This window comes from Ahaetulla prasina, chromosome 3 (assembly GCF_028640845.1).
Source record: "Ahaetulla prasina isolate Xishuangbanna chromosome 3, ASM2864084v1, whole genome shotgun sequence".
NCBI classification, from domain to species: Eukaryota; Metazoa; Chordata; class Lepidosauria; order Squamata; family Colubridae; genus Ahaetulla; species Ahaetulla prasina.
In genome coordinates, this window is record NC_080541.1 from 32,703,310 (window position 1) to 32,847,488 (window position 144,179).

General features: G+C 39.5%; 1 protein-coding gene across 4 annotated transcripts; it reads right to left on the minus strand.

The window, feature by feature from the left end:
- Nucleotides 1-4,382: 4,382 nt before the first annotated feature.
- SDC2 (syndecan 2) lies at nucleotides 4,383-89,927 on the minus strand. 4 transcript variants are annotated; one of them, XM_058179169.1, is made up of 6 exons: nucleotides 89,244-89,921; nucleotides 53,607-53,755; nucleotides 17,623-17,734; nucleotides 13,812-13,951; nucleotides 7,123-7,261; nucleotides 4,383-5,611 (listed from the first exon to the last, which is right to left on the minus strand). In XM_058179169.1, exons 2-6 carry the CDS (start codon nucleotides 53,640-53,642, stop codon nucleotides 5,448-5,450), a joined length of 591 nt encoding a protein of 196 aa, XP_058035152.1. In that variant the 5' UTR covers nucleotides 53,643-53,755; nucleotides 89,244-89,921; the 3' UTR covers nucleotides 4,383-5,447. The 4 variants fall into 4 exon arrangements, with proteins under 4 accessions (XP_058035152.1, XP_058035153.1, XP_058035151.1 ...); XM_058179170.1 differs by lacking the exon at nucleotides 89,244-89,921 and adding an exon at nucleotides 88,804-88,971; XM_058179168.1 differs by lacking the exon at nucleotides 53,607-53,755 and having other exon boundaries at nucleotides 13,830-13,951; nucleotides 89,244-89,927.
- Nucleotides 89,928-144,179: the final 54,252 nt, after the last annotated feature.

Consider the following 144,179-nt stretch of genomic DNA (forward strand, 5'->3'; position numbering starts at 1 on the left):
TCCTTCCACCTCTCACAATACAGTATCAACAGTAGAAACCTTTAAATTTCTAGGTTCTATCATATCGCAAGATCTAAAATGGACAGCTAACATCAAAACAATCATCAAAAAAGGACAACAAAGAATGTTCTTTCTGCGCCAACTCAGTAAGCTCAAACTGCCCAAGGAGCTGCTGATTCAGTTCTACAGAGGAATTATTGAGTCTGTCATTTGCACCTCTATAACTGCCTGGTTCGGTTCTGCAACCCAACAAGAAAGACACAGACTTCAGAGGATAATTAGAACTGCAGAAAAAATAATTGCTACCAACCTGCCTTCCATTGAGGACCTGTATACTGCACGAATCAAGAAGAGGGCCGTGAAAATATTTACAGATCCCTCACATCCTGGACATAAACTGTTTCAACTCCTACCCTCAAAACGACGCTATAGAGCACTGCACACCAGAACAACTAGACACAAGAACAGTTTTTTCCCGAAGGCCATCACTCTGCTAAACAAATAATTCCCTCAACACTGTCAAACTATTTACTAAATCTGTACTACTATTAATCTTCTCATCGTTCCCATCACCAATCTTCTTCCACTTATGACTGTATGACTGTAACTTTGTTGCTGGCAATCCTTATGATTTATATTGATACATTGACCATCAATTGTGTTGTAAATGTTGTACCTTGATGAATGTTATCTTTTCTTTTATTCACACTGAGAGCATATGCACCAAGACAAATTCCTTGTGTGTCCAATCACACTTGGCCAATAAAAAATTCTATTCTATTCTATTCTAATAAGCAGCCTTCTGTATTTTGATTTAACTGCAGTTTCCAAGTGATTCTCAAATGCAGCCCTTTGTAGGGCTCCTTGCTATTGTCATAATAAGTTGGGATAAATTATCACTGAACATCCATTCACTTTAGATAGAGCTGTTTAAGTTAAAGCTGGGCAAAAGTCCTCCTGCTCAATGCCCATCCAGCAGTAGACATAAATCCAGGAGGATGCGCTTCAAATAAAATATGCTCATCCAAAGCATGTTTGTAGAGACCACTTGTTGAAAACCCTACCCCTTATGAGGTGTGACAAGAGGGGACTTGAGAGCAAGCATTGTCCTGGAGGATCAGTGGATCGACTCCTGGAGGCAAGTCGATCCACTGATTAATTGTTTCACAGATGGGCAGGAGAATTCCACCTTCACTTAATATTAAAAATCATTTTTTAAAAAATGTACTGGATATCCATCTATCCCTCCACTCAACTATCCAAGGAACTCTCTGAGCAGCAAACAAAACAAAAACAGAAAATTATATTAAAATAGTAAAATTACATTAAGATTCAATTAAAAAAATACCACTAGATAAATACACCCATGCCTGATAAGTTTTCAATGGTTTTTATATGCACAATCAAGAAAAAGGTCTGAGTGGAATTGAATAATATAAGACAAAATTTGAGAATGAATTACATACAAATGAACATGTAATTGCAAATATTAGATTATTAGATTTTTTAATTAGATTTTTTACTTCACTTTTATTACTTTTATAAGTAACTTATGGAGGCAAAACATGTATAAGCTTGTGGTTAAGAACTGAAACTGGAGATGAACAAGTTAAGGACCACATGATGAAATGGGCTATGAATTTTGGTAATGATATACAAATGGCTAGATAAGAAAACGTAGATAAATAGATTGAAATTCACATTGTTTTAATTTAAGAGAGAACTTGTATAAAAAGTATGTACTGCTGGTATATTACATAGACAAAAAAGATGTAAATACTGTAGGTAGTTCAAATCAATGTTGGACTGCATGGTAGATTTATGAAGCAGTTAAAAATTATGAATTTTTATTGTTTGAAGAATTGTCATTTTTAAAAAAATATATATATCCATGCCAGAGCAGCATATATTAATATCATGATCTCAATATCTGGGATATCTTTTCAAAATGGCCGATCTGTTCATCAATCCTATTAAGCATTATTCTTAATATAAAGTGAAAAAAATGTGGTTCCCTCGTCACATCCAAAATAGTATCTGTAGCTTAAAAGTAAAAAATGGTCCATCTGTCAATGATTTATAAGAGCACCATCCTTTAAAGCAGGTGTCTCCAACCTTGGCAACTTTAAGCCTGGAGGACTTCAACTCCCAGCAAAGCTGGCTGGGGCATTCTGGGAGTTGAAGTCCTCCAGGCTTAAAGTTGCCAAGGTTGGAGACACCTGCTTTAAACCATATATGTGTTTTCTTGATGCAATCTCCAAGTCTCAGCTACTCCTAAGAACCTTTCTAGAATGTAGAAAACCATAAGATGTCCACTTTTAATGTCTTAAGCCAAATGAGCAGGAATTGTATTAGTCATATGTTTTACCTATTTGCTAACATGGTACCAGTTGTAATATCAGAATTAAGAATCAAATTAATGAAATCCTTGATTGATGGACCATAAGTGACCCTAGAATTATGGTCATAGGTTATTCGGGTCATTAAATGGCTCACCATGTGACTGAGCCCGATTTTTGCTGCAGTCATTAAGTGAATCCATTGTCCGCAATGAATTATTTTTGCTAGAAATCAGAAGTAAATACCAGTTTTCAGCAAAAACCATAGTAAATGGCAGGCATGTGACTACATGACACTGGAAACAACTATGAATCTGGACTGGTTGCTGAGCATCCAAAATATGGTCATATGTTGTGTGGGAGGCAGCTGTTGGAACTTTGAATCTGGATTATAAATCATCCAGGGAAGTCCATGGTAACTTCATCACTCTGCTAAACAAATAATTCCCTCAACACTATCAAACTATTTACTAAGTCTGCACTACTATTAATCTTCTCATCATTCCTACCACCCATCTCCTTCCACTTATGACAGTATGACTGTAACTTTGTTGCTTGTATCCTTATGATTTTTTATATTGATATTGTTTCCTGATTGCTTATTTGTACCCTATGACTATCATTAAGAGTTGTACCTTATGATTCTTGATGAAGATATCTTTTCTTTTATGTACACTGAGAGCATGTGCATCAAGACAAATTCTGTGAGTGTCCAATCACACTTGGCCAATAAAAAATTCTATTGTATTCTATTGTATTGTATTGTATTGTATTGTATTGTATTCTATTCCATTCCATTCCATTTCATTTCATTCCATTTCATTCCATAAGCCACTGGAGTGAGTATACTTAAATAACCCCTTCTTGTAAATTGTAACCTCAGCAAAGAATATGATTTAGAATAGCCATTTGCTTACATGAATTGATTAAATGCATTTCATTGTGATATCCTTGATTGCTTGGCAAGAATGAGCATAGAAGTTCTCAGTCAGCCTCTGATATTTGGGACCTCTGGCCAAAGGCTACCCGTCAGAGAAAAGTCATAAAGAAATGAAAGAAGAGATTTTCAGAGAAGCAGCAGTTGTCCAAAATTTGATGTTTTTTTAGTATATAATATTACTATAAATTAGTTTTCAAATACATCTTAGCAACAATGACAGAATTGCTTAATTTGTCCCATTCGTTGTTTCAGACTTCTTCTATGTATATCTGCCATACTCAGTGTCTATCAGAACAATTGTTTTGGCCAAGCTACATATATTTTAAATCCTCATTGCTTATTGCTATAGAATAATTGTGCCCCTTCTCCTTAAACTACTTAACATTAAGTTACTAATTTAAATAGCCAAGTAAAGGGGGGGGGAATCATATAAATAGTAATAGCATTTAGACTTATATACCGTTTCATAGTGCTTTACAGCCATCTCAGTGGTTTATAAAGTCAGCATATTGTCCCCAACAATCTGGTGACCTCGGAAGGATGGAAGGTTGAGTCAACCTTGAGCCAGTGAGAGTCAAACTGCTGGCAATCGGCAGCATTCTAACCACTGCGCCACCCCGGCTCTAAATATAAGCTGCACAGAAATGGCACCTATTAATTACTTTTTTTTTGTTTACATTTATATCCCGCCCTTCTCCAAAGACCTAGGGCGGCTTACATTGTGTAAGGCAATAGTCTCATTCTATTTGTATATTTATATACAAAGTCAACTTATTGCCCCCCCAACAATCTGGGTCCTCATTTTACCTACCTTATAAAGGATGGAAGGCTGAGTCAACCTTGGGCCTGGTGGGACTTGAACCTGCAGTAATTGCAAGCAGCTGTGTTTTAATAACAGGCTATCTTATAGCCTGAGCCACACTTTCTGTTCTGTGTTAAAGAGAATTAGAAACTTTAAATGCTGACAAGGCAATATTGATTTTCTACTGCAAAATGTTGCTAATGGTCTTCTGAGATCCTTATTTTCACACAAATCCCTTTGTCACATAAAGGTGCTATTTGTAATATGCAGGATGATGAAAATAAATACCCCAAATAATATATTTCAGTATTAGGCCACATGATTTATTCAGTAGTGTTTATGCTTCCAAATTACAATTTATGTCTATCCATGTAAGACTACAAAAGTTACCATTAGAATTGTCTGTGCTTATAAAATATCAACATTTCTTTGTTTTAATGTTATATATTCATTAACACCAGTCTGCAACAAGTTACATAGAATCATAGGCACTTCAAAGGCTTTAAAAGACATTTACTTTAAATGCTTAAAAAAAAAAGAACAAAGGATTCAGATTCATTTTGAATTCTATCTCGTACCTTCAAATTGAAATTAATAAAAAAAAAGTGGCCAAATCAATTTTGCAGCAACCCCTTGCAATACTGTTAAGAGTCTTTGGGTTTATGTAGGCTTGTCAGTAGCTTACTGAAAGATCTCCTATAAAGATTTGTTTTGTAAAGGGAAGTAGTTGTACTTCAATTTTACACATTAATTTGCCGTTTTAAATTTCAATCAAGCTACAGAAACCATTGAGAAACAAACGGGGTAAAATGTACTTTCTGACAATAAAATTTATACAAAATGGAGGTTAAGGTTTACATAGCTGAAAAAATACATTTACACTAAGAGTTACATTATCTGAATTATATGAACACAAATTGCACTAGGACAGCTACAAAAAGGCATTTTATTTTTAATTTTGGAGAACAGATAAATTAATGAAATAAAAATTAACTTGTGAGAGTCATCAGACATGCTGACAAAATTAAAACAACTTCCATTGAACCATCAGATAAAACAATCATTTCCACTTATGCATATTTTTTTGTAAATAATTCGGTGAACATCAACGGCTATATAAAATCATACGTTGCCACTGCTATTCACAGAATACTGCAAAATGTTAAGATTTTATTTTACATTTTTTTAAAGGAATACATGAAAAGTTTTAAATACAATGGGATCTCTTTTTTTTTTCCTTATCATAAAGGTGCCATAAAGGCTCTTTAATGAAAAAAAAAGTTCTTCATTATTCTAGGCCAAAAAAAAAAAAAGCTTTATTTAAAAAGTTCAGTGATCTCTGAAATAGAGACACTACGTTTAGAGTTTATGCATAAAACTCTTTAGTGGGTGCCTTCTGATAGGCAGCGCTGGAGGGCTTACGCTCCCCGAGGTCGTAACTCCCTTCGTCCTTCTTTCTCATGCGATACACCAAAAGCAAGATAAGGAAGATTGCAAAAAGAAAGCCAATGATTCCACCAGCAATAACCGCTGTAAACAAGAAGAAAAAAAGTTCCACTGAATTCCATGAAGTTACTTTTAACCGTGCAAAGTCTATTTTTGAGAGACAATGGAAATTTGACTTTTCATAAGTGCTTTATTGTAACAACAACATGACTGACTATAACAACTTAAAATTAACTTGTCCTTGGAATCAGTAAGTCAGATCATAAAATGGGGATGGGAGGAAGATCACAGTATTTTCTGGAGGGAACAGTATCCAATGTTTCTTGACAGCTCAGTGCTAATTATCATTACTTTTAAGTCCTGCCAAATTCAAAATGATTTATTTTTTGGCGGCTGTATTTAGCATTGCAGCCTAAGAAGCAACATTAAAGCATGTGTTTGAATCTCATACTTGAGATTCTCCTTCTCTTGGCTACAATCCTGCACAGGTAAAGGATATTTACTTTTTCCCCAGGTTGTTACTCAAGATGTCCTCTTAGTGTTTTAATATTATCAAGATGTAAGGAAAGGTAGCTTCACTCTATAAAGTAGCAGCCTTATATCTTATGGAGGTCCTCTTATCCTCTTGTCCCAAAGGTGCCTTTCTTTTTCAAAAGGCAACTGGGCTTTCTTGGTTTTATTTCTTTTGAAAACATTTTGCTTCTCATCTAAGAAGCTTCTTCAGTTCTAACTGGCTGGTGGGGAATGGAACTATTTATAGATAGCTTTATTGATTAACCTAGTCTATATCAAAGCACAAGGTTCAGACACATATCGCCAATAAAATCCTATACAAACAATTTAAAATAAGACTAGGGTAAAATACAATAGTTATAGGATAAGATACAATATAATTTAATACATAAATATGTAAAATAGCATAAAATGACATAAAATTATATTTCGGTGTCATTCTTACCCATCTACCCCAATTAGTCCCATGTATGCAGATGTCAACTGAACCATTTTGTTTAATGAATGTATTTTGTATTTTGTTTAAATACTGTGCTGTGTTAAATGTTATTTTCAGGTTCTGGCCACACATAAAGTAAGTTGTTTTGATATGGGGATCCCAGTGGGTTCTTCGTTTGGTATATAGACCAAGGTACCTGTCTCTCACCCCATTATGCAAGCAATAATCAAATAGGATGTGACCCAGGTCTTCTGCCGCTTCGCAAATGCACAGATGGTCATTGTACGGTGTAGAATGGAATCTCCCATATCTGACCATTGTGGCAAGCTGTTCGAATCTCGCTCACGTAAATATCTCCCTTAAGATGTTTTGGCAGTTGCAACTATTTATATTTTATGACGACTACAAAGAAAGTCCAGTTGCCTTTTGAGGGGGGGGGGGAAGCACCTTTGGGATAACAGCTCTATCTTGTTGGCATAACTTACTTGGGCACAAAAGGAAAAAGGGGGAAATCTATTCAAGTGGGGAAGACACATTGCATAACCTATATAGCAATGGGTTGCAAGAACCCCTCAGGAACTGCAGACTTTTTTTTTTTTTTTCTTTTTCTAAAACTAAAAATATATTGATGCATGGCCCTTACCTGCCAGAACCTCTGTTCTCTGAAAAAGGTTCTCTGAATGTTTCCGAGTAAATACATCAGTATCTTCAATTGGCTCATTTTGAGCATTTCTGTTTTCTGCATCAGGCTTAAGTATTTTTTTATCAATCTCCTCAGGTGACTGTGAGGAAAACAAGAATACCAAATCAATACAGGCAAATAAAATACAGAAACATCCACACACCTACTATTCTGGCTTTACATTTCTACAGTACTGTTTGAAGGCTTGCTACTTGGCACAGGAAAATACATTCCTTTCCTGGAAGCTTCAACTACTGTCTCAAAATTGTTCTAGCAAATCAGGTTTTTTTACAGATTATATATAAAATGGTTCAAATATATTATCATACGGTTCAATAATATTTCATCTGGTAATCTGAATGTGGAGATTTATTCATTTTCTCTTAAAACGTTTAACATCATACTGTATACTTGCGAATACTGTATATTCGCAAGTTCCTACAAGGAACTTGCGAATATACAGTAACAACAAACCTTGGTTCACACCTAAACTTAAGCAGCTACGACATTCCAAAGAGGAAGCCTACAGAAACGGTGATAAAATGCTGTACAATCAGGCCAGAAATGCACTAACAAGGGAGATCAGAGCAGCAAAAAGAAGTTACTCTGAAAAGCTAAAGAATCAGTTTTCAGCAAATGAACCAGCAAACATGTGGAAAACTCTTAAAAATATCACCGGCTATGGCAAACCTCCTTCCCAGGCTGAAGGTAATCAACAATTGGCAGATGACCTGAATGAGTTTTACTGCAGGTTTGAAAGGAAACTACAGCCACCTATCTCCACAACCCCCATCTCAGACACACCAACAACAGCCAAGCCTCCTACAACTGACCCCATTTCATTGGGTTCACAACCCCTAGTGATCACAGAAAAGGAAGTGCAGGACCTATTTCACAGACAAAAGCCAGGAAAAGCTCCAGGCCCAGACAAGATAACTCCTTCTTGCTTAAAAGTCTGTGCTGACCAATTGGCCCCCATCTTCACCCATATTTTCAATAAATCACTAGAGATGTGTTATGTTCCTTCTTGCTTCAAACGCTCTACCATCATCCCAGTGCCGAAGAAGCCCACCATCAAGGAACTGAATGACTACAGACCAGTTGCTTTAACATCTGTAGTCATGAAAACCTTTGAAAGGCTAGTGCTTTCCTACTTGAAAACCATCACGGATCCGCTGTTAGATCCCTTGCAATTTGCATACCGAGCAAATAGATCAACAGATGATGCTGTTAATATGGCTCTGCACTACATCCTACAACATCTTGAGTCTCCAAAGACCTATGCAAGGGTCCTTTTTGTAGACTTTAGTTCAGCATTCAATACCATCATTCCAGACATTCTTCTAACTAAGCTAAACCAGCTACAGGTACTGGAACAGACTTGTAAATGGATCACAAGCTTCCTAACAAACAGGAAGCAGCAGGTGAAGCTAAGCAAGATCACATCAAATACCTGCACAATTAGCACAGCCCCCCCCCTCCAAGGCTGTGTGCTTTCCCCACTTCTCTCTGTATACCAATGACTGCATCTCCAACAATCCATCTGTTAAGCCACTGAAGTTCGCAGATGACACAACAGTGATTGGTCTCATTCGAGACAATGACGAATCCGCATATAGACGAGAGGTCGAACGACTAGCCTTGTGGTGCAACCAAAACAATCTGGAACTGAACACACTCAAAACCGTAGAAATGGTGGTAGACTTTAGGAGAAACCCTTCCATACTTCCACCTCTCACAATACTAGACAACACAGTATCAACAGTAGAGACCTTTAAATTTCTAGGTTCTATCATATCGCAAGATCTCAAATGGACAGCTAACATCAAAACATCATTAAAAAGGACAACAAAGAATGTTCTTTCTGCGCCAACTCAGTAAGCTCAAACTGCCCAAGGAGCTGCTGATCCAGTTCTACAGAGGAATTATTGAGTCTGTCATTTGCACCTCTATAACTGTCTGGTTCGGTTCTGCAACCCAACAAGAAAAACACAGACTTCAGAGGATAATTAGAACTGCAGAAAAAATAATTGCTACCAACCTGCCTTCCATTGAGGACCTGTATACTGCACGAATCAAGAAGAGGGCCGTGAAAATATTTACAGATCCCTCACATCCAGGACATAAACTGTTTCAACTCCTACCCTCAAAACGACGCTATAGAGCACTGCACACCAGAACAACTAGACACAAGAACAGTTTTTTCCCGAAGGCCATCACTCTGCTAAACAAATAATTCCCTCAACACTGTCAAACTATTTACTAAATCTGCACTACTATTAATCTTCTCATAGTTCCCATCACCAATCTCTTTCCACTCATGACTGTAACTTTGTTGCTGGCAATCCTTATGATTTATATTGATATATTGACCATCATTTGTGTTGTAAATGTTGTACCTTGATGAAGATATCTTTTCTTTTATGTACACTGAGAGTATATGCACCAAGACAAATTCCTTGTGTGTCCAATCACACTTGGCCAATAAAAAAATTCTATCAGATAGAGTTCTAAGGATTGTACGGAGTCAGGGACCATTTGGTTCCTCAGGATACCTGCAATTCCACTTAACCTTGGTCAGATACTGTACTTCCACAGAGTCAAAGGTTAACTGTATTTCCATTTTATCAAGACAAAGCCACAGCTTGTTTGCTCTCCTCCCATCCACCCCAATACTGTCTCCAGGCACCATTTAGATGTAGTGACCCCAGCAAATTTTGGGGAGGAAAGAAAAAGTAGAGCTGCAGAGAATCTGCATATTGATCACACTATGATTGAATTTTTGACTTCAAGCATGAAAAAAAAGGCAAGACTCAATATAACAGGCAAGAACTATGAGGCAGAACAAGAGTTCACATCATTACCTGCTGAATAGTTTCCTTCAGAAAGGACTGAAGCTCATATAATAGTAAATCCCTCAAACTTAACTGTCATGGCTGTTTCGTAGACAATACTCAAGCACCTGATTGGACATTTGCAGATAGCTGGGGGATGGCCTGGGTGGTGTGGTTGAGAGAGAACTTTCCTTTATGTTGTTTGCTCGGGAAAAATCTCAGATTCAGTTTATGCTATTTCTGAACCATTTTAAGCATCTATAAAGTACACTCTTGGCAAAACAAATGGACAGGAGTCCTATGCTAGATAACTCAGTGGGGATAGCTAACACTTACACCTGCCAAATAATCTAGGACTGTGATGGCAAACCTATGGCATGTGTGCCAGAGGTAGCATGCAAGCCCTCTCTATGGGCATGCGCACTGTCACCAGCTGCTCTTCTGGTTTCTGGCATGTACATGTGCGCTGGCCAGCTGGTCTTCGCAGGTGCCGGTGCACCAGAAAACAGCCTGAAAACGATCCCCAAAACAGCCTGAAAACAGGCATGTGCACACCAGCCAGCTGGTTTTGGGGTTTCTGGTGCTCATATGCAAAGACCAGCTGGCTGGCGAACATGCTGGAAACCCGAAGACCAGCTGGCGGGTGTGCCCAGGCAGCTGGTCTTTGGGTTTCCAGTGCTCTGGCGTGCGCATATGCAAATACATCCATGTGCATTCCAGTTTGGGCACTCAGTGCCGAAAAGGTTTGCCATCACCGATTTAAGATATTATATTTGGCATATTTAAAAGGAGTTTAGAAGCAGTATTTGCATTGCTTCTGCGCATTCCCTAGTTTAAGTAATCCTCCTGGAGAAACAACCTTCTTTTTGTCACTGAGGAGTCCAGCAACCAGATGTAAATGTATCCAGTTTGCATAATTTCAAAAATGAAAAGCAATCATTTTTCTAGTTTCGTATTCAAAATCATGCCGTGCCATAAAATCATTTTTCATAATTGAGGGGTCCAATTTACACGTGTACGTGTACATGCACATGCACATGCACACACAGACAGATTAATAATCATTATCAGTTCATATACAGAAGGAATCAAACTTTCCAAATCCCTCCAGATGTCCAGATGAGTGTAAGTGTAAGTCCATCCTCCATAAATAACAAAAGCAAGCATTGGTTATTAAAAGATTATCCATTCCTTTAACCCATCGCTGATTTAAAATATACAATTGAGCAAAGTAAGAATTAAGTGCCTCTGTTTTCCTTCTTAGTACTTATTTTTCCAGTTATAAGACTGGAAACCCCACTTTCTATCTTTTTGCCTATAGGTATGTTGAACTTGCCCATGTAAATGATAACATAGCCAAACTTAGCCGATCTTGAAAAGTTAGGGATGGTCAGACCAAAACTGTGCTTTGTGGGGAAAACACCAAGGAATTCCAGGAACATAAATTAGACTGAGAAGTTGAAAAAATATCCTGGAAAAAGGCAACGATAAACCACTTCCTTAGCAAAAAAACAAAAACATGTTTTTTTAAAGATATCTGAAATTGAACTTGACAAAGGAGACTTTACACATATATTGAACTGGATACAAGCATTTTGAAGCTTTGGAGTTAAAGATTCTTCACTAGAACAATCTGGTACTAGGAAAGAAAATGTCTAAACTAATGTGGGCTCCCTATTCCTAAATGGAGAAAAATACTTTTTTTTTTTAAACAGTTCCATATGTTCTTCTATGCTTTCCATTAAAGCCTTTTTCCTCTTTGCAACTGAGTTTTCAGCAACAGAGATATAAATAACAGGAAACAGTATTGTTTGCCTAATATGGCGTTTTATAAAGCTGATAGAGCTATGCAAATTGTTAAAAGTTAAGTGTTTTGGACTATCTGGGTATATTCCAAAATGACACGTTTTGTATTGTTATAGCAGCAACATAAGCTTCTGAAATACAGACATGTGAAAAAGCACACGCCATTGAAATTTTGATTTTTTCAACATATTTCACCATACAAATATTTGACATTCATTTCAACAATATTGACAAATAAAGGGGATATAACAAGGATCATAATTATTTACATGTTTTAATTTAAGTAAATATAAATGCAAATTTCACATGTGAAAAAAGTAAGTACACTCCTATATTTATGACATCTCAATTAAATTTAGGATCAGGTGCTAATGATTAGAACACTGTAACAGACAATCTGGGAGGAATTTGTGCCATTTAAAAATCTGACATTTGAATTTGCTCTTCTTGTTGAAGTGTATGACATCACCATGCTTAGATCAAAAGAGCTGTCTGAGACCTTCCAAAAGATTATAGATGCCTATGAATCTGGGAAGAGATTAAAAAGGTCGCCAAAAAACTGGACGTAAATCTTTCCACTGTCTGCAAAATCATCTACAAATGGAGATTTTAAACAGCTGCCAAGTTGGCTGTCCCAGAAAGATCAGCCTTAGACTAGAATGCAAGTTGTTGAAAGAAGTATTTAAGAACCCCAACATTTCATCACATGACCTACAGTTTGCTTTCCCCACTATTGATATCAAAGTGTATGATTCTACCATTAGAAAGCAGCTATGTAAATTAGATTTACATGGCAGATGTGCAAGCAGGAACCCTTTGCTATCCAAAAAGACTATCAGGGAAAGACTGAAGTTTGATGGTAGAAATCTTATGGTTTGGGATTGCCTTGCTACATGAGGCCTGGGCAGCTCCTCTCAGAATTCACTATGGATTCTTCATTGTACCAAAAAGTTCTTGAGGATAACGTGAAACCATTTGTCAGAAGATTGATGCTCAGCTGCAAGTAGATCTTGCAACATGACAATGACCCTAAACAATTCACCAAGGAATGGCTGAAAAAAAAGAAATTGAGGTTTGTGGAATGGCTAAGTCAAAGCCCACATCTAAATCCCATCCAGATGTTGTAGGGTGATTTGACACAGGTTGTGCATGCAGGAAACCCCTCAAATATTACACAACTGAAAAAAATTCTGCAATGGAGAAGTGGGGAAAATTATTTGTACTTTATCTCTGAGACTGGTAGACAATTGTAGTATAAGAAACAGATATTATGGTTGGTTCTCCCAAAGAGAACTACAGGTATTAAAGCCAAGGTTATAGTTATTTTTTTCACAGAAGGAAATAGTGTAGCTTTGAATTAATGATTGTATAGTCAATTTTTCATTTTTTTGCTCAATTAACATCTCTTTTATCTTTAGATACTGTTTAAAGATAACATATCAATATTTCCAAGTATGTTTTAAAAAAAGACTTTACATGGGGTGGACTTACTTTTTCATATGACTGGAGCTACATAAATCGGGAGAAAGATATGCTGTTTTAATTTTTTTAAGAACTGCTTTATGTCAGCTCATATGAGGATTTGCCTCATTTTAATAGGCATGCAGTACTTTTAACAGAGAAGAGCAAAGTCCAGTAGCACTCTTAACAGAGTGCACTGCTATAATATTAAATACAGTCATCCTTACAACTGATCCACAGCTTTGCACCAAATCTAGTAAATCTTAAAACATAACCAAATGGTATCTCTAAAATTTATTACAGTATTTGAAACAACCAAATTAGCATCTCCTTCTTGTAATGTATTTGAATTTTAGGAGGGAAATTTGGGCGGGAAAATGCACGTTGCTGATTGGCTGATGTCTCAGCCAAATATTATTTAAAGAGGGGTTTTTGCCTGTTGGCTTTTGCTGGGATCACAATAAACCAAAGAGCTGTTGTCACTTGTATTGTCTCCTGCCTCTTCATTGCCCGAACATAACACTTCTCTTCTTCTTCTCTTGTACACACCTTTGTTTGTGTAGGTACCTTGGTCTTTGTTTTCGATGTAGTTCTCTCAATCGTAGGAGCATCACTTGTTGGCAGCATCTTTGGAAGCATTCTAGTGGTCATCACTACTGTGTTTTCTTCTTCCTCTTCTTCTTCATCTCCTGAAAAAGAGATGTGAATTTAATTTTATACCGTTGTTCTTTTTTATTGTTATGTGTGCTCTCCTTAAGACTAATTATAATAAAGTTGTTAAAGACGTCATAGTTTTTTTTATTTTTTTACTTATTTATTTGTCACAACAGTATATGTAAGCATAAGCATGAAATAACTATACGATATATAAGCATAAACATAATCATAAGTATGTAATAACTATATGAAAATGGATACAATCAAAGGGAACATTAGGACAGGAACAGTAGGCACGCTTGTGCTCTTATGCACGCCCCTTACAGATCTCTTAGGAATGGGGTGAGGTCAATAGTAGATAGTCTTTGGTTAAAGCTTTGGGGATTTTGGGAAGAGACCACAGAGTTTAAGCATTTACATGTCAAATCCAAGACATTCAGAGATGCATTTTTTCCCAGAACAATCTCTAAGGTCACTTAGGAGAAAAGGTACATTTCAGATCTCTGGCAGAATGAAAATTTCAATCCGTGTTTTCCAGACTCAGCTGAAAGTAATCAAAATAATTAGTTTCCCGAACAGAAGAGTTTCATGATCTTAAAAGAAATCGCAAGCAAGTCAGCTCAGCAAGTTTTTGTACGTAATAAATTCCAACAAATGGGCAGTGACACTAAAAGGTCTTGCTTCTTATGCTGATTATTTCCACCTAGGAATAGCTTGACAACCAATTTCATCAGGTGACACAGAAAAGGTAGATATGGAAAAAGGCAGATGAGACATAGCAGTTGTTTTAAATAGTGTTTGTTTTAAATAGGGCTGTATAAACAATTTTATGCTAGATATTAATTTTAGAAAATTCTGGATCATAGCACATTTGATTATGTATTACAAGCAAATCTTTAAAAAGGCCTTTGCAAGAGAAATCTAAGAATTATATAGACCAGTGGTGGGTTCTAACCGGTGTTACCACTGGTTCACTACATGCTTGTGCCAATAAAATCAATAAAAGTTTGCTTGTGCCAATAAAATCATTCTTATAAAACAGACATTTTTTTTAAAAAAAATGCATCTCATGTAAACAGTAGTATCACTGTTAGGATGCATGACACTTGTGATATCAAATTAGAAGAGTGGAATCAAACTTATTCACAGAAGCTTTTGGAGTGACCTTCAGCCAATCAATCTCTCTCAATTTAACTTAAGCCACAGGACTGTTGTTGAGGAAAAACAGATGTAGGAAGGAATATACACATAGAATAGAATAGAATAGAATAGAATAGAATAGAATAGAATAGAATAGAATAGAATAGAATAGAATGGAATGGAATGGAATGGAATGGAATGGAATAGAATTTTTTATTGGCCAAGTGTGATTGGACACACAAGGAATTTGTCTTGGTGAGTATGCTCTCAGTGTACATAAAGAAAAGATACCTTCATCAAGGTACAACACTTACAACACTTAATGATAGTCATAGGGTACAAATTTAACACTTAATGATACAACACTTAATGATAGTCATAATACAAATAAGCAATTAGGAAACAATCAATATCAATATAAATCGTAAGGATACAAGCAACAAAGTTATAATCATATAGTCATAAGTGGAAGGATATGGGTGATGGAAACGATGAGAAGATTAATAGTAGTGCAGATTTAGTAAATAGTTTGACAGTGTTGCTATCTATGTTCCAGGTTGTACTTCTAATTAATACACACACACAAACACACACACCCCTACGCATACATATGTTATTTTCTGAATTTTCTGCAGTATGAATTAAGTACATTCTGTACATATTGACTAAATGTTGCCTCACACATTACAGTACGTTAGGAAGACATAAATGCCAGCCATGATGATACATATAGGGAACATACAAAGTTGTACTTTACTGAGTGGGATTACTGCTCTGTCTAGTCACTGCCATCTGCTTTGACAGCTCATACTTCACTCCTCTCTAGAGCCAACAGCTGGAAAAGAAAGCCAGACAAAGGTTGCTTTGCTGGCTGTGTTTTGAAGTATCTATTGGGTACACAGCAAACCCACACAAGAGTCTGTTATCTCTTGTCTCCCAAATCTGATTGGAAGAAGTAAAAACACATTGCAGGTAGTTCTCGACTTACGAGAAAATTTCTGTTGCTAAGCAAGGCAGTTGATAAATGATTTTTTCCGCCACTTACAACCTTTTATGCCACAGTTGTTAAGCAAATCACTGCAGTTGTTAAGTGAATCATGCTGTTCTGACCCAAACATGACAAACCCTCTGAAGTTAACTCAAAGATTCCTTTATTAGGAGTGCCAGCAGACCCAGCAAAAAGTTTCCCTCTCACCACAGGCTAACAAGTCCATCTGGCTGGGAGATGAACAGTTGTCTGCCACATCTATTCATCTCTGCCCCCTGCCTTTTATCCCCAGAGCTAGGGTGGGGCTGCATTAGCAGTGGTGATTCTTCCTTCCCAAAGATCAGCCCACAGATTTCCACTGCTCTCCTCTTCTGCGCATCCTTGTGTGAGGCACTGGACCCAGCTGTTCCTCCTCTTCATCAACAGCCACCTCCAGACCTGGGGGCTGTTGACTATCTGAGGGCTGATGGATGGCCCAGACTCTGCCTCTGTCTCTCTCTCTCTCTGCCAGCTCCATTCCCTCTTCCCCCTCGAAGCTCTCAGGTTGCCTTGATGCTGATCCTGACTCCTACGCCTCCTCCTCCTCCTCTGATTTGGCTGCTGGAGCGGCCGGCGGCCAACAGGCCACAACACATGTGGTCATTACACGTGGCTTGTACAAAGGATGATTATATGATTCTGGGACAGTGCAACTGTCATAGCTACATGCCAGTTGCCAAGTGGCCTGTATTTTGATCACATGACCATAGGATGCTACAATGGTCATAAGTATGAAAACCGGTTATAAATGGTTTTTTTTTCCAGGGCTGTAGTAACTTTGAATGGTCACTAAATGAATGGTTCTAAATCAAGGACTAGCTGTAGTTTGCTTTGGTTTTGTGTGCAACCAAGGTTTGGAGCAGCTTTCAGGTGCAAAAACGGGATCCTGACTTGATTTCAATCTACAATTCCACACTGCAGACTGGTGGAATATTAGGGTGAAGGAGACATTCCTGGCTAATTTCAGACTCAAAAGAAAGATGTGCTTCTTCAGCTCTCCAAAAACTGGCTGTCCTAATGAAGATGGCAAGTGAGATGACCGATCTTTCCTACTGCCTATTATTTTCTGAAGAAAAAACCCCTCAAAACCCTAGAGATGCTAAGGATGGAATAAATTCTCTCATGCAACGTGTTATATACCGTATATACTCGAATATAAGCCGATCCGAGTATAAGCCGAGGTCCCCAATTTTACCCCAAAAACTGGGGTAAACTGGGGACTCGAGTATAAGCCGAGGGTGGGAAATGAGGCACCTACCGGTTGGGGAAACTCTCCCTCCCTCAGCTGAGAAGGCTGGCGGCTCCCCGCCCGCCTCTCACTGCACCGGCAGGGCTTCCCGCTAATGCAAAAGCCCGTCCGTAAAATGTGAAAAAGAAGAAAAACCTCGAGTATAAGCCGAATATACTCGAGTATAAAAAAAACTCGAATATACTAAAAAAACTATAAGTCCACAAAAAACGTGCTGAAAAACTCGGCTTATACTCGAGTATATACGGTAATTCATAATCCTTTCTTCTTACAGACTATTGACTTACCAGAGCCTGATCCAGAAATATAATCATCGTCATCAAAGGGGTAGACTCCTGATGCTTCTTCAATAGAGCTGTTGTCAAGGTATAAGTCTTTATCAGAGGTCAGTTCTGCTCTCTGGAAATGAGCATAAAACAAGTGCATCATTAGTTCACCGCCATATTACAAAAGCAACCAAAACAACTTCTGATTTAGAGATGCCCTGGTAAATCAATACCGTATAAGAATGGAGGAAGCAACTGTGACTAAAAGATAGTGGCAAATTATTTTAAAATATCAATTTTTAACATGGAATGGTGCCATGAGACTATAAATCACAGTAAATCAAAAAGGATTTACCAAACAGTTAAGACAAGAGAAATGGAGGATTCATTAACTGTCATCTTTGAGCTTAATGAATTTGTTGAAGCGTAAAGTTTGTATTTCTTTGGCTCAAGAGGGCATTAAAAGTTATATTAAAAATTAAAATGACCCTAGCCATTTCTTTGAATACCTGTGCATCATAACCTCCAGGAGAATATTCCCAATGCTGCAAATTGTTAGTTGCTGACATGATCCACATATTAGAAAAAGGAGATGAGAGATCTCTTGTTTTCCTTTTATGTGACAATTCACAGATAAATGAGTAAAAGCAGTAAAGGTAAAGGTTCCCCTCCCACATATGTGCTAGTCGTTACCGACTCTAGGGGGCGGTGCTCATCTCCATTTCAAAGCTGAAGAGCCAGCACTGTCCGAAGACGTCTCCATGGTCATATGGCCGGCATGACTAAATGCCAAAGGCGCACAGAACGCTGTTACCTTCCCACCAAAGGTGGTCCCTATTTTTCTACTTGCATTTTTTATGTGCTGTCGAACTGCTAGGTTGGCAGAAGCTGGGACACGTAATGGGAGCTCACCCCATTACACGGCACTAGGGATTCGAACCACTGAACTGCCGACCTTTTGATCGACAAGCTCAGCGTCTTAGCCACTGAGCAGTGTGGACAAGCAAAAATCTAGGGTTAGGGTTTAAGTTTAGGGCTCCAGGGCTCCAGAAGAAGAATCGTAATCTATCAAGCTTCAGCTGTACCAACATGGGGGCAAGAAGGCACTGTTCGTTTCAAGATCAGGATAAACCAAGCTATTTTCCAGCTGTTCAAGAAAACAGGTGTTTGTTGATCCCAGTTACAGATAACTGGGGTGGATTATCTCTGGCTAATATTTCGTCTGCCATTCCAATCATGTGACTAACAAAATAAAAAGATAAATGTGTGTATGCACAAACACACAGATATGCAGCCCACCATTCATTACAACTAATGTAATATTAGGAGTCATAGGCAAGCTTTCCAAAGCAGTCAAGCTCCTAAAAAAAATTCACTTTGAACCCTTTTAAAGAGGCAGAACACTTCCAAGACTACCAGATGGTAATCATTGTTCTGTCTCTTTGATAAAAGACATGAAAAGCTGCTGCTCTTGAATGCAAATAATTGATGACTTAAGTGACGTTTATTCATATTACTTTAATGTGTAAAAGTGTGCAAAAATATGATTTTAAAAGCTTAAATCAAGGCAAATATGGTTACTATACAATATGATACCTAACTTAGAAGTAAAAGTGTGCAACAAGTATGATTTTAAAAAGCTTAAATCAAGGTAAATATGCTTACTATGCAATATGATACATAACTTAGAAGAAAAATCCAGCAAAATTTAGCAGGATTTACTTCCAGAACAGTTTGTATATGTTTCCTTCTGAAGCATTTAGCATTAGACTCAAAAAAAAAAAAAAGCTGCAGAAACTCTGTTCAGCACACTTAATCAGGGATTGCATTCCCATCCAGCAGTTATTATCCCACTTATACTGATATTCTTAGTGGATAATGCTGAAAAATCCTCTGACCTAAATTCTTCACATATTATAAGGCAATGATCTTTGGTGCCCAGTTGAATATTGAATAAACAAGAATAAATCTAAATGGATGTGCAATAGATTAGTGCTCAGTAAGCATTAAATACAGGTTGCTTCATCTCAAATATCTGCTGAATGCAGACATCCAGAAATAGCTACCCTATTACAAGACATCAACACATTTCAAAATGTATTTCTACTGAAAATATTTCCTGTTAGACCTATATTCAATGATACTCTCTGGTGTTAAGTTTCAAGAAGAATAAAATCTATAGGATGGCAATTGCTTCCCTTCCCTCTTCAGCTAACGTATTTAAGTAAATAGAAGTATTCTAATATTCATTTCATAATAACTAAAGAAGAAATACGGCAAAGCAAATATAAAAAAATGCTTATTCTGTCAGAACAGTATTCATTTATCTACATAATAGATTCACAGCTATTTCTTTCTATGATATCCAATTCAATAAAAGATTTAGAAACATAAGAATTCTCAGAATCTTGTAGAGATTATATCTCTCAAGATGCTTTTTGATATGAAATGCGGAGATAAAGTATTTCCTGAAATGATTTTCCATTCCTGCTCACTTTCACTATTTCTTCTTACTTGATATTTGTATAATATATATACTATATCTTCAGAATTATAGCAAAATATTAATGCATATAAAACATTTTGCTAAGAATGTCAATAGTTTTGATAGCATTTTATTTCTAAATAGATCTATTTAAAAGTCTGTGTAAATGTACAAATAATGGCACTGTAAGCCATACACACTTTTCTGTCATCGAACGTCTCAGATTCTTCAGCGTCAGCAGAGTAACATTTAATAAAGGATCGAGTCTTGGAAGAATCTGCCTCAGGACTCAATAAGTTTTATTAAGCATTCTTTCTACAATGAAGTTTTCAGTGACATAGAATATCAGCCTGAAAAAGTCAACTATTGAGAAGGCTGAATGGTGCTCAAAAACCAAATTAAACTTCATTGTTTTCTTTTTCAAACCATTTTTCCTGAAACTGACTGACTGACTGACCGACCGACTGACCGAGATTGAGGTCTTTGGACATTGGATATATATTTACATGTGCTTTATATGATGCTGAGTTCTGGTCCAGACTTAGAAAAATCTGCACTTTAAGGGATTAAGACTGATGTCCTTTTCTTAACAACTCTTAATTGATATCATGGCTCTCATAAAGCATTTGTTGTCTTGACAAGGAAAAAAATAAATATACATGTATTTCAAACTCTGTATTCAGCATTCTGTGTTAGCAAAACAACAGTGGAAATTAGCAAACTGTATGGATGCTTCAACATATTCTGGGCATACTCAGCATTTTATTTGTGCAGTTCAGTAAAACATTATTCTCAGCCATTAGCCCAGAAATTGGCTATGATGTGCCAATGAGACTAACACACTCATAATCATTTGTCTATGCTCCCATCTTCCTTCACCATCTTACATTTTTAAAGAAAATCGCATTCTGCACAGTTCTAATCCACAGGGTAATGTTTATTCACAGTAATATAATGTTCTTAGAAATGAAAACAGTGTATATTTTTTGTTTGAAAATGTGTCCACCTATTCATAAGGGCAAAGGTAAGTTGGGGAATCACAAGAAATAATAAGTAGGGGGAATCACCATTTGCTCTCTCAAGCTTTAAAGTTTCCATGACCACCGTGGCATTTAGTCCATAAAATAATAGAAGCACATGGCAGCCATTTTTAAAAACTACCTTCAAAAATCCCAAATATTCCTGTCAATGCACAAAAAATGGTTGCCTATTGATAGACATTATCATTCCCCATGATGGTACTCTATGGATTCCTAGCATTTCCAGCAATTGCTAGTGAAAGGAAGATGAATAGAACCCCATAAACCTAGGAGGTCATGTTAGTTCGATGAAACTGAATTTATCCATTGCTTCAGTCAAAGCTAGAACAGTGATGGCTAATCTTTTTACCATCGCATGCCAGGAGGGGGGGGAGGTTTGCATGCGTGCGTGCCCACATCCATAATTCTATGTGCCCCGCCCTGCCACTCCCCCCAGTTCCTGGCATATGATGGCCCGGTAGGTCTGTTTTTCTCTCTCACCTGGCTACAGAGCCTCTCTATGAGTCTTGGGAGGGCAAAAACTGCCTTTCCCACCCACCTATCCCGGAGGCTAGAAACTCCTAGAGAGGCTCTGGAGGCTGGGGACAGCAAAAAAATGTCACTTCCTGTCCAACTGGAAGTTGGTAAATGGGCCGTTTCTGGCCTCCAGAGGGCCTCCGGGGGGTGGGAAAGGCAGTTTCCGCTCTCTGGAGGCTCTCTGGAAGCAGGAAACAGCCTGTTTCCCTTCTGATGGGCCCAGAAGGCCCAAAAATCAGCTGAGTTCACGTACCCACTGATATAGGTACTCCATCACAGGGCTAGAAGGAATGCAGTATTAATTAGGAATTCAGCTTTAAGCAGAGTGTGTATGTGCATCTATTTTTTTTCATCCAGTAAAAAAAGATGAAGACTTTCTCAAGATGAGAAAGTCTTTGATTCCTAATGACTACATGGGAAAGGTCCATCATTTTTTTCCCTTCGCAACAGCAAAGAGTGGTTTACCATTTGTTGATACAAAAATTGTGCTCTCTGTGAAACTATCTAAAAGCTCTAAATGCAATATCCATTAAGGCCGGCCTTTCTGTTATTATTTGATATAGTTACAGTAGTTTTATTGATTTACTGTCAAAACCAAGAAATGAGCAAAATGACAAAGATTGCGTATGAAAGGAATGCATTGAAAACACAGGTCTATTTGTTACCATAGCATTAAACAGCTTATACGGGTAACTTGGTCATCATAAATGTTATGCTACAATAAACAGGAGTCACGACTGGGGAAAAAAATTAGCAAGCTTTCTTGGAATTTCAGATGACCTGATAGTTAAAATGAGAACATTCTCCTCGTCTCAGTGACTATGCTATAGCTTAATAAAGGCATTAATAGGTAGGTTCATCAAGCCATTTACAAGACAGTGTTTTCCTTAACAGGCAGGGGAAAATTTGGATGGCAAAGTATTAAAATGAACAAGAGCAAGAAGTCTTTTGAGAGCTGGTCAAAGATATTCAATAGATACTTGGCATGGGAGAAAGGTCTTGCAAATGGAACTACCTGGTTCAAGGAAAAGTTGTACCAAGGTCATACTGAATATTATTGTCATGGGCCTACTGCTTCAGCTGTAACAAAGCTTTCTCAAGGTTAAGTCAGGTCAAGTGTTGAGCTGATAACCTATGGAATTTTATATGTAGGTCACTAACTACCTTCCATGATGACTTCCTTCCAACTTGCAAGTGAAACCAAATCTGAGCCCAAATTTGAGCAAGGTTTCATGTGAATCTGTACAGCATGTGTGTCAAACTCGATTTCATTGAGGGCCACATAAGGATTGTGTTTGACCTTGAGGAGCTGACATCACTCGTGTCAGGGGCGCCTGTGGTGGCCCAAGCATTCTGCCAACGAAAATGTGCTCCTGAACTCTGTTTTTGGCTGCAACAGCCTCTTGCAACCCTCTGCCAGCGAAAATGGAGCTCCAGAGGGCTTCCCGCAGCCCTCCCAAGTTCTGTTTTTGCTGGCAGAGGCACCTGTTTCCAGGGCAGCCCTGCGGGACAGATCCGGCCCCCAGACCTTCAGTTTGACATCCCTGTTCTACAGCATGGGTATCTGCAGGAGCTTGCTGCTTTCATCAGCATCATCATGATGTAAAGCTCTGCCCCTTTTGAACATACATGTGGCATGACTTGCTTCACAGGGCTATAATGCTACTTTTGTCATTAGCCCCTCCTGCTCCCACTCCTCTGTGGATGCTGCTGCTTTAAAGCAATTAAATTAATTTCCAGTCTCAGAAACAAATCAGATATATGAATTTGGACTCCATAGCTTCAAAAGAGATAATAAAATATCAAATCTTTCCACCAGATACTAGATGTCCTTGCTCTAGATATTTTTGGCAATGATTGTTACTGAGTTTGGTGCATTATAGGATAGCTTTTGAGAATTTGTGAACCTTGGTAAAATGACAGCATTTTGTTGTTCTTTCCAGATGCTTGAAAAGAAACACCTAGATATTTAAATACCCTATTCACAAGTAATATTGCTGATTTTCCAGAAGAGAAGACAGATGACAGTTCTTTTGGGGAAAGCAATTATTTTGGTTTTATCATAGTTAACAACCAGTCTTTCCTCTCTTCAATAGAGAAACAAGGCTTGCAGACTCAATCTCAGCCCAACTTTGTGAGAAGAATTACAGCTGTACCAATAGACAAAAGAACCCAAACAAATCTATTGATCAGCTCTGGGTGATGAAATTCATGAACCATGATTTGCTTCACAGAATTAATTTAAAGCTGAAAAAGAGAAGAGCCATGACATGTTTTGGTTTCACCCTCTGAATGGAGAGTAAGCATGCCAGACAAATCTTATTTCATTCTTTGACAAAGTGACAAAATTAGTAGACCAGTGAAATGCTGCGGACATAGTATACTTAGATTTCAGTAAGGCATTTGACAAAGTAGACAGCAACCTATTATTTGATATGATAGAAAAATGTGAGTTAGACAGCATCACCACAAGATGAATTTGTAACTGTCTGACCAACTTCACTCAACATGTAGTCCTTAATGAAACTATCTTCATTGAGGGAAGTATGCAGTTGTGTACCCCAAGGCTCTTTCTTAGGCCCAGTACTTTTCAATTATCTTCATCAATGATTTAGAATAGGGGATAGAAGGGGGAATTTTCAGACAATACCAAGCTGGCAGGAATACCCAACACTCCAGAAGATAGGCTCAAGATACAGAAGGATCTTGACAGACTTCAACACTGAGCCCTATCAAACAAAATGAAATTTAGTGGTAACAAAAAGTTCTACAGAAGAAACCAAATGCACAGGTATAGAATAAGTAGTAGCTGGCTCAATAGTAGTAACTGCAAGAGGGATTTGGAGCCCTAGTGGACAATCACTTAAATGTGAGCCAGCAGTGTTCTGCAGCTGCCAAAAAAGCCAACAGAGTCCTAGGCTGCATTAACAAAAGGATAGACTCAAGATCAAATGAAGTGTTAATACTACTTTATAATGCCTTGGTAAGACCACGCTTGGAATATTGCATTCAGTTTTGGTCACCATGATATAAAAACAACGTTGAGACCAGAAAGAATGCAGAGAAGAGCAACAAAGATGATTATGGGACTGGAGGTTAAAACATACAAAGAACAATTGCAAGAATTGGATATGTCTAATTTAATGGAAAAAAGGACTAGAGGTGACATGATAGCAGTGTTCCAATATCTAAGGGGCTACCACAAAGAAGATGGGGGTCAACCTATTCTTCAAAGCAATAGAAGGAAGGACAAGAAGCAATGGATGGAAACTAATCAGGGAGTGAACCAATCTACAACTAAGGAGAAATTTCCTGTGACAGTTAAAACAAACAGTGTAATGACTTGCCTTTAGAAATTGTGAGTGTGCCAACACTGGAGGTTCTTAAGAAGAGATTGAACGATCAATTGTCTGAAATGGTATAGGATTATCACAAAAATTGTATGATGCCTGAAAATACTGATGGATACTTGCAGAGCTTTCCTTATGTAAGTGTCAACCAATATTTACAATTCATACTTGTACACACAAAAGCATTAGTTTACGAATCTGGCGTTTGCCTATGGCAATAAAAACTCCAGATCTCAAGATCAAAATTATTCTAGTTCGTATTGTTTGGATTGTTATCACAGTTAATATATAATGTGGAGGAAGTAACAGCAATATTATTCACATATTGTGTATCTGATGATGGATATGTTCCTGGGGCTGCATACATAGTGATATAGCAAGAGCTGTAAACTTCCATTCTACATCTTTTGAAAAGCCACTTTATAAAAAAGTTGCAAACATCTGAAATTAAATTAAAATGCTGCATAGTGGGATGAAAGAGATTCTTGAAAGTGAGGTCATCTATCAAAGTATATAAATGTGATCTGAACTGTTAAACTTATATCTTTGATGAGAGAAAGAGAGAGAGAAAACAATGTTGAGACCAGAAAGAATGCAGAGAAGAGCAACAAAGATGATTATGGGACTGGAGGTTAAAACATACAAAGAACAATTGCAAGAATTGGATATGTCTAATTTAATGGAAAAAAAGGACTAGAGGTGACATGATAGCAGTGTTCCAATATCTAAGGGGCTACCACAAAGAAGATGGGGGTCAACCTATTCTTCAAAGCAATAGAAGGAAGGACAAGAAGCAATGGATGGAAACTAATCAGGGAGTGAACCAATCTACAACTAAGGAGAAATTTCCTGTGACAGTTAAAACAAACAGTGTAATGACTTGCCTCTAGAAATTGTGAGTGTGCCAACACTGGAGGTTCTTAAGAAGAGATTGAACGATCAATTGTCTGAAATGGTATAGGATTATCACAAAAATTGTATGATGCCTGAAAATACTGATGGATACTTGCAGAGCTTTCCTTATGTAAGTGTCAACCAATATTTACAATTCATACTTGTACACACAAAAGCATTAGTTTATGAATCTGGCGTTTGCCTATGGCAATAAAAACTCCAGATCTCAAGATCAAAATTATTCTAGTTCATATTGTTTGGATTGTTATCACAGTTAATATATAATGTGGAGGAAGTAACAACAATATTATTCACATATTGTGGATCTGATGATGGATATGTTCCTGGGGCTGCATACATAGTGATATAGCAAGAGCTGTAAACTTCCATTCTACATCTTTTGAAAAGCCACTTTATAAAAAAGTTGCAAACATCTGAAATTAAATTAAAATGCTGCATAGTGGGATGAAAGAGATTCTTGAAAGTGAGGTCATCTATCAAAGTATATAAATGTGATCTGAACTGTTAAACTTATATCTTTGATGAGAGAAAGAGAGAGAGAGAGAGAGAGAGAAAGAGAGAGAGAGAGAGAAGAAAGAGAGAGAAAACAATGTTTTTGAAGATGCTTAATTGGTTCCAAACAGGTAAGATTACAACATCCATCATCCCCCATAGCAAAACTGTTTGTTATTCCCATGCTTGTGGACCAACAAATATCCCCCTTGGCTGGAGATCTTCAATGATTGGCTAAAGACAAAAAATATAGTCACTCAGTGTGTGTGTTATACTGCCATTGTCAGCCCCGCAATTTTCTTGAGTGCTCCATCTTAAAGATATTTATTTACATTTCTTACTTCCACAACACAGAAGTCTTCCCCTTCCAAATTGGTAATGATATTTTGACTTAAAGTACTTTTGTTGGACATAGGCGGATGACTGCCAATTAACATTAATACTTCATTCATCTCATTAAATTTGTTACTATCTATTTCAGTAGTCTCAGGGCAACTTACAAAATCCAGTGCAGGTAGTTCTCGCTGACTAACTGCCTTATTAGCGACATTTAAATTTACAACAAAGTTTCAAAAAAGCTTTATGACCAGTTCTCACAGAAATCAAAAGTTGTAGTCATGTGATGTCTTGTTTAGCAACTGCACTCTATAGCGACAGAGTTGCTGGTTCAAATTGTGGTTGGTAAGTGAGGAATACTTATACACAATATACAGATAAACCTCCACCTGGCCTTAACAACTCTCTAAAAGGATGCAAATTACCAGCTGTCTGCAAGGAATATAAATCCTTCCATTCCCCACAACTCAGTCAGAGCTGAAGAAGCTTCTTGGATAAGAAGCGAAACGTCTTCAAAGAAAAAACCAAGACAGTCCACTTGCCTCTTGAAAAAACACCTTTGGGACAACCATGACCTTGATGACTGAAAATCTCCATAGATGAGTATTTGTACACAACTAAAATGGTTAAAAATATACAAGTATGCCTACTTGTTTAACTGTAGACATTTATACAATAAAAAGTGTCTCTCAGGCTTTAGATTACTGCAATGTGGAAATGTAAATCCTCTCTCCTCATTTTAAGCACAGAGCCTTAAGTATCCAGACAGGAAACAAACCAAATTGTGTAACACTTTCAAGGAAATGTTTTGTACTGTTCTTAGGTAGGTAAAGTCTATTACTCAATTATTTCTGGCTGGGCATACTCTCTAATTAACATGCCAGTGTGAATTGCATTGCTTCTCTTTTTTTCCTCTGACCACTTTAAAAGACTTTTTCACGTTTCCTTTTCATTTAGATTTCACTGTCTACTCCATTGTATTTCTGTATTGGGTTTTTTTGGAAGCTGAAAGCCTCTTTTTTCAAAGAATAACCATCAGTTTTATTTTTAAAAAATGTTCTGTTTTTGGATTTATTTAAAGTCTGGTGCTTTTAGCTGCCACCATATTTAAGCTCTTCACTTTTTCTCTGAAATGGTTGGTGGATGAACATCACTCCGAAGAAATCTGAAAAAGGCACTTCTGAGAAAATCAACTACTCCAGACTGGTAAGAGACACTACAAGTTGGAGTTACAAAGAGAATTTCTTCTTCAAACTGTAATGTATTACTGTAAGTTTTGGCGGGAGTTTTAGGCGGGAAATATCTCGTTCCTGATTGGTTGCAGCCTCAGGCTGAAGTGTATATAAGGAGAGGTTTTTCTCCAGAGTTTTGCTGGGTCACACTATATTAAAGAGCTGTTGTCACTAACCTGGTCTCCTGCCTCGTCAATACCCGAACATAACATTGGCGACGAGGATGGGATCTTGAGGCAGAGCACCAGAACAGAGCTGAACTCACTACGAGAATCAAACCCAGCAAGGTGATAGCGAATGCAGCGATGACCGGCTACACGCCACCCACTCCGTTTGACCCTGCCCAGGAAACATGGGGAATATATATGACCCGTTTCGAAAGTTTCCTGGAGGCAAACGAGTTACAGGGAGTCTCCGACAACCGCAAACGGGCTTACTTCATAAGCCACTGTGGGTCCGCAGTCATCGCCGTCGCAGAAGCTCTGGCGGAGCCAACACCGCTACACTCCGTGTCGTGGCAGACCCTTCAGACCCTCCTGAAGAATCACTTCGCACCGGCCCCGTCCAAATACGTTCGACGGTACGAGTTTGGGGAGCAGGCAACAAGAAGGCGAGTCTATCAGCGACTACATGGCAGCCCTGAGACAAGCCTCCAAGCATTGCGAGTACCGCGATCTGGACGAAGAGCTGCTGGAACAACTTATACGGGGGGTCAGGGACATCCGTTTGAGGAGACGGTTGCTAGCCAAGAGCAACCTGACATAAACGCTCTGGACGAAGCCAGAGCCCATGAGATGTCCAACCATGCAGCAGACACCTTGCAAAAGCGACTCACGCCGATGGCGGGCGCAAAGCCGAGCACAGTCCACCACGAAGAAACCTATCGTGAGTCAACCAGCGAAGAGGAGGAAGAAGTCCACTACACCGGAAAATCGACAAGGAAGACCCGGAGGAATGCGGAAGCTGCGGGCGACATCAGCGCCAAAGATGTAAGTTCAGGGATGCCATTTGCGGCGGTGTGAGAGAAAGGGCACCTGGCCCAAGTCTGCCGAGCACCCCAACCTTCCCGAAAATTCAAATCGGCCAATCAGAGCGGCTCTGAGTCAGAGATGCAAACCCACATTCCGCGAAATTTCAAACCAGCCAATCAGAGCGAAATCGGCAAGGCGACCCGCGATTGGCCAGGAAAGAAAGAGCGAAGTCAAACCGAATGACTGTTACCATAGACCACGCAGCTACCCGCATCAAGAAAAGATCTTCACTAACCCAACAATTGAAGGCGTACCGTGCGGCTGGAAGTAGACACAGGATCCGCCATCACAATCATGTCCTGGGACACTTTTGTGAAAGCCTTGCCGCACATCGCAGCGCAAGCTACAGAAACAACGGCGGCGGCGGGGTTGCAGCCCAGCCGGGCTCGCACAGCATGGGTAAGCGGAGAGGAAGGAGCCTTCGCTCCATTACTCGATGGAATGACCTTTTCTTCTGGCCTTTGGGGTGGCTCTCGCGGCGAAGCTCGCGGTCGGGAAACCTCCTCCCTCAGCCGAGAAGGCTGGCGGCTCCCCTGCCCAGCCTCTCACTGCACCACCAGGGCTTCCAGCGCCAATGCACAGTCCGCCAAGTTTGCTGGGGCTAGACTGGTTCCGGCGTTGGGAATGGGGTAAAGACAAAAATATAGTCACTCAGTGTGTGTGTTATACTGCCATTGTCAGCCCGCAATTTTCTTGAGTGCTCCATCTTAAAGATATTTATTTACATTTCTTACTTCCACAACACAGAAGTCTTCCCCTTCCAAATTGGTAATGATATTTTGACTTAAAGTACTTTTGTTGGACATAGGCGGATGACTGCCAATTAACATTAATACTTCATTCATCTCATTAAATTTGTTACTATCTATTTCAGTAGTCTCAGGGCAACTTACAAAATCCAGTGCAGGTAGTTCTCGCTGACTAACTGCCTTATTAGCGACATTTAAATTTACAACAAAGTTTCAAAAAAGCTTTATGACCAGTTCTCACAGAAATCAAAAGTTGTAGTCATGTGATGTCTTGTTTAGCAACTGCACTCTATAGCGACAGAGTTGCTGGTTCAAATTGTGGTTGGTAAGTGAGGAATACTTATACACAATATACAGATAAACCTCCACCTGGCCTTAACAACTCTCTAAAAGGATGCAAATTACCAGCTGTCTGCAAGGAATATAAATCCTTCCATTCCCCACAACTCAGTCAGAGCTGAAGAAGCTTCTTGGATGAGAAGCGAAACGTCTTCAAAGAAAAAACCAAGACAGTCCACTTGCCTCTTGAAAAAACACCTTTGGGACAACCATGACCTTGATGACTGAAAATCTCCATAGATGAGTATTTGTACACAACTAAAATGGTTAAAAATATACAAGTATGCCTACTTGTTTAACTGTAGACATTTATACAATAAAAAGTATCTCTCAGGCTTTAGATTACTGCAATGTGGAAATGTAAATCCTCTCTCCTCATTTTAAGCACAGAGCCTTAAGTATCCAGACAGGAAACAAACCAAATTGTGTAACACTTTCAAGGAAATGTTTTGTACTGTTCTTAGGTAGGTAAAGTCTATTACTCAATTATTTCTGGCTGGGCATACTCTCTAATTAACATGCCAGTGTGAATTGCATTGCTTCTCTTTTTTTCCTCTGACCACTTTAAAAGACTTTTTCACGTTTCCTTTTCATTTAGATTTCACTGTCTACTCCATTGTATTTCTGTATTGGTTTTTGAAAGCCTCTTTTTTCAAAGAATAACCATCAGTTTTATTTTTAAAAAATGTTCTGTTTTTGGATTTATTTAAAGTCTGGTGCTTTTAGCTGCCACCATATTTAAGCTCTTCACTTTTTCTCTGAAATGGTTGGTGGATGAACATCACTCCGAAGAAATCTGAAAAAGGCACTTCTGAGAAAATCAACTACTCCAGACTGGTAAGAGACACTACAAGTTGGAGTTACAAAGAGAATTTCTTCTTCAAACCTTTAACAGCAGTAAGGCAGCGAGCTAACTAGACTGCTACTCATCAATGGATTTACTTCAATTAACAAATCCACATATCTCGCTCTTCCTTATTGAAAAAGAAAAGTCCCTGCTCTAAAGGCTTGAAAACAGCAAAATGCTCGCTGAGGCTGAAAACACATTTTCCGGATTGCACCAGAGTCGATGTAATGCTCACACATTTGGGACTCTATTTATTAATGACCCAGATTTATTCCTCGATTTATTAACAGCCAGGAAATTCAGGGAAGGTGCATGAATTTATACACAGGTATTTCCTCTGCTCCCTCTTTTCCCCCCTCCCTCCTGGAAGAATTCACTTCCAGGGCCAGCCTATCATATTATTTAAACACAGGAGTAACCTTGCTGGCCAAAGTGCTGGAAACCTTAATCTTTTCTTTGGTCCTGCTTGCTGGCAGTTAAGTGCTAAAATGGCAAGACATCCCCCTGATAACCTGTTAAAGGTTACAAAAATCTACCTACCTACCTACCTACCTACCTACCTACCTACCTACCTACCTATCTACTTATCTATGTATCTATCTATGTATCTATCTATGTATCTATCTATCTATCTATCTATCTATCTATCTATCTATCTATCTATCTATCTATTTATCTATCTATCATCTATCTACCATCTATCTATCTTATCATCTATTTATCTATCATCTATCTATCATCTATCCATCTATCTACCTATTTCTATCATTCATCTATCTATCTATCTATCTATCTATCTATCTATCTATCTATCTATCTATCTATCTAATTCATTCTCTCTCTCTCTTTCTCTCCTCCCTCCCTCCCCCCTCCCTCCATCTCCATCTGAGCAACTGTACACCAGAACAACTAGACACAAGAACAGTTTTTTCCCAAAGGCCATCACTCTGCTAAACAAATAATTCCCTCAACACTGTCAAACTATTTACTAAATCTGGACTACTATTAATCTTCTCATCGTTCCCATCACCAATCTCTTTCCACTTATGACTGTATGACTGTAACTTTCTTGCTGGCAATCCTTATGATTTATATTGATATATTGACCATCACCTTCTCTCTGTATACCAATGACTGCATCTCCAATGATCCATCTGTTAAGCTACTGAAGTTCGCAGATGACACAACAGTGATTGGTCTCATTCGAGACAATGACGAATCCGCATATAGACGAGAGGTCGAACGACTAGCCTTGTGGTGCAACCAAAACAATCTGGAACTGAACACACTCAAAACTGTAGAAATGGTGGTAGACTTTAGGAAAAACCCTTCCATACTTCCACCTCTCAAAATACTTGACAACACAATATCAACAGTAGAAACCTTCAAATTTCTGGGTTCTATCATATCGCAAGATCTCAAATGGACAGCTAACATCAAAAACATCATTAAAAAAGGACAACAAAGAATGTTCTTTCTGCGCCAACTCAGTAAGCTCAAACTGCCCAAGGAGCTGCTGATCCAATTCTACAGAGGAATTATTGAGTCTGTCATTTGCACCTCTATAACTGTCTGGTTCAGTTCTGCAACCCAACAAGAAAAACAAGACTTCAGAGGATAATTAGAACTGCAGAAAAAATAATTGCTACCAACCTGCCTTCCATTGAGGACCTGTATACTGCACGAATCAAGAAGAGGGCCGTGAAAATATTTGCAGATCCCTCGCATCCTGGACATAAACTGTTTCAACTCCTACCCTCAAAACAACGCTATAGAGCACTGCACACCAGAACAACTAGACACAAGAACAGTTTTTTCCCGAAGGCCATCACTCTGCTAAACAAATAATTCTCTCAACACTGTCAGACTATTTACTGAATCTGCACTACTATTAATCGTTTCATAGTTCCCATCACCAATCTCTTTCCACTTATGACTGTATGACTATAACTTGTTGCTGGCAATCCTTATGATTTATATTGATATATTGATCATCAATTGTGTTGTAAATGTTGTACCTTGATGAACGTATCTTTTCTTTTATGTACACTGAGAGCATATGCACCAAGACAAATTCCTTGTGTGTCCAATCACACTTGACCAATAAAAATTCTATTCTATTCTATTCTATTCATTTGTGTTGTAAATGTTGTACCTTGATGAATGTATCTTTTCTTTTATGTACACTGAGAGCCTATGCACCAAGACAAATTCCTTGTGTGTCCAATCACACTTGGCCAATAAAAAATTCTATTCTATTCTATTCTATTCTATTCTATTCTATTCTATTCTATTCTATTCTATTCTATTCTATAAGTAATGGGATATACCAAGAAAATATCTGCAACCTACCGCTCCCTATTAAAGTCTCACTTGGATTGTTTTTTTTTTCCTGACAGATGGGGCGAAAAATTTATTTCTATTTTTAGGGAAATAGAAATAACAACTCCCCTCCCCCAGTTGAATACTATACCTGAAATAAAAGCCCCATTTCTAAAGCTTGCTTTTAATTTGGAGCAATAACTAGTGTCAACAATGAATGCATTGTATTGTACATAATACGGTAACACTGAAGTAGGCAATTAGACAAATACAACTGGAGAGTTTTTATTAATTTTGAAAAACATTACTATGACCATTAGAGAAGCGACATGGTGTTCCCAGTATTATTTTTTATGGCTTATTTGCTCTTTTACTCTTGTACAAAATGCTGCTTTCAGAATAATTGTAATCCACTTTTGGCACTATTTTCCCTAGGAAAACAGATATAAATCTATAAAATGAACCAATTAAATTTATCACAATGCTAGAGGAATTTTAATATCTATGTTAGGGCCAGACCTTTAATTTTCAGGCTCACTGATAAACATTCCAAATAAAATACATCTATCTTTTGCCATTAAGTTAATTGCTAAAGGCAGCTTTACTCGGAACAGATTACATACTGCGACACTATCTGCAACACCATCAAACACCCACATCTGCCTATCCCAGGTCTTTGGGAAGGCAGACAAAAATGCCAAATCCAGCCTGAACATGTGGCTGACAGTGTGTCAAACCATAATAACAACCAAACAGTACGATAAAGTAGCGACAATGGTGCGTTGGAATATCTGCAAGAAAAAGCACTTGACTGTAAGAATACTGAACGCTGTAATACCTGGAGGCAGTAGACTAGAAGAGGAAGGAATATAGAAAATCACACAATATAAAAACCTGCAGGGCTGTGGCAAAAGAAAGCAAAGGGAGTCCCTCAGTGCAATTTCAAAACATTTGGAGGACCATTTGAATAGCATTAGCATTGAGAAAATCACTACCACCCAATTTCAAAAGGCAGCTTTACTTGGAAAAGCTTATATCCTTCAACAATATCTTTAATTTTATTAAACAACATCATCTATCTATCCCAAGTCATTGGCAAGGAACTGATAAGGTAAAGATAAAGGTTCCCCTTGTACATATGTGCTAGTCATTCCCAACTCTAGGGGGTGGTGCTCATCTCTGTTTCAAAGCCGAAGAGCCAGCGCTGTCCGAAGACGTCTCCATGGTCATGTGGCCGGCATGACTCAATGCCAAAGGCGCATGGAACGCTTTTACCTTCCCACCAAAGGTGGTCCCTATTTTTCTACTTGCATTTTTATGTTCTTTTGAACTGCTAGGTTGGCAGAAGCTGGGACAAGTAATGGGAGCTCACCCTGTTACATGGCACTAGGATTCAAACCGCTGAACTGCCGACCTTTTAATCGACAAGCTTGGCGTCTTATCCACTGAGTCACCGCGTCCCTGGCAAGGAACTGATAGATGGATACAAATGTCAAATTCAGTCTGAACACCTGACTGACTGTGCAACCAACCATAATAATAATTTATTAAATTTGTATGCTGCCTGACTTTCAACAACTCTTGGTGGCCCACAACAAATAAATTATAATTAAATCAATAAAACATAAAGCTAAAGCTGACAGTCAGAGCAATGGAATTTCATTTTGAAAACGCTCTTGTGACCATGACCTGTTGGCGTAATAAAGACTAGGTGATCCAGTTCATCACAGTCTGAGGAAATAAATTTGGTTATTCTGCCAATATGGCTGAAATGTATGAATTAAAAATAGAATATACTATTTAACTTTGAAGGGCCAGGAGGTGATGGTGGTGGTGGTGGTAGTGATGATGATGCTAGTGGTGGTGGAGGAGAAGACTTCACATACTTCACAACTCTTCCTTTTTAAAGAAAATGATCGTCTGAGGTTCATTGGGTTAACTTGACTAACAGCTAATCCATCAAACACACCTGGATGGGGAGCAACAGGCTTTGACTCAACCTTAGTAAGACTGAATAGCTTTGGGTTTTGGGACCTTCTGGGGGCCTTCCTTCTAACTTCTAACTTTGGTTCTAGATGGACCACCCCAGTCAGATCTTATGTGCAATCTGGGGTTCCTCATGGACTATGGCTCCTACTCAAAGAGCAGGTGGAAGCTGTGGTTAGGAGGGCCTTTGCATAGCTTTGTGTCATGCACTGGTTGGGCCTTTTCTTGGATTGGGAGGCCCCTACTCATGCCCTAGTGACCTCCTGATTGGATTACTGCAATGCACTCTACACGGGGCTGCCTTGAAAAGTATTCGCATCCATCAGCTAGTGCAAAATACAACAGTATAGGCAATTATGGGTGCTGGTCACACAACACATGTAACATTCTGTTCCATAAGATGCTTATATACATGCAACTCATAGGGTTGATGGTTATCTTTTAGGCTCTTCATCAGGAGGTGCGCGATGATCCCCTACAGGGTTGTGCTGAGGATTTTAGTAAGTATCTGTACGATAAAATCACTCAGCTCCGGGACGGTTTGGACCAAAATTGGGTAGTTTCAGGTGAGGTGATGGAGGCTAGTCTTGTTGAGACCATCTGGGAGGAGTTTGATCCTGTGGCTCCTGAGGACATTCACAGGCTGCTGGGGCGGCTGAATGCCACCACATGTTTATTGGACCCGTGTCCCTCCTGGTTGGTGCTAGCCACTCAGGAGGTTACACGAGGCTGGCTCCAGGGAATTGTTAACGGTTCCTTGAGGGAGGGTGTTGTTCCCACCGCCTTGAAAGAGGCGGTGGTGAAGCCCCTCCTCAAGAAGCCCTCCCTGGATCCAGCTGTTTTGGGAAATTACCGTCCAGTCTCCAACCTTCGCTTTGTGGCGAAGGTTATAGAGAGTGTGGTGGCACATCAGTTACCCCAGTACCTGGATGAATCTGTCTATCTAGACCCGTTCCAGTCTGGTTTCTGACCTGGGTACAGCACGGAGACGGCTTTGGTCGCGTTGGTGGATGACCTCTGGAGGGCTCGGGACAGGGGTTATTCCTCTGCCCTGGTCCTCCTAGATCTCTCAGCGGCTTTTGATACCATCGACCATGGTATCCTGCTGCGACGGTTGGGGAGTTTAGGAGTGGGAGGCACTGTTTTTCGGTGGTTCTCGTCCTATCTCTCCGACCGATCGCAGACGGTGTTGGCAGGGGGGCAGAGATCGACCGCAAGGTGCCTCCTGTGTGGGGTGCCACAGGGGTCGGTTCTCTCGCCTCTCCTGTTCAACATCTATATGAAGCCGCTGGGTGAGGTCATCAGTGGTTTTGGGGTGAGTTATCAACTGTACGCTGATGACACCCAGCTGTACATTTCCACCCCTGACCACCCCAATGAAGCTGTCGAAGTGTTGTCTCGGTGTCTGGAGGCCGTGCGGGTCTGGATGGGGAGAAACAGGCTCAGGCTCAAACCCTCCAAGACTGAGTGGCTGTGGATGCCGGCATCTTGGTACAGTCAGCTGCAACTGCTGCTGACTGTTGGGGGCGAATCATTGGCCCCAATGGAGAGGGTGCGCAATCTAGGCGTTCTCCTGGATGGACAGTTGTCTTTCGAAGATCATTTGACGACCGTCTCCAGGAGAGCTTTTTACCAGGTACGCCTGGTTCGCCAGTTGCGCCCCTTTCTAGACCGGGATTCCCTATGCACGGTCACTCATGCCCTTGTCACTTCTCGCCTGGACTACTGCAATGCTCTCTACATGGGGCTTCCCTTGAGGAGCACCCGGAGGCTCAGTTGGTCCAGAATGCAGCTGCGCGGGTGATAGAGGGAGCCACTCGTGGCTCTCATATAACACCTCTCCTGCGCAAGCTGCACTGGCTGCCTGTGGTCTTCCGGGTGCACTTCAAGGTGCTGGTTATCACCTTTAAAGCGCTCCATGGCATAGGACCCGGATATCTTCGGGACCGCCTTCTGTTACCATATGCCTCCCACCGACCGGTGCGCTCCCATAGAGAGGGTCTCCTCAGGGTGCCATCGGCCAAACAATGTCGGCTGGCGACCCCCAGGGGGAGAGCCTTCTCTGTGGGGGCACCTACCCTCTGGAATGAGCTTCCCCCTGGACTCCGTCAACTTCCTGACCTCCGGAGCTTTCGCCGCGAGCTGAAGACCTATTTATTCTTTCGAGCAGGACTGGCATAAAATGGGTTTTAAATTGGATTTTAAATGGGGTTTTATACTATGTATTTTATAATTTTAAATTATTAGCCACATCGAATAAGTTTTTTAATTGGGTTTTATTGTATTGTACTGTATTGTATTTTATCTGGCTGTTAACCACCCTGAATCCTTCGGGAGAAGGGCGGTATAAAAATTAAATTATTATTATTGTTGTTGTTGTTGTTGTTGTTGTTGTTGTTGTTGTTGTTATTATTATTATTATTATTATTATTATTATTATTATTATTATCCACCCACCCGCCTGGACATCATCAAATATGATCTTCGCATGTGTAGAAGCTTCTACGTGTGTGCAGAAGTGGCGCGCACATGAGCGAACTGGTAGCAAAGGTAAGTGAAACCCACCCCTGCTCTTCATGGTTTGGGCCCAGGTTACTTATGAGACCGTCTCTCCCCGTGATGGTGTCTACTATCCTGTTAGATCTGGCAAGAGAGGTGTGACCATGTCCCATCAACTAGAGGGCTTCACCTAGCAGCATCTAGGAAGTTAGCCTTTTTTGCCATGATGCTCATCCTTGGGGATATCATTCCCCCCGAGATTAGGCTTGCCTCAATCTTGCTGGTCTTCCACCAGGCATTAAAAACATGGCTTTGCCATCTAGCTTGTGGTCCTGGCAATACAGGTGAGGCCATCTTACAGGTGAATTAAATGTGGAATATTGTGAATGTTCTTGGCGTTGTTTTTATAAACTCTGGTTGTTTTATCCTGATTTTATTTTGCTTTCCATTATTAGCAACAGATAAAATCTCTCACAGCAACAGTAGTCTTGGCCAAAGGTACAACTCAGGAATCCCCAATGACTATTTTTTATTTATTTATTTTTGTCACAACAATATACACAAGCATCACACAAAATGATTATGTAGTATATAAACATATATATGAGGAAATATAAGGAAGTATAAGCATATATATATATATAAAAAAACAATAGGACAGGAACGGTAGGCACATTTGTGCTCTTATGCACGCCCCTTATAGTCCTCTTAGGAATGGGGTGAGGTCAATAGTAGATAGTTTTTGGTTAAAGCTTTGGGGATTTTGAGAAGAGACCACAGAGTCAGATAATGTGTTCCAAGCACTGATAACTCTGTTACAGAAGTCATATTTTCTGCAATCTAGATTGAAGCGGTTAACATTAAGTTTAAATCTATTGGTTTCTCTTGTATTATTGCAATTGAAGCTGAAGTAGTGTTTAACAGGAAGGACATTACAATAGATGATTCTATGACTTAAACTTAGGTCTTGTCGAAGGCGGCGGAGTTCTAAGTTTTCTAAGTCTAGGATTTCAAGTCTGGTGGGATAAGGTATTTTGTTGTTTTCAGAGGAGTGGAGAACTCTTCTTGTAAAATATTTCTGGACACGTTCAATTGTATTTGATGTCAGAAATGTGGTGAGGGTTCCAGACAGGCTAGCTGTATTCAAGAATTGGCCTAGCAAATGTTTTATATGCTCTGGTTAGTAGCGTAGTGTTTTTGGAAAAGAAGCTACGCAAAATTAGGTTTACAACTCTTAGAGCCTTTTTTGCTATGTAATTGCAGTGGGCTTTGGCACATAGATCATTTGATATGAAAACTCCAAGGTCTTTAAAGGGTGGGGGGGCCTTCTCTGTGGCGGCACCAGCCCTGTGGAACAAGCTTCCTCCGGGATTACGACAACTCCCCGACCTCCGGACCTTCAGACGTGAACTGAAGACTCTATTATTTCAGCGCGCTGGACTAGCCTAAGAATAAAATGTTTTAGCAAAATTTTAATGTGGTTTTTACTGTTTTAGTGATCAGGCCATGATAATATTTAGTCTTAACTGGGTTTTAATGCTTATTTATTATATTGTTTTAATATGCCTGTGAACCGCCCTGAGTCCTACGGGAGATGGTGCGGTATATAAGTATGATTAATAAAATAAATAAATAAATAAATCTGTAAGGTAATGAAACTAATAAAAATTAGTACACTTAAGTGAGATATTTATATAAAGGCAGACTATGGCAACAAAACTCTTGTCCATTTTTCTCACTTTTTTGGTCCAAAGGGAAGGAAACTTATCTCCTTTATGTAGGCAGGACAATCTGCATTTGTTGACTGTTTTGACAACTGTGGTTAGATTTCTTATCAGTATGAGGAATTACTCATGTATTCTATAGAGAATCAATTCCTCCTGAAGATTCAAGACATCTTTTTTTTTCTTATAAGGAAATGGACTGCTATTACTATCTTTCAATATACGGAAAACACTATGATCCATAAAGTTACATTAAACGTGGGTAGATATCTCAAGCCAATGCCTTCCAGATACGTCTGGATGTATGTTTCTCAATCTAGTGCCTTGGATATATATTGTAGTCTTTGGTAGACATTCAAGAATATATATTTTTTTGTCCCACAGTATCTGAAGATGATAAATTGGAAAGACTGATATGACATATGTGTAAAGAGAAGCCAGTCAAGAGTGACTGCTGGTGATTTCAAAAACATGTTGTTTTCTAGGCAACCACTTCTTGTACTAGAGGAATGAAAGGAGGCTCCCGTCATTTTGCATAAATATATTTTGCATTCTGCATTTGAATATGATTCTGAATTTCCGGGAAACCGTTTTGTGAAATCTTTACATTGACCCGTATTTATTATTTTTCAAATTTTATTTTCATATATTATTAAATAAGATATAAATATGTGTGTGTGTGTGTGTTATCATTTTAATATTCAGAGCACATAAAATTCTGATTTACTGAGTTTATTTAGCCACTGAGAATAAGAACTGCATCCCTGAGCACAGAAGAAAGCTGTATGTCATAGTAAGTTTAAGATGCAGCCCTTAATTCAACTCTTGTGACTGAACTGAAATACATTGAGATATTACACTGCAAAATACTCAATATATTATCTTTGCCAAATGTGTAGTGATGGGGAACAATGGCACATTTTGATTCAAATTTAATCTCCATGAAATATATGGCAAAAATCTATTCTAGCAACTAAATTTCAGTATGAAAATCTTGAATATGGAAGCATTGCGATTCTAATGTTTATAACAAAAATAAAGAATTGAGAGTCAGTTACTGATAAATGTCAATCAAATCCTCTACCCATATTGCTGGCTATAATAAAAAAATATATTAGTCTTACTGTGTTTCTGTAATTCAGATGTCTCTGTCTTCTCCCTTTCCTTTATATCTAGTTCATTAATAATGCCAGTAATTCAATTTTTTATTAGGACCTAAAAGGAAAGAACTTAAATAGTATGTGTGTTGTATCCAACAGTGCTTTTATATTTGCAGAAAATACAAGGGAGGGCGCTTAATTTTTTCTATTACCCCCAAATCCTTCCTCCAAAAGCTACACTTAAAAATGTAGAAGAAAGTATGGAGACTGGAAGGAAAGGTTCCAGCAGGGAAGGAACAGAAACTCTTTCTCTAAGGCAAAGAGGCACCATGGGATGGATGTAATCGCATTTGGCTAATTTCAAGAACAAGAAATGTGCAATAAGCAGGCAACAGTAAACAAAAGCAAATAGGAGTTCAAAACTAAGTGCATAATTCTTTTTTCTCCAAGAGATTAAAGGGATTTCAAAAGCTGCTGTTAGCCAATAAAGAGGATAATTTACAATCACTGTCATGAGAATCCAGCTTGTAAGAAAACCAACGGTATAAATATAGATAGAAGTTTGTTTGTTTTTTCTGGTTCTGAACATTAACTTTTAAACAAAAATGAAAGTAACACCACTAGGGATGGCTACAGAGGAAACTCAGTATGTTTAGTCTTGAAAAAAGATGCCTGAGGGGGCATAATAGCAACATATTCCAGGCATTGGAAGGGTTATCACACAAAAGAAAGTTAAACCCTGTACTTTTTCACCCCAGAGGGCAAAATACTGGAAGACAAGAAGTTTTGTTCAGCTGAACTTAACAATAGCAGCAATCTTGAAGGGAATGGTAGGTTCCCCTTGACTGGGGATGTCAGAGAAATCTTAATTTGGATTCCTATTCTGATTAGGGCATCAGATTCCACAATCTCAAAGGCCTTTCCCAACATATGGCCTGTTTCAGACTTCTTAGGAGATGCCTCTACAAAAATCTCTATCCTTCCCAAAACCAAGTGAAATATTTTAAGCAGCACTTACAGTCCATAAACTACAAGCAGCACTTTTCTCTTGAAAACAACATACACCGTCGGTTCCAAAGTGGTTTATAAAAAGGTTTATGAAATCACTGGTGTGCTTTTTGTTCTGAGGACATGAATTCTGCGCGCGCACACACACAATCAAAACACCATAAATTGTCCCCAAACAGAATTTCATTTCAGCTCTTTGTAGAAGGTCTATTATGAAGTAGGAAATGGTTTAAGAAAGAAACGAGTGATGTTTGGCCAAAATCAAATAAAAAGTTTACTTTAAAGAGAAAATAGCCATCTTGAGAGCTACCGTTTTTTTCCCCTTCCTGCTGTCCACAGGGGAAAAATGTTGTGTCTTTTACATATTCAAGGGCAATAGGGTAAAGGTTAGGTATATCTTCACATTCTGCTGGAACCATCTGTCTTCCTGACTTAACAAAGAACTAAAATAGTTACTCTATGATGTCATGTTAACTATGTATATTAAAGGAAACCTTACTAGCATCTTTGGAATTTGGACCACTGGAAACTAATTGTGTTGTGAAGTGTGGTTTGCAGAAAGAACAGGGATTCAAAGGGGAACAAAACATCTGAGACATATGCTATCCACCCAAGAATATACTCAGATCTCTTTGCTGCATCTGATTCTTTTTTTTTCCCCCTGCTTCTAATTGCATTTTTGGAAAAACTCTCTGGCTTTTTATGATTTTATTTGTAAGATGATTTGTTGTAACCATGCTTGACCAATTTTCTGCAATCTGATTAAAATAAACACTGATTCTTTTCATATGTTTTTCTACCCAATATTAATGAAGCATTACTTTACTCTTTCAACTTCCTGCAACTAGACATTTAGCTACCAGATCTGGAAGCTTTTCAATGACCGTACCCTAGAAATCATAACCCTTGATTTACAACTGTAATGGAGCCTGTCCATCACAGTCATAAGACATGATTATCACAAATCAGGTCACCCAGTTAGCAGACCCAATTTTATGACATTTTTTGTGGTAATAATTAAGCAAACGAATAGTTTGCTATGGGCTGGTTTTGATTTTAAAAAATGGGAGTAAATGCTGTTGTTGTTGTTTTTTGGCAAAACCATTATAAAATATGGTTCATGTGACTGTGGGACGCTGAAAACAGTTATAAATGCAGGATGGTTGCCAAGTGTCTGAATTGTGGTCACATGACCACGAGGGGAGTAGCTATCAGAATTTCGGGATTGGATTCTAAGTACCCCCTGGGGAGGCCCATTGTAACTTCAAATGTTGTAAGTTTGAGGACTACCTGCCTGAACGTTAAAAAAAATCTGAAATTTGAATTGACATTTCAAAATGCAAAACCTAATTTTCAGTTTTTGATGTAATTGGCTTGATTGCTAAGCATGCTTATCTTTCATGAGATCGAATAGGGCTGGGAACAATTATTTGCCAGTCTTAAGTAGGGACTAAATTGAATATGAGATTAAGAATTCAGATCCTAGTTTTGTGTTGCTGCTACTTGGTCTTTGTCTTTGGTGACTATCTTCTTAATTTTGGCTCATCCAACTCTCTGAGGAACGTTTGGGGAGATCTCATCAATGTTTTGCCAGTGGTGTTTGGATTAGAGAGGGGGTCTGTGTTGTAGAAAACTTGGAAGCCAGGTAACAATTCCTTTGGACTGCACACAACATTGTATTTTTACGTGTGAATGAAGACATATTTTTATAATATACAGCTAGTGGAACATTTTATCTTGTTAAATTTGAATAACATCCATGCAAAAGTACTATTGCTTGAATCCCAGCCTTTCTGACCTGAACATTGATTCTGAATGTTTAAATGCATACACCTTACTGAAAAATAAAAAAAGAATTCTTTCATCTTTTCAAAGTAGCAATCACGGTGCAATCATAGGCAACTAACGAAAACTGTTCATTTCCACTGCTGACATATGTAGAATCTAAAAATACAAGCCCATCAGATTATAGATTTGCACTTTTGTAATTGATGGTTACATTGATGGTAACTAACTTGTCTCGTATGTAATGCTATAGTTGAAAGCGGTGTCAAACTACGCAGTTCGCTGGTAAAATGTATAGAATAAAAAGTAAACGTGAATATAGCAGTTCACTTACTTACCAAATATCTCTGAAGTGGAGAAAACACTATTCAATGCAGCAAATCTATACCTCTATAGCTACAACTGTTGCAAATTATTTAGTCAATTTACACAACTGTTGGGATTGTCTCAATTTACAACCATTCGTTTAGTAACCATTTGAAGTTATAACAGCACTGAACGAAGTGAGTTATGACCATTTCAAGATCAAGTGAGGTACTAATATCACTCTATAAAGCCTTAGTAAGACCACATCTAGAATACTGCATCCAGTTTTTGTCACCACAGTATAAAAAAGATGTTGAGACTTTAGAAAAAGTGCAGGGAACAGCAACCAAGATGATTAGGGGATTGGGACTAAAACATATGAAGAACGGTTACAGGAACTGGGCATGGCTAGTCTAGTGAAGAGAAGGCTCAGGGGAGACAAGATAGCAGTGTTCTAATATTTGAGGGACTCCCATAGAGAGGAAGGGGTCAAGCTATTTTCCAAATTACCCAAAGGCCACACAGGAATAATGGATGGAAAGGAGACTTAGAAATAAGGAGAATTTTTCTGACAGTGAGAACAATCAACCAATGGAACAGCTTGCCTTCGGATGTTGTGGGAGCCTCATCACTGGAGGCTTTCAAGAAGAGGTTGGACTGCGGTTTGTCAAAAATGGTGTAGGGCGGGAGGTTGGACTAGATGACTTACAAGGTCCATTCCAACACTATTAATCTGTTACGTTTAATCTGTTAAATTTTTCACATGACCATTGCTGCATCTAATCGAAATTCAGGCACTTGACAACTGGCATAGATTTACGCCAGTTGCACAGTCCCAGGGTCATGTGATTGCCATTTGTAACCTTTTTTTTTTAATTTGCATTTATATCCCGCCCTTCTCCGAAGACTCAAGGTGGATTACACTATGTCAAGCAATAGTCTTCATCCATTTGTATATTATATACAAAGTCAACTTATTGCCCCCAACAATCTGGGTCCTCATTTTACCTATCTTATAAAGGATGGAAGGCTGAGTCAACCTTGGGCCTGGTGGGACTTGAACCTGCAGTAACTGCAAGCAGCTATGTTAATAACAGACTGTCTTAGCAGTCTGAGCCACCAGAGGCCCCAACCTTCCTGGCTGGGTTTCAATAAGACGAGTCAACAGGAAGAAGCCAGAATCGCTTAATGAACACGTTATTCATTTAACAGATGCAGTGATACACTTAACTACTGTGACAAAAAAGTCAGAAAATGGAGCAAAATTCATCTGCTTAGCAATGGAAATTTTGGGCTTAATTGTGGTCGTAAGTCAAGGACTACCCGTAATTCATTTATAGAACACAAAGATGTCCAAGAATATTGGATAAAGAAGGGGAGACTGCCTCAGTTAACAATTAGTGTTGGATCACAGCAGGGGGAAAGCGGAGCACATCTGCCACATCTGGAATCACTTCCCAACTCACCTTTTTAATGTTTTTTTTTCCCCCTGTGGATGATTGCTATGAGCATTCCAGTTAGCAGCTCTGTTCCAAGCAAATATAGTACTTGCATTGTAGCAGGAGCTCCAGGCTCATTCATTCAAGTTCTTTTCAGAAAGTTATTCAGCAAGGAGCCTATCCAAGACAAATAATAATATCTACAAGAAATTGCAAAGCAGCTATTTACAGGAAATAACATACTTACCACAGTTCCTTTTCAAAACACAAAACGGAAATTGTATTGCCAAGCAATTAACGGTGATAATATTGTTTTGCCATTGTAATCAATATCTACACTATACTTTTATGTTGTTTTTAAAACCTTTTATGATAGAGATTTAAGATTAATTTTCCTCAATTTATTTTATCTCCATTGTTCCATGAAGAATTTATTGAGTTTCCATGATGGCTTTGCTATCAAAATGTAGTATTGATTTATTTAAAGAACATATATGGCTGGCTAGCTCATATAATGATTGTAGGCAACTTGCAACAATCCATAAAAACATTGCTAAAAACAAAAATGCCTTTTCTCACCAGGGAACAAACCAATCTCCTAGTTCAACACCTATCCTACCCTAATTCTTGGGGGGAAGAACCAGGTCTTCCAAAAGGCTAAAAATATAGGGATCCCTTGTATATCAGTGGGATGTTATTTCAAAGGGTTGGGCAACCACCAAGATCCAATCAAGAGGCAATGTTTAAGGGAGGGTACCCGGAGCGCACCAAATATTGGGGAAATAACTATTATTTTTATTTAACATGAATTCTGATCACTTATTTAATGATATTGTGTAAAAATATCATTGGCTTTGTAGAAATTATTTTTATTACCATCCTTTTCCTTTTTTCTGTTTGGTTTTTTTATATAAGATTTGAATAACATTGTTTAAAATAAATAATTCATTAATGTTGGAAAACATTCCTTCCTGATACTGATGATTTCTGCAAGGCAAATATTTAGCAAGTTGTTATGAAGTTTCTGCTGAAAGTAATACTGTGAATCCAAAGCCTAAATGAACAATCAAGCAGCAACAGCAACAAAACTGTTGTTTATTTTTTTTTTTTTATTATTATTTTTTTTTTAATGTTTTTATTTTTTTGCAACAAACAAACAAAAAGAAAATACATTATTACACCCTTGTGCTATACATAAAAGGAAGATTTGGGTCTTCGGATATATCCTCATGATTGCCAAAATCCACGTTCTCGAGGTACAGGTACTGAAGCGTCCAATGTTCCAAGCGCAAAGTCCACAAATGGTTTCCAAGTCTTCCAGAAAATATCTTCTTTATACACACCACTTCTAATTTTAATATCACATGTCATTTTATCATTTAAAGCTAATTTCCACATTTCAGAATTCCACTCTTCTATTCTAAAAATCACATCTAGTTTCCAATATCTAGCTATTATAATTCTACCTATTATAATCATAATTGTAATCAATTCTTTTCATATTTTGTTAATTCTATTTCCTTAATTACCAACAATAATATAGTTTCCACTCTCAATGTTATTACTTTCCCCATCATTTCAAATATCATTTTCTCCAATTGTTGCCAAAACTTATTAACCTTATCACAATTAAACCACACATGTTCATAAATCCCCAATTCCATCTCACATCTCCAACATTTTTACTAGTTTTTTATCCATTTGTGACAATCTTACTGGAGTCAAATACCATTTCCAAACAACTTTATAATTGTGCTCTTTAATCCTTATAGATAAAGTTCTCATAATTCTACTCTTCCAATTCACATTCCAATCTGATTCTGGTATTTCAATATTAAGATCTTTTTCCCAATTTGTCCTCATCACTCTTTGTAATTTTTCATCAGAATTTATAATCTTATAAACCCTACTAACGAGTCCCTTTAGCCCAATTTCATCTTTCATAATCCGAGATACTAAATATTCAAATTCAGTTTCACATCTATTTATCGAATAATTTTCCTTAGTTTTTTGTCCATTTTCTATCTGTATTTTTCAAACCAACTTAACCCTAATTTTTCAATAATTTCTTTATTCCTCCTTTCATTTCCATAACTTTTATCCAATCTCTAATAATTTCTATATTTTCCTCTTTAATCACTTCATTACGTTTTATATTATTTTTAATTGGCCAAATTCAGTTGTCTCCCCAAAAGATTATATCCGAATTAAAATTTTAACAAATTTGTTCCACATTTTACTTAATCCTTTAACCAATAACTTCTACTTACACATTTTAAATTTGCTTTATCTAAAACCACCTTGATCCAAATTTCTATATCCTTAACTCTAAATCTCTCCAATAATTATCTTCACCTTTAAATATTTTTACCACTATCCGGATACCATACGCACAGTAATAATTAAATAATTTGGGGATTCCTAATCCACCTTCCTTTTGATTTTGATACCACATTTTCTTCACTAATCTGGGTCTTTTGCCACCATTGCAAAATTTATCCAGTTTTTTCTGATATCCTTCAATATCTTTCTCTGTCAAATTTAGTGGTAGCATCTCGAATAAAAAGTTGAACTTGGGCAGCAACATCATCTTACACATTGCAATTCTACCAAACCAAGACAACTTTAAAATTTTATATTTATCTATCTTCTTCTCAATTTCGTTAATCACCACATCATAATTAAGTTTTTTCAATTCTTTAACCTTAAGTGAAAGCACTATACCCAAATATTTCAATGTGTTTTAATCCTTATCCCAAATTGCTCTTGCATATTCTCAGACTCATTACCATTACTATCCATCAATAATTCTGACTTTGACCAATTTACTTTCAATCCTGTCATTTCTTCAAATTCTATCAAATGCTTATATATCTTTTCAAATCTTTCTCTACATTTCCAAAATAATTAAAGTATCATCCGCATACAAATTTATCTTATACCCCTTATATCCTTCTAATTCTTCATCTTTTTCTATCATTTTTGTCAATATTTCCATAGCCAATAAAAATAATGTTGGGGACAGGGGACATCCTTGTCTCGTACCAGCTTCTAATTTTATCTCTTCAGTTAATATTCCATTCACCTTCACTCTTGCACTGCTCTTTTGGTACAATTTTGAAATAACATGTATAAACTTATTACCAAAGCCTAAAGCCTCCACAATTACTTTAATTGTTTCCCATTGTACAGAATCAAAAGCTTTAAAATATCCAATGATACTATACCAATTTTATCACCATTATATTCAGCTACATCTATAATATTTAATACTCTTCTAACAATATCACTCATGTATCTACCCTTCACAAAACCTACTTGATTATAACTTATATATCTATCTATAAATCTATTTAATCTATTACTTATAATAGCAGTAAATATCTTTGCATCCTGATTAATTAAAGAAATGGGCGATAGGACTCAATCCTTTCTAAATCTTTATCTGGTTTAGGAATTAGGGATATCACCGTTCTATTCCATGACGAAGGTACTTCCCACCATGTAATATTCCATTGAATAATTTTTGCAGTCTTGGTATTATTAATTCTTTAAATTCTTTATATAACTCAACAGGTAATCCATCCTCACCTGGAGCTTTCCTAATTTTAATTTTGTATTATTCCATTAATCTCATCTTGTGTTATATCTTCTTCCATCAATTCCTTATATGTTTGATCAATTTTCACCACATACTTTTCTAAATAGCTTTGCAATTTTCCCGATTAATTGGTTTCTTTGAATATAGATTCTGAAAAAAGTTTCTAACCACTTCACATTTCTCTAATTTTTTATAACATCTTATACCTCTATCATCTATCAAAACTCCAATTTCTCTCTTCTCTCTTTTATCTTTCGCCATCTTTGCCAATAATTTAGAATTTCTATTACTAAATTCAAAAATTCCTATTTAAAAATCTCAAATTTCTTTTACTAACTCTGTATCTTCTTCTATCATTTTATTTCTTAACATATTAAGCTCCTGAAGAATTTTAATTGAAGAGATCGATCTTTTGTGCTGGACTGACTGGCTGAAGAAGATTTTATTAGGTGGATAATTTTTTTAATTATTATTTTTCTTTTGAGAGGAAATTAATAGCTTGTTTATATTACAGAAAACAAAAAGGACTTTGTTTTGAAGTTCAAGCTGGTTTGTTTTTTTCAAAATGACTCAACAACTTTCAGAAACGCAGCAAATTTCTGCAGCTTTAAATAAAATTGGGGAAAAAATAGCAGGACTATCAGAGCGTATAGATAATTTGACATTTAAACTGACATCTGAAGTGCAAAATTTAAAGCAAGAGATGAATGATAACTTTGCTAAACAAAAGAGGAAATGACAATGATTAAAGATGAAATGGAGCAGCTGCATGTGCATGAGGCAAAAGTAGATCGGCAAATTGGCAAAATATTTTATAAAATGAGCAGCAAGATAAGAGAATTTGTCTTTTGCAAGAAGAGATGAGGAAATATAATTTTGTTATTAGAGGAATCTCGGAAGAAAGGGAGGATAAATTGAAACAGCGGGTTTTGAAATGGATTAATGATTTGGATACGCAACTTACGTTCACAATAGCAGACCTGGCAAGTGTTTTAGAATTGGATATAGAAGGCAAAATGGTTCTAACAGGAATGTGCTTGTCAGGTTCGCAAATCTTGGTGATAAGTTGGAAGTTATGGCCAAGTTAAGAGAGTTGGGAGATGCTTTGAAGTTTGAAGGGAAGACTATTCAAGTCTTCCCGGATATATCAAGAGAAGAAAGGGCATGGAGATTTTTTTTCTTTTGAGAGGAAATTAATAGCTTGTTTATATTACAGAAAACAAAAAAAGGACTTTGTTTTGAAGTTCAAGCTGGTTTTTTTTTTTTTTTCTCTGCCGACGTGGAGAAAAAATGGCGCTGATTAAGCTGTGAGGTAATTGTGTTTCTTTGTGGAGTGAATATGACTCATAAGTTACTGATAAGCTACTAACGAGTGCAAATAAGCCGTTTCGCTTCAATTAAGATTGTCGTCCCTTGATCTTCATCAAGACCCTCTGTAAAATTGGTTTGACTGCTGTCCTTTGATCTTCACTAAGACTCTTTGAAAAATTGGAATCCCAGTTTGAGAAATTTTTTGGTTTTTTTTTTTTTCAAAATGACTCAACAACTTTCAGAAACGCAGCAAATTGCTGCAGCTTTAAATAAAATTGGGGAAAAAATAGCAGCACTATCAGAGCGTATAGATAATTTGACATTTAAACTGACATCCGAAGTGCAAAATTTAAAGCAAGATATGAATGATAACTTTGCTAAACAAAAAGAGGAAATGACAATGATTAAAGATGAAATGGAGCAGCTGCATGTGCATGAGGCAAAAGTAGATCGGCAAATTGGCAAAATATTTTATAAAAATGAGCAGCAAGATAAGAGAATTTGTCTTTTGGAAGAAGAGATGAGGAAATATAATTTTGTTATTAGAGGAATCTCGGAAGAAAGGGAAGATAAATTGAAACAGCGGGTTTTGAAATGGATTAATGATTTGGATACGCAACTTACGTTCACAATAGCAGACCTGGCAAGTGTTTTAGAATTGGATATAGAAGGCAAAATGGTTCTAACAGGAATGTGCTTGTCAGGTTCGCAAATCTTGGTGATAAGTTGGAAGTTATGGCCAAGTTAAGAGAGTTGGGAGATGCTTTGAAGTTTGAAGGGAAGACTATTCAAGTCTTCCCGGATATATCAAGAGAAGAAAGGGCATGGAGATTTTTTTTAAAACCAATTACAAAAGTTTTGAGAGATAATGGAATTAAATACAATTGGAGGCCACCACAACAATTGAAATTTTTTATAAAGGAAGGATGCGTACAATCACCCCAGATATAGATGCATTATTATATTTACGGAGCTTGGACTGATTGAGATGGAGGATTTAATGGAGATAAAAGATCAAATGCTTCAGATGGGTGGAACATACGTGGAAACATCAATCTCAGAAGAAGAAAAAGGGGCTATTGGAGGCAAGACTCTAAAGGGTTAAAGAGGAAAGAAATATCACCTGTGTTGGTTGAACAGAAGAAGAGTCGTGAGGATACAGTAGGAGAAGAAGCAGATAAGAGTCTTGGAAAATATGAAGCTGAATGCGGTCATCGCTATCTTTTTTTGAGTGATGAATTTAAATAGACAGCCCGAAAGAAGTGCCCGGGCATTGGCACGTCCCTCTCCCCATTCTCTTTATAGAGGCGAAACCGATGAGGATGTGGGGAAGAAGATTGTTTGTATTTTATTGTTTGTTTGTTTTGTTTTTGTCTGTTTGCTTATTGTTGTTTATATGGTAGTTTAATGTCGGGTGGTGGGGGCACAGAAAGGAAGATGCGGGATAGGATTAAAAATTTATATTTTAAATGGGAGTTATAAAAATAATGTCATGGAATGTGAAGGGTACAGGAATCAGATTAAAGAAGAAGATTGGAGCTTAAGATTAAAAGGATTTACCAGACATTTTATTTTTACAAGAAACCCATCAGAAACCTGAAGATTCAAATAGAATGTATATAAAAGGTATGCAAATATATGAAAAGCATTTGGAACTTCAAAAGCTAGAGGAGTTGCAACACTGATATCAGATAGGGTGTACTTTGAAAACATAAGGTAATTTTGGATGAAGATGGAAGATATGTAATAATTGTTGGAAATCTTAATGAGGAAAAAGTGACACTTGTTAATTTATATTTACGAATGAAAAACAAAGAGAATTTCTTGAAAAATAACAAAATTTTGGAGAATGAAAGTGTAGGAAAGTAATTGTGGCTGGGGATTTTAATTTAATCAGAGATAAAATAGACAGTACTAATCCCACCCGCTGTGGAGGAGCAAATAAAATGGGGATTTTAAATATGTGGATGCTTCGAAATGGCGTGGTTGATGTGTGGAGAGAGGTTAAAGGAATTGAGAGAGTATACACTTTTTCTCTAAGATATATAATACATATTCTAGAATTGATTATATTTTTCTTTCTAAAGATTTGTTGAATAATGTGGATAAGGTAGATGTGGGAATTTTTAAAGATTCTGATCATGCAGAAGTTATGGTGGACTTAGATTTTAATTTTGAGAAAAAAAGAAGCTATTGGAGATATGACGAGAAATTGTATAAAAATGAAAAGGATAAAAAATGGATACTTAAAAAATTGGAGGAAAGTTGGAGATTAAATGATAACGGGGAGGTTAAATTTGAAATTGTTTGGGATGCGATGAAAGCGGTGTTTAGAGGGGAGAGTATCAAATTATCAAGTAGGAAATATAAAAATTATAAAATTAAAATGGAAAGAGATAAAAATAAGATTAAAGAATTGGAAAATCAATTTTTGCTTACTACAAAACTGTTGTTTAAATATAAGAACATACTATAGGAAAACAGAAGTCCCAAAGCCATAAAGTATGACCTGCGAACATCTGCCTCATTATCATTACCAAGAATAAATGGTAGCAGTTGAAGTAGGATTACACTGAAACTCAAATATCTTAGATCTTAAAATAATTAGGAACTGCTATTCAGATTGTTGGACGAGCAGACACAGAAACAGCCAGGGAAGTGAGTCCTGATTTACCCCCAATTTATGAAGTACTTAGGAAGGGAGGGAAGGACTTGACAGCACAAGGAAACTACAGCCAATGACTTAATAGCCAGCCATCAACACTCCAATCTACATCTAAAAAGCTACAGACAATAGGCACCACGCACAAAATAGCCCAAAGCGCACAGAGAAGTTCCTTGAGGATAGGCTCCAGCATGAGTCTGAAACCTTGGAAGACAAAACCTCTGGACCCAGTGACCGATTTAGATTGGAGCCTGCATAATTAGCAAAAAACAAGCAAACATTCCATGCCTTTCTTTCTTCAAGAAATTCAGGAAAATACAGAAAGTCTGCCTTTGTCCACTTTGTATTACCGTTCCCTTAAATGTGCCTTTCTAAAGAAGGTTGACTCTGGCCTACAATCAAAGTAAGACTGTCCATTCACGATCCATGCATTTGGGGCAAATGAGATTAATGGAACTGTAGATAAGAAATTAAGGAAATCATGCCTACACTACAGATGGCTCAGTGGTTTTGCTTGTGAAGAAAGTTAACACCCACCCCTCTTAGAAGAATGAAATATTTTAGGGAATATTAAAAAGGCAGAATATTATATTTCCCTGGATGAGAAAAGAAGAAACAGGTTTTTAAAGACAAAGAGCAGCTCCCTGCCCCCAGCAGATATTTGGTACACATAAACAAAAGACCTCAGCTCCAGGCTGATGGGATTAAGACATGACCCTCCAGGACATAATAGGGTTATCTATTAGCAGAACTCACCACATGCCACAACCAAGCCCCTCAATTACATCACCCAGTAAGGTTCAACCAAGCTCGATTCAGACAAACATGACTCCACATGGGAGCCTGCAACCAATAGGATACATGCCCTTGCCACAGGAACAGGAAGCTCAAGTTCAAAGCCCAAGAGAGGGCATAAATAACACTCACTCTGCTTTCCATGTGTTCCCAGGACTTCAAACCCATGTGGTCCTGTTCACCATTAAACCATCCTTCCAAGCAGCTTCCATGTTTCCAGTGTCTTTCTCCCCACTTGGAACTGAACCCAGATGGACATTTCTTCCAACACTTGAAATAAACTATAATGAAAAGGAAACTCTGCTAAAAATATCATGCTAGGAAAATATAATCAATATGTGAAGATGGATGAGTATATGTGATAGGATGTACATACACAGAAAAGAAAAAAAAACCTGTGAGCTCAGAACAGTTTTGCAGGCTTATTTAAAGGACTAAATTAACACATTTTAAAAACATTAAATTAACACATTTGTAAACATACAGACACAACAAACCTGGATTTCTAAACAACATTCCTTGCTCGTGCATAAAATGAAAATTAAGGACAGCTTAGACCTCACTGTTGATTGTGGATCATACAACACATAACACTTGAGCTGAATTCAACACTTTCTACAAACATTTGAAAAATCTTACAAAGTCAGATGTGCCCCAAGAAAGGAGAAAACTAGATGTCAGAATTAAGTTAACAGAAAAGGGATTGACTCCAATCTTTTACTGGCATATGTTCCCCAATCTATGGAAATTCAGATTTCTCCTCCAATGTTCTAAGAACAGGCAACTTGGTGCAACTCAGCTGCTTTCTACAGACTCAGCAAGCATGACTAACATCAAGAGATTGTGGAAGTTACAGAGCAATAGACGGAGGCCCCAAGCTTCTTGTCTGCTCTACACCTCAAAGAACTTTCCACTAAAATACAGATCTTTTGTAGATATAAAGCTGAACTAATACTTGGTGCAATATTTGAGCTATCATGCCTAGATTATCTATGGCAGTGATGGCTAACCTTTTTGGCGTCGTGTGCCAAAAGCGGGGGAAGCGGGGGGGTCATGCACGTGCGTGGCCACACCCATAATTAAATGCCCCCCCCGCACCCCGTTCGGCCACACATGCATGCGTGATCCCTCCCCCGCTTCGCCTGCTTTTGGCACGCGATGGCAAAAAGGTTACCGGTGATCTCAGTAGGACCGTTTTTCGCCATCCCCAGGCTCCAGAGCCTTTCTTGGAGCCTGGGGAGGGAGAAAGTGCCCCACCCAGAGGCTGGAAACAGCCTGTTTCCTGACTTCCGGTGGGCCCAGGAGGCCCGAAAATTAGCTGGAGCTGAGCTAGGGCAATGTTCGTGTGTGCACAGATATGAATCTTAATTGTATAGCCCATAGTTTTTGCAGAATATAGTTAGGTGTTGCATCCTAACTGATAAGTAATCCTTTAACTAGTCACTAGAGTAAATTATGTTTTGGTAATATAATCAAACTTCTTTTTAATTTCAAAAAAGCAGGGAGGAAGAGTCCCATATATTTAGTTTTAGTTTGATAATTAGCTTGATTTTTATGTTGCCTAAACAAAGAATGCAAATAAATTTTGGATGAAATTATAATATGATATCAGTAATTATTAAAGATTGGAATTCTTGCTCCTGCCTTTTCTGTAATCAGTTTGAAAGTCCCAGGGATGTATTAACCAGATAAGGACGGATTGGTAAATAGATACCAATGTAAATATAAGCTTGTAGAGGAACGATTGAATAAGAACAGAAAAATATATATTTATGCCGATACGGCAAGCTGTAAAATATGTAATGTTATGTCTGTTATGTATTTTTAATGTGTTTTTGTTTTTTGTTGTATTTTTCTTTATTTTGTTTTTAAAAGTTTAATAAAAATTATTTTTTTAAAAAAAGAAAGTCCCAGGGATCTGTGAGAAATTCCTTCGATTAATATTTTCATTTAGAAATAGAATAACAGAGTTGGAAGGGCCCTTGGAGGTCTTCTAGTCCAATCCCCTGCCTAGGCAGGAAACCCTACACCACTTCAGACAAATGGTTATCCAACATCTTCTTAAAAACTTCCAGTATTGGAGCATTCGCAACTTCTGGAGGCAAGTTGTTCCCCTGATTAATTGTTCTAACTGTCAGGAAATTTGAGTTTACCCAATTTACTTTTTCACTTTTCTAGGTATAAAAAGAATTAGATAAGAACAATGGAAGATTATTGTTTTATATATTTAATGCTGTATTATTATATGCACAAAAATGGAAAGACCTCTGAAATACGCACATCTGAAAATTGGTTGGTAAAAACAACAAAACTAAGACAAATGGCAAAATTTAATAAAGCATACAGTCTTACCGGAATCAAAATTAGCTCTCTAAATTTGAACAGTGTAGGTGAATATCCAAACAATTGTTTTTAATAAAAATGATAAGCATCCTGTTTCCATTATTTTATTATTTTATGGGTTTTCATACCCCTTAAATAATAATTACAATGATATGCACCATTATGAAAGCTCCATGAACTTTTATGTTTAAAGACTGAACTTTGAATGAATCTGAACTCTGTATTCAGAGTTTTTTGGGGAGGTGGGAGGGGGCAGCAGATGAAAATGGTATTTCTACCATTTCAAACTCTCAGCGAAATCTATGCAAAGTTTGCAAAGGCAGAATATCAAATGTTAGCCAAATGTAGGGAAGATTAAGCGCTCAGTATTGCAACTCGAAAAAAATCAGATTACAAAGAAAACAAATCTCCTCCTTTTTAAGCCCTTTATTATGAAATAGCTATTCATAGATTCCTGAAATACCAATAATTCTTTTCATTCACTATTAAGAAACTCTTATAAGCTTAATGAAAGGAAGAAATACTATCCTCAAACAAAGACAAGATGCTTCAGGAAACAGAAGGAATGTCCTTTCAGTATTAAAAACCTGCACAGAAACCATTAAGGCAGAAAGTATGGGGAAAGGATATAGATAAAAGGAATCTCTGCTTAGGGACTTTTAATAATAGTGAATCTGTTTGCTTAACTGATAAAACATTTCTGAGCTTTTTTATGCCTACCCTTACAAAGCAAATGCATTTTACAAAATATTTAAAAATCACATCAAAATCAAATATTTTCAAGAAATCAAGAATATGAGTGTATGCTCGCTTGTTTTACATGCAGTTCCCTAGAAATGTTTCTTTTTCTGGGGAAAAGGTGTTTGTGAGGCTCAACCTGCTCAAAGACTATTTCAATAGCAAATTAGAAGAAATATATAGTGTAGACAGAAAAGTCTACCATCTTTATCCTGCTATGATGAAGTTGACTATTAAAGTAATAAAGAAAATAGAGTAAGAGATAATTTAGGGACACAGACCATTATCAGTAAGATATGAGGTATTGGGTACTTAGATCCTGGGAGGCCATGCCACACAAGTCACAACTTTACACATTTCAGCATCTTCTAATGCAATGAAAAAACCCTGAAGAGCCATTGCCAAATAATAAAAAAAGGCATGTGCCAATGAACTAACATCCAAACAAATAGAAATCTATAATCCACATCAAATTCATGAAAGTTGCAATAGTAATTCAAAGTGGAATTATAGTAAAATACTACAGGGGTTCTCCCATTTCTAACAGCTTCACAGTAGGATAGAGAACCCACAAGCAAAGAGAATGGACCAAAATAAAATTGGAAGGGATAATATAAAAGGATATTGATGCGATACGAGGAATAGTTGTACAACACAGCGACTTATAAAACAAGAACATATTTATTGATTGATTGATTGATTGATTGATTGATTGATTGATTGATTTATATTGCTGCCTATTTGCCTATGGCGCCCATGGATTAAAACTAACAATGCTGAAATATTTTCACCCCACCAATATGCTCCAAAGTGCAAGGAATGAGAAAAACATGCAACTTTACTATAGCCAAAGTTCATAATATTTATTGGCTGGAATAACAAATTGCCACTAAAGGGCAACCCGAAAGAAATCCAAAGGAATACCAGGGCTGTAGATCAACTAGGGAGATGGAGGGGGGGAGAATGGACACCATTCCAGAAGAAGGCAATTTCTATTAACCTCCCAAGGTCTAAAATGCTAAAAAGCCAGAGATATCTTTTTAAAAATCCTGTCCAAATATCCAGTTGTTCTGTCACAAAGAATCTGTGCAACCACTGTCCTTATACAAGAGTCTTCTCAATTTGCAAAATCTTTCTAAATCTGTTTCTAGAATATTCAATAACCACTTATCCATAGAAGATTTAGCAGCAATCCACTATTTATGTTGCTTATGCACTTTAACAAACTAAATATAACAAGGAGATGCATACACATGCATATGCAGCTTAATCAAATATGTATTTATTAGGTCTGTCCGTTGCACCTGGGTTCAAATCTTGAGAGTGGGCATTTCTAGTAGATGTAAGTATGGAAAATCAGTACAAACTATTAATAAGAGAATAGTAGAGTTGGAAGGGACCTTGTAGGCCATCTAGTCCAACCCCCTGCCCAAGCAGGAGGCCCTACCGCATTTCTGACAGATGGCAGTCCAGTCTCTTCTTGAAGGCTTCTAGCGATGAAGCAACTTCTGAAGTCAAGCTGTTCCACTGGTTGATTGCTCTCACTGTCAGAAAATGTCTCCTTATTTCCAGGTTGAACCTCTCCTTGATCAGTTTCCATGTATTATTCCTTGTCTGGACTGAAGGTGCTTTGGAAAGTAGTGTGACCCCCTCCTCTCTGTAACAGCAATTCACTTTTCTGTTCAACATAGTACTCAAGGCTGCTGACAATAATTAAACAACACAATATGCAAAAAATTAAAAAAATGAAAATGAAAAAGCAGCTTAATTGCTAATTAGAAACCTTTAGTAAAGATTTTTTATTAAACTGCTCCTTTAAAAGCAAATATAAGGCACATTTAAAACAAAACAAAAGTTATAGAGTAAAGAAAGGTGTTTGCCACATGCTTCCTAATACTATGACCAAACAAAACCATTTTTGTTACCTCCATGCAAAAAGAATGGAACAATTCATCATCTTCTTACCACTCTGCTATAAAAAGATTACTCATTAAAATGGTTGCTATTGTAATACATATTATTATATCATCTGAATCAGGGAACATTCACCATAATGTGAAGATAAATGTAGGCAATGTGCAAGTCCAATTTAATTCTGGATTAATTACATCAAATGAACATGATCTTTAAATGAAGTCCATTTTGTATAAACTGATCACATGAACAGGTCATCTGAGGGAAATGAGAGCCCATAAATGGGGCAGGGAAATAGTTTTATAAAAAGGAACTACATTGACCTGTCTAATTTTGCAGAGCTAAGCTCAGAAATCTGTAGATGGCTAGGAAAAGGCTTTGCCAACATCTTAAAACCAAGGTCTTTCCTGAGAATTTATCAAGGGCCACAGAGTAGATGCGGATCTGATTCAAAGTGTAATAGTACTTAGAATAAAAATGGTAATAGTTTAAGAATTGTCTAAAATTAATAAATATCCATATCAAATCCTAGGTTAATACCTGTCATAGACACTTGGTAGGCAAGTAAAAGAATAATAAAATACTTACGTTTCATCATGGCAATGGGAAATTACATACTGCAAAATAGTGAATCAAATCATCACTAAACCCCAGAATTAGCATGTAATTCCTCATAATGATTGCAAAAAATCATAATAAAAGGAGGAAACGCCTGTTTATTTAAACGATTCTGATCCAATGTCTTGGAACATGTACACTTATCTACCCATTTGGAAAGGCTTATTTCACATAGACTGTGCTATGTTACACTATGCCTCATTGGATTTAGCAAAATGCAATGTTTCAACATAGGCACTGTGATTTTTAGAGCATGCTGTAAAGCCCAGATAATAGTGGCTCATTCAACACAAGTAAATAACCACTACAATGGTTACATAAACCCTACATATTGTAGAGGTCCAGCCACAAATTAAATTCCCACAGTTCCCGACATTGTGGAAAATGGTTTGGATTTGGATCTTCAGCTTCATTTTAGAAGATTCAGAATGAATGCAGTAATGCAGTAATTGCCTTATCCATATCAAGTAATGGCACACTAATCAAACCTTTCACGAACAACATTCTTCCAGAGCTACGGCAGATAATCTAATGCCTCAGTGTTGACTATGGACTACCCATTCCATGTCTTCCATAACCTATGCTTCCCTACCCCATGCTTCTATTGTAATTATGCCAGATTAGTCACCACATGGTGGCAGAATAGGACTATGAAGACCAAGGCAAAATGTTATGGAGTCACAAAAGAGAGGCCTGAAGCTACTCACTCTCATAAATGTGATTTATCCTTATCCAAACAAACTAAATTAAAAGTGTCGTCTTGGTGGCGACTAATGACATGTGAATCATATTTTACTTGCTTTTATATGGCTCCATGATGGAACTTAGAATTAAGGTAAACTCTCCTTTCAGCTCAGCTCAACTTCTAGTGAATACATAGTGATGGCCTACTCTTTTGTTGACTTTACCATTGCTATTCTCTGGATTTTGGGGGAATTTTTCAGTAAAAATGTGGTAAAGTCTACAGTTCTGGTATTTTCTGCTGGTTTGTCACCCAGGACCTACCTTGCTTATTATTTATTAAATTTGTTTGCTGGCCATCTTTCTGTGATCCGCAAGGTCAGCTGGGTACTGTACGGCGCCTTTTTAAAATTACAATTTACTTTTTAAAATAAAATGATTTTTATTAAAAAGCTTCAATTCTGTAGATATTTTCAGCTACTTGTATTCCAGGCAACGTTTCCTTCAGCTGCCCAAAACAAAATTCAATACTGAACAGGCATTGGCCTCTTTCTATTCCATGATTCTACATTCAACTTTGATTTATTGTTTCAATGCAAACAGAGTCTTAAAAGTGTTTAGAAATCCAAGTGTTTCTAAGGAAATTTGCAGTAAAGCCAGTAAAATGTCTCTCTAACAAATGCTTTTAAATGGGGGCTATGACCATCTGCAGGATTCCTGGAAAGCTTGAGAACTGAAGACAGTTTGAAAAAAAAAAGGATAGATTTGAAACACCAACGTCACACTGCTCCAAGTTACGGATCAAGCCACACATTTTGTAGAAGGTGAAAACATCTAAGAAATGGAAGTAAGAAGGTCCACTCTCATTCTTCAATACAAAATGAAAAGATATTCCCATTTTCTTTAATATCATTTAAAATAATGCAAAGGACTTTTTGCATGGTAAAAATTAGCCATTGCAATTGATGTTAACACTCTAATACCAAGTCATTAGTGCATTTAGCTCAGTATTTGTGTACTATTAGCACTTTACAAAGTGGTAGTCGATGCGTTTCATTGTTGTCCCAAAATAGGTCTCAGTATGTTAGGAAGGAGGTGTGTTGTTAGCAGCCTGAAATGGCCATAAAAAAGATGTTGCTTGGATATGCTATGCTTGTGGTGTGGGGTCAGATGCCAAGAGGAAAGTTTTCAATCTAATAGATTTTATAGATAAGCAATTAGAATGCCGCAAAACTCATCTGCTATATTATTCCCCCAACATCACTGTTAGAATTACTGGAGAAGAGATAAAAATGGATCATGATATACTTGCTTCTCTTCTTCAGGTTAAATATTCCCATGCCACCAGTCCCATTATTCCTCTTGGTTGCTCTCCTCTGGACATTCTCTAGTTTGTCAGCATTCTTTCTAAAGTAGGATGTCATCATAGTTGAATCTGACCATATAGAGAAAGGATAACTACTCTTGATCTATACCTTCTGTTGTAGCCAAGGATTTATTTATTTTTTTGCAGCTGTACCACACTGTTGGTCCATGTTTGGTTTATGATTCAATAAGGTATCTACATTGATTTACCTAAGTTAATTTGCATCACCCATCTCCTTCCACTTATGACTGTATGACTTGTTGCTTGTATCCTTACGATTTATATTGATTGTTTTCTGATTGCTTATTTATACCCTATGACTATCATTAAGTGTTGTATCTTATGATTCTTGATGAATGTATCTTTTCTTCTATGTACACTGAGAGCATATGCACCAAGACAAATTCCTTGTGTGTCCAATCACACTTGGCCAATAAAAAATTCTATTCTATTCTATTATTATGGGTCCATATAACAATACACACCCATAGATTGCTGGTAATTATGTCTTACACACTAGTAAATGGTTATTATGGAATATCTGGGGTTGACCTTGGCAAGAAAATTCGTGCAAAATTCTGAATGAATAAGGTTTTGAAGGAAAATATGCTCAGTGACATGTGAAGTAGATGAGAGAATACAGAAAAGGTGACTGGACCTTCTAGAAATCAAGAATAAATGAGATTGTTGACTGGTGAGCATCTGTTAGGAGAATATTCTCTGCATTTCTGTGTGGGCGTGGGAGTGTAAGTGGTTTTAGCACAAGTCTATTCACACATGACAAGTGAGTGAATCTAGGAGTATAATAATTTGCTTATGATAAAAAGTTAAGAGAATTAGGGAAGGATAGCATTATAATAAGAACTGTGAATGTGGGATAGGCAATCTGTTATGTCAAAAGTGGCTCTTTTGATTAATAAATAAAAAAAAATGAGTAGAGTAGAGTAGAGTAGAACAGATCAGAACAAAACAGAATAGAATCAACAGCAAGAAAAAGTCCTATATGCAAACATACCAGAAGGTAGATTACATTTCCCAGTAGAATGAATGGGAAATAGATGTAAAGAAAGAGGATGCAGAAGCTGTTTCAGAGTGAATGGAACTAAATTATGTTCTGCATAAAGGTGTAATGTTATGCTAATGGAAACTATGAAAAAGAGATGCTTGGAGGAATCACAACAAAGTAAAAAGGCTGTGAATATTAGAGAATGATTGCTGGGGAAAATGATGAAAGATATTGTGTGTATTAAGAAAAAGATAGTGGCAAAGAATACAGTCAAAGAGAGAAAAGCCTGCAAAGATTCAGCTTAAACATAAATGGTCCTAGTAGATGAATTTGCATACCTTGATAGAATGCTTACTAAAGATGGGGAAATGGAGGGAAAACATTTAAGACACAAAAAGCTGGTACTGCAGAAAAGAAGTGGCTAGCGTGTGGTCTGCTGCGAGGATTTTTTGTCAAAATAAGCATTTCTAAATGTTTTTAGAAATGTGCTTCTGCACATTTTAGTATGGAGGTGAGAATTTTATGTATCAAGAGAAAAATGCAAGTAAACTGAATGCAGGAGAAATGGCCTACTTACGAAACACATGCTTAAAGCAAGAAAAGAATACAGTCAAGAATGAATGGCTGTTAAGTGAATGTGGAGGGAACACAAAAGTATATGAAGAAGTATATTGAAATAGCTCAGCCAAGAGGAAAGGGAAGGCTGAAAGTTTTGTGATTGGATGGAGTTGGAGACCCTCCAAAAGGAGGAGAAGAGAAGGTTAAGGAAGGAATAAAGACACTGCATGAAACAGTGTTTAGATGGGAAAGAGGCAAGACTGATTTAAAAGGATGGAAAGGAACACAGATGTATTGATGTAGCCTAGGATTAGCAATAATTCCTTCTCTTTTTCCTAAACTCATGTCTTAACTTCCATTTTTAATCCTTTGTTTTGTTTTTGTTTGTTAGATTTATATCCAGGATTTCCTCCAGGAGGCCAACCCAATGGACAGAGTTTTTCTTCTTCCAATTCTTCCTTATCATAACAGCCCTATGAAAGAAGTTGAGCTGGGAGAGTGATGCACCCCAAAACCATAGCAGGATGGGTATATGTGTGATATATATTCAAACAAAATCTGACTTCCAGTAATTTAAGCTTACCTCTGGTTTATATGTTTTCTTGCAAAGGAACCAGCACATCATACATGAAGAAAAAGCATGCTGATGCAATTGGCTAATAACAGTACATGTATTTTATCCAGTTATAGTTATACAAATATTTATGTGTCTGTATGTACCTTATATTAGAGTACCTAAAACTGTCAACAGTATCCCGCCCCTATAACTACAGATCAGAATTGCCCACTCAAACAGAAGTAGAACCATAAAAGCTTGGTGCCCCATTCCAAAACCTCATAGGTGGTCCAGTAAAATACCATGGCCAGTAGTATAAAAAAAATGATGAGAGATCTAATAACAGCAAGAGAACCATGCTCTCGTCTTACAAATATGGAATCATTACTTTAAATAGCTGACTGTTGATTATAAATTTGTTTAGTCCATGTAACATGGCATGGATTTTGATGTAAACCTTCAAAAGATCAAGTTTTTTTTAGTATCCTTCAAATTTATACTCATCATATTTTGTCACTAGCAATCTCAGCAAAACAGAGAAATATTTTTTTTATTTTAATATTTGAAGTGATAAAGCAGTCCTAAATGTTGGCTTTTCAGTTTAAAGCCGTAGTAGAGAGCTTTCAAGGGATTGCTCCCGGGGCAGTTTTCACACACACACACACATCGCCTGACAGCAGAAACAGCCCAGTCTTTTTATTCACGGTTCTGCTACCATTAATTTTGCTTCTATTAGTTGGACTAGTTGATCTAAACTTTTTTTCCTTCTGAAGCACCTCTCCTGTTGCTTCTTGCATGAAAGCTGAGTCAAAAACTGGGGAGGAGCAATAGAAGGAGGCGGGACTAAAGAAATGATTGACTCAGCTTCAAGCAAGGAAGTAGAGGAACAACCCATGAATTGTATTATCCAATCAGCACGACGGAGAAAGCCAGTTTGGTGTAGTGGTTAAGGTGCTGGCCTACAAACTAGGTGACTGTGAATTCTAGTCCCATTTTAGGCATGAAAACCAGCTGGGTGACTTTGGGACAGTTAGAAAACTTGACATTCCTGAATGGAAAATACACAAATAGAACCTGAGAGAGACCACTATTGTGATTATAATCACAAAAGAATAAGACAACTGCAGGCTCTGTATAAATTTATTGAATTAAAAAAATGAATAAACGTATAATGTAGAAGTTTAAACCTTAATTCCTTTTTTATTAGTTTATAATATAAATACAAAATACAAAAGAAAATAGTGTGTAAGTAAGGGAGGGAGAAGAGAAGGGAAAAGTGCAGGGCAAAGGGAAAAAGAAAAGAAAAGGTGTTGAGTTCCAACTCCCTTTGGTGCGGTAGAATAAAAAAATAGCATCACACCTCAACTTTTTACTTTTGCATAGTAACATAAACTAGTCATTTCTATAACAACAAACCTATCTAATTGGTTTAAATTTCATTCCTGAACAAAGTGAAAACATAAAATGTGAAAACATCCTAACATATAAGTTGTTGGAAAAAATAACCAATGGGAAATTATTTGGCTTATTATAATATTTATTTTTATTTTTTCCCTACTTTACTAAAAATGTCTTTCCCTCTAACATAGATTTATCTTCCCAAGTTTACTACAATCTCCACTTTAACTTGCCTAAATTCTCATCTTGTAAGCTTTTGAGAGGGAAAAGGCAGAATGCGAATTCATCTTTATGCAAGCACAGGCAAACAGGAAGACAAATTCTCTATTGTCTACCTCCCAAAAACTGATTCAAAATAATTAATTAAAAAGTAAGAAATACAATCTAGTTCTCCGCTGATTACCTGTTCTCCTTTTGCTATAAAATATGCCTCTTGAACTATATACATTTTATGGCTTCCCGAACAGAAACCATGTGTGTAGATATATTTTCTACGTATTGTTGTCATCTTTGATTTTGTTGTTCTTTCTTCCTTTCCACTGAGAAGGAGGTTAATTTTTCCCAGAAGAACTAGATTCCCAGTATGCAAGTACAACAAAGCTTTCAAAAGCAGTGACCTATTGTAGGTAAACAGTATTAATAAGGTTTACACAGTCTTTCTTCTACCCAGCTTCAAGAGCTTCAGATAAACCTTTGCAGCCATTACAAAGTTCTTGTGCTGTATTCATTGCCTTAAGGCTGATTTACTGATAATATTGAGCATCTAAAATACACATGGGTTCAGTAACTGCATCCTAAAACAACAGAAATCTTACACAGAACAGAAGCAGTAGTGAAGTTACAGCATGTGTATGTACTGGAGATTTTTCATTTTCACAACGCATAAGCTAATAAATAAATTGAAAAATGCAAACTTTTACAACCTAGTGTTCCCTTTGCCCATATAAAAGCCGTACCTGCAAAAGATGTACAAAAATCTGTAATAAATATTTGAGTGGTAAAAAAAAATGAAAATTCTGTTTTGCTCTCTCTATGTCTCTCTGGAGAACAAGAGCCTATGTGGACACTTAGTATTTTACTGAAGATGGGAAGAGAATAAAACATATTTTCAAATATTCTAAAAGTGCAGGTAGAAATGGGTACCGATTTGCTTCGAGGTCCAAGTCAAGGTGTTGATTTTCACTTTTAAACACCTTCATGGGGCCAAGTTATCTAGGGAAGCATCTTGCCCCAATTATTACCTCCCATCCAGTGATGGGTTTCAAAAAATTTTATTATCGGTTCTGTGGGTGTGGCTTGGTGGACGTGGCATTGCTTGGTGGGCATGGTAGGAGAAGGATACTGTAAAATCTCCATTCCCACCCCACTCCAGGGGAAGGTTACTGTAAAATTCCCATTTCCTCCCAATCAACTGGGACTTGGGAGGCAGAGAATAGATCGGGGCGGGGCCAGTCAGAATTTTTACTATCGGTTCTCTGAACTACTCAAAATTTCCTCTACTGGTTCTCCAGAACTGGTCAGAATCTGCTGAAACGAGAGGTGGAATGGAGATTTTACAGTATCCTTCCCCTGTCACGCCCACCAAGCCATGCCACACCCACCAAGCCACACCCACAGAACTGGCTGAAACCCACCTCTGCTCCCATCCCACCCAGTTAGAGAGGGAGGGTATGCTGACGATCCCATCATTTAAAGAATTTCTGCTGACCAGATCCAGGAAGAGAGTTTTCTCGGCCACTGCCCCAACATTCTGGAACACCTTATCCCTCAGAGTCCTGTAGGACCCACTTTCTGGCTTTCAGAAAGACTGCTAAGACCTGGCCTTGCCAATTGTCAAAGAGTGATATGCAACCCTAGGGTTGGTTGAGGTTGTGAGGCTGTTCTCTTCATCATGTTAAGCTTTTAACTTTTAATACTGTAACTCTAATATTTTTAAATTTTGTTTTTAACTTTGTTCTTATTTGAGCTTTTATACTATGATAACTATATGGTTTTTATTGTAAGCCACTCACTATCATTTAGATGAGATGAATGGTGTAAAAATGTGACAAATAAATAAGTAAAAATTATCTGCTAAACAATTATGGATTTAATCAATGCTAAGAAAAAATAAAATTTCCCTTACCCTCTAAGGATAGGAATATCTTTTTTCTTATGTTTATTAGACTATATGAACACCTTTCTACATTCTTCCAGCAATCATTGCTTCCTGTCTGTGGTCTACCAAAGTTGCATAGTTTGGGAAAAATATAACAATAATTTTGAATCCAAGATACAAAAACTTCTGAGGAACTTTCAAATAACATGAAGATCTGACAAAGGAAGAAATCCAGATGTAATGCATTATTTATATTTGGGATTTTAAATAGTGGTTTGTTAAAGTAGCTATAGTAGCCAGGACAACAAATAATGTGAAGCATGGTAGATGAGTTCTTATCAGGGCAAAAATTGACAAATTATATTGAATTTTATGGTAGTCTTTCACAACTGATTAGCTTTACATTAATTCAGACTGCAGATCTCAGAATTCCCTAGCAAAATTCATATTAACCACTGAAATTAGTGAAGGTTAGCTTAGCACTAGGCATGAAGCAAGTCATTGTGTTTCCAGTGCTACACTGAGCAATTTAATACTCTCCTGATATTTTGGACTATATGTCTAATAATCTCGTGTCCTCAGCTATAATAGCTAGTCCAAATATCTTAAAGGGATCAAATTGTATACTTAAAGGTATACTTGACAAGGTCAGTATCTTCAATATTCAATATATCAATATATCATATTTTTATAGATAAGTTTTGAGCTGAAATAGTTCACAATAGTAGTTTATAATCAGCTAATTCTGGGTAGAAATGCATTCATGTGGAAAAACAACAGAAGCTCTTCAGGAACAAAGCTCAGGACAGACATGGATGGACTATTATAATTCCAGAGTTGTACAAATAAAGTGAAACAACCAAACAATTTCCGAAAGTGATTAGAAAAGAAAGTATACAGATCCAGTGTCCTGACTACAAAAAGATGGCTATACTCCCAGAGTTCTAAACCCAAAAAGATCACAGTCTTGCAATTACTTGGGAGAAGCAACTGTATGGAACACTTATGGGTGATCTAAAGTCCTATCTTTATCTGGACAAAAATTTAAAAAGAGCCAATCAACTCATTGGCTCTTCATTCCGCCAAGGTAGACAATTCTGCTTTTAGCTTAGCCATGTTCATTCCAACATTTCTTCAAGTTTTACAGCACAAGTTTAACTTTTTGTTTTTAGGTAAGAGATGGAATATACAAAGAGATCAGTCGTTGCATTTTAAGAAAAGGGTATAAATTACTATAATTATTTATACTTGTGATAAAGAAGGAAGCCATTTTTTCATATATTTCTTTTCCTTTTCCTTAATAAATTCTTATTTTTTCTTTTTTTCTATTTTTCTTTTTACACTTTCATTGTTTTAGCTTTTATTCATTCTTATCAATTTAATTATAATTTTAATAAAATTACTGTAAAAAAATAATGTGGTGCAACCACATAGTAAGTAAGACTTTAAAAGCAATTCCTCAGAAAACAACAGTAACTCTAGTTTTGAAAGCGGGGTTTTAAATCTTAATGGATAACTTCTAGTACTGTTGTAAAATCCAACTCTCTAACGTCTTTGAGAAAACAAGACAGACTAACCTACTTAGCAACTATTTATATTTGCAATGTAGGCTGCACCCTTTGGGTAACTATCTCAATTCTTTGCATTTGGAAAAACAGTTCAGAAAAAGAGAAACACAAAAGCAAGGACGAATACAAATCCCAAACAAAAAAAAATTCTTGGAAGAGATCCCCAAAGGTCTTGGGAACTTGCCTTCTTAGTTCAGAAGATAATATTCAAAATAATATTTTAAAGCTACATACATGCACTTGTCCCCTTCTTCCCAGTTTTTTTATCTATTTCCCTGCCTCCTTTACTCTTTTTTTTAAATAAAAACCTGCATACCAACCACATTACAGGGAGATTTTACACTGATTTCAGTCAGCATCAGAAACTTATCTACTTTTGAGAGAGGGTGGAATCCACCAAGAAACAGTTAATGTCCAAGATCTACCAGTTTTGGATTAATTTGACACATTCTAGAATTCCCTTTGGTAACCTTATTCTGAATTTCTAAAGAAGATTTAGGAAGTTGCTGAAGTTCTGCTAAAATATTCACTGACTTTTGTTACCTTTCAGTAGACAGACTGAATATATTCAAGGCAAGATTGTCTCACTAATGTTTAAGCGACTTCCTACTCTCAACTTGGTACCTTCCGGATTTGCTACACCATCCCTTGGCGGCCTTCTTTAATTGAAGTCTGATGCATTTGGCAGGTACCAGGTTGGAAGAAAGATGGTCTTCTAAGTTAATACATTGTTTAAAGTGCAGAATGTTCATAAGCACGTTCTCAAACAGCAGCTGCTGAACTGGAGATAATCCATCAAGAGTTGTGTTATGAAGTCTCTGTTCTCTCTTGCTGAGCAAGACAGTTTGGCAGTTGGCCTGAGATTGTTAGACCGTATGTTCCAGACACATTATATGCTTTTGACTGATGCTTCTGACTCAGCGAAATCTATGAATTTGAGCCTTTTCTACTGCAAATATAGCATCCTTTTATGGTTGGAAAGGGAAGGGAAGAGAAGGGAAGAGGGAAGGGGCGAGCTCAATATTATTAGCATGATTTTAGTATTTTTTATATGATCTAAATGTGCCCTGACATGAGATGGTTATAAGATAAATATTAGATAGGATGCCAATTAGATGGAAAATATGAAAATCATAGCTTATGCCAGCCTTCTTTCACCTGGTTCTCTCCAGTTGGGGTAGCAAATGTGAATTGAGTTACGCTGGCTACATGACCACAGAAGTGTCTTTGGACAATGCTAACTTCCTTGGCTAAGAAACAAAGATGAACACTGCCCCCTAGAACATCGCCAACCACCAAACGCTTAAGTGTTCTTTACACATCATATCCTATGAATAGCACCTTCACACCACTGTTTGCATTGCCTTCCACTTTCACAAATGGCAAGTGCCCTGCATGGAAGGCTGAAGCAAAGGTGACAAGTCACAATAAATGCAGACATTAAAGTTGCCCAGTTGGACCAGAATGCTGTGTCTGATTGTGCAAGAATGGTGTTCACCAATCCAAAAAGTGAATCTTGCATCTGCGGGGATAACACTAGGATGATGATCATGATGACGATGATTCTTTGATATCTCTTGCTTTACTCTCCCTATGTCCGCTTGATATTTGCCAACCTGCCTTCCATTGAGAACCTGTATACTGCACGAATCAAAAAGAGGGCTGTGAAAATATTTACAAATCCCTCACATCCTGGACATAAACTGTTTCAACTCTTACCCTCAAAACGATGCTATGCACACCAGAACAACTAGACACAAGAACAGGTTTTTCTATTGTATTCTATTGATCTAATATTGCACATGTTAGTGGCTAGGAAAAGAGATTTAAAATACATTGTTCTGCGAATAAGGAGCTGAAGAAAAAAATATCTTTTAAATAAACACATTATTAGAAGTAAAGAGAACATCCCAAAATTCACTCTTAAAATAGGCACCTGCAGAATGGCATACAAATTTACATTCTTATTATTCAGGTAAGGAGCAAACTGTTTCAATTCAGCCTCCATTCACAAAAGCTTCAAGCAAACAAATCTTTCATAATAAAGACTAATTGACAACTGCAGAACACCAAATGAGGGACTGCCACAACTTAATTGTAGGTCAGTTTTCTTAAGCTTCATGCTATATTTAACACAGGCCTAGCAAAGGCTGTTGTTTGCGCCAAAGGCTCTACAGCAAAGTTTTGTGTATACAGAATACATGAAAAAATTATCTCGACTTTCCCAACAAAAAATTAAGAAAAAGCCAGATTGCACCCTTTCTCACAACAATAGGCATGACTTCTCTAAATGGCTCCATTTAAAGAGATTGTTTAGAATATAGATAAAATGCTGTTCGATAAATTCAAAAGAATTACCTACGAAATAAGTTTATATATAATTATTGCCAGAAAAATAGATGATAGCTAATTTCTTATGGACAGTTTAATCACCACTGTTCCACAAAATAAATAATCAAAAAAGGATCCATTGAAATGTATACAAGCAATTTGCATTCTTTGGGCTTCAAAAAAGGCAAATACAAAGTTTCCAGTTCCACAAAGAGAGATTTGAGAAACATGGTAAATTTAGCTTTGAAAAAGAAGGGGATCAGGTAATATAACATTCTTCCAAGTACCCTTTCCAACAAGAACTCACTCCTGTACTCCCCAGGGCTCGAGTCTTAGATTCTAGTTGGTAGCAAAAACTTCCTAGGGGTAAGAACTATTCAACAGTTAATCAACTAGTGAGTGCTCAATTTCCAGAAATGCTCAAGGAGAGACAAGACAGCAATCTATCAAGATGCTTTAATTTGGATTCCTGCACCAAGCAGAAACCAGGACTCAGAAGCCTAAAAGCCTTCTTTAAACTCTAAATAATCAACCTTCTTTTTTATCTCTTTCCTGACAAAGCCAAAGGAAAGGCTGCAAAACCATTATTCTCCTAGCCAACTATTACCTCAGCAACTGCTTCATAGGGTGGGGTGAAGAGAAGATAATAATAAAGATAGGAGCCAATATTTATTTCCAATGTATTGGAAGCAAATTTTACTTCAAGAAGACTGGAAAGAGTATGTGCTATCTTATATTTGTCTTCTTTATTTATACTTTTGTCCAGGAGCCCAAGAGGTCATGCAAAGTATTCTCTCTTTCCCAAAACAACATCAAGAAATAAATTGGGTTGAGAGTGTCTCTGGCGCAAAGTCACCCAGCGGGTTTTCAAGGCTGGGAGACACTCAAAGCTATGTCTTCTCAGTGCCAGTCCAACATTTCAACTAACACACCACATTAACAGATCTCTTTACCATTATAAATCATCCTTTCCCCAATTCCCTTCCAAATTAATTTACAGCATAATTCCTAAGACTTCAAGCCAGCTTCAATGTCTCCAGAGGGTATGTTTATTTTTATTTTATTTATTTGTCAATCATATATAAAATAACAGGTAAAAGTATAAACATAATTTGGATACATGAAAAGAGTAAGTAAAAAAGGAATATTAGGATAGGGACGGTAGGCACGCAGGCACTTATGCATGCTCCTTACAGACCTCTTAGGAATTGGGTGAGGTCAACAGTAGACAGTTTAAGCTTAAAGTTTGGGGATTTGAGGAAGAAATAACCGAGTCAGGTAGTGCATTCTAGGCATTGACCACTCTGTTACTGAAGTTATATTTTTTGCAATCAAGTTTGGAGCGGTTTACCTTGAGTTTGTATCTATTATTTGCTCGTGTATTGTTGTGGTCGAAGCTGAAGTAGTCATTGACAGGTAGGACACTGTGGTAGATAATTTTATATACTATGCTTAGGTCAGATGGAAGTCTGCGTAGTTTTTAATTGTCTAAGCCCAACATTTGGAGTCTGGTGGCATAAGGTATTTTATTTCGAGCAGAGAAGTGGAGGACTCTTCTTGTGAAATATCTCTGGACTCTCGATTGCATTTATTTGTCAATCATATATAAGATTGTCCGAAATGCAATGTGGGTTCCAGATAGATGAGCTGTATTCAAGGATTGGTCTAGCAAATGATTTGTATGCTCTAGTTAGTAGTACAATATTACCAAAGAAGAAGCCATCATTTTCATGTAATCTTGATTTCCTGAAGATGCCTCTTATGGCCCCCTGGGAGCTGTAAAGCCAGCATTTGGAGGATCCTGGGCAAAGAAAGCTATCATATATTAATCACAAAAGTTACAATATTGCCTATTTCTGAGTGCTGTGTCATATTAATGACATCAAATTAAAATCTCTGCTTCTTTGTGTCTTATTATTTTATTCCCATTTTGTCTTTGGGGATCGTTGATTATGCTATTTACATTATCTATTTTTGAAGAAATATTTTAATCACCACAATATCTCTCATCACCAGAGGGATATTGTGGTGATTAAAATATCCCTATATTTTAATCAACATATTTTTATAGATTTATGCTTTGGATGAGAATACTGCATGAAACTTTGTGCAGCAATCAAACCTAGAGTGTATCCTATACCAAATACAAAGTACTAAAAGAAAATAATAATACCAAGCAGCACAAAGAACACTGATCTGGGAAAAAAAAAACGAAAAAAACCCCCCAAGCTTTGATTTAGTTACAACTCAGCCTCTTCTAACATAAGAAGCACTGATTCAACTGTTAAGCAGAATGTTACCTATGAAAACTATGCAGTAAAGATACAAAGGGAGAAGGCAGTGTTTAAAGAAAGTTCAGAATCCATCTTCTGTATTTTCAGAAAGACTGAAAAATCTTCTTTTCAAAAAGATGCAGTTGATTCTTATTTTTTTTAATGTTTCTTATTCTACTCACTGCTCCAACCTTCTACTTCAAACAATGAATTGAGCAGAATCCCCCCAAGCAAAGCACAAGGAAATAAACAATTTTTGCTAAAATGCTGAAAGTCCTTCCCCACCCAATTTAGGAAAAATCAGAAGGGGTCCCCGTGATACCACCTCATCCACTCTGCATCTATGATCTGTACCTCATAACAATGTATTTATGCTTTTCTCCAGTTCTTAAGGCATATCAAAAGTACTTTTCTCTCCTCTCATTCCCACCTAAGTATTATTCTGCCTCAGTGCTGAATACATTTGGAGAGGGTGGGAACAGGCTGAGAGGTGGCTGGGTATCAACTTTTTAACCCAGTGCAATCACTGCTGGGGCATCTAAAAATACTGCTTTCCTCCCTCCTTCTCTTGCCACTTGTGCTAGGAGGGATAGCAGGGGAAGTTGGGAGATCTGGCTCTCTATTTATTTATTTATTTTGCCAATTCTCTTATCCTAAGGAGGATAAAGGATAAGTAGGATAAAACAAATGGATGGGTACAGAAGGAGAATCTCGCATGATGGAATCGAGTTCTGCCATGAGCAGAACAGACCTAAGGAAAAATGCCCAGAAGTGACAGGGGTACAAAGCAATCAAAAGGAAGTGTAGAGATCTTTGACTATATTTTCACCATCATAATGCTGTAAATTGCATTTATGACAAAGCTTATTTTGAGAGAAGAAGAAAAACACTACTTTCATATTGGATCAGGTAAAATATTAACAATTGGGGATGAGACACAGCAGGTGGTGGGTGTCAAAAATATTTACTACCAGTTCTGTGGGTGTGGTTTGGTGGGTGTGGCATGGCTTGGTGGGCATGGCCTGGTGGGCATGGCAAGGGAAAGATACTGTAAAATCTCAATTCCCACCCCACTCCAGGGAAAAGTTACTGCAAATTCCCCATTTCCTCCCGATCAGCTGGGAATTGGGAGGCAGACAATAGATGGGGGTGGGGCCAGTCAGAATTTTTACTACTGGTTCTCTGAACTACTCAAAATTTACGCTACCAGTTCTCCAGAACTAGACCTGCTGAAACCCACCTCTGAGATATAGACTCCAAAAATGTCAAGTGGTATTTACTCAGCCGCAAAATACTGCCCATTCATATAACATTCTTGACATTCTACTTACATTACATTATTGGTAATTGGTAATGCCTTCAAGTCATCCCTAATTTAGCACCACCCAGATTACAGAAGGCTGCTATATATAAAATACATTATATAATAAATATTACACTATATTTTATTGCATATGTTATATTATATTATACTATACTACAACATACTACACTACATTATATTATATATTATATACTATATTATTATACTATATTATATTATCCTGCCTCTATTATTTTTACAAATAATTCAGGGGGTGAACATAGCAATACATCTCCTATTTTCCCCACAACCACTCAGTGAGATGAGTTGGGGTGAGTGATGAACATCACTCATTATGCCATTAAGATATTCAATCTGAATGTTTTCAGAGAATTTTCTTACAAAACAAATACAGCATTCTTTAGAATACAATGAAACACCATTAATATTACCATGCAATATTAGTGTATCATTCATACTATGGTACTCTATAATATCACTCATGCTACTATAATCTGAAAACTATTTAAACAAATGCTGTAACAACAACTTACTTAGTCTGCACTCATGAATGCAAACAAAATGAGTGGTGTGAAAAAAAACCAAGCAATCTGAACAAATATTTCTGCATATGGGAGAACAGAGCTGTGCAATAATATCTTCTGTGGGAGAGATACATAAGCTCAGTGGGCATTTATTTAACAAACTTGGCATTCTGACAAGCATAAATAGTAAAGCAAAAACTGCTTCTACAAAGAGCTAATTATAGCATATTTGTATTTGTCAGCCTCTCATTGCAGAAAATAATATAAGAACACTTTGATGTTTTTGCAGGGGGGGAAAATCCCTTGGATGAAGTTGCTGAATCTTGCAAACCTCATTATGATATTGAGGGTAGCCCAAGAGAGAATATGCGACAATTCAGGACTCAGAAAGCAGTACCAATCCTAGATGTCACATCAGTAGTGGACTTCAATTTCGACTGCTACTAGTTCACTCATGGGCGCGTGCACGCTCACGCGTGCACACGCTTCTGTGCATGCGCAGAGACGACCAGGTGGGTGGGTGGAGCCTCCCGCCACAGCCACTACCTGATCTGGGGCAAACCAGTAGCAACCCACCACTGTGTCACATCTAACTAACCTTCCAATTATCCTGCAAAATAGATCAGTATTTAGGGATTTTAGGGACTTACCCATGGAAGAGCCATGGTGGTTAGAATGCAGTATTGCAAGCTAATTCTGCTGACTGCCAGCAGTTTGATTCTCACTGCTCAAGGGTGACTCAGCCTTCCATCCTTCCAAGATTGGTAAAATGAGGACCCAGATTGTTGAGGGCAATATGCTGACTCTATAAACCACTTAGAGAGGGCTGAAAAGCACTGTGAAGTGGTATATAAATCTAAGTGCTATTGCTATTACTACCTTACCGTAGATAGTAAGTCTCTAGTTCAAAGTTTCTTTGCAGCTAAACCTTCTGTCATATTGCCAAAAATTACTCGGAAAGTTCTGTTACATCTATACAGCTGAAAAGCTAGCTAAGCTTTCCCAATGGAACATAATATGGGACATACTACATGAAAGGTTTTCAAGAAATGATTCAAATACCACAAATTGGGTGGCCCCAAGAGAAAAAGTCCTACTGAATTGATTCAGAGGTTCAGGTTTCAGATAAACATGCACAGTGTTGGGATGTAACTCAACCGAAATCTGTTCTTGAAGGTAGATCCGATTGTAGATCAGGCTGCTAGATACACAAATGAGACTATCAACATAAAGCTAATGTCAAATTCAGCAACTACGCAAAAAAAAAGGGGGGGATTGACATCTCTTTAGTCTTTGGCATGATTCATGTCATTTCTTTATTTTAAAACTCATATTACAGTTGAAATGCCAAGCCTCGTAGCTAAGTAATTATCAAAAAGACTAGGCTAAGAAATAATGTGCAAACCCACGAAAAACTGGAAGCATGCTGAATTTAAAAATTTCTCGGAGTAATAAAAGCAACAGTAATGTTAGTTCAAAGATCTACCCTGGGGTGGCAATTCTGTCTCCATGAAGTGAAACACCACTTAATATAAAAGCTTTAAAACAAATACAATTTTTTTCATATCCCTATTTTTACCATTTCATTCAGATTCATTTGGAATAAAGTAATCATTTATTTATGGAAGAATAACCTAACATGAATATGTCTTAGCTATCATGTCTGTTTTTTTGTTTTTTGTTTTGTTTTATCCAAGAGCAATTCTTACATACTATAGATTTGAATCAATATGACAGAAGTAAATAAATTACATCTCAGGAATAACAGGAGTATTGATAGGTCTATGAAGCAATTTTTGACCCACCAGACCAAACAGCATTTCTGCTACTTAATATAATTAGGTTGTTATTTGACAAACTTCAACTTTAAATGTCAAACAGGCATCAAAATAGGATAATGTACCACATGTCCATGGCTAGTGGGCTATGATCAACTTGTATAATTGAGCGTATTGGTGTCAGCTCGACTGTCATGATTGGAAAATTGCCTGAGGCAATAATGCAAGCTACTGGCAATAGAAATGTGAATCTTTAGTTCTGCTCAAATCACAGATAGGTAGTGTGGGCTTCATCTCAAAGCGTATTTTTTTCTGTTTCCTTTAAACCAGTGGAGATATTACGAGTTACAAAATAATAAAGATGAGTAAGTTATCATAATGTAAAAAAAATCATAGACTTGTATCACGGTTTAAAGAAGGCTTAACATAGTTCTTCAGATGAATTTTACACAACATATATTTTCTTTACATAATCAAATCTTGGGTTTGCTCAGATATACAAAAACAGCTTATTAATACATGAAACTGAGCTGATTGTTCATATTGTTGTTACAGAGCGTGGAACTGAAGTAGATAGAATCAAGGAGACTCATCACATCCAAGGCACTTTTGTGAAAACCAACCCTCCGTGCATTTTATTCTCACTGTAAATTATTTAGGATCTTGACTATGAGTTAAACCAAACATGCCATTAATCATATACTTTGATCCTGCATAGTTGCCTTTTCTTTATTAAACAGCTAGCAAAGTGAGGACAACGTAGCTTAAAGAGAGCATTAAACGTTGCTTTTTCATTGTCTTCCTTAGAATTCCATTCCTGAACAAATTTTTGGTTTAAAACTATGGAGGTATGTACAGTCATGTCAAACATAACTGAGATTTCAACTCAGGCTGAAATAACTTTCTACTGCAACTATTGTATTAATTAAAACCTCATTTCCACTAAAACATTTGTGAGTTCTCACCTATTTTAACAGGGACAAAATTCTGATTATTTATGTAATCTTATATCTGTTTACTCTGGCCAGGTTCATTGAGTTCAGCATGAAGTAGTTTTAATGGTAACTTAGTGAAATGGGGATAATGAGTTGGCAAACCTTTTCGGCATTGAGTGCTAAAACGGGAAACTGTGCGGGCAACTGTAAGAGCAGCCGCCCGGTGCACATGCATGCACCGGGAAGATGATCTTCCGGTTTCCGGCGCACACATGAGCACTTGAAGACCAGCTGGCCGGCGTGCTGGAACCCAGAAGAGCAATGGGCGATGGCTCGTGTGCTCGGAGAGATGGCTTTGCGTGCCACTTCCGGTACACTTGCCATAGGTTTGCCATTACAGATATAGATCATGATCTATGATATGAAAAAGGGAGTAATGGTAATGGTATTTCTTGAAGAAACATTACAGTATTCTGAAGAAGAAGAGTGCAAAGTGTCCCACTTATAACTCAAACACAAGTTTAACCAATTTTAGCAAAGCTACCAAAATTCATTTACTTTTGGTCTAAAGCTACTTGCACTGGGCTAAAGTTTGTGCATTAGTGGGTTTAAAAAAACCCAGCCTTATAACTATTTTGTTCTTTTTAGATATTTATGAGTAATATGAATGCATATAGTTTTTATGTATTTCTTAATAGCTCACATAAAGCAAACTAAGAACCGGACAAAAATAGTTCTCATTGCCTGTTGGAAATAGATCCCTGATGGTTTAACTCTCTGCATATGATTTTCCCTTAAGAATATGCTTGGCACTTTAAGATAGTTACATTCTTTTTATATTGCTGCTCAATTAATACAGAACTGAAAACAACAAGCAGCTACTTTTCCTTTTTCCATTCAATCATGTTCAGTTCTTGGAGTCCCTGCAGTTTTCTTGCCAAGTGATTTGCCATTGCCTCCATCCCAGGGCTGAGAAAAAGTGACTAGCCCAAGGTCACCCAACTGGCTTTGTACCTAAGGCAAACTAGAATTCACAATCTCCTGATTTCTAGCCTGATGCCTTAAGGTAGTCCTCAGCTTATGATGAAAACCGGGACCAGAACTTCCCTTGCTAAGTGACTCGTGCCCAATTTTACGGCTTTTTTTGCCATGGCCATTAAGTGAACGACTATGATAGTTAAGTGAAACATGCAATCATTTAATGAATCCAGCTTATAGACTTATCATAGACTCAGAAGCTAGCGGGGCAGTTCATATGACCCTGGGATGCTGTCATTATCATCTGTCCATGCCAGTTAACAAGGGCCTGAATTTTAATCATATGACTGCAAGGACCATGACGACTGTTAAGTGTGAGAACCAGTTGTAAGTCTCTTTTTTCAGCACTGTTGTATCTTCGAAAAATTGCTAAATGAATTGTTGTAAGTCGTGGACCACGTATACACCAAACTGGATCTCTATTACACATTAAATGATTTAATTGTTTTGGTCCAAGAGGGCTGCAACTTATGCTTTACTGTGAAGAAAAATGATGTTATCTTTGGAGAACTGTTGATACATGGGAGGTCTTAGAATAAATTATTGGGGCAGCAGATCACCAGGCTCTCCCTTGCCTTGTGAGGAGACACTATCGTCAACAAAACAAAATACTGTTAAGAGAATAATACCCTGAAGCAGTGGTGAAATCCCCCCCCCCGGTTCTATCCAACTTGACAAACTGGTAGCGCCCCGCCCACCCACTGGGACGTCATTACGTCCCTTTTTTACCATCTGTGCATGCGCAGAAGGTTCCTGTGCATACACAGAAGAGGTGCATGCGTGCTACGCGCATGCACGCTCCCACACACTTTTGTTCCCAAACCGGTAGAGAAGGTAAGTGGATTTCACCGCTGCCCTTAAGTCGCCCACCAGTCCCAGTTACAACAGGAAGCCATGTCACAGCACTTCGTGTGTTGAACTGAACCCAAATTGCTCACTCAACTAAGATGAGAGACAAACAGAAAAAAGGGGATTTTTATTACTTTTACAGAATGGTGTCTCATGGGAGACTAAATGCCATCTCTCCATCTTCAAAGAACAGCATAGCTTAAAAGAAATAGTGATATTCAATAAGATGACAAGGGTGCTTTTGAACAAAAGGCCAAGTCCCCTTTTATGTCCTCTATAACATAAATAATTATGTTCAAGTAGAACATTGGAAATGGTGAATGAAAAAATGTAACTGATTTATGATGGCAATACTACCCTGTGGTGAGATCGGTGGCCAATAAATTTAATAAATAAAATAAAATAGTTTAAGAATAATTGAATGAAGAACTGAAAATTCAGTATGCTCTACACAATTGTCCAAATACTATCAGCATGTGACTTTTTCATGTGGAAAACCCTCATAAAGAAATAGAAAATTGCAAGAAATCCTATTTATCTATGCTATTTATTTATATGTTTACATTCACTCCTTCCTCTATTTAGAGAAAATAAATTATTCAAACTCACTACCATTAATTTCCTGGTCTTCTCCATGGCTTGCTGCCAATATACAAATCAGCTTACAATCACAATAATAATCATAATTATTATAGGTGACAGGCTCTCATTAATCCATCTAAAGACCACCAAAGCAATTCATCTTAATTAGGAAGAAAAAACAGAGTTGAAATTGCTCTGGTTCAAACCCCTACTTGAGACTTAAAGCATTCTTATATTATTCTGTTCAAAACGGCTTGTATATCTTGCCATAGACAATGGTTCTGTTCAGTTATAGTACTTCATATTCCAGAATATAACATATCTTTACTTAACTCATACAATATTTGATGCTGCACTTCCCCCCCTTTAAATAAGTGGCTCCACGCAGTTACCAAAACAAAAGAGCAAACAAACAATAAAACAGTAGTTTTTTAAGGAAATTATCCTCCCGCCCCTCCACTCATAAAACAGCCTGAGAGAACTACTGAAAGAAGGAGAGTTGACGATAAATAGCATAAGCTTCTCTAGAATCAAACATCAATTTAATTATAAAGTTCTTCTGATGGTGGCAGAAAACAGATACCAAAGAAAATATTTGGATAAAAGTTTCCATAGGTGGGGCACTTCCACAAGAAATTTTCTTGTGATTTTCTATTTATTTTGTCTCCAAAGGCAAGGGCATGTATTCTCTCCCAAACATTAGCTCTAATGCCCCATAATAGCTCTAACCCCCTCCTTTTTTTTCTCTAAAAATTCTTAATATTTCTACAAATCTCAGGACTGCTTCAAGCCTTCCTAATATCTCAATCTTGGGTTTGGCTGGTGTCATTCTGGGTGCATATAAACGGCATTCCACTTCATAGTAGAAGAAATGAATTCCATCTGGCCCTTTGAAATATTTCAGCAGAACTTAAAAGGACTTCTTTTCAAAGCTTCTACCTGTCTGACAAATCTACGCAAAAATATGGTGGATCTCTCAGATTAACGTTGAATGTACAGTATTAAGTAAAACCTACAAATGAAATCTTCAAGTGACATATGCAGCAAGGGAGACAGGGCCAACCCAAACCATGGTTCCCCCATCCAATATCCACCCAAAAGAAGTCAACTAGAGCAGGGGTCTCCAACCTTGGCAACTTTAAGACTTCAACTCCCAGAATTCAACTCTTCAACTCTGGGAGTTGAAGTCCACAAGTCTTAAAGTTGCTAAGGTTGGAGACCCCTGAACTAGAGTGATAATTGAACTTTACTTCAAAGTGACTATAGGATGGTGATGGCGAACCTTTTCAGCACCCAGCACGGAAACATCACGCTCCGGAAAAGCTGAACTTCCTGGTTCTAGCACGCATGTGCCCGACAATCAGCTGGCCGGCACATATGCGCAGGCCAGTTTTTGGCACTGCCATGCACACAAAGGGATTACGCTCTAGAAAAGCTGAGCTTCCAGGTTCTAGTCTGCATGCGCACCTGTGGTGACTCCAGCCCCCGAACCTGGCCCCATGCCCGAAAGTGACTCTGAGAGTGAGGGGGAAGGGCTGGTAAGGCTTACCTCGGGAGCACCGATTCCTTTGGCTCGGCTCCAGGAGCCAGAACCAGACCAGTCGGAGGACATAATGAGACCGTCATCCCCCGATTCCTCCCTTCCCCAGGCTACGCCTTCAGACCCAGCTGATAATAATAATCAAGCTTGGCTTGACCCGCTCTTCAGAAGATTAGAGAGGTGGCGTCATCAAAAGGAAGGGTGGGGCAGGAGCCCCACCTCACAGGATATATAAGGAGCTTTGGGACTGCTCTCACTCCACAGGAAGCAAAGTTTAGCTGATCCGTTTCAAAAAGAGCTGAAAGTCTTGCTACGTGAGTCATTTGTTTGAACTTTGGCAGGCAGCTGCGATTTCTCTGCCAGGACTGATAAGAGCCGTGAATCCACTGGCTGAAGGCCAGTTCGTGGGTCTGAAGTGGGGAAGGAGACAAAACAGCACCCAACAATCAGCTGGCTGGCATGCATGCGCACATAGGTTTTTGGCACTGCTGCTTGCGCGAAGGACAGCTGATCATCGTGCATGCATGTGTGCCAGAAACCCGGAAGACAAACAAGCAAGGCTGCACATGCCAGGCAACGTGGCTTTGCATGCCACTTTGGGCATGAGTGTTATAGGTTCACCATCACAGCTATAGGACATGCAGGAGAGATAACACTCGTAGCCCTGCTCTCCAGCAACCTAATATCTGCTGTCTGGGGCACCTGCCTCATTTTGTCTATGGAGTCTCAGTCTTTCTGAGCTTGGTTATTCGCTTGCAGATAATTCATTATCCAACTAGAACTGCAACTGCAACCAAAGAATCCTCAGAGAACATATAAGGATTTCACAGTTTAATCCTGAGCTACATATAGGTGGTCCTTGATTTATGACCATCATTCACAAAAAACCCCATCATTTAACAATGATTTGAAGTTACCACACCACTGAAACAAGTGACTTACCACCTGTCCTCAGAGTTATGACTGTTGCACCATCCCTATAGACACATGGTCACAATTCATGTGCTTGGCAACTAGCTATATGTATGATGGTTACAGTGTGCTGCAGTTACCTGATCACAATTTGCTATCTTCCCAACTAGCCTCTGACAAGCAAAGTCAATGGGGCAGCCAGTAGGGAAGGTTGCAAATTGTGATCATGTGATGTACCCCTTAATGACCATGATGATTCACTTAATGACTGCAGCAACAAAGGTCATAAAAATAAGAGTACACTCTTGTGACGCCTCATTTAATGACATCACTTAACAATGAATTTCCCAATCCCAACTGTGGTCATAAACTGAGAACTATCTGTATATTCTCTTCTACTGGAATCACATTGTCTACTATCAGGGCCACGCATAGGTGGAATCACAAATTCTCCATGGATCTCTTTTCTGCCTTCCCTTCTCCCAGAGAGGCAATCATTTTGACTTTAAAAAACAAAACAACTACTAATAACAATGAAAGTCCTTTTTTAACTGCAGTGTAAAATGCAGATAGTTTTCAGAGAAATCCAGTTGGGAAGGAAAGGGCACATATTTCTAGTCACAAATTGTAATAAATTAAAACTGCACTCATAAACATTCATTTTACTGGGTTAACAAGCATCCCAATCTTTATTAGATTAACTCTCATAATTCCTTAGCTTTTGATTGATTATGGGTATTGACTTCAACAATAAAATATTGTAGATTTGGCAGATTACGAAGATAATAGTTTAGCACTTGGTTTCCCATATATAAAATGTGTCAAACCACATTATCAACTAGCCCGATAAAAGAGCAGGGAGAATAGGAATCTTCTATCACTCCTTTATTAAACATCAACTTAGCTGGAAATATTGGAAGTAGATATCCCAGCATAGTTGGTGGGCACCAGGTTGGCAAAGACTGAGCTTTGTCATCACAGTGTATAGCTGTGGCTGATGAAATCATATCCTCATAATTGCCTGCAGGAACAATTCTGCAGCTGGAACAAACACTCTGTGGTGGCAACGTGGATGTTTTCAAGACATCCAAATATAGTTGAAGGAGAGGATGCCAAGTACTTTACCACAGTTCTGCCACCACAATTGATGGCTTTCTGCATTTACTGTAATCCTGATACAATTTTCTTTGCAACACATGCTCCCTCATTTAACACACCACAACGTCTGTAATTCCTTATTTCTCTTGTAACTGCAGCCAAAAAAACAACTCTCCTTCTGTTTGTTTGTTTTTAAAAAAAACTGTGGACTGGAACTTATGTACCTTTCCAAAGAAACGGAAACAAAACAAATCAGAGAAGAATAACTAGATATGGAAAAGTATAACTTTTTGGTTTGATATATCAAAGAATTGTGTTTATACATTTGAAAATAAGAATTGATACCACAACTATAAGCATTACTGAGTCAAGTCTATATGCTTCCAGCCATACAGAGGAAATCTATATGAAATTATGCAGTCAATTGTAAGTAATAAAATAGAAATTGTACAGAATTGTGGGGATTTTTTGCATTTAATTCAGAAAGAACCTGAGAAAGCTGAAGAAAGAAAACTGAACAAAAATGCAGTCAGTAAAACACTCCTCCAGATATTCCCTTGAACCACAGTCCCCAATGATTTCACAGAGACTTCAAAGCAAATATACATAACCATTTGCTAAAAGTGATTCAGCGTTATCTGAATAGGTACCTCATATCTCGAACAGTAACCAGCTTGGTGCTTCAGGGTGATGCAACTTGTATTTAGAATTGTATGGAAGAAACCAGATGAAGGAATTTCCTTCTGTTTATCCAAAAAAAAAATTCCCAAAGGGCATTTCCACTCTTCAGAGTTTGAATACAATCAGATTTCACCTTAAAACTTTGAGAACAATGCTATAGAACAGGGGTGTTGAAACTTGGCAACTTTAGGATCTATGGACTTCAATTCCCAGAATTCCCCAGCCACCCCTGCTAGAGCAGCTGAAATTTGAGGAGAGGGGAGGAGACAAGAACTAAATTCTACCAGGGGAGAATGGGTGGCTTACATGCTCTTTCTGAGATAAAATGATTCAAGTAAAATGACCATTTTTGCTTCAGTCTCAGATACATCACACCTGAACCCACAATACATGGACTCATCATTGATACTGTGAAGCTGAACTACTTTGAGGCTGATTTTGAAACAACACAAACTCCTAAAAAGAAGGGCCAAAATTCTCAGGAAGAGCCCTGCTCCAGAATATTCTAATTTCTCCCTAACTCATCTATTCCTTTGTCCTTCATTCAGTTCAGCTTAGCAAGGAACAGGTTCTTTGGACTCATCCTAAACACTTGAATGAATGTATGTTTAATATAACAATATGGGTCAAAACCCATAGTTTTTAAACCTTGATTTTTATGGGTTTTATCGTGATGGAGATACAGTCCTTCCTCACAGTATTGTTCTATTCAAACAACAATTAGCTCAATCAAATCAGCTAACCAAAACTCAATCCAATAAACACACAACACTCACATACACAAACATTCACACACACCACACCTTGCCTCTCTGATGGATCCTGGGCACCACTTAGTGCCACTTACTTACTTTATGATTTTTCACTTTCAACATGATGAAATTGACAAGTATCCTTTCCAATGTTCAATTTTCCACAACTAAGACTGAAAATCTTCTAATATATTCCAATTATTTGTTGATTTAAAATACCCAGTAGCTGAAATTCTCTGGGTAGCATACAATGCAGTAAAATACTCTAAAAATATAATCTGAGTAAAAACATATGATAAAATCAAATCAAATATGAAATATTTTATATCTTTATATGAAAGAAATATACTTCATGTAAAATGGAATATTCATATAAAATGATAAATGAAATATTTGATATGTTTATATGAAATATACATTTGACAAAATAGACCACAACCTACTTCTTGGTAAATTAGAAAAATGCGGGATAGCATCACTAGCAGATGGATTTGTAATTGGCTGATAAACTGTACTCAAAAAGTAGTCCTTAATCATACTACATCTACATGGAAGGAAAGAAGTTTAGACCTAATACTATTCAATATCTTCATAAATGACTTAGATGAGAGAATAGAAGGGGAACTCATCAAATTTGCATAGGACCCTAAGCTGGCAGGAACAGCCAACACCCCAGAAGACAAGTTCAGGATCCAAAAACATCTTTACAGACTTGAACAATGGGCCCTATCCAACAGCATAAAATTTAATCTGGAGAAGAGCAAGGTTTTACACCTAGGCAGCAGAAACCAAAAGTACAAATATAGATTAGGCAAAATCTGGCTCAAAAACAGTAACTGTGAGAGAGACCTGTATGCGGCACCAGCCAAAAAATTATTACAATCCTTGGTTGTATAAACAGAGGCATAGAAATCAAAATCACGTGAAGTAATAGTACCACCTTATAAATCCTTAGTAAGACGACACCTGAAATACTGCATCCAGTTTTGGTCACATTACAAAATAGATCTTGAGACTTTGCAGAGAAGAGTTACAAAGATGATTAAAGGCCTGGAGACCAAAACATATTAACAGCGGTTGCAGGAATTGGGTATGGCTAGTCTAGAGAAAAAAGGGACGCGGTGGCTCAGGGGCTAGGATGTTGTGCTTGTTGATCGAAAGATTGGCAGCTCAGCGGTTCGAATCCCTAGTGCTGCCATGTAACGGGGTGAGCTCCCGTTACTTGTCTCAGCTTCTGCCAACCTAGCAGTTTCGAAAGCACATAAAAATGCAAGTAGAAAAAATAGGGACCACCTTTGGTGGGAAGATAACAGCGTTCCGTGCGCCTTTGGCATTGAGTCACGCCAGCCACATGACCACGGAGACATCTTCGGACAGCGCTGGCTCTTCGGCTTTGAAACGGAGATGAGCACCGCCCCCTAGAGTCGGCAACGACTAGCACGTATGTGCGAGGGGAACCTTTACCTTTATCTTTAGTCTAGAGAAAAGAAGAACTGGGGGGACATGATAGCAGTATTCCGGTGTTTTTGAGGGGCTGACACAAAGAAAAGGGGGTCAATTTATTTTCCAAAGCACCTAACGGTAAGACAAGAAACAATGGATGAAACTAATCAAGGAGAGAAGCAACCTGGAATTAAGGAGAAACTTCCTAACAGCAAGGACAATTAACCAGTGGAACAGCTTGCCACCAGAAGTTGTAGATGCTTCATCACTGGAGGTTTTTAAGAAGAGACTGAACAGCCACTTATCTGAAATGGTATAGGGTCTCCTGCTTGAGCAGGGGGTTAGACTAGAAGACCTCCAAAGTCCCTTTCAGCTCTATTCTGATTGATTGATCAAACAAAACACCATATGAACTAAGCAATAGCACGACAGTCTTTCAAAAACTAAGAATTATAATCAAATAAAAATCAATTAAAAAACCTGGAATGGTCTTCATCTGGTAATAAGGCCAACATAGGTGCCAGTTGAGCCTCTCTGGGAAGAAAAGTCTCCAAAAATAGGATAATACCAAAGAAAAACCTCCCTCTTTGGAAAGGCCTACCTCTCCACCTTTGATGAAGGTACCTAATTTAGATGATCTTATAGTCCAGGTAGGTACAAATTGGAGAAGATGCTCCTTCAGGTAACCTGGTCCTAAATCAAGAAACATATTTGCATCTCATTAAGTTTACTCAGAGATACATATCTGAGGTAAATAGAGGATCATACGACTTCTGCGTAAGCAAAATTAATTCTTTCCACATTCAATCCAACTCCCAATCACCACCACGAGAGATGTGTTATATAAAATATTTAAAGATCTGGCTACCAGTTATAGTAACTCATTACAGCAAACTCAATATCTAAAACCAGTTTGAAGGACATGTTTGACTATATGTAAAGATTACTAAAGTAATTTTTAACATGTAAAAAAAGAGTTCAATGACGAAACAATATTTTAAGCTATGCAGGGGGATTCTCCTCATTTCTTTGAGGGGGACGTATCGGGAATCAAACTATGTAAGAACAGAGAAAGTAAAATTAAGGCCACATCAAAACACAGAGAAGGAAAAAGAAAGTTTGCAGCATTCTCAGATTTCAGCTGGGCTTTCACTCTTGATATTCAGCAGTGATGCCTGCATTACAAATGGAGAATCACAAATACAAGCATTCTTCTCCAGAGAGTGAAATTCAGTATCTATTGCAAATTTCTCACATTCAACATAACATGAACTACATCTAACCTTGAGCAAGGGGAAAAGAAATGCTAGAAGAATAAGGCAACAGTATTTTGATTATTCCACAAATATACTGGAATAAATCACAAAGGCATGTTCAAGATCTGCAGCTGAACTCATATTCTCAAAGGGCACAAGCACTTTAACCAGCAGAGATCATCAGGGATTTTATCCATCAAAGAGACTTTCTCTCCAACAACTTCTCCACAGAAGAATTTGGGCAATGGAGGACTGAGTTTCCTCTGCAATAGATTCAGATATTTTTTTAAGCCACAACTTTATCCATCCTTGCCAGAAAAATAAACCTTTTGATAAAGTCCAGAAAATATTTGAAGAGACCTGCAAAACATTGTCTTTCTTCTCTGATGTCCTTTTTTCTCCCTACAATAATACACAAGTGGTGTATTATTCACTACTCTTGGGTATTCACAAGATGAAAGCTAGCCAATAACTGCAAATAAAACCCTAATTATTTTTAAAAGTATTATTTCTCTAAAATCATGAATTATGATTCCAGCGCTCTCATAAATCCTCTAATTTACAAGAAAGACAATATGTTTGTTCATCATCCTTTTTCTCTTCCGGAAGAAAAAAAAAAACCCAACTGAATCCACCTCTTCCCAACATAATCCAAATTTCCATTTCCATTTGTATCTATCAAGCACAACTCAGTGATGCCAGACTGGATCTGCAAACAGATCCAAAACTGTCACCATTCAGAATCACCATGGTATCATGTTCTCCTAGAGTCCTCCATTGAATTCAACAGACTGAAGCAACGAAGGAGAGGTCTGAATGATAAATACACCATACAGTTTAAACTGGAGTGCTAAATCATCACTTTAACACTCACTCCTCCCACCTTCAAATATTGTTTTTAGGCTCCTCTCTTTCCCGACCCGTTTTTCTGTCTTATCCCATCTTTTTCCATTTGCAATTTTCGGACTGATTTTTGTTTCAACAAAAACGTATCCCAAGAGTTATCCATAGCCTTTATAAAGAACTACGGCCACCTCGAGTTCAAACGCCTCCTTCCACAGCCACCACCCCGCCAAATCCCAGGAGGGAAAAAAACATTTTCTAGCCGTCAAATAAAAATATAATGGCTCTCTCTGCCCTTCCCCCTCCCCTCCCCCCGTTTCACATACCATCAAGCAGGGCGCCCCTCCTGTTTAAAAAGTTTTGATCTTTGCAAATGACCTTAGCAAAACTTCTGCGCAGCAGATGTGGGAACAGCGGGGGCGTCTCATCCTTCCTCCTGCTCCGGATTGATCCCCGTCCCGCCGCCCCTCTTTCTACAATCTGAGGCCGAAGCCAGTTTTTGAACCAAGCAACGGGATTTCGGTGCTGGATTTAAATATAGACCCGCTCTCTTCCATCGCCCCAGGATCGAGTAGTAAAGGCAGAGCAGAGAAGACGTGAAAAGTTCCCCAAGAGTTAGAGCAGGAAAGGAGTGGCTCCCACTGACCCAGTGGACGGAAATCGTCGGAATCCACACCAGCGCTCCTCGCAAACTGCCTCTTTGCCCTGCTTCCCCTTCCCCGAATGACATGAAAACAAACCACCACCACCCCCAAAACCGCCTTACCGTCTCGCCCGAGACGCAGGCCGATAAGGCGAAGGCAAGCACCATCCACACGTTCCACATTATTCCCGCGTTGCAGCTCCCGCTGCGGCCCGCCACCAAAGGAAGAAGCGTGAAGAGGCGCCCCGCCGATTCCTTCCCCCGAAGGAGCGATCTACCAAGCCGGGCAAAGCGCTGACTAACGATCCGGCCGGGAGCGACGGCCTCGCTGGCTCCCCTTTCGCTCTCCTGCCTCCCCTCCTTCTTTCTCTCTCTCGGCTCCTTTCGCCCGTCGCTCCTCACTTGTCGGCGTGCTTCAGGGCGGAGTTGGTCGGCTGGCGGGGAACGGAGGGGGTGGATGGATGGAGAGGCGGATGGATGGACGGATGGATGGATGGGCGGCTGCCCGCCGCTTCGCGGGCCCGCGACTTCGCCTGCCTGGCTCGCCCTGTCGCGCCCGCCCGGTTCTCCCGCTCTCGAGGCTCCGGGCGCAAAGAAGAAAGTTTTGTAGTCCGGGCAAGCAGCGGCGGCAGCAGCGGAGCAACAGAGGCGCGCGCGCTCCCGAGCGTTTTTCCTCGCTCCCCCTGGAGAATGGGGAGAAAAAGCCGAACCGAACCGAGCCGAGCCAGGCGAGCCGGTCCTCCTCAGCTGCTTTCACTTCGCCTGGCCTCGCTTTTCTTCCGCCGTCTGCGAGAAGCGACTCCTAGTTAAAGCCTGGCGAAATTCCTGCAGGATTACAACACAGATTGGCAGGTCCTTCAGCCACTGGGAGGGCGCTCGCCGCCGCAGCCGGGGCTCGGTTTGGCCTCTTGCGAAGCCCGGCTAATCCCTCCCCGGGACCGCTACCCACCTCTCCTCCTCCGCTTCTTCGCCTCCTGTCTGCCCGCCCGGCAGCCCAGCCTCCCCCGCTCTCCCGCATCCACCTTGGATGCCCCGGGAAAGCGCTCCACCGCCGGTCCTCGCCACCAGCGGGTCGCGCTGCCCGCTTGGATCGAGCGACGCTCTCCCGGCATCGGCCCCGGCGCTTCAGTTTGTGCCGCCGGCGGAAAAGGCTGAGTTTCGAGCAAGAGAGGCAGAAGTGCCGCCGGATACTTGCCGAGGTGCAACTTAAAGGGGGGGGCCGTTTGCTGGTATTTGCTAAGAAGGAGCATCTCCGTCCAATTGAAGAAGCATGTTGGTTTTCTTGCACTATTTAAATGCCCTATGCAGAGGGATCTGTATGATTAAAGCTGCCCTACGCTTTTTGCTCCAGCATTTTTCATACATGCTCTGAAAAAGCACTTCCCCCTGTTTCCAGAGTCCATGTAGTCTCCAAGAATAATCCTTCCTCTCCCTCTCCCTCTCCCTCTCCCTCTCCCTCTCTCTCTCTCTCTGTTCAAGTCAGTGTTGGCTCCTGGTAACTGCCTGGACAAGTCTCTGCAGTGTCCTTGCCAAGGTTTTTGAGAAGTGGTTTGCCATTGCTTCCTTCCTAGGACAGAGAGAGAATGACTGGCCCAAACTCACCCAGCTGACTTCCTGCCTACGGCAAGACTAGAACTCACAGTCTCTCAGTTTTTATTTTGGTGCCTGAATCCAGGGGTGAAATCCAGCAGGTTCTGGAGAACCGGTAGCAGAAATTTTGAGCAGTTCGGAGAACCGGCAAATACCACCTCTGGCTGGCCCCAAAGTGGGGTGGGAATGAAGATTTTGTGAAACCCTTCCCCCAGGAGTGGGGAGGGAATGGGGATTTTGCAGTATCTTTCCCCTGGAGTGGGGCGGGAATGGAGATTTTGCAGTATCCTTCCCCTGCCATGCCTACCAAGCCACGGCCACAGAACCTGTAGCAAATAATTTGGATTTCACCACTGCCTTAATCACTATGTCAAACTGGAACTGACTCTCTTCCCTGACCACAGACCATCTCCTTTAGGTAGCTAAGGAACTGCTTGACTACTGAAAACATCTTTTTCTGAGCATATGGCTTTTTTTCTTATAGTACTTCCACCTCTGACTTCCATGAGTATAAGAGTATAAGCCTGAATACTTCTCAGTATCAGTTGCTGGAGCAAAAAACAAGCTGGCTGTGCTATTGTCGCAATTCCCTATCAAATGCCTATTGTGAACTGATGTACTCAATATTGTGCCCTTTGTGTACTTAACTGGGGCATCTTTTTGGCTTCTTCCAACAGGCATTTGTGTCCTTAATAATTTCCCTAGAAAGTTGGTTGGATTCCAGAGGAAGCTATTATTGTGCCATCATCTTATTTATTGATCTAATTTCACAGAAGGGATGTGGAATCCAGGACAAAGCCTTTTTACTGGAAATCTCTCATTTGGTCTTTTTTCCTACAAGAAAAAAGTATTGACAACCCTACTGCTCTATCATTACATGAATGGCATTTGCTTCTGGAGTGAGCTTTTTCCTTTCTTCATTTTTTTTCTAAGTAAAAATTGAGACATCAGCTATATTAAATTAAATATTGACAGCGAGAGCAGACATTATAAACACCTAGAATAAAAGGACACCAAACTGATCAGAAATATTTATGTAGAGGAATAAATCAGTTTCTGCCTATTTGGTTCCCATGGTATTGTACCGTAAAAAATCCAAAAAGATATGACTTTAAATAAATGTTGCTATGCAATTCAAGTAGGAAGCATGTCCAATCCACAGCTCATGGGGCACATGCAGTCCTGAATAGCTAGTAATGTGGGCCCACAAGATTGTAATTAAAAAAACAAAAAAAAACAAGGGAAGTTTACTGTTTGTACACATTAATTACATTATATATTTTAAATGCAGCCCAAGACAATTCCTCTTCACTCTATGCAGTCCAGGCAAACTAAAAGATTGGGCATACATGCTGTATAGGTACAAATTGATAATCTTACTGAAAAAATAGTGCAGCTAAACTACTAAAAGTTGAGCTAAGAAGAACCAATCTTGCAAGAGTAGGAGTTTCATAAATGGGAAATATATTTAAGGTTATCATCACAAGTTCTGTAATAGCAAAAAAAAAAGGAAATTGCTAATGAAATTGGAACAAAGAAGGGGCTAAAATTAGAACGTTATAACTAAAACTTCATATAGTTAAAGCTGTATTTTAAACGGTTATTCTAATGTGCCTTCTTAATAGCATAGTTTGTTTAGCCATTATCACTCCTCGCTTTCCAAATTTTGGTCTCTTGTTCCCTTTTAGTCAGAATTTTCTCTACATACACATGATTCGATATCTTTATCGCATCCTCATCTGCAGCAATGGCCATTCTGTTACATGGTGCTTTTTAAATCATCCATAGCCTTTTCCACTTCATCATCATCCACTTTTTTTTATATGCTTCCCTTAAGTGTAATTTCACAACACTTCTATCACATTCTTTATTAAAATACTTTTTAATCTGTACCAAACAGCTTCCACACCCTGTTTCTTAAATCTACTTTCTACTTATTCTCTTGAGAGATGTTTAGAGAAGTTTACACTTTGCTGGTGGGACCACATTTGAAATATGTTGCCCAGTTCCGATCACCATTATACAATAGAGATGTTGAGATCCTGGAAAGTGTTCCGAGAAGAGCAACAAAGATAATAAAGGATCTGGACGCTAAATTGTATGATAAATGGTTGAGGGAATTCGGTATGTCCAGTTTATTGAAGAGAAGGATTAGTGGGGACATGATAACTGCCTTCCAGTACTTGAGGGATTATCATAAAGAAGAGAGGATCATAGGGCAGGATAAGAAGTAATTGATGGAAAGTTGTCAAAGAGAGTCCAAGCTAGAAATAAGGAGAAATTTTCTGGGAGTGAGAACAATTAATAAATGGAATGTCTTGCCTGCTGTGGTTATGGGTGCTCCCACACAAGAGGTTTTCAAGTAGACTGGACAAACATTTGACTGACTGTATAAGGCTTTTGCCTTGAGTGGTGGGTTGTACTAGAAGATCTCAGAAGTCCCTTCCAGTCTACTATTCTATGATATTATGATTCATTGCTTAGTGGGAACTTGTGACAAAGATGGGTAGCCTGTGGACTTCCAAAAATACAATTCATTGCAGCTACCACCAATATGGTCACTCTTTTTATAAGTTCTAGTAACCATCTTGACAATGGAAGCTATACGTGTCTCCTTACCTATGTCTCACTGAATTATTATGGTTTACTTCTAAAGTTTTTATTTTCTCCTGGAGTGACAGTTTAAATATATATTTTAAATAGTAGAATTATTAATATGTTACAGATTTTAAGACAGCTAAATTTCAGATTTCTGATTTCAACAGACACTGTACTTGCCATGGGTCCACTGATGCTTGCTTGGGAGAAAGACTCTGCGCATGCGCGAGGATGGTGGCGGCTTAGAGGAGCTCGAATCGGCGATGGTGGCTTTCCCAGGGAATGGAGACTTCGACTGACTCACCAGACTTCTCCGGTCCCCCGGCGTGGGTATGATCTATCCGGCTGCCGCTGGAGAGGTTTGTGGCCTCTCGGGACATGCGGCAGCCGAGAACGGGCCGAGGGACGGAGTGGCGGTCCGGAAGGGGTGGCCATCTTGGAGGCGGCGAGGCGGCGAGGACGCGAGGGAGGCGAGAGAGGCGAGGGAGGCCTGCTGCTTGTTGCGGGCTCCGGCCTCGGCTCCGGCCCTGCCCCAGTGGCGATTTTGGCCCTGCCCCAGCGGCGATCCCAGCGGCGACTCCAGCGGCGACCCCGGCGATCCTGGCCAAGTTCCAGCGGCGTGAGATCGTCGGCGGCGGTCCCGGCCTGGCTCCGACAGCTTCGGGTTGTGGATTCGGCCTGGTGTCAGCTGGCGCGAATCCCGGCCCGTTCTTTGTCTGTCAGTGGGCCTGCCAGCTCCATTGGCGCCAGTTCCATCGGCGCCAGTTCTTCGGTGCTGGTTGGGCCCGGCGAGGCCTGCTGCTTGTTGCGGGCTCCGGCCTCGGCTCCGGCCCTGCTCCGGCCCTGCCCCAGTGGCGATTTTGGCCCTGCCCCAGCGGCGATCCCAGCGGCGACTCCAGCGGCGACCCCGGCGATCCTGGCCAAGTTCCAGCGGCGTGAGATCGTCGGCGGCGGTCCCGGCCTGGCTCCGACAGCTTCGGGTTGTGGATTCGGCCTGGTGTCAGCTGGCGCGAATCCCGGCCCGTTCTTTGTCTGTCAGTGGGCCTGCCAGCTCCACTGGCGCCAGTTCCATCGGCGCCAGTTCTTCGGTGCTGGTTGGGCCCGGCGAGGCCTTGTGGACTGCGAGGCGCCTGCCCAACGGCGCCCTGTGTTTGGCAGCCCCACCAAGTATGGGTGTGGTGAGGCCTCGGTGGGAGAGGAGGCCGGATCCATGGCTGAGGTTTGTCCCCTCTTGTGGCCTGTTTTGCGTGTCATCAAATGGCCCTTGGAGGCCTGGCTTGCTCCATCGTATTTTTACCTCCCCTTCCCCCCCCCCCCATACCGGACTTTGGATCATCTAAACTGGTTGGTCATGCATGTCCATCTGCGGGTTATGGAGAGGATTGGACTGGATTGGAATAGCTTGGACTGGTCTATGGACCCGGACAGACCGATAGCCACTTCTACGTGACTGAGACCTTGTAGAACTAGTCCCCATAGGCACACTATGGAGATTGCCGGCCTGTCTGTTCCTGCTCTGTCATCGCTATCCGGTTCCTGCTCCATCTGTCCTTTTACCAACTGGACTCCCGCTGGAAGATTCACCATTTTATTACTTTGGGATTTTATCATCTTAGCATCCCTCGTCGATTCGCACTTTTTCTATGCGCTACACTGTACATGAACTCTTGCGCCTGCGAGGTGCCCCCGCCTCGCAGGAATGGCCCATATCGCTACCAAGGGCCGGCCTCAATGACGGGTCTTGGGACCCACAGAGGTGGCATGCGAGAAGAAAGAGCCTTTGGGGGTTTTTAGATAGGGTATTTTTAAGGGGTGGGAGGGGTAGGGCGGGGGATGGGGGTAGCCCGCCGGGAGGGAAACCAGTTCCAGCGCATGCTCGTGGCGACTGTCAAATGGGTTCGGAGGTTATGGGGGGGGAATGTGTTCCTTTGTGTGAGGGTGAGTCTATTAGCACGGTAAGTGGGAGGGGCAGATATGGCAGAAGGGGGGGATCGTATCGATACAAGGGGTCACGCGTTCGATGTATGCAGGCGATCGCGTGCCCCGATCCCCCTGACTTCACCCGTTCCCCGGATGGTCAAGACTCTCAGAGCCTGGGCCTTCGTCTGATGTTATGCAACGCACGGTCCGTGGCCAATAAGGCCCCCCTAATATATGATCTGATTCAGGGGGGTGCCACGGATATTATAGGCGTTACGGAGACCTGGTTGGGTACTGAAGGCGTGCCCTGGTCGAGATGTGCCCACCGGGTTTCCGTGCATTCCATCAGCCGAGGCCCAGGGTAGGGGTGGAGGGTGGCGGTTGTTATTAAAGAGAGTCTAGAGCCGAGGAGACCACTGTACCTCAGATTGCGGGTGTGAATCCCTCTTTGTGAGGTGGGGTCGTAGATGTCAGTTGGGCTTGCTGGTCGCGTACCTGGCTCCTTGCTGCGTGACAGCTGCCCTGCCCGAGCTTCTAGAGGTGCTTGCCGGGGTGGCAGTGGAGACACCAGACTTTTAGTCATGGGGGACTTTAATCTGCCATCTGCTGGCTCGTCATCGACGGTGACTCGGGAGTTCTTGGCTTCCATGACGGCCTTGGACCTGACTCAAGTAGTGGATGGCCCCACTCACATCGGGAGGCACACTGGACCTGAGTTTTGTCTCTGGTCAGTGGTTGAGAGATCTGGACTTAAAGGAAATAGTCATTGAACCTTTGTCATGGTCAGATCACTCTCTCCTTCGCCTGGACTTTCTGACCGCTACCCAACACCGCAGGGAGACGGAACCATTACGTTGGTACCGTCCCAGGCGCCTAATGGACCCAGAGAGGTTTCAGACGGAGCTTGGGCCACTTCCTGAGGGTCTGGCTCACGGCACGGCAGAGGAACTAGCTGCAGCCTGGGAACGGGCTGCGGCTGGGGCTTTAGACCGTGTCGTGCCTTTGCGGCCTCTGACCCGGCGCAGATCCCAACCGGCTCCTTGGTTCTCCGAGGAGCTGAGGGGGATGAAACGCCGGAGAAGACGCCTAGAGAGTTCCTGGAGGTCCAGCCGTTCAGAGGCTGATCGGACACTAGTTAGATCCTATACTAGGACCTACCTAGTGGCACTGAGGGAAGCGAGGCGTTGCTACGCCTCCTCCCTCATTGCGTCGGCAGATAACCGCCCAGCTGCCCTGTTTCGGGTGACCCGCCCCCTCCTTCACCAGGGGGAGCGGGATGACCCGTTGCAGGGACGTGCTGAGGAGTTTAACGGTTATCTATACGATAAAATCGTTCAGCTTAAGGACGGTCTGGACCAAAATTGTGGCGATTCGGATGGGGCGTCTGAGGGCGGTCTTGGTGATGTTGTTTGGGATGAGTTTGACCCTGTGACTCCCGAGGACATGGACAGGTTGCTGGGTAGATTGAATGCCACCACGTGTTTACTGGACCCGTGCCCCTCCTGGCTGGTGCTGGCCACTCGGGAGGTGACACGAGGCTGGCTCAGGGATTCCGAGTGCTTCCTTGTTGGAGGGAGCCTTTCCGGCCGCCTTGAAAGAGGCGGTGGTGAGGCCCCTCCTCAAGAAGCCTTCCCTGGACCCGGCTGTTTTAGGTAATTATCGTCCGGTCTCCAACCTTCGCTTCGCGGCGAAGGTTGTAGAGAGTATGGTGGCATATCAGTTTCCCCTGCACCTGGAGGAAACTGTCTATCTGGACCCGTTCCAGTCCGGCTTCCGGCCTGGTTACAGCACTGAGGCGGCTTTGGTCGCGTTGGTGGATGATCTCTGGAGGGCCAGGGACAGGGGTTATTCCTCTGCCCTGGTCCTATTAGACCTCTCGGCGGCTTTCGATACCATCGACCATGGTATCCTGCTGCGCCGGTTGGGGGGATTGGGAGTGGGAGGCACCGTTTATCGGTGGTTCTCCTCCTATCTCTCCGACGGTCGCAGACGGTGTTGGCGGGGGCAGAGGTCACCCGCGCCTCACTTGTGGGGTGCCGCAGGGGTCGATTCTCTCGCCCCTTCTGTTCAACATCTATATGAAGCCGCTGGGTGAGATCATCAGTGGTTTCGGTGTGAGGTACCAGCTGTACGCTGATGACACCCAGCTGTACTTTTCCACACCCGGCCCCCCCAATGAAGCTATCAAGTGCTGTCCCAATGTTTGGAAGCCGTACGGGTCTGGATGGGGAGAAACAGGCTCAAGCTCAATCCCTCCAAGACAGAGTGGCTGTGGATGCCGGCATCTCGGTACAGTCAGCTGAGTCCGCGGCTGACTGTCGGGAGCGAGTCATTGGCCCCGATGGAGAGGGTGCGCAATTTGGGCGTTCTCCTGGATGAACGGCTGTCTTTTGATGAACACCTGACGGCCGTCTCCAGGAGAGCTTTCCACCAGGTTCGCCTGGTGCGCCAATTGCGCCCCTTTCTAGACCGGGATGCCTTGTGCACAGTCACTCACGCCCTTGTGACGTCTCGTCTGGATTACTGCAATGCTCTCTACATGGGGCTCCCCTTGAGGGGCATCCGGAGGCTACAGTTAGTCCAGAACGCAGCTGCGCGGGTGATAGAGGGAGCCCCTCGTGGCTCCCGAGTGACACCTATCCTGCGCAGGCTGCACTGGCTGCCTGTGGCCTTCCGGGTGCGCTTCAAGGTCTTGGTGAACGTCTTTAAAGCGCTCCATGGCATAGGGCCGGGTTACTTACGGGACCGCCTGCTGCTACCGAATACCTCTCACCGACCCGTGCGCTCTCACAGAGAGGGACTCCTCAGGGTGCCGTCGGCGCGACAGTGTCGTCTGGCGACGCCCAGGGGAAGGGCCTTCTCTGTGGGGGCTCCCGCCCTCTGGAACGAACTCCCCCCAGGACTTCGCCAACTTCCGGACCTCCGAACCTTTCGCCGCGAGCTTAAAACCTACTTATTCATCTGCGCTGGCCTGGGTTAGTTTTTAAATTTATGGGTTTTTTTAAACGGGTTTTAGCTCTAAATTTTAATCGTGGCCAATTTTAATAAGTTTTTTAGCTGCATTTTAATTGTATTTATATATTGTCTATTTTACTTGGCTGTGAACCGCCCTGAGTCCTTTGGGAGAAGGGCGGTATACAAATTCAATAAATAAATAAATAAATAAATAAATAAATACTCACTGAGTTCAGCAGAACTTATTTTCACAAAGGTGTGTTCATAACTGTTTAGAAAGGGAACCAAGTTTCTTTTTAAACCCATGAACAAGCTTTGAGATTTTTTGGTCAGAAGCATCTAGAGAACCATTAAGAGCAGGACTCAATACCTTGCAACAACAGTAAAACCAACACTACAAAAGTATTTGGCACTAGACAACATTTGTTGTAGAAACCATCAGTGGTTTTCTCTCCTCTGGAAATGGAAGAAAGCTAGAACTGGGATCACATGAAAAGCATTAAGAAGTTATTAGTTCTCCTTCAGACCTTCAAAGAATCTCAACAAAGAACAAAGTGGGGGATAATCAGTTTTTAGCAATTAGGGAGATCATTATCTGAAAACCAGAAATTCAATTTCCTGTTCTGTATTATATATGTGCATGCACACAGGCATGTACTAGTAAAGTAGAACTACAAACATGCATTTCAAAAATGATTAAACAGCTCAAATTTATTAAAACTCATGCTTATAATTAATTGATCAATTACATGTCAATTCATTTTTAACTCCTAGCAACAGCATACAAATTGCAGTAGTTATTTCTTTTTTAAAAACAATCTTTTTTAAAAAACCTTTCTTTAGCTTATATTATATTAGCCCACTCAACATGCTTCATAACACTTCAGCTCTCCGTGAGTATTTAAAATTGAATTAGTAATTGTAGAAAGGAAATATTAACTTAACAAGACAAACACATCATGGAGGTTTTCTGAATAGTAGCTCCCTAGATTTATTTTGCTCCAGGCAAGTTGGAGCCAGAATACAATTAACTAATTGTTAATCCTGGAAAATGAAAGAAGTATGCTTTTTAAGCACACTATCTATATGGCAGATTGGCTCAGAAAGTTATTTGTGGTAGTTGGGGAGCTTTTATTCTTTTTCTGAATAGAATTGAATTGATTTATATATGGCACAGCATCATGGATGTTGTTGCCAGGGCATTGAGTTTAGGAATGGTACACCTAGAGATGAGATGCAGCTGGAATGCTGGGAAAGGATGTAACGGATCCAGCAATTCAGGCAACCCACATGCTCTTTGTATTGAACAAGACAGTTTCATGTGTTGTACAATAACAAAATCTGCCCTGCTAAAGTTCATTTATATCTAACGATTGACTCTGAGAAAAATATGTTTATGTCCTTCTGCATCTCACATGCTATCAGAACAGCTTATAATTTAAATAATATTAAAAAAATAAAAAATAATAATTGCTACCAACCTGCCTTCCATTGATGACCTGTATACTGCACGAATCAAGAAGAGGGCCGTGAAAATATTTACAGATCCCTCACATCCTGGGCATAAACTGTTTCAATATAGAGCACTGCACACCAGAACAACTAGAAACAAGAACAGATTTTTCCCGAAGGCCATCACTCTGCTAAACAAATAATTCCCTCAACATTGTCACACTATTGACTAAATCTGCACTACTATTAATCTTCTCATCGTTCCCATCACCAATCTCTTTCCACTTATGACTGTGTAATGTATCTTTAAATAATTTGGCGGGAAACAAGCACGTTGCTGATTGGTTGAAGCCGCCGGTTAGACTGTATATAAGGAGAGGTTTTTCCCCAGCCTGGCTGCTGGGTTCACCATATATTAAAGAGCTGTTGTCACTACCCTGGTCTCCAGCCTCGTTACTTCCCGAACTTAACAGACTGTATGACTGTAACTTTGTTGCTGGTAATCCTTGTGATTTATATTGATATTGATTGTTCCTGATTGCTTATTTGTGCCCTATGATTATCATTAAGTGTTGTATCATTAAGTGTTAAATTGTATCCTATGACCATCATTTGTGTTGTAAATCTTGTACCTTGATGGAGGTATCTTTTCTTTTATGTACACTGAGAGCATTTGCACCAAGACAAATTTCTTGTGTGTCCAATTACACTTGGCCAATAAATTCTATTCTATTCTAATCTATTCTAAACAAGATTCAGTTAAAAATCTTGCAGATAGCTACAAACATGTATGAGGTTTGACATTAGCCACAATTAAATGGGGAAGGAAGCCCACAACCACAGCACCTATTCCGAGTCTGCCTGTTGTGACCCAGGTTCCTGGACCCAGACTCCTGGACTCGGATGATTCAGAAAATGAGGGAGAAGACCTGGCAAGCCCTGCTTCTCTTGAGCCCTCTCCCTCCCTGGCACCCACTCAAAGGGAGGGGCCGGCAAGGCCTGATTCTCCCGGGCCTTCTTCTGATTTGGCAACGCCCCAAGAACAGTTTTGGAGGGACGCAAGATTACGAAGGCTTGATCGGCGTGCGCAGCAGCGGAAGAGTTGGGACAAAGCCAAGTCATAATTGTCATGCAGTGACATCTGCAGAGACTATAAATAGGAGGCGGGACTTCCTGGTTTTTTGTCTCGGACAAAGCAATGAATTTAAGCGAAACTAATTCATGGAGGAAGAATATATTCGTGAGTAATTCTGGCCTTATCTATAATTTCCTCGTTATCTCCAGAAACTTGGCAGGCCCGTGGGTGAAGACGTGGCCAGGACATGTATCTATGTAAATAAAAGGAAAAAAGGAAGGCCTCTGACGGACTCTTTGCTGGGAGTATTGGGGAAGGAAACAGAACATTTTGTCCAAGAGACCTGACTAAAACATCTTCCACCAAAGATGGATCAGCAGCAGGTACAGCAGCAGTTAGAGCAGCTACACGCTGCTAATCAACAGCTCCAGCAGCAAGTGGCTCACTTGGCAGGCCAACTTGCTGCCAGGAATGTGCCTGCAGCCCCCCATCCTCCCACTCCTCCTCGTCGCAAGTGCCCGATAACCGTGCGGATAAGTTTTCTGGGCAGCCTGAGATGTTCCCGACCTTCTTGGGACAGTGCCAGCTCTACATGGCTATGAGGCCAGAGGATTTCCCAGGCGACCGGGCTAAGGTGGCCTTCGTGATTAACCTTCTTTCCGGCTCGGCTGCTCGATGGGCCACGCCCTCTTGCTCCAGGACAGCCCCTGCTGGCGGACCAACAGCGTTTTGGCAGCACCTCGCACCATGTATGAGGACCCCGTTCGAATGCTGACGGCAACCAGGCGCCTTAAGGAACTCCGTCAAGGGAAACGCCCCCTGCAGGAGTACATCGCCGAATTTCGTCTTTTGTGCCAGGACTCTGACTGGAATGATGCAGCGCTGGTGGACGCGTTCCAGGAGGGACTCTCAGAGGAATTGCAAGATGAGCTGGCCCGCGTGGAGGCGCTGCGGACCCTCGACAACTTGGTGCCCCTTTGTCTCCGCCTCGATGCCCGTCTGCAATGGCGACCGTCCCGTCGCACCCCCCGGGACCCTCCGTCGACATCTGCACCCCCACTTCCTGCACCACCAGCACCCAGGGTCGCCCCACGTTTTGTAACCGCTGCGGAAGAGCCCATGGAGTTGGGAGCGGCCAGACCTCGCCTAACAGCCCAGGAGCGGAACCGGAGGCGCCAAGGGGGATTGTGCCTGTACTGTGGGGAGCCCGGCCACTTCGCCGCTTCTTGCCCCAGAAAGCGGCGGGCACGACGCCAGTCCCCGAATCATAGCATGACCAATGGGGAAACGGAGCAGGCCCGACCGCGGGGAAACCCTAGGTCGGGCACGTACTAAGCCCCCACTGGACGTTGCAGAAGTAGACTCTGGGCCCCCTCGGCATCTGATTCTGGACACACGGATATGGTTGGGGAACCAGTCGGACGGGCTCCAGGCGCATGCGCTGGTGGACTCAGGGGCCACAACAAACTTTATGGACCAGGCCTTTGTGACCCAGTTTGCGGTCCCCGTGGTTCCGGTGGACCCTCCGATGCGGTAGAGACAATTGATGGACGAGAACTGGTGTCCGGCCCCATTAAATTCGCCACCCAGCCTTTGCGCCTGGCTATTGGGGACCATGAGGAGGCGATCCAGTTTTATGTCACGGCGGACCTTCATTTTCCCTTGGTCCTTGGGTTGGCCTGGCTTCGGACCCACGATCCTCAGGTGGCCTGGTCGCGAACGCCATCTCTTTCCCGAGTCTGCAGTGCGTCGATCACATCCGCCACACCTGTGCCGGCCAGAACGTCCCCACCGCTGCCATCACCTTGCCTCCTGAGCTGACGGACTTCGCCCGGCGTGTTCAGCGAGAAGGAGGCGGACCGACTACCCGCATCGGCCCCACGATTGCCCGTGGACCTTCTGCCCACGCACCACTGCCTGTGGGACGCCTGTATTCCATGTCGGGCCGAGTTGGCCGCCTCAGGGACTTCCTGGACAAAAACCTGGCCCGAGGTTCATCCGGCCTTCAAAGTCCCTCTCGGCCCCGGTCCTCTTTGTGAAGAAGAAGACAGGGGACTTGCGCCTATGCTGTGATTACCGCCGCTAAATGCCATTACGGTGCGGAATCGCTACCCCTGCCGCTCATCCCGGAGCTACTGGAAAGGTTGCGGGAGGCCACGATCTTCACCAAGCTCGATCTCCGGGGGGCCTACAACCTGGTGCGGATACGAGAAGGAGACGAATGGAAGACGGCATTCGGCACCCGATACGGACACTACGAATACACTGTCATGCCATTTGGGTTGACCAATGCTCCCGCCGTTTTCAGCACTTCATGAGCAGCGTGTTCCGAGACATGTTGGATCGGTTCGTGGTTATCTACCTCGGCGACATCCTGATTTACTCGGTCCAGGGAAAGCCACCTTGACACGTCGGTCTGGTTCTGCAACGCTTGCGGGAGCAACAACTCAATGCGGTTGGAGAAATGCGTCTTCTTCCGGACTTCCATAGAATTCCTCGGGCATATCATCTCGCCCGAGGGCATAGCCATGGACCCATGTAAAGTAGAAGCTTTGTGTAGCTGGGAAGCCCCTCGTCGGGTGAAGGATGTTCAGCGCCTACTGGGCTTCGCCAACTACTACCGGACCTTCATCCCGGGCTTCGCCACACTGACAGCTCCACTTACCCAGCTCCTCAGGAAGAAGATTGCATTCCGGTGGGGTCCCCGCAGCAAGAAGCATTCACAGCCCTCAAGAAAGCCTTCGTCACGGAACCCGTCCTGAGGCATCCCGACCCGCTCCGGCCTTTTGTGGTGGAAAGCGGACGCGTCAATGTGGCTCTGGGAGCGGTGCTGCTACAGGCTCCGGCGAATGGTGGCACACTTTTCCCTGCGCTTACTACTCCGGAAACTCAATCCTTCCGAGCGCAACTACACTATCTGGGAAAAGAGTTGCTGGCTATCAAGGCTGCATTCGAGGCTTGGCGACACCATCTGGAGGGCCCGACATCAGGTGGAGGTCGAGCGGACCATCGGAATCTCGAGCACCTCACCACAGCTCGGAAGTTAAACCAGCGGCAGATCCGGTGGTCGTTGTTTTTGCCCGGTTCAACTTCGCGTGACCTACATTCCCAGCGGTCACAACCGAGGGCGGATGCCCTGTCCCGCAAGCCAGAGTACCTCTCGCCAAGGACCCCCTTCCTCCACGGACAGTGCTGCGGCAGAAGCCTTGGCCGCAGCACGGAGCCAGTGGACTTGCGGGCCCAGGTGCGAGGCGCAGCGCCAGGGCGCCTGGTCGCAGCAAAGGAGGCGGAGGTGGGCCCCACGTCTCCTTGGACCTTGGAGGAGGACTTACTCAAGTTTTGGGCGATTATATGCCCACAGGACCACTCCGAGCCCTCGTCATGACCCAGTGCCACGACAACCCTGCAGCAGGACATTTTGGGTTCTTCAAGACCCTCCACCTGGTGACACGGACCTTTTGGTGGCCCAGTGCGGCATGATATACATGCCTACGTGACATCCTGCGTACCCGTGCCGGCAAGCCAAGACCGCCACGGGGCCCTCCGGCTCCTCCAGCCCTTGCCGACACCCGACAGACCCTGGGGCGATCTCTATGGATTTCCTGACAGACCTGCCGCCGTCCTCTGGGTTCACCACGGTGCTGGTGGTGGTGGACATGCTCACCAAGATGGCACACTTCATCCCATGCCGCGGACTGCCCACAGCCGCAAAACGCCCGCCTCTTTCTGCAGCACATCTTCCGCCTCCATGGTCTACCGGACAGGGTGGTTTCGGACCAGGAGTTCAGTTCACAGCCCGCTTCTGGAAGAGCCTGATGGCGCGTTGGAGGTGCAGGTATGTCTGTCGTCATCGCACCATCCGGAGACCGGCGGGGTACAGAGAAGGTCATCGGTATACTGGAACAGTATCTCCGTTGCTTCATCAACCAGCAACAGGACAACTGGGCGACTACCTGTCCCTGGCGGAGTTTGCTTTTAACAACTCTCAGCACACCTCTACTCAGATGACCCGTTCTTTGCCAATGTGGGTACCATCCGCTCTTCCCTCTGGCACCACGGACTCTCCTGTTCCCGAAGCGCAGACCTTCCTGACGGGTGCATGCGGTCCAACAGTTGAAACGTCAGCAGCTGAATCGGGCAAGGAGGACTACAAGCGGTCCGCTGACCGCTCCCGACGGGCAACGCCCCGCTGGCAGTTGGAGACCGGTGTGGCTCTCCACCAAACACCTCCCGTCCGACCGCCCGGTAAAGAAGTTGGACCACCGATTCATCGGCCCGTTCCCTGTCGAGGCAGTCATCAACCCGGTAGCCTACCGACTGACCCTGCCACGATCCATGCGGATCCACCCGTTTTCACGGTCCCTTCTGGTTCCTGAGGCCACACGAGTCCCCTTCGTGCCCAACAGCACCGTCACTGTCGCCGAGGACGGTCGGAGGAATCTGAAGTCCACAGCGTCGAGACTCTCGCTGGCTAAAGGGTCGTTTCCAATATTTGATCGCGTGGAAGGGATACGGGACTGATTTCTCCTGGGTAGATGCCTCCGGCGTTCATGCCCTGACCTGGTGCAGGCCTTCCATGAGCAGAACCCAGCCCGACCGCATCCCGATCGTCAGCCCGGGGAAGGGCCCTGCGGTGAGGATAGTGTTGTGACCCAGGTTCCTGGACCCAGACTCCTGGACTCGGATGATTCAGAAAATGAGGGAGAAGACCTGGCAAGCCCTGCTTCTCTTGAGCCCTCTCCTCCCTGGCACCCACTCAAAGGGAGGGGCCGGCAAGGCCTGATTCTCCCGGCCTTCTTCTGATTTGGCAACGCCCAAGAACAGTTTTGGAGGGACGCAAGATTACGGCTTGATCGGCGTGCGCAGCAGCGGAAGAGTTGGGACAAAGCCAAGTCATAATTGTCATGCAGTGACATCTGCAGAGACTATAAATAGGAGGCGGGACTTCCTGGTTTTTGTCTCGGACAAAGCAATGAATTTGGCGCAAGCTAATTCATGGAGGGAAGAATATATTCGTGAGTAATTCTGGCCTTATCTATAATTTCCTCGTTATCTCCAGAAACTTGGCAGGCCCGTGGGTAGACGTGGCCAGGACATGTATCTATGTAAATAAAAGGGAAAAAAAAGGAAGGCCTCTGACGGACTCTTTGCTGGGAGTATTGGGGGAAGGGAAACAGAACACTGCCCTCTTTTGGCACGTTCTTCATAAATGTGACATTATCAAGCAATCTTTTGTATATCTAGATCCTAAATTATATAGGGCTGGAAATACGAGTATAAGCACCTTGTATTAGTTTGGAACAAAATGGCAGTTTATGTGATTCAGCAATTGATGGGACAAACTGCTCTCTTCCCCAAGCTAAACAAGTGATTTTTGATAATCAAGTGATAATAAACTGAAAAGATCCTCAAAGTTCTTCAGCTCTGGGTTGGTGATATTCTGAACCTTGAAAAAAGAAAGATCAGTGAAGGAAGAAAAGTAAAACAATTGTCATGAAAATAATGAATCTGCCTGAGCAAAGTTCCATCATTGGGTATCAGCCAATCAACACCAGGTTTATTCTGGTATTCTATTAACATTCTGAATTGCACCAGTAATGAAATGTGTTTCTATTACATGTTTCTTAATATGTTCCAGCTGGTCATTCAGTGTCAAAACAAAAAGGCTGTGCAAGCTCACAGGGTCACAAGGACTTTCATCTTAGCAGGACTTTGTAGTTGTGGAAAGAAATGGGAGAATATCAATAAAGGTGGGAGGGCTGTAGGATGGAGAGTGGGAAAGAAAAATAATCTTTCTGGGAGCAGAAAATAAGTGTTTTATTAAACATGAGAAAAGAGATAGAATAGAATAGAATAGAATAGAATTTTTTATTGGCCAAGTGTGATTGGACACACAAGGAATTTGTCTTGGTGCATATGCTCTCAGTGTACATAAAAGAAAAGATACGTTCATCAAGGTACAACATTTACAACACAATTGATGGTCAATATATCAATATAAATCATAAGGATTGCCAGCAGCAAGTTATAGTCATACAGTCATAAGTGGAAAGAGATTGGTGATGGGAACTATGAAACGATTAATAGTAGTGCAGATTCAGTAAATAGTCTGACAGTGTTGAGAGAATTATTTGTTTAGCAGAGTGATGGCCTTCGGGAAAAAACTGTTCTTGTGTCTAATTGTTCTAGTGTGCAGTGCTCTATAGCATCTTTTTGAGGGTAGGAGTTGAAGCAGTTTATGTCCAGGATGCGAGGGGTCTGTAAATATTTTCATGGCCCTCTTCTTGATTCGTGCAGTATACAGGTCCTCAATGGAAGGCAGGTTGGTAGCAATTATTTTTTCTGCAGTTCTAATTATCCTCTGAAGTCTGTGTTTTTCTTGTTGGGTTGCGGAACCGAACCAGTCAGTTATAGAGGTGCAAATGACAGACTCAATAATTCCTCTGTAGAACTGAATCAGCAGCTCCTTGGGCAGTTTGATCTTACTGAGTTGGCGCAGAAAGAACATTCTTTGCTGTCCTTTTTTAATGATGTTTTTGATGTTAGCTGTCCATTTTAGATCTTGCGATATGATAGAACCTAGAAATTTAAAGGTTTCTACTGTTGATACTGTGTTGTCAAGTATTGTGAGAGGTGGAAGTATGGAAAGGTTTTTCCTAAAGTCTACCACCATTTCTACGGTTTTGAGTGTGTTCAGTTCCAGATTGTTTTGGTTGCACCACAAGGCTAGTCGTTCGACCTCTCGTCTATATGCGGATTCGTCATTGTCTTGAATGAGACCAATCACTGTTGTGTCATCTAATATAGGTATACATCTTCTTGTTTTGGTTTTATGATGGTGATGATCATCATTTTTCTAAAGTAGGAGTTGCCCAGCTGGTAATGAGGAAAGCCAGCATGCCTAAAAAAAGAAGAAAAAAACTTGTATTGATGAACAAGAAAACTCGACCATTTCATCCATGAATGCTAGTAAGAAAAATCAGAAAGGAAGGGAAAAGCTGATGCCATAAAATAAAGACAAGTATTTCAACATCCTATCATGCCATAAGATCATGTTAAAGTAGCAGGACTAACTCAAGAAAAGGTGCAATAGAAAAAAGGCAAAACAAGACTTCACGCTATTCAGAGCACTGAAATGGCAGTTTAAGACCCCAAATGAGTTGAAAACTAATATATATATATAGATAGATAGATCTAGCAGTTCCAAAGTGGGGGAATAACAGATAGACCAATTAGGTCCTCTAGATTACAAATTCAAATCTAGAACTTCTGCCCCTGTGGAGATACTCACCCAGTGATTTTGCACTGATTCAGAGAAATATTCAATAAATGTATCTCTAATGCGTGGTTCATAGACTCTTATGAGCTCTGCTTAGCTTCAACTCTGATATAATTATCAACATTTCTTTTACTGACCAGGCAAGTATGAAAAACCTATTTGTAAGAAATGACTCACCATACTAAAATCTGGTAAAGTGATGCCTTTCAGAGAGAAGATAATAAACCGGAAAAAATCAGTTTAGAGAGAGACTCGTTTTAGACAGGTCCTGAACTAGATGTAGCATCCCTGCTGTTATCAATAATTACAAAAACATACAAAAATATAATTTAAAGGGTGGGGTTTTAATCTTCTGGTTTTGTTTTTCTTTGTTAAAGGCTAGACTATATTTTTTTAAAATCAGTGCCCGATGATTACAGAGATCATAGAAGTGACATGATTTAATCAGAGCAGGAAGTTGTAAAATATGGATTTCTTTTCTATCACGTCAGGTGTAGTTTCAGTTTTTGGGAAATGGTTGAGAGGTGGTACAGCCTTACTTGATTTTCTCCTCTTCTTAAAAACAACAGAAAATTCCTTTTTGCTTCTAAATTTTGCCAATGCATACTTGGTGGGTGGGTTGCAAAAATAGATAACAAAGCTATATGTCTAACTTCAAAAGTTTCATATAAGTTACGAATTTGGACCTTCAGAACAACCTTAGCATACCATTAGGCAGAGAGGAACAGGAAAGAGAGGGAAAGAGAGAGGGAGGGAAGGAGGGAGAGAGAGAGAGCAATTTCACCCATCCACCCACTAATACTGGATTTGGCTTCATAGACAAATGGAGGAAGAAAACGTATTGCTCATGTTTATTGCCTTTGAGTTATTTCTAGAAGTAAACAAGTTGGGATACAAATAACTAAATTTTATTATTTTTTATTAATAATTAAATTTTATTAGTGGTCTGTTATACCAGCCTTCCCAACCTTTGTCTTCCAGATATATTGAATTATATCCCACTTCACCACAAGCCAGTTTGACCAGATATACAGTAACTCATGTAATGCATGGATGGGGGGAAATGAATTACCTAGATTGTTACCTATTTGGGTCTTTAAGATCCAAATACCATTTCAGGCATACTTTAGCTATAAAATAGCCAATTGTCTCAAAGCGCCATTTAATATCATGACCAGAATTTACCCTTTGCTGCTCAAAGGCCAGATTTTAGAACAGCCATGTACAATTGCCAGCGCTAACTGTGGCAAGATCTAAGATGCAAGGACCTTTCTGTCCTGAAACATTGACATTTCCAAACTCGTGTGATGAAATACAAATGTTAAACCTATTGATTTTGGCTCAGGGGATGGAAAACATTGCAGGACAGAAGCTACGGAGTGACTCAGAGAGCATTGGCAGCTGTGATTTCTGATTCAAGAGTGTTACCCTCTGAAAACAGCATACTGGAATGTAGTGGAAATATGGCTTTTTTGTTTGTTTGTTTGCTTGCTTGCTTGCTTTAAGTCCAAGCTTCACTTTGGTTGAAAAGGGAAATGTCTGAATGTGAGCAACAGCTCTAAAAATCTGAGAAGCAGACAAAAAATTTCATCACAAGAATGTCTTCTTCGGCAGCAAATGCTGCCTGATTGTTTATTTAAATAAGATTGTCAGGGACAAGAAATCAAGCATCAGCATTGTTTAAATGAGTACACATTTATTCCATGCTGTTTCTCAATAAGAATCTGAACTATTAGTGGTCAAAGCAAATTGGCAGTAGGTAAGAATCAGTGGTCTCTTGAATGTAATTCAAGGAGTGCTGGACTTAGATTTCTTGTGGGCACGAAGAGACTCCAAACTGATGACGTGCTTAACCCCTCCCTCGGCTCAATCTGGTCATCTCCTACAAAGATAAGTAGCAAAAGAAAAAAAAGATAAATTCTAGAGAGACTATTTCTTATTTACTTAATACATATACTTAATGTATTTCTGTATTGTATCCATATCTTGAAACATCTGAAACGAGTGCACACAAAAAAACCTGTAAGAGGAAAATCTATAATGATAGAATTATTATATATTTGTTAATTAAAAAATTAACAAATGAAGATCATGATTAGTTTAAACCATTCAATAAAATCTCCCCATTCATGCATTACACCTGGATAAAAAGGTGAATTTAACATCTAAACATTATAGCCTTATATAAGCATTATAGTCTTTTGCCTTTGAACAACAGGAACCAAACAGTTGTTAAGATATAATACATGTCTGCTACCATCTGTTGCTACAATAAAGAGTTACCTGTTGTAAATGTGGATTCAGGAACCAACTTCTTACCATACATTATAATTTTGTATATTTTGTTTTAAAAAGAAGAGGGAGTAGTAGTAGGAAAAAGGCCACTCAATAATAGAGATAGTTTTTTTTTAATTTAATGCATGACATATCTTACTTGACTTGATCTCATAGCATTTAAGGCCTCTAAGGCAGGGATGTTAAACTGGATTTCTTCGAGGGCCGGATCAGCATTGTAGTTCTCCATGGGCCGGCAGCCCCCCTCCATGGGCCATGCAGCCCCCCCACACTCCATTTTGGCTGGCAGAGGCACCTCAGGCTGATCCTTTGATATTTCCAGGCAGGTCCCACGGGCCAGATCTAAGCACCCCGTGGGCCTGATCTGGCCCGCGGGCCTTGAATTTGACACCCCTGCTCTAAGGCCTCTAAGAGGCCTTAAATTAGCTGACATTGAAAGAAGAGATTTGCTTATGTCAGATGATCATTATTAGATAACAAATGCTAGTATATTTTCCATGGAAATTTGGATATCCATCTAGTGTGAATGTTATTTTCATTCACATAAATAACAACAGATAGTTTTGGAGAGATTCCTACTTGAAGCAAAACCTGTGAGTCGTATATGTATTTTCCTGGCATTCTCCCAACTCTTTCCAAAGATAAAGTACATGATGAACATCTGGTTCACACTATTAAAACCTTAATTAAAACTGAATTTCTTTTCCAGAATAACACCATCTGTCATAGCTCAAACTCTTGCTTTCCAAGCGGAGAACCATCTCTTCCCTCATCCCCTTATCCCATAGAACAAGTTTCTAATTGTTTCTATCTGCAAAATATCTTTTCTTGAAGACCAAAATAGCAAGATAAGCCGTTTTATTTTTTGCTCATTTCAAGGAGTCATTCATTTAGGAAAACCTAATTTTAATCATATTTATTGGATTCTGATAGCAAATCCTTAGGCTATTATGAATAGATTTCTATTTTTCATTAAAAAATGGGGATTAGGAGCTAAATTACATTGGTGGTTATCCTTTTAAATACTAATGTTTGCATGTGTCTGTGTGTGTGTATATAGTCTGCATGCTTTTAAAAAGAAATAGAAGAGATTTTAAAAGTCTGCATACCTTGAAAAAGAGATCTATAAGCTTACCCAGACAACTTACTGAAATGAAAAGATTACCAATAATAGCAAGTAAACTAAGAGCATATTTTCTTAATTAGTTTAACAAAGCCAAAATATTGCTCAGTCAGTCAACCTTTCTTTTTACTGCTTCTGTTATTACCACAACCCAATGAAAACACAGTTGGAATTTGAAGCAAATAGTTAGAAGAAATAATGTGAGTCTTTGGATAAAGGTGTACATCTTTGTTGCTTTGTTGGTTTAATTCTGTTTATAAATATTTTTAGTTATTTTCTGCTCCTTTCTAATTTAATTTTTTATCTTTTAATAAAAAGCTAACAATATCATTCATTGTATGTATTTATAAATATATTATTGTAATTACTATTTTGTTATACTTCCATCCATTAAAAATTCCCAAATGTTCTCCCAAAGGGAACTCTGACCTTGACTGTTCTTAAAGTTTCTGCCCACTTGCATCAATACTGGAAAAGCCTTTGAGCCAAGAGAAGTTGGGCATTCCTGCTACAACACAGCAGGCCATCAAACATCAAATGACACATCTGAACATCCTTCTAAGATCAGCTGGAATTGTCTTGCTTAATATGTGTCACATATGCCTTGCGTGATGCATTCTCAGTGCTAAGAACAACTAACTTCTGACTTGTCTGGACCAATGTGGAAAGCATTTTCCATCATCTCCACAAACAGGAGCTGATATTTGCATGGTGTATGAAGCTTTCAGATCTTTCCTCTCCACTTAGTGAACCTGCTTTCCTCCCCACTGGACTGTTGTGACCCAGGCCCAAGTAGGCAGTAGTAGACACAATCAGTTCAAAAACAAACAGACTTGGACTTCCAGTGGCTCCGCTCTCTCCGAAGGACGCCCTAAGGGCGCCCGCGCTGGGATTCTATAAAAAAGCTGGCAAAAACAGCGAATATCAGCTGTTCGCCAGCTGAAAGTACTTTCCCCGGTAAAGGGGAAGGGAAAGAGCAGAAGAGGGAAAGGTAGAGCTCTCTCTAGAGGCCCCGCTTGGGGAACTCGAAGGGGAAAGTTCCCTGGAATCCCTCTGCAGCAGCTCCAGCCCCAGCGTGTCTCTGCTTCATGCAGAAAGAGAAGAGAGCGACCACTTCCGCTTCAAGTGATTGTTATGGATATTTATAAGCAGACGGAATAAACACAGGAGATCAGTCATTTAAATTGCAAGTATTAAATCTGACTTCTATTTTTTTTTAAACTTTTTTTTCTTCTTTCATCTACAATCAACATAATGAAATAAAATGGCGTTTACTTGCTGAGAAAGTGAAAGTGAATGGAGATTTTATCTTATTGTGCTGGACTGTGGACTGTTGGATTATTTTAGTTTGTTTAAGTATTTTATAAGGGGATTCTCAGCAAGAACTTTGCCATGAAGGTTCTTTCAGAAGAATGGATTCGTGACTTTATACAGGATTATACAGAAAGAATGTATTTAATTATTCAAAAATACAAATTGATAAAAAATGGAGATGTTTTGGATGAAAGTTTGGAGGAAATTAACCAGTGTAATCAGGACTTGGAAAATGGAATGGAGGAGATACAAACAAAAGTGGATAAATATGAAGATACGATCGTGAATAAACAAGTTGATGTAAAGAAGCTTTTTTTAAAAAGTTTGGATGAAATGTCTGAATTTGTGCTACAGGAAGCTGTCTCCCGAAACGGAAAAATTCACAGGGTTAATGCTTTCCAAGAGTTCTCTTTTCGGACTGATGGAATATACAGCAGTAACTTGTGGATTCTTGGACATAAGGAACTATTACGACTGACTTTTCAAAAGGAGTAATGAAGGAAAGACAGAGACTAATGCATCAAAAAAAATGGCAAGAGACAAAAGTATTATCCTTGAAAGAATTTTTTTTTTGAAATATTAACAGATAAAAATATTAGCGTCCCTGAAAGACAATACGTGAGGAAGATCTGGAAGAAATGGGTTGATTATATGTTTTATATCTATCATAAAAGACTAGATATTTGGATTTATACTGGATTTTGACGAGGAAGGACTAAAGTTGAATAGATATTGTAATTTTCTGTATTGAAATTTTATAATGTGTTGTACTGAATTTTAAATAGAATATTCTCGAGCAATATTCTAGAGCAATTCTATCAACATTGTTTTCCAGCAAAGAGCCCAAACGCCGTTGCTGGTCTTTTAAGCCTTATGGGAGGGGCCAATCATTTCTTGGCCCTACTCCCAAGTCGTCCTCTTTGCTTTAGCTGCTCTTGCCTTCTGGCAGCTCTTCTCTTGTGTGCATTAGGGACAGGCTCCTCCTGTTCCTCTGCCGCATTACTGTCAGCCTCTGGAGGCTCCAGAGTCTGCACATCAGTCCCAGATGGCCCTGGCCCCACCTCTGCCTCCGATGCAGAGCCCTCATCCAGGCCTTCCCCAGCCTCCAGGACTGGTCCATGTTCTTCCTCAGCCTCATCGCTGTCTGACTCCATTGCCAGCTCCGCAGGCTGCTGGTGGACCACAAATTGGACACTGGACAGGAAGGAGCCACAGAAAGGAAGGAAAAATAGAAAAGTCGTTGCAAGATCATCCTCTATCATTTTGTGTCTCTTTGCAAAGTGTGAGGAAAGAAAGGAAAGGAATAGATGGAACACAAATACACACACTACCAGGAGATAGGGAATGCAGGAAAGAGGAAGAAGAGAAACAGGGAAGGAGGCATCTTCAGCAGCAACTGGCACTACCACTCATTCCATGGTGCTTCTTGACAGCTGTCACAGCTGCCAGTTCTCTAATGTGGTTATCTACCTACTTCTATCAGCAAGTGGCCAGGGAGGGCAGAGTCTCCATTCCAGATTTCCCATAAGCCACTGGCAGGATGTTGGAAGGCAATAGATACATGATGCAAAGGACTCGAGAGAGAAAACTATCCCCTCTCAGATCATGTGCACAGTACGCTAGCAGGTGAGTTGATAGTGCCACAGGATAGAGTTTCCCAGTAAAACAAGATCTTCTCCTGTGTTACTGAGGCACACACACACACACAGAGTCCATCTTGCACATGAGAATAGGATGATAGAGGCTGCAGCCAGTGCTTGTGGGTCAATAGGTGCTTCCTAGAAAAGCATGAATGGAAAGTCTTCTGTTCTGTCCCCCCACGTCACATAGGAAGACACATGAGCAAATGACATCTACCAGTAATTTATTTTTACAAGCCGACCTGAATCCCTGTAGCAGATAAAAGTGCTGGCAGCTACTTTCCGAATGCCTGCCAAGTTTCTTATCACCTCTAGAAACAGGAGTCAGCGTATCTGTAGTCTGTTGCTGGAGCAACCAAGAGTTCAAAGAGTAGTCAGAAGTCATTCACAACGTCCAAGCCTTAATTCCGAAAAATACCCCATCTGAAACTCACAATATGCAGTTTTTGTCCATCACAGAGCCTGCAGAGCAACCCCACCCACTTTTTTTTAAATTTACATTTATATCCCGCCCTTCTCCGAAGACTCAGGGCGGCTTACATTGTGTATCCCCTGTGGGGCATGGCTCAGTGACTCAGCAATCTCTGGCCCTTCCCCACCTCTTCCTTTGCTGCGCACGCCTCTCCCTCCAATGCTGCCTGGGATCAATCCAAGATTGATCTTCATCACTCCCTATTAGTGGGTGCTCCAACATGCCTTCCTCCTGGCCTTCAGGTAGAACCTGAGGCGTTGCCAGAAAGGAGGGTCCTGGAGAGGGAGGCCTTGTCAGCTCCTCCCCATCACTTTCAGAGTCATCTTCCTCCGTGAGGACAGGCTCGGGAGCTGGAGTCACAACATCTTCCCTCCACCTCACCCCATGCACATACAGATCAGGTTCTACAGAAGGCTAAACCTATTGTTGAAATTCTTATCTCTGTTGGAAGAAATGTCGAGCTGGGTTCAGTTCCAAGTGGGGAGAAAGACACTGGAAACATGGTGGCTGCTTGGAAAGATGATTTTAATGGTGGACAGCATCAAATGCCTTGAAGATCTTGGGTGAAGGGGAAAAAAGGGAAGAGATGCTGAGAATGCCTGAGTTTTATACCCTCTCTGGGCTTTTGAATTTAAGCTTGTATTCTGATTGGTTGTCAGACTCCTCTGGAGCCATGCAGAGGTAACTGTAGGTTGTGTTTTTGAGTCCTAAGCTCGGTTGAACTTTGCTGGGTGATGATGCAATGAAAGGGCTTTGGGATTCCTATTATGGCTCTGCCTGAAGGAGGTAGATCTTTGTTATGTAGAATAGACTGGCCCAGGGTGAAATCTACTTACCTTCCTTACCGGTCCGTAAGTGCGTGCACGTGTCACATGCGCACGCAGACCTGCGCATGCTCAAAACCTTCTGCGCATGCGCAGAAGGTAAAAAACACATTGCAACCAGGAAATAATAACACCCGGCTTTGCTCCGCCATCGCTATCAGATCACCGAATGACCGGCCACGATTGCTACCAGATCACACGATCCGGTCCGATCCAAGAGCACTTCACCCCTGGACTGGCCGATGCCTTAATGGCTCATGCCTTAATGCCCATTGACAAAGGGGTGGGAGCTAAGTTTCTGCCTCCCTTTTAGGGGAAATATTCTACCCTTTTAATATCTCCTAAAATATTTCATTTTTCTAGGAGAGAGGTGGGTGCTAACTTCCTACACCTCCTTCTGCCCTAATTCCTTGTGTCTCCGATTTTAGACTTTAGGGAGAGCAACTGATGTGTCCTTTCCCCCACCCCACCCCCCATCCCCCACCAGCAGGGAATTCAATCAATCACTGCACCTGAACTTGCCCTGTAGTAAACTCTTAGAACTGAACCTTTCACTGGCCTTGTCACCAAGGCAGAGTAGAGGTAGATCATGCAGGGAGAGCAAGTCTACTTTATGTCGCTTTCTAAACTGGAGGACAGCATACTGGCTGCCTCAGTATGATCAAGGGTTAACTTTCTGTGGGGCTAAACAAGATGAGGCAACCATGATGGAAAGCCATTTATTTATTTATTTATTTATTTATTTTGTCACAACATCATACAAAAAGATTATATAGTATATACACATATAAACATATATAGGAAGAAGAAAAGAAAAACAATAGGACAGGAACGGTAGGCACGTTTGTGCGCTTATGCACGCCCCTTATGGTCCTCTTAGGAATGGGGTGAGGTCAATAGTAGAAAGTTTTTGGTTAAAGCTGTTAGGATTATGGGAAGAGACCACAGAGTCAGGTAAAGTATTCCAAGCACTGATGATTCTGTTGCAGAAGTCATATTTTCTGCAATCTAGATTAAAGCGGTTTACATTAAGTTTAAATCTATTGGTTGCCCTTGTATTATTGCAATTAAAGCTGAAGTAGTCTTTGACAGGAAGGACATTACAATAGATGATTCTGTGAGTTAAACTTAGGTCTTGTCGAAGGCGACGGAGTTCCAAGTTTTCTAAGCCTAGGATTTCAAGTCTGGTGGGATAAGGTATTTTGTTGTTTTCAGAGGAATGGAGAACTCTTCTTGTAAAATATTTCTGGACACGTTCAATTGTATTGATGTCAGAGATGTGGTGAGGGTTCCAAACAGGTGAGCTGTATTCTAGAATTGGTCTAGCAAATGTTTTATATGCTCTGGTTAGTAGTGTGGTGTTTTGGAAAAGAAGCTAAAATTAGGTTTACAACTCTTAGAGCTTTTTTGCTATGTAGTTGCAGTGGGCTTTGGCACTTAGATCATTTGACATGAAAACTCCAAGGTCTTTAACGGATGGGGTCGTCTGTAAGGTAATGTCCATCTAGTATGTACTTAGTTTTAGAGTTCTTTTTTCCTATATGTAAGACTGAGCATTTGCTGGTTGAAATTTGGAGCTGCCAATTTTTAGACCAAGCGGTTAGATGGTCAAGGTCGTTTTGAATGATAGAAGTGTTGTCTGTGGTGTTAAATAGTTTGACATCGTCAGCAAAGAGAACACAATTACTTGAGATATGGTCACAAAGATCATTAATGTATAGAATAAAGAGTGTTGTTTTATTTTGGTGCCAATAACTTTCCTTTTCATCTACCTTAAGGGAAATTGTCAGAGTTTAAGATCAGCAGCTAAATGCTGGTGCTGAACAAGATGAGAGCAAACAAATCAAAGGTTAATCCAGACAAGAGAGAAATGTTCTCAATCCTGGAAAGGGCATCAGCCTGTGCTTGATTAGGTGATTATCCTTTGTTTAAATATTCAGCACTGAAGCTTGAATTTGAATGTGAATACCTAAGTTTTTTGTTGTCCAAGATTGCATTTACCAAACTGCACACTTCCAAAAGATTTGAAACTGGACATATGTTTATTTATATCGTATTTGCCCTACTTTAATGTGTTTGATGTTGACATTTATTTATTTGTTAATTTGTCTGTTTTATGTCTCATCTCAAGTAGTTCTGAGGAAGAAGTTCTTTGAAATCTAAGCTACTCCAAAAGGTTATATCCAGATTAGGGACCTAAGAGGTATCTAATTCAGAGGCATCTATTTCTAACTATTATGATGCCAAAATGCCAAAATGTACAGTATGATTTCTCATTTAAGGACATAAAGGTCATGGTGTTACAAAACTGTGATGTTTATTTGTCACTCTCCTTCTTATTTTCATTTCCTACAGATGTCTACAATTTGATTCCCTTGTTCAAATAGCTGTGTCTGGTATCAGAATAAAACCCTGTGTCATATGGAGCCTCTCAGATGTTCAACTACAGGTTCAAGCATTCTTGATGGCCTCAGATAACATGGTCAGTGGAGATGATGATGGAAGCTATAGTTCAGTCACGTTTGGTAGAGTACAGTGGTTAAGGTATCATGCTAAAACCAAGACACTGTGAATTCTAGTCTCACCCTTGTCATGAAAGCCAGTTGGGTGACTTTGGACTAGTCACTCTCTCAGACCAAACCCCTCACAGAGTTTCTTTGTGGAGAAAATAGGAGGAGGGAGGTATGTTGGCTTCCTTGCGTTATTTATAAAAATAATAAAGGCAGGATGAAAATAAATAAAATATGACCCAATAATCAGAAAGACACATTTTCCCAGAACAATCCACCCAGATTTTAAGACAATGGGACCATGTGAGATGGTCCCATTGATGGAGTTCTGGGTGGCTGCTTCCAAGTCTTGCCAAAGAAAAGCTGTTGTCATTTGACCATTCAGAAAGGGTTATAATATCCATGCTGATTTGCTATTAAGTCTGTTGGATTCTGTTTCTCACCTACCCTCCAATGCAGAGGTCTTCAAACTTGGCAGCTTTAAGACTTGCGGACTTCAACTCCCAGAATTTTCCAGCCAGCCATGCTGGTTGGAGAATTCTGGGAGTTGAAGTCCACAAGTCTTAAAGCTGCCAAGTTTGGGGACCCCTGCCCCAATGCCATCTTTGTAAAGCTGAAAAAAATCAGATCGTGACTAGGGGACAATCAGACAAGAAAAGGTGGAGCCTGAAGTCACTGAATGGTCAGAGAAAGAAACTTGGGAAAGACCCAAGTTGTTTAATCCGTTGTTTAAAATTTAATGGGTTGTTTAATCCGTTGTTTAAATATTCAGCACTGAAGCTTGAATTTGAATGTGAATACCTAAGTTTTTGTTGTCCAAGATTGCATTTACCAAACTGCACACTTCCAAAAGATTTGAAACTGGACATATGTTTATTTATATCGTATTTGCCCTACTTTAATGTGTTTGATGTTGACATTTATTTATTTGTTAATTTGTCTGTTTTGCGTAGTTGCCTATCTCAAGTAGTTCTGAGGAAGAAGTTCTTTGAAATCTAAGCTACTCCAAAAGGTTATATCCAGATTAGGGACCTAAGAGGTATCTAATTCAGAGGCATCTATTTCTAACTATTATGATGCCAAAATGCCAAAATGTACAGTATGATTTCTCATTTAAGGACATAAAGGTCATGGTGTTACAAAACTGTGATGTTTATTTGTCACTCTCCCCTTCTTATTTTCATTTCCTACAGATGTCTACAATTTGATTCCCTTGTTCAAATAGCTGTGTCTGGTATCAGAATAAAACCCTGTGTCATATGGAGCCTCTCAGATGTTCAACTACAGGTTCAAGCATTCTTGATGGCCTCAGATAACATGATCAGTGGAGATGATGATGGAAGCTATAGTTCAGTCACGTTTGGTAGAGTACAGTGGTTAAGGTATCATGCTAAAACCAAGACACTGTGAATTCTAGTCTCACCCTTGTCATGAAAGCCAGTTGGGTGACTTTGGACTAGTCACTCTCTCTCAGACCAAACCCCCTCACAGAGTTTCTTTGTGGAGAAAATAGGAGGAGGGAGGTATGTTGGCTTCCTTGAGTTATTTATAAAAATAATAAAGGCAGGATGAAAATAAATAAAATATGACCCAATAATCAGAAAGACACATTTTCCCAGAACAATCCACCCAGATTTTAAGACAATGGGACCATGTGAGATGGTCCCATTGATGGAGTTCTGGGTGGCTGCTTCCAAGTCTTGCCAAAGAAAAGCTGTTGTCATTTGACCATTCAGAAAGGGTTATAATATCCATGCTGATTTGCTATTAAGTCTGTTGGATTCTGTTTCTCACCTACCCTCCAATGCAGAGGTCTTCAAACTTGGCAGCTTTAAGACTTGCGGACTTCAACTCCCAGAATTTTCCAGCCAGCCATGCTGGTTGGAGAATTCTGGGAGTTGAAGTCCACAAGTCTTAAAGCTGCCAAGTTTGGGGACCCCTGCCCCAATGCCATCTTTGTAAAGCTGAAAAAAATCAGATCGTGACTAGGGGACAATCAGACAAGAAAAGGTGGAGCCTGAAGTCACTGAATGGTCAGAGAAAGAAACTTGGGAAAGACCCAAGTTGTTTAATCCGTTGTTTAAAATTTAATGGGTTGTTTAATCCGTTGTTTAAAAGTAGCAGTGGGAAGTTTATACTTTTAGACTTGTGAGATTCTATTAATGCAGCTTTACAATAAAGTAGATTTACCTCATGTAGTCATGTATTCTGTCTGGCTTACCTGGGCGGGCTGACAATCTTATTGATTTTGAATTTCTGAGGTTTAGTATTTTAAGTATAATTTGATTTCATTGAAAGCCACCTTGAGCACTCTTTTTTACACTAAATCAGAATAAAGATTTCCACTGTATCTGCAAGAGAGTGCGAAGCATCTTCAAACTGATAAATATACTATATTATATATAGTATATTTACACAGAGAGAGAGACACAGACACACAGATACACAGGTCCTGGTCAATGGTGGGATTCAAATTTTTTTACTACCGGTTCTGTGGATGTGGCTTGGTGGGCATGGCAGGGGAAGGATACTGTAAACTTTCCATTCCCTCCCCTTTCCAGGGAAATCCCCATTTCCTCCTGATCAGCTGGGACTTGGGAGGCAGAAAATAGATGGGGGCGGGCCGGTAAGAGATGGTATTTACCGGTTCTCTGAACTACTCAAAATTTCCGCTACTGGTTCTCCAGAACTGGTCAGAACCTCCGGTCCTGGTCCTTAAGGGTTTTCATCTAGTGGGACCAAGGAAGTATGCCTTTTCTGTAGGATATTAATAGGATATTTTTTTGTATTTATATAACATCTCACACCCAAACCACGTGTACAATTTCATGTACTGAACAATTCCTAGTACAGCCAAATGTTATTTTCCCCATTTTGGCAATGGAAAGAAATGAAGGGCAAAGGAATCAGGGGCCGTATGCCAAGGTCAGGCTGTAATGCCACTAATTTTAAATCCTGTGATTAATATAATTTTCCTTTTTGGTGAGGGGCAGGGAGATAATGGGTAGCAATTAAACAACATCATATGTCTTACTTGGTGATAAAAAAACCATTTTGTTTCTGAAAATAGAAGAAAAATAATATCAGCATCTGTAGCTTTTTAAAAACAAAAAACAAAACTTACATTCATGTCTCTTTAGCTGTTCTCTGTCTATAAAATCTATATTTAAAAAGAAGAAACAGTGAGAACGGTATTAGCTTCAATGGGTTCCAACCAGCATGTCCTGTCAGTCCAGTTATGGAACCCAGAAAAAATTTCCTGCTACCCCAATCATTTGTATTCTTCAGATTAACTTCACGATACAGGATATTTGACCCAAAATCCAGCTGTTAATGAACCACTGATGCTCAAACATTAATGAGTTAAGGTTGATTCCATAAGTAAGAAAGGAATAACTACATAATAACTTGCCAGGCAGTAAACTGGAAACAGTTTACCTTAACGGAATTGCCATTGGATTTTTTTGCATAGATCGAGCAGAGGAAATGTCTATTAAAAACCAAATCCTTGCTCAATCAATTTAAAGAAGTCACAAACAAATAAAGAAAACCTTATGACATTTCCAGCTTTTATTTATTTTTGTCCATTAGTAATGTATCCAGTTCTCTCCTGGCAAAACAAATCAAGAACTATAAAAAAAATCAGGTCAGAATAAGAAAGTTTGTAGAGTTTTATATGCCCTTTCTCCCTTGATCATTTGAGAGGTGAATTGATGGCCACATTCATATTCCTTCAGATATGAAAAGATATTTTCAAATAGGAGGTCAGCAACCCAACCCCCCCAATGAAATTTCACAGTAAAGCAAATACCTTTTTCCCATACCCAGATTACTTCTATCAATATTCCCAATTTTGCACAGGGTATGAGGCAGCAGAACCCAGCCAGTGGTGGTATTCAGCCGGTTCTATCCGGTTTGGACGAATCAGTAGTGGCAGTGGTGGGAGGCTCTGCCCACCCGCCTGGTCATAATCACATCCTGTGTTTGACTCTCTGCGCATGCGCAGAAGGTCCTGCGCATGCATAGAGATGGCGTGTGCGAGCGAAGCGAGCCTTTGACGCTCTGTGCATGCATGGAAGGTGCATTCACATTTGCAAACCGGTAGCGAAGGTAAGTGATTACCACCCCTGAACCCAGTGACATCCAGAAAGACACCAAATGCTTTTTTCAAAGGAGAAATTGCAATCTAGGGAACTAGAGTGTGAGACACTAGAAACTTTCCTCCATCGATTTCCTGGTAGTGGACTTTTTCAAAACTTAAGTCTGCTTGCCCTGTTAGACTGCACTGTTGAATTTCAGTGGAAATCATTGTACAAGAGAAATATTTTCAACTGATTTCCAATGTAACCTATGCTGGAAACGTGACATAAAACAGTTATGCTAAACCTCAGGTAGATGTAACATATTTAGATTGCTCAAATTGCTTAACAGTGGCCTATTATGGGGTCTCAGAGCTACCCTTTTTCTATCTTCTGCAACAGCATTTATTTATTTATTTATTTATTTATTTATTTGTTTGTTTGTTTGTTTGTTTGTTTGTTTATTTATTTATTTTGTCACAACAGTATATATAAGCATAAGCATGAAGTAACTATATAGTATAAGCATATATATATGAAATAACTATATAAATTGGATATAATGAAAGGAAACAGTAGGACAGGAAAGGTAGGCACGTCTGTGCTCTTATGCACGCCCCTTAAAGGTATCTTAGGAATGGGGTGAGGTCAACAGTAGACAGTTTTTGGTTAAAGCTTTGGGGATTTTGAGTAGATACCACAGAGTCTGGTAGTGTGTTCCAAGCATTAAGAACTCTGTTACTGAAGTCATATTTTCTGCAATCAAGTTTCCTCCTGACTGTCTGAACTGAGGATGCTTCATGGATGAGAAGCAAAACATCTTCAAGAAAGAAAAAACAAAGTTCAGTTGCTTTTTGAAAAAGCATCTTTGGCCTGGTTTACTGAGACTTTCCATAGATGTTTATTCCTCCTGATTCTGCACAGCTTGACTATGTTTTAGGAAAGCTTGAAAAAAATGGTTCTTCTGGCAGGTCATAGATCAGAGCATTCTATGTGTCTGTTTAGTAATAGGATATTTTAATTTGGGGGCAGAGGTAACTTTGGCAGAGGCTCCTAGCATGGGGTTTTGGTTTTATTTGTTCCCCTCTGGTTGGGGTGTTTTGTTTTGCTTTTAAATATGTATTTAATGATGCAATTCTTTGTATGCCACCTTAATTCATCCAGCCCTCCTCCATTTTATTATTAATTGAATATAATAAATAAATAAACTGAAAATCACAGGATTAAATTAAACCACATCCATCCCTTTCAATGATGTCAGTGACTGTCCTTTGTATTGCAACTTTATGCTGTGGCTCTTCCTCCTGTCTCTCAAAGTTATTCTCACAGCCCATTGAATGGGGCAAAATGGGGTGTAAATATAAAATATGTACATGTAACCTTTTTCTCCATTTTCTCTTTTTGAAAATCCCTTTTGACCACTAGGATTCTTTCCATCCCATACATAATTTATAAAAACTCTCCATGTTAGGGAAATAATACAATAGTTTTCTGAACAGTTGTAAAGAAGACAACAAGATTTGTGACGTAACAGAATCTATGTAGAAATGGAATGTTCTTTTGAGGAAATACTGGCGGAACTTGCAAACACCAAATACTTATGAAACTTAAGACCATTAAAAAAAAGGTGTCTTATCCAATAGATTTCTCTTCCCATTGGTTAATCAGAGCCTAAGAAAAGCTCAGCAGCAAGATATTAGTGTGTGATCTTTTCCTTTCCAGTAGCTGGGAGAAGTATAGAGTCACTGGTACCAACAGTAATCAATACCCATCATGGTTATTATTCTCCAACAAGTTGTCAAGTCTCCGTTTGGAACAGCCAAATTGGTAGTTATTACTGACTCCTACCACAGTGAATTCCAGAATTCAGCTATGTACTTTATGTGGAAATACTTCACAAGGATTATTTTATAGTATCTCTTTTACAGGTAGTTAAACCAATAAATCTCTCTAGACCTTATATGGCGTTTTATTCATGTAACAGTTTTCTTTATCTATATCTCTTTCTCAAGTCACTTTCTAGTTTTCTCCTTTTTGACTTCCTTTACTCCTTAGACAGAATGCTTTGAGGTCTTTTATTTATTATTTATTTATTTATTTATTTATTTGTCAAACACAACAGTATATATAAGTATAAGCATGAAATAACCATACGAATTGGATACAATCAAAGGGAACATTAGGACAGGAATGGTAGGCACACTGGTGTTCTTATGCACGCCCCTTACAGTCCTCTTAGGAATGGGGTGAGGTCAATAGTAGATAGTTTCTGGTTAAAGCTTTGGGGATTTTGGAAAGAGACCACAGAGTCAGGTAGTGCATTCCAGGCATTAACAACTCTGTTACTGAAGTCATATTTTCTACAATCAAGATTGGAGCGGTTCACATTAAGTTTAAAGCTATTGTGTGCTCGTGTATTGTTGCAATTGAAGTTGAAGTAGTCTTCAACAGGAAGGACATTGTAGCAGATGATTTTATGAGTTATACTCAGGTCATGCCGAAGGCGACGGAGTTCTAAATTTTCTAAACCCAGGATTTCAAGTCTGGTGGCATAAGGTATTTTGTTGTGATCAGAGGACTGGAGAACTCTTCTTGTGAAATATTTCTGGACACGCTCAATTGTATTAATGTCCAAAATGAGGTGTGGGTTCCAGACAGGCGAGCTGTATTCAAGAATTGGTCTAGCAAATGTTTTGTATGCTCTGGTTAGTAGTGTAATCTTTCTGGAGAAGAAGCTACGCAAGATTAAGTTTACAACTCTTAAGCCTTTTTGGCGATGTAGTTGCAGTGGGCTTTGGCACTTAGATCGTTTGATATGAAAACTCCAAGGTCTTTGACGGGGTGAGGGTCATCTACAAGCTAATGTCCATCAAGCTTGTATTTAGTGTTCTGATTCTTTTTTCCAATGTGTAAGACAGAGCATTTGCTGGTTGAGATTTGGAGTTGCCAAATTTTTTACCATTCCGACACAAAGGCAATGTCTTTTTGAAGGGTAACCGCATTGTTAAATAGTTTAACATCATAGTTTAACCGCATAGTGTTAAATAGTTTAACATCATCGGTGAAGAGAACACAATTACTTATAATATGGTCACAGAGGTTGTTAATGTATAATATGAAGAGTGTTGGTCCTAGAACGCTGCCTTGGGGGACACCGCTATTGACAGGAGCGGGATTTGATAGGGCATTGCCTATTTTGACCACTTGTTGTCTGTTTGATAGGACAGTCTTGTACTGCAGAAATATCAACAAAGAGATTCCATCACTCATCACTTAGTTTTGTTGGAGGGTAAGGATTTTGCCTAGGAGAAAGAAAATTCTCCCTATCCACCAGTGGTGAAATCCAATTTTGTTTGCTCCTGGTTCTGTGGGCATGGCTTGGTGGGCGTGGTGTAGCTTGGTAGGCATGGCTTGGTGGGCATGGCAGGGGAAGGATAGTGCAAAATCTCTATTCTCACCTCATTCTGGAGCCAGCCAGAGGTGATATTTGCTGTTTCCCCAAACTACTAAAAATTTCTGCTACCGGTTCTCCGAACTGCTCAAAATTTCCGCTACTGGTTCTCCAGAACCTGTCAGAACCTGCTGGAATTCACCCCTGCTATGCACTTTTCCAAATCATGCCAGTCTTTCTTTCTCGTCTTCCCCCTTCCCTTTCTAATTTTTCTTCACCCGTGGTTCTAATGCTCAAGGACAAATTACTCAATGGTATGATTATCTTTTCCACCCCTCCTCTATACTTTTTTCTGGTGATGTAAAATCTCAAATGCTTAGAAACTCATCAAACAGTATTTTTCCCTGCTGATATGATAGAATCATATGATGATTTCCCATGGTGATAGAATGAAAACGGGTTATGTTTTATTTTATTTTTGTCACTAAAATAGTATAAACTGCAGTTGGGATATTTTTACTATGATCGTGCCATTAATATTATGACAGCTCACTGAGTATACCTATCCTTGATAATATGGAAACAAATTTCAAACTGGCTTTGTGCCATTTCATTTCTTGGACTTTTATTAGCAGATATTTGGCATAGGTTAAATTCCATGCAGAAGTCTTTGGTGCAAGTATCACTTTTAAATAGGTACATTTAAAAATTGTAAAGAAAAATAAAAACAGTGAAAAGGATATTATGAAGGAAGAAAATGAAGCAGCTGTCTTCATGAAAGAAGCTAAAAATTACTTTATTCAAACTGTACTTGAATTGTCCTACATTTCTTAACTTAATAACTTTCCTTTGAAGAATGTTATTAAAAGCCCGATAGGTTTTGGTACATTTTGGTAAGATTCTGAGATTAATCCCTAGCAAAACAGAACCATTATATATGTGAAAAGAAAATACTGTGGGCTTTAATCAAAACGGTTAATTTCCAACCAGCAAGCCAACATAAATTTAACTTTAACTGTCCTAATCAAAACATAGAGAATTCACATATCGGTTTGGAAGATCTGATAAACAGGAAGTACATGTGTTCTCCACAGAGTTGCCGATTCCTGGAAATCCTTCCCCCATATTTTTTGATAGATCTAACTAGGCTCTGTCCTGTTTTCCTCCGGTTTCCTGATCTTGCCTTTCTGTCTGTCAACACTGTAATCTCAAATACGTAGTAAGACTGGAAGAAAATGTTCGGGTCATGTTGCTACATTTTAATTCTATCTATCAGGTTATATATTTATAGTTGGCAGGTACAAAAATGTGAAACACCTAATGAAGAAGCATTCTCTTGATCTCAATATATTGGATAATTTCTGACTCTCCTCCAATTTGTGATTTTGGGCAGGGTTGGTGGAGAGCATGGTAGACTACCTGAATGAGACAGGCTATTTTGAGTCTTCCAGGTAAGATACTGGACAAAGCTCAGACAAATCTGAAATATGATTTTTAAAAAACCCAAGCTACAAGAATGATATGGAAAACAATTCTACACTGGATATATAAATGAAATTGGCTGATATTATGTAGTGGGCTCCAGTAGGCAAGAAGCAGATCAGCATAGCTACAACATTTATTGACTCAGCATTTATTGACTCTGTGGTCTCTTCCCCAAATCCCCAAAGCTTTAACCAGAAACTATCTACTATTGACCTCACCCCATTCCTAAGAGGTCTGTAAGGGGCATAAGAGCACCAGCGTACCTACCATCCCTGTCCTATTGTTCTCTTTAATTGTATTCATTTTATGTATTCAATTCATGCTTATACTTATATGTATTATCTAATATGTACTCGACAAAATAAATACATAAATAAAAACTGGAACTGAGGAACAGCAGGCAAATGCCTGTAATTTATATATACACTAGGCCCACAGGGCCTTAACCAATCATAATACTTGAAAAAGCCCACCCAACTATGAATGTTCTAAATTTCCTTCCAAAACAGTTGGAGTTAACAGTTGGGATCATCTAAAGGTTAGTTTCACTTTAGCAGGGCTTAACACATTCAATACATAACAGCTGATGTCTTAAATACTTAAAAGGGAAATATGAATAACAGACAAAGAGAGTTACCTGGATAATTTTCCTTTGTTGGATTTACAAAAGAGGCTTGTTAGAGTTTGAAGAACTTTGTGAAAAAGAAAATGTTCTAGGGCATTATTGGAAGGGATTAAAGCTCAGGATTGTTAAAAATAAAAGAAAGGAATACAAGTTGGTTTATTTGATCAAGGTTGAAATAGATATGTTGTTATCTCTGATAGCACTTAATGGATTTTTTGCTAATCGGGAGGTTTCAGGTATTTGTATGGATATTATAAGATGTGTCTTTTTTAAAAGCGCTTTGAAAGTTCACTGGATCTCGTCTAATAAATACGTTGCGTTTGATTCTGATAACCAAACCAGAGATAATGTTCTAATTTTAGAAAGGCAGGATTCCCAATATAGGTAGCTCTTAGAACCAGTGAGCTTTGATAGGAACCTTCCTTGTAGACTGGATGGGAAAAGCAACCTTGCATGTTTGTTTTGTAATGAACAGGTACTCTTGACTTGCCTTACTCAGCATGGCAACCTTTTTAAAAAATAAGACAAATGAGATGCTTTCAAAACTTTGAATATGCCACTGGCCCAAAAGTCCAATGGGGTTATTTTGTCCTGATCCAAAAAAAATGTCCCTGGTCTATCATCCTAAATGATTTGCTGTTGGAATTATTTGCTCAGATTTTGGAGGCAAAGGAAGGGAGCTGCCTTTACCTTGTAAAATACCCTTCCATCCTCTTAGCTTTCTGAAAGGCCATCAAGACCTATAGACCAGGGGTCCCCAACCTAGCCCGTTATTATTATTATTTTATTTATTTATTATTTATTTATTTGTCACAACAATATATGTAAGTATCATACAGAAAGGTTGTATAGTATATAAAGGTATAAGCATATATATATATATATATATATAGATAGATAGATAGATAGATAGATAGATAGATAGATAGATAGATAGATAGATAGATAGATAGATAGATATAGGAAGAAGAAAAGAAAAACAATAGGACAGGAACAGTAGGCACGTTTGTGCGCTTATGCACGCCCCTTATGGTCCTCTTAGGAATGGGGTGAGGTCAATAGTAGAAAGTTTTTGGTTAAAGCTTTTAGGATTATGAGAAGAGACCACAGAGTCAGGTAAAGTATTCCAAGCACTGATGATTCTGTTACAGAAGTCATATTTTCTGCAATCTAGATTAAAGCGGTTGACATTAAGTTTAAATCTATTGGCTGCTCTTGTATTATTGCAATTAAAGCTGAAGTAGTCTTTGACAGGAAGGACATTACAATAGATGATTCTATGAGTTAAACTTAGGTCTTGTCGAAGGCGACGGAGTTCCCAGGATGCACAAGCAGTGGGTAAGTGAGCCAGATTTCCACCTCCACCTGCGCGAGATCTAGGGTATGTGCAAAACCATCCTTACCCCACTCTCTGGAACACAATTTTTCTTCCGAAACTGGTCCCTGATGCCAAAAAATTGGGGACCATTGCTATAGATGGTTGTTGGGGCATCCTAGGAAATGAATAGAGTGCCATTTTAAAATACTTCTTGAATTTTTATTGGTTTTATGATTTTATTTATTTATGTTTTGCATTTTATTATTCTTGTGAACTATCCAAAATTGTGCTGTAATATTGGGGAGGAGGGGAGCATACAAATAAATGCAGAGAAGGAAACTATGTGAGTAAAACAGATAGTGTGTAGTTTATTTCATTAAATATAAAGTTATTACAATGGAGATTAATATTTTCAACTTCAAAGGATCCATAGAAATGTTGGCTTTGAAAGATTCATTTACTGTGAAGTTCTATTCCTCCCCTTTTGAAAATGCTTCTGTAGAAAGATATGATGTTCAACAGAAAAAGCACAGTTCAAATACTGTATATATCATTTTCAAATGTATATTTCGTTTTAAGTGATTGCAGGCCAAGCTAAAAAAAATCTTTATTATATTTGTTATATGATGGGAGGTTTCTTCTTCCATGCTACAAATTTAAGTCAAAATGCAATGGGGTTCCTTGAATGTTGGCTTTCAGTAACATTCACAACACTGGATTCAATTGGTAAGTAAATCAGCAGAGTTGTTTTAAATCACTGTTATATGAGTACTGTTTTGGTTTTGATTATATCTACATTAAGTTCTAAACGTCCAGCATTTATCAAGTTTGTTTATTTTTAATTAAAATGGATTATAATCGCTCATCTGGGTGATGTACAAAACAAAAAAGCAATAAAATAAAATAAAATAAAATCATGAAAACGAAGAAAACCTATCATACAGATAACCTACCCTAAAACAATCTAAAAACAACACAAAACTAAGCAACCTTTCCCCAGAATACAATAGTTTAACCACAGGCCTTGGACCAAAGACTTGTATGCTTTTTCATTCTTTACTTGTCTACAGCCATCTGCAATATAGACCACAATATTTAATACCAGTCCACCACCTCTGTCAATAGGTATTATGACACAGATATTTAATACATATGTAAGTTTTCATAGGAGATCTTTATTTTTATTTAGGGGAGAAACTTTCCTAACGTTTTTGGGGATAAACCTCCTTACCTGAGCAATATACATTCCTGCTTTGGTTTTTTTTCTTACTTCATAACAATCATTGTCAGTCTTTATCTCCTCCTCTTCCTCAAATAGCTCAGTGAGAATCTATCTCCAGATCATACTCATATTACCTAATTTAGATTTGGTAAGCAGTTTCAAGGAAAAACTGGTAGCCTAATTGGAAAAGTAAACAATGTGCTTCTATTTTGAACCACAACTTCACCTCCCACATATAAAATGCTGAAATTATTTTTTAAAAACCATTCTTGTTTAAACAGAATACTTAGTTTAGCTGACTTGGCAAAAGGAAATAATATTGCTGAACTCCCACTTCACTGGGGAAAGTGGAATATATATTATGTATAGATGCATCGTTTATTCTCCTGAAGGCAGTGAAGGTCACATCTATGTTATTTGTTCAGTGAAACCAGCCATGCTTCCTTCCTTCTTTATTATTAGGTCTTTAATTCATCTGATGAATTAGATTTCATGCCTGTATGAACTAATGCTAAAGGCAACTACTGCTGCCTGCGCGAGCAGCTTAATGTGTGAAAGGTGACCCTATTCATGCATTTCCATTGTTGGGCGGACAGGAAAGGCAGTACTCAGTGCACTACAGAAAATGAAGGTGTAATAGTTTAAGATGTTGGATAACCTTTTGTCTGAAGTGATGTAGGGTTTTCTGCCTGGGCAGGGGGTTGGACTAGAAGGCCTCCAAGGTCCCTTCCAACTCTGTTATTATTATTATTAGAAATCGGGAAGGTCCATAGCAAGGATCTGTATGGAGTCAGAATTTTCCTTTCTGTTTTGACCCTGGGTTTCTGGAGGGATTGGGGGATTTGCTTTCTTTTTTAAGCAGTAAATGTTGCTTTCTTTTCTTTTTAATTAATAGTACATTGTTTATCTACCCACCTATTCCTATTAATAATCTGACAGCTGTGTTCTGAATTTATTTTTAGTCTTCAAGGTTAAACGGATGGATTCATTAAGTTCAAACTGGGTCACTCTAGGCACACTACTGTAGTCTAAACTGTACTTAATACTACAGAGCATCTAAAGTATTACACATTTAATACTATCCCCAAGCTCTGAAGCTGAGCTTCCAGAGAGAGAAAGATTTCATCCAGTAGCAACAGTAGTACTAGTTTTACAAGTAGCAATAGAATATTGGGGACCACAGTGGGCATTATGTATGCATATAATTATGTACCTTAGCTATCTAGAAAATCCTCAGGTTAAATTATTTAATACATGCTGTAACAATTATTATACATCACCCTTAGTGTGCTCCTATGAATCTGTTTTTCATGGTTCCCTTAATGCAATGATGACTAACCTTTTTGCCGTCACATGCCAAAAGCGGGGGGAGTGGGGGGGGTTGGCCACACCCATAATTCAATACACCCCATGCATGCATATGCGAACCTCCCCACTCCCCCTGCTTTTGGCACACAATGGCACAGTGGGACCGGAAGGCCCATTTTTCGCTCTCCCCAGGCTCCAGAGGCTTTCTAGGAGCTTGGGGAGGGCAAGAATGGCCTTCCCCACCCCCATAGAGGCCAGAAACAGCTCATTTCCCAACTTCTGGAAAATCAGCTGCACAACACACACATGCACGCTGGAGCTGAGCTAAGGCAATTCTCACGTACCATAGGTTCGCCATCATGGCCTTAATGTATGTAGATTTATCTTCAGGATTTCTCAACATTTCAATAAAAGTTGAAAAAAAATTTGCATCTCTGGACATCTTTTTTCTTCTGCTAGCAACTAGTCAGCAAATGACTGGAAGGTAAAACTGTCCAACTTTATTACACAATGTCTTGTCTTAGGAGACAAATCTGGTATTTTAATAAGGGGCTGGTTTGGAAGAAAGAAGAAGGAGAATGCATGTACTGTGCTAACTGACTGTGTTTTGTAACCTCATTTTGTAAAGAAACAGTACAACATAATAAATTACAATTTACATTCCAAAATTATCATTTATACCAATTGGATTCATATGACATGCTAAACTATAACAAAACAAATTATTTGGATGAACTATGCTGAAGAAACAGAAAAGAAATTTTGTATGAAAAGTTAAAATGTTTGAAGGAGGATCTTTTCAAAATAAAATTAAAGAAAGGAAAAAACACAACAGTAACATTTCCATGTCACACATTACAGATTAGCTCAGTTAATGTGGGTCATTTTGAAACAAAAAAAGCAATAGGATGTTCTATATAACTGAAGTAAAAAACTGAGTCCTACAAATATCAATAATACAACACTCTTTGTAAAAATCAAGTTATCCTAGAATTAGGAGTAAAATAGTTTCTAGCACTTCTCTAATAATAGTGGCATTTTACAGCAATCTATGGCATTAGAGAGAGCTGTGTTTTCTTTGCATATACTCAGCATGGCAAAAATAGATTTAGAAACTTCCGCAAAATATCCCTTTCCTGTATTATGATTAAATATTGTTAAAATGGAAAGGGTTAGTATCATTTGGTTCAATATTTCCAAATTACTCTGGCAATACAGAAACGTTCTTAATGATGTAGCTGAAATGTTGACCTAATATTATGACATTCTGCAAAAGAGAGATTATGTCATTCTGTCAAATAAAAATCAGCAAAAAAAAAGAGGAATAATCTGAATTATAAATCACACCACATATATATTTCTACAAGGAATATTTCACAGCAATTAATCAACAAGAACATTTCAATGATTTACAGACTTCCATAATAGAAAAAAATATATTAAGAGAAATGCATCTTGCGCCAAATGGCACACTAGATTTATGCCTATCAAACTTGATAGACCTATCTTATAGTTTTGTGTGTCCAAATTCAACTGTTATCATTCAGTTATAGGCTAGAATCAACTGAGTAACTGTGGCACTTCAGCTTTGTTGAACTAGACATTCCACTGTCTTTCACCGCCGCCTATATTTCCTAGATATAAAATTATAATCGAGCAACTTTTGAGTGCCACAAATTGGTTTTCTCTGGACTAGGACAGGTTTGTATAGTTTTTTCTAATTTACTTTTAGTCTTTAACTTTCATACAGTTATGACCCTATTGTTTGAATTCTGATCATTGAAAGAAAAGAAGTAGAGATGAGATTCTAGAGCAAGGGTGTAAAACTCAAGACCTTGGGTCCAGATCTGGCCCGTGGGGTGTGGTCAGTGGGGCCGCCCTGGAAACAGTGAATGACTGGCCCACAGTCCCTCTGCCAGTGAGGGTTGCTGGCAGAGGGTTGCAGAAGGCCGCTGCAGCCAAAAACGGAGCTCGTGGGGCCCTCCCGAGCTTTCTTTTCGCTGGCAGAGGGTTGCAGGAAGCCGTCGTAGTCGAAAACTGAACATGAGTGACATTGAGCTGGCCATGCCCACCCTGGCCATGCTCACCCTGGCCCCCCAAAGTCAAACACATCCCTGATGTGGCTCTCAATGAAATTGAGTTTGACTCAATTGTTCTAGAGAGATTCTTAATGTTCTAGAGAGATTCTTAATGAGCCAAGTCATGGTTGTCCCAAAGGTTGTCCTATGGTTTTCAAGAGGCAAATGGACTTCCTTGGTTTTTTTTTTCTTGAAAACATTTCCCTCCTCACCTAAGAAGCTTCTTCAGTTCTGACTGAATGATTATTTTATTTATTTTTTATTTATTTTATTTATTAAATTTTTATATCGCCCTTCTCCCGAAGGACTCAGGGCGGTTTACAGCCATAATAAAAACAACAGCAAAATACACATAAAAACATGATTAAAAAACTTATTATACAAATGGCCGAATTAAAACAATTAAAAAATAAAACCCCAATTTATAAAATATTAAAACGTTAAAACTAATTAAAATCCTATTAAAATCCTGTGCCAGTCCTGCACGAACAAACAAATGATGGGAATTTATACGAATCCTTCCAATCCCCACCATTCAGTCAGAACTGAAGAAGCTTCTTGGCTGAGAAGCAAAACATTTTGAAAGGGAAAAAAAAAGAAAGGGGGAAAAAAAACCCAAGAAAGGACAGTTGCTTTTTGAAAAGTACTTTTGGGATAGAGATTAGATTAGCAGCTGTGGGAGACAGTTGTTTTGAGATCTCAGATGCAGTTGGGGAAGCCATGTCTTCTTTGTTTAACAACTTTAAAATCTAACCCTGAAGAAACAACATGTTGTGTGTGCCAAATCTGAGAAAATGGTATCACCAGGGTGGTAGATTTATGAAGACAATACTCTAATAGCTTTCATGCCAAGCTGTTTAAAATCATGGTTCATATTCAGAAGGGCAAACAAAGAGAACATAGTAAATTCAGATGGAAGCAAGTAGCATCTTCTGGAAAGTATTGTTAGACAATACTGGATAGACAGTAAAATGCTGGCAATAATGTCTATTAAACCTCTACTTTTACTTACATTTCTTGGACTCTGATTTAGCACTTTTATCTGGATTTGGCCTGTTCTTATACTATACTCAGCACTTGATCCAACAGACTTAAAAACTTCCTTCTGCTGGAGTTTGAAAATGTTTCTAGTCATAGTGGTGGCAAGGACTGTACTGTAAAACAAGGAATAAGAGATGCTAGGACAAAAATAAAATTGGTTCCATTTCATTTACATTTAAATTTAATTACAAATATAATTAAATATTTATTCTTGTAAGTCATCTGTACCCTTGTAAATCCTCCTATAAACAGAAAGGCATCGTTAATATTGTTGAGTTGTGTACTTAATACTTTTTCACATCTGTCGTATGGAAAATTTTTAATTGAATTGGTAGCTGTAATTGTAACTGGGGAGATATTTAAAAGTATGGAAATTGCTTTACAAAAATACACATAACAATAGTAGTTTAAAGACTCTTACAATTGAAGACAGATTTATTCAAAGGCGGCCACCCTTTTTAATATAGCTAAAATAGAAATTGTGAATATGGATGTGAATAGAAATTTGTGAAATGCCAAAATATTGGCATTTGCCTTTAAAGTTATAAAATGTGACTATTGAGATAGTCACATACATAAAGATTCTTTTTAAAGCCACTTTTCTTTTCTCTTTATATATTTTATGTACTTTATATATCTAATAAGTAGACCGTTATTTATCCTTCCTCTTTTGTTAAACGGTTGGATTAATGGCTTCCAGAAGAGCAGTACATAAAATTTTTGAAGACGGCATGAAGCTCTAAAGCCAAGGTTACATACAGTATCTCTAAAGCAGGACGTGTTTAAACACTTCATTCTGTTGTGCTAGAGTTGCAATATTCCATGCTTTCATTTAGCTAATTATCCTCTCATTGATATACACTTCCTGGTTTCCTTGTTGTTATACAAGACATAGTGCTTTGTGGCATGCTGAGATAAGCAAAGACATTTGAAGTGGCTTCTGTCCCTTTGGAACCTAGAACCCTTCTCTAGGAAGAAAGCTGTGCTTTGCTTTCTTGCTTACATTTATTTATTTATTTAGGGTCTTCAAGTCCATTTTGATTTCTGATGATTGTCTGGACAAATCCCTGCAGTTTTCTTGGCAACATTTCTGAAGTGATTTGCCATTGCCTGCTCCCTAGGGCTGAAGGACTATGACTGGCCCAAGGTCACCCAGCTGGCTTCATGCCTAAGGCAGGACAGTCTTCTGATTTCTAGCTTGGTGCCTTAACCAGTGTGCGAAACTGTCTCTCTCCTTTGATTTATATGGCCACCTAATTTAAAAGGACTATCATGAGTTGATACTACAGGCCACTTGACTTACAAAACAGAAACAAACCATTTGAATAGGTTTTTGCACTGAGTTCAGTTCATACAGTTCCTGCTTTGCCTTGCTGCTTTTAGCTATACCTTTTTTACAGATTGATTCTGCATCATTCTACGTTTCTAGCTCTCTAATCTTTCTCTTTTTCTTCCAGTAGTTGACTGCTGGCCTATTTTCAAGCCCATCAAGTGCTTACGGACTTTTAGAGCATCATTCATATTGTACAGAACATGTGCCCTATCAGCTGATGGTGTTAGCTGTAGCTGACATCTGTTCCAAAGAAATACATAAAACCCATGGAAATATATTTTAGATAATACTGACAAATCAGAAGCAGTTGACCGAACATCTGCAGGACCTTAGAGAGCACAGTCAATGAAAATCCGTATTTTTTACTTGGAATATAGTTTACTATTTGATCATTTGGATATGAATATAGGAGATTAATAGATTTGTGCATTAAGGGAGGAAAATGTTAAATGTGCACATTTGCATTCTTTTTTAAAAAAAAATATTTTTCTGCTACAAAAGGGGATTTTAAAAAATGTGGATGCTAACTGAAAAATGGTTGGCATTAGCTACAGCAGTTTTTGTAAAATAGCCAGTGATTTAATACATCGGCCAAATCAAGTTGAAGAGCTGCTCTCTCTCATTCTTACCAACAGCCAAGTAATATTTAGACTCCAAAACAGGGTCTAATTAGACCTACTTTAATTCATGACTCTAAGATGCCCTTGAGAGCTTGCATAATAAGCGGGAGAAATATATGTCCAGGTTTAAAGCAGAATATTACCATAAACATAACGTGCTAGAAGGAAATGAGGAATATTTATTCAAGTGTATGTCTGTCCTGAATGGTAACTCTCAGGACAACTGGATTATCAGAATGCACACTGCCAAAATGAAACATGCTTTTTGTCTGAATGGGACCCTGGGAATTTTTCTTCTAAACTTGTGCCAAATATTTCTACAAATATATGTATACATAGGTCTTTGGTTGTTCGGGTTTTCTCCCGTGTAAAATTGGAAGTGTCTTGGCGACGTTTCGACGAAGTCTCATTCGTCATCTTCAGGCTTCAGCTTCGTGCTTCTGGGAGCAATGTGTGATCGCAGCTGTTTCTTCCTTTTAACTGCTAGTGGGGGTTTGAACTGATTGGGTGGGAGCTTGGCTGTGCTCTGATTGGATGGGGGTTTTTCTGTGCTCTGATTGGCTGGGGGTGTGTCCTGTGTTGGTGGGGGCTTGGTTGTGCTCAGTCTAATCTGTGCTGCAGGGGATTTGAGCTGGTGAGCTGCACTGCTGCTGTTTGGCTTCGTGTTCGTGGCCGTTCTACATCTTCATAATGGGTGTCAGTCTGCTGCATGTATGGATTGGTGGGGTTTGAACTGGCTAATGTTGCAGCTGCGGTCTGGCTTCTGGTCCTTGGTCGTGCTTCCTGATCAGTGTGGGTTTGGGTGTGCTTCTGGGTGGATGTGTGGTGGTGACATCCTGTGTGGACCTCGTGAGTGTGGGTCTGGTGTCATTCCTCGTGTTAGGGACACGTTTGTCAATAAGGGCAGGTTTCCAAATGGCTGGTAGGCGGAGGTATCATCTCGTTTGTTCATGCTGTGTGGGCGTTTTCTATCTCGATGGCTTCTCTGATTATTCTGTTGTTAAAGTGTTCAGTTTTGGCGATAGTTCTGGTCTTTTTAAAGTCAATATCATGTCCTGTGACTTTAAAGTGTTGGACCAGGGAAGAAGTTGGCTCCTCTTTTTGAATGAGTTCTTGTGTTCTTCAATCGTGCACTTATTCTTCTGTTGGTTTGTCCAATGTATGTGGTGGGGCAGGCGGTGCATGGGATTTCATATACTCCTTGATTTTCTAACTCAATTTTGTCTTTGGGGTTTCTTAGGATGGTGGATATTTTTGGTTTGTGCAGAATGCTGTCTTGATGTTATGTTTGTGGAGGATCTTGCTGATTCTGTCTGTGGTGCCTTTTATATATGGGAGGAGGGCTGTGCCATTTTCTTGCTCTCTGTCTTGGGTTTTAGTGGGGGGTTCTTTTTGGATTAGTTTGGTAATCTTATTTCTCTGGAATCCATTGGATGTTAGTACGTTTGTGAGAGTGTGTAGTTCGGTTTTTAGGTGTTGTTCGTCAGCTAAGCATTTTGTTCTAGAGATGAGTGTCTTGGCTACGGAGTTGATCTGTGCTGGGTGGTGGTGTGAGAGTGCATGCAGATAGCGGTTTGTGTGTGTTTTCTTCTGGTAGAAAACCTGCAGCACAGATTAGACTGAGCACAACCAAGCCCCCACCAACACAGGACACACCCCCAGCCAATCAGAGCACAGAAAAACCCCCATCCAATCAGAGCACAGCCAAGCTCCCACCCAATCAGTTCAAACCCCCACTAGCAGTTAAAAGGAAGAAACAGCTGCGATCACACATTGCTCCCAGAAGCACGAAGCTGAAGCCTGAAGATGACGAATGAGACTTCGTCGAAACGTCGCCAAGACACTTCCAATTTTACACGGGAGAAAACCCGAACAACCAAAGACCTATATACAAACACCCGTGAAAACCTCAGAAAACAAATATGTATACATATATACATATTTAGTATTTTTCTCCACCACATTATTTTTTAGTATTTTTCTCCACCACATTATTTTCCTGGATTCAACTTTAACTGAACATGCCTATTTCCAATTGGGATGTTAACCGTGACCCAGGAGAAGAAGAAAAAAAAAACCCATTTGGCATTCCTGTCATTATTCTAAATGAAATTTAAGATAACCTTCTTTAAGTTTATGTCCATGAGATATGCAAGACTATTAGTACCAGATTTCCTAGGTAACAATTAACCAAGCAGGCTGGATTTCATGGCACCAGGCTAAAAACCAGGAGACTGTGAATTCTAGTCCCACTTTAGGCATGAAAGTCAACAGTGACCTTGGGGCCAGTTATTCTTTCTCGGTCAAACTCACCTCATAGCAGGGGTGAATTCCAGCAGGTTCTAGCAGATTCTGGAGAACCGGTAGTAGAAATTTTGAGTAGTTCGGAGAACTGGCAAATACCACCTCTGGCTGGCTCCAAAGTGGTGTTAGAATGCAGATTTCTGCCATGCCCACCAAGCCACACCCACGAAGCCCACCTTGCCCACCAAGCCATACCATGCCTACCAAGCCACACCCACAGTACCGGTAGTAAAAAAATTTGAATTCCACCACTGCCTCGTAGGCTTGTTGTTGTGGGGAAATAGGAGGGGGAAGGAATGTTAGGTATGTTTGCTGCCTTAAGTTATTTATAAAAATAATAAAGACAGAATATAAATAAATAAGTAGTTCAAGCTGGAGGCTATCCAACAAGTGAGTATTAGATTGAGCAAAGCAGTTTTAATTCAATCTGGTGCCCTTTAGATGTGTTACGCTTCAACTTCCATATCTGGCCATGCTGATTAGGACATAATGACCATTGCTGGCTAGCTACAAGGACTGCTGTCCAGCACATCTGGAAAACATCAGGTCAGAACCACTTGGTGCATACAATACTTTCTCCAAAACCATGGATCAACTTTTATCAGTTCCCTTGTAATGCCTACATTAAATGTTATGAAGAAGGTTAGCAATTTGCCACACACGTTTCATCCTAGAATTAGTGTTTTTCTTTAGCAAAGAGAACAAATAAATCCCTACCTAACAAGTCCCATTAGACCTTATTAAGCTATAAAGATTTAAATGAGTGGAGGGAGACAAAAGAGATTAATAGTTTGCAGCAAAGCCAGATCCAAAATATCCTGAAAAAAATTATATGCACTACAAAAAAATCTCAATGCAAATGAAACTGAAGCCTTTAATTATTACCTGCTCCACGTTTGTTTGGCATCTGTAGCTATTTATACTAGATCAAAAAGGGAATTAATTTAATCGCCATTAGAGTCAATGCAACAGTTTCACAGTATTTGCTGCCAACAGATACTCCTTCAAGCCAGGCAGGTAACTAATACTGGGAGTGATGTAGGTTAAAAACACTCAATTTATATTGCCATTGCTAATGATGTTGTTATTAGCATCAAAGGATTCACAAGATATGTTGAACCAAGGTGTATTGTAGTCTGGTTTATACACAATTCTAAGCTCTTTAAGGGAATGATCTCTTGAGGTGCCCTTGCCATATTTAATGCTCTCATTTAGTTATTTTTAATAACCTCACTGTTCTTAATAATATTCTGTTTTATTTATTTCTATTTTATGATTTGATTTTGTGCATTGCCCAGAGTCACGTTCCTTGAGATAGATGGGCATATAAATATGATTTATAAATACATATATGCATACCAGAATGGCTAGATTTATGTACAACACTAAGACAAAACCAACAACAGTTAAGTGCAATAAAAAAAATAAATACCATAGGTCAGAATATAAGTAAAACTGCAAATGAATATGAATGATAAATATATTAAAGACTGCATGACTAATTGCCCTCCCCCAAATGGATATAATATAATGTTGGTGGGAGAATATGCTGGAAACCAAATTAATGCTATATTAATTTTGGGTTTGATGATTAGAATTGTTTATTATAGCTGTACTGTGTAATACTGAATTTTAGTTCAAAAGGTTAATGAATTTTATATTTATAACTGTACAGAAGAAGGTTTGAAGTTGTCCTTTTTAAATTTCCTTTCCTTTTCCATATTCCTATGCACTTTCACTTCCCCTATTTTTGCCTTGCATATATACATGCAAGGCAGGAGTGAAATCCAGCAGGTTCTGATAGGTTCTGGAAAACCGGTAGCGGAAATTTTGAGCAGTTCGGAGAACTGGCAAATACCACGTCTGGCTGGCCCCAGAATGGGGTATGAATGGAAATTTTGCAATATCCTTACTCCAGGAGTGGGGTGGGAATGGAGATTTTGCAGTATCCTTCCCCTGCCACGCCCACCAAGCCACATCATGCCCATCAAGCCACGCCCACAGAACCAGTAGTAAAAAAATTTGGATTTCACCACTGATGCAAGGCTATGCTATTCATCAAGAAGCAAAGCTCAAATAAACAAGGAATGGGCGCAGGGTGATCAGGTCTGACCACTTCAAAATATTGCAAAGACAATCTCATATATGTGTGTGTGTGTGTGTGTGTGTGTGTGTGTGTGTGTGTGTGTGTGTGTGTATGTAGGTCTTTGGTTTTATATATATATATATATATATATATATGTATGTATGTATGTATGTATGTATGTATGTATGTATGTATGTATATAGGTCTTTGGTTATTCGGGTTTTCTCCCGCGTAAAATTGGAAGTGTCTTGGCGACGTTTCGACGAAGTCTCATTCGTCATCTTCAGGCTTCAGCTTCGTGCTTCTGGGAGCAATGTATGTATGTATGTATATATATAATTGGAACCTTATTGCACTATAAAGAATGGCATTCTATCCTTCCCCAGAAGACTTTTATACATTTTCCATAATGGTGGCCCATGCAGGGAGAAGCATTCCTGGCTAAGGTTTTCCAAGCATTAAGCTAAAATGAAAAAAAATAAAAATAAATGTGCACATTAGAAACTACTCAATTTAAGCTTGCCTTAATCAATTAATCTAACATTTCTTTCTAAGTAGCAGTTCAATAAGGTCAGTACTATGTCAGTTCTAAAATAGATGGTTAAATACATAAGGAAACAAACAGATTAAGCTGATAACCTGCTCTGATCTTACTCTCGTGACAGCAGAACCAAGAAAAGCAGCAGAAGCATTTGGAGAGCGGAAAAGAGAGCGTGGAAGAGAAAATAAGATGATAAAATACTCTGAATTCAGTTCCATTTAGACCCCAATCTGTGGAGAAATTTAATTGCTATATAAACCCAGTTATTATAATATAGTGTATGTGACTAATTTTAATTGGATTGTAATTGGGGTCATTGTTAGTTTTTGTCTTAGTATAGTATAGCTTTTTTCCAGAGGAAATAGGCGAGTTAACCTGAGCATAAGAAACTGATTGAATGTATGAAAAAAATCTCACTTGAGAAACATTTCTTTCTAAGTAGCAGTTCAATAAGGTCAGTACTATATCAGTTCTAAAATAGATGGTTAAATACATAAGGAAACAAACAGATTAAGCTGATAACCTGCTCTGATCTTACTCTCGTGACAGCAGAACCAAGAAAAGCAGCAGAAGCATTTGGAGAGTGGAAAAGAGAGAGTGGAAGAGAAAATAAGATGATAAAATACTCTGAATTCAGTTCCATTTAGACCCCAATCTGTGGAGAAATTTAATTGCTATATAAACCCAGTTATTATAATATAGTGTATGTGACTAATTTTAATTGGATTGTAATTGGGGTCATTGTTAGTTTTTGTCTTAGTATAGTATAGCTTTTTTCCAGAGGAAATAGGCGAGTTAACCTGAGCATAAGAAACTGATTGAATGTATGAAAAAAAAATCTCACTTGAGAAACATTTCTCTTTTGAAGTCACCCCAAAGGCTCTATAAATAATCTACAATGAATATAAAAATAAAAAGTAAAATAAAAGGCCCATCAAGAACATACACACAGGTGGGGTCCAGGACACCTCACCATGGTCAACTTGCCCCAGGACAAAAGTTACATAATATCAAAAAAATGGTGGACTAGAATCATTAAAGAAAAGATTTAAAAGGATGGACAAAATAAAATGTGAATGACAAAAACTAAAATATGTTTTAATTATTTTAAATAATTAAATAAGATAGTTGAATTGTCCCATGGCAAATTGTCCTGCAACAAGTTGGTTGTGGTGAGCAGGCTGTGGTGAGCTAGCCGCAGCGAGCTGACCATGTCAAATTGATAGTGGTTAGTTGGCCATAGACAGTTGTCCCATTCCAGTAGAGACATATTTATATTTCTTCATTGACATGCCAGTACACATCAGGAAAGCTGTATGAACATGCACATAAGGCAGCCTGGTCTAGTAACAGCTTTTTCCTTGCCTTCACCCTTAGCTCTGACAAGATAAAACAGGAGATTTGGACAAATCACCAAAGAAAGGTTACATTTCCTGTCTGGAGGATACAACTTTGCTATCAGACAGAGAAGAAGTTGCAGCAAACCTTTCATCTTCCCAGCTTTGCAAGAGTCTAGAACAGTTTCTGAGTCTAGAACCTCTGATACTACAGAGATGTATTCCACAACAAATGGGATTGACCATAGTATAGGTCTTAGCCACCTAGACAAGGCATTGCAGGATTATAAAGAGGACCACGTGTTCATTTTTATTTATTTTTATTTATTTATTTTTATCCCACCTTTATTATTTTTATATAAATAATTCAGGACAGTGAGCATGCATAATGTTCCTTCCTCCTCTTATTTTCCCCACAACAAAAACCCTGTTTGGTGAATTGGGCTGAGAGAGAGAGCGACTGGCCCAGCTGGCTTTCATGTCTAAGGTGGGACTAGAACCAGTGGTGGGATTCAAATGATTTAACAACCGGTTCTCTGCCCTAATGATTTCTTCCAACAGCCAGTTCAGCAAAACTGCTCAGAAAGTTAACAACCGGTTCTCCCGAAAGAGTGTGAACTGGCTGAATCCCACCACTGACTCATGGTCTCCTGGTTTCTAGCCTGGTGCCTTAACCACTAGACCAAATTGACAAAACCTAGTCTGTTGTTCAGTTGCAACTCTCAGTAATCTCAAGCTTCATGGCCAGTGATGAGGGATTTTGGGAGTTGTAGTTGAGCACCATTTTTGAGCATTCCAGGTTATTTAGCCCTGTTTTCATGCATCCCAGAAATAATATCCTCCTGCTATTTTAACTCACAGGATTCACTTGGCACTATCCAAGATCTTACTTTCTGCTGCTTTCATCACCAAAGTTCCTCCCTTGCCTTAGCTATACTGTAATACATACACATATAAGCCCAGGTAGTCATAAAACTAGGGATGGGCTGCTGGGGGTTTGCAGGGGTTCGGGAGAACCTCTAGCTAAGATTCGGAGAACCCCCAAATCCCACTCCTGGCTGGCCCTACCCACCCCACCCTGCCTCTCCCAGGAGTCCCCACGTGGCCTGTTTTGGATGCAGGTAAGCGCAGGGCACACATGGAGGCTCGGGGACTGTTCTGTCCGTGGAACTAATAAAGAAGCTTGAGGCTTTGGTAATTAACAGGCTTTATTAATAGCCAACTTGTAAATAACATTCAGAGCT

Excerpts from the sequence above, each read along its gene's own strand:
- SDC2 (XM_058179167.1), bottom strand. The coding sequence starts at position 89,303 with ATGTGGAACGTGTGGATGGTGCTTGCCTTCGCCTTATCGGCCTGCGTC. Across the intron at positions 17,735-89,243 it reads CCTGCGTCTCGGGCGAGACG|AGAGCAGAACTGACCTCTGA; the intron begins GTAAGGCGGTTT and ends GCTCATTTCCAG. Across the intron at positions 13,952-17,622 it reads TATTTCTGGATCAGGCTCTG|GAGATGAAGAAGAAGAGGAA; the intron begins GTAAGTCAATAG and ends TCTCTTTTTCAG.